Source organism: Cricetulus griseus, chromosome 7 (genome assembly GCF_003668045.3).
Source record: "Cricetulus griseus strain 17A/GY chromosome 7, alternate assembly CriGri-PICRH-1.0, whole genome shotgun sequence".
Lineage (NCBI taxonomy): Eukaryota > Metazoa > Chordata > Mammalia > Rodentia > Cricetidae > Cricetulus > Cricetulus griseus.
In genome coordinates, this window is record NC_048600.1 from 97,674,728 (window position 1) to 97,818,906 (window position 144,179).

The following is a 144,179-nucleotide window of genomic DNA, read 5'->3' on the forward strand; positions in this document are numbered from 1 at the left end:
AATATTTATAGGATTTAAGCTGGCTGATTCAAAACAGACCCAGTATAAACCAAGCAAAGAAGTCTATGAATCCTACATTTATGGTCAGTTGATTTTGGATGACTCTGGATAATATAACAGCAGATAGTCTGTGATGGTTGGATATCTACACACAAAAACTATATTCTCAGATTTCCACACCAGTACCAAAGACAGACAGTAGACATATGTGTAAGAAGATATCCACCCCGCCCACACCTGCAGCACAGACCATGCCCGTTTGGGCGTGGTCACAGGTGAGGATGTGACTGGGAGTGAGTTTAGGTCTGGGGTCCAGGCAGGTGGCTCTTGCATCTGGTCGAGTCACAGTCTGTGTGGATCCTTAGAGTGGGAACCTACAGTGGCCGCCTGTTTCTTGTGTAAGTGACTTCCTCCCGAAATCAATTCTATTTCACCTGTATTTGAGCCTAGCTCTGTGAATCATTGTGTGCCTCTGCACTAGCCAGGGTAGCCCACACTCCGGAGACTCAGGCCAGATGGCCCTGGACTCATGGCCAGTCTGGGCTATGGCAAGACCCTGTCTCAAAACCCAAGTAGACAAATAATAGATGTCCTCTAACTTGGGAGGGAAGTATCAACATGCTTGTGATTTTGGGTTAGAGAAAGCCTTCTTACATGTGACAGCAAAACCGTAACAGAGCAAAGAATCAGATTGTTTTTAAACAGGGTCCCACTGTGTAGCCCTGGCTGCCTGTAGACCAGAGATCCACCTGCCTCTGCCTCATGATGTCTGCAGTCAAAGGAGTGCACCACACACCTAGTCAGATTTTGTCAGAATTAAAAAATGTTGTGCTTTAAAGGGCATTCCTTATTAAGAAAAGGAAGACAGGCTGGCCCTGGTCACATGCCTTTAATCCCAGCACTCAAGAGGCAGAGGTAGGTGGATCTCTTTAAATTCAAGGCCAGCTTGTCTACAGAGTGAGGTTACAGCCAAGGTTACATAGAGACGCCTTGTCTCAAAAAAAAAAAAAAAGAAAGAAAGAAAAAAGGAAAAAGACAGCCAACCACTCATCTAATAAAGGACTCACATTCAAAATGTACAAGGAATTAGTCCATTCAAAATGGGACTGGGTGCCAGGCAGTGGTGGTGCATGCCTTTAATCCCAGTACTCAGGAGGCAGAGGCAGGCGGATCTCTGTGAGTTCGAGACCAGCCTGAACTACAAGAGCTAGTTCCAGGACAACCTCCAAAGCCACAGAGAAACCCTGTCTCGAAAAACCAATAAATAAATAAATAAAATAAATAAATAAATAAATAAATAAATAAATAAAAATAAAAATGGGACTGGGCATTTTGCAAAAGATAGATGGGTAGATAAATGGCTAGTAAAGATTCAGCATCAGTCGCACGTCAGGCGTGGGGAAGAGTTCATGGAAGCCATGTGAAGAGTCCTCACTAAGATGGTCACAGACAGAAGTCTACCAGGAAGCATGGGCTGGCTGTGGAGAAACATACAGCTGTGTGAAAGTTGTCACTTCATAAAAAATGAGCCATGACTTCTTCACCTTTTAAGCGAGCACCTCCACATGTTCGCTCTCTCTCTTTGCCACCCCCTGCCCTTTTCCACTTCTTTCTCTCTCTCCTCCTTCCCCCTTTTCTTCTTCCCTTTCCCTTCAATAAACTCCACATGGGTTTGTTGGGGGGAAAAATGAACCATGAAGTCACCTCTAAGTTACATAGCCGGAAATGCCCTGCCTCCCCCAGAGAAATGAAACCATGGCCCACAAAGCCTTGTGCTCATCCTCAGCCTATACACCCTCTCAACAGAGCTGAGTGGACACTCAAAATGTGGCCTTAGCCTTATGGAGGGACACTGACCTCATAAAAAGGAATGAACTACAATACACATCACCTGAGAAATGGGCTTTGTACTAACTAAACAGCCTGACAAAAGCTGCTTGTTGTCTGAGCTTTTTTGTATACAACATCCAGGAACGGTGCTTGCAGCTACAGGAAGTAAGGTATTCCTGGATCTGGGGCCAGAAAATGCACAGTCAGTCAGAATGGAGGAGCTGGGGGGTGATGAAAACACCCTAAAACTGGAGCGTTGCTAGCATTACAACTCTACAGACTTACTGAGAACCACTGAACTCGATGTTGCCAGTAGGTGGATTTCAGGGCTGAAGACATGGCTCATCAGTTAAGAGCACTGGCTGCTCTTCCGGAGGACCAGGGCTCGATTCCCAGCACCCACATGGTGGTGCCCAGCCATCTGTAACTCCAGTTCCAAGGTATGTCTTCTTCTGCCTCTGCAGGCATCAGGCTTGCACAGACACACAAGCAAAAACAGCCCCTCCCACAAAAGATAAAATCTTACCCCCCCAAAAAAGGTGGATTTTGAGCTACATATGTTGTACCTCAGTAACAAAGCTACAAAGTGCACCAGAGGGGCAGGGTGAGACAAGGGTGACAAGGGGCACCATGCACCAGCACCCAGGCTCTTCTGGTACACCTGCCCCCCACCCTCCCTGATCGATGGTTTCTTTTTCTCTCATGCCCCCCTCCTCAGCACCGGGGCTGCACCCCTCAGCTTCTGTCTCCCCAGTCCTCTAGAAAAGCTTGGTAAGGGAGCGGGACTCTTACTCTCTACCCAGGAAAAGAACACCAGGCCCTGAGTCTTTTATAAGCAAACCAGACTGAAAAAATGAAACTTTTTGGATCAAATCATACAACTGCCCCATGACCCATTTTTACTGTTTGCTTTCTTAGTCTTCAAGGGGTGGCCTCTGTGGACTTGACTCAGCTTAGTTGGGGCTCCAGGTGCCCAGCCTTTACAGGGGCTGGCAGTAGTCATTCTCTGTGCCCCTTCCACTGGCCCAGACAGCACTTATTACTCAACACCCAATAGAAAGGTCAGCAGCACCCCAGGGTGTGACCCCCTTGTGCAGACACTGGTCTCAAGGAGTTCCAACAAATCACTGCTGTTGGGAGTGAAGAAACCTCACTCATAACCCTCAACACAACTGCAAAGGCACAAACCAGTGCAGAACCCCGGGCTCGGGCCCTGGTCACCAAGCCCTGTGCTCAAAGCCAAAGGTTCCTTTCTTCCATAAAGGCTCAGGGATTCCCCTTTCCCTTGATGACTGGGTACTCTGCTGGGTCCTCTTTCCAAGATTTATGCTGTCCCCATGTCTATTCCCCTGGTCACTCACAGGTACGGAGGCAATGGGAGGAGGCTGTTCAGTTCCACCAAAGCAGTGCTACGGCGTCTGCTTATTAAACTACCAGGGACAGTTCGGCCTTCAAAGGGAGAAGATCAAAATGCTGTCATCTTTTAATTTAATCCTTTTGTTGCATCGGTGGTCTTAGGAGGGATGAGAGAGATCCAAATAAAAATGGAAACAAACTATATCTTTGTGGCTGTTATGTTTTAGTCTTTTTTTTCTCAATTTGGGCCATAAAATAGGTCAGCTCCATTACTGATCAGCCTTCCCACAAATATTTAAAACAAATTGAATTGCACACCCAATACCCATCACAATTACACCAGGCACAATAACTAAATTAGCAATTCAACAAAATAATTGGAAATGCGATTCTCTCTATTCCACCAGTCTCCCTCGAGGGTTTAGCCGATCTATGGGGGAAAACTCAGCTTTCCTAATTCTGCAGCTAATTAGAGGCACACTTGTAAATGAAGTTGTTTGTCTTGAAGTTGAAATTCTCTTCTGGGGATGGGGAGAGGAAGGAGAGACTGAAAGTCCCGGCTCTGGAAGGAGCGGATGAACACAGAGGTTCACGGAACACATGGCCAGGTTCCACGGAGCAGCCCTATCTGCATCACCTTTCCCCAAGACTTAATAATGAACTCCAGAAGGGCCGGCCTGCTGCTCATCCTTGTAAATGAAGAGGCATGCACATTTATTGTACTCACAACAGCTAGGGGTCACAGGCTGTGGGAACCAGGACCACAGTAACCGTCAGTGACAGAGCCCCCAGTTACCGCTAGCTCCCCTTGACCTCCCACTTGGGACAGAAAACCCCAAAAGGAAGCTAGGGCATACTCCTCTCTGAACCGGCCCTTCTGGCCTTTGGGCCATCAGAAGCCAAGGCAGGACCTGCTGGCCAGGGCAGAAATCTCCCATGACCTACTTGCCCAGGCCACTGTGAGAAGCAGTCTCAAAGCTTTGCTTAGGCTGTCCTTGGCCTCTTTTTTTTCCTCCAGGAGGAGTTCCGTCTAATTATATAACAGGAACTAGGGCTTACATCAGTCCCCTCTCACCCTCCTCCTTCAGGATTGAGATCTGACCTTAAAACGGTCCTCTCAGGGCTCCAGGGGCTAGAGGGGCCAACTGCAGGGCAGCCCACCCTGCAGGAGACATGCATACACACCTGGGCCTGGTCCCCCTGGGAGCAAAGTTTTGCAAGGCAGGGACCCTACAGGGGAGCCTCCAATTCAGGATCCTGGGAGAACATTGCAGCTCCTGGGTGGGGTGCAAAGGGCCCCTGTGCCTGCTGGGGTGCTGATAAGTGGATTCGAAGCCCCTGCCCATTTCTGCTTATCTTCTCAAACAATAGAGTTATCACACTCAAAAGCGGTCCCTATTCAGCTTCCATCTGGCTCTTAAAGCCAAGTGCAGCGCGCAGGAATCAAACTGGAAAACAATTGTGTGGCATCGGGGAGTCCGTCCCCAGCCTAATCCCTCAGGAGGGGTTCACCCCTCCCACAGTACTCTGGGCACTAGATGCCAAACCACCCACTACTCCACCACGTTCACTTACCTGCGATCCTAGGACTGAGAACTCTGGAGACATCACAGTCCCACTGTCTCCCAGGGCCTGCAAGCTCTGCCTGCTGAGCTTGGCACAGGTGTGTCAAATGCAGGCCCTTCTGCCCCGTGACAGCTGGAGCTCCGGATGCCTGCCCATTGACCATTTATCCAACTTGCAATTTTTCGGTTTGTCAACTCACAAAAGATTGGGGAACAGTTATACAGGGCTGAACTGTCCACTGCAGCCTCAAACAGCCCCACTGTAAGTGATCAAAATCTACACCCAGCTAGTGATTTCCAACAGGGTGACAGGGTCAGAATCAACATCACCCTAGAAAGTTCCATCAGACGCTATGGTCTAGATGCCTCGAGCCACTCCTAGAGTCAGAAGAAGCACTTCTTAGGCTCCCCAGACATCACCCAGGACAGAGGGGGTCCACACCTGGACACCTCCACGGGACAGAGGAGGGCCCACACCTGGAGCTGCCCTAGCTTGGCCAGAAACTGCCCTGGGTGCTCTCTGTGGAAAGAAACTGCAGAACCGTGTTAATTGCTCTGAGCTCCTATCCTGTCACCTGCGTAATAACGCAGGGCCTCCAGCGCTCTCCTAGTCAGACCAGAAGGCCCTGGAGGAAGCATCCAGAACACCACAGCCAAATCCTTGGCCAAGTGAGCCACACCTGAGAGTGGGTTCAAAGTCAGGCTTCCAGGAGTAGCAGCAGGTGTTACAGTGGTAACTCCAGTGGATGCTCTGGGTTTGCAGGGCCACCTGCCAAAGCAGACCTCTTGAGGCCTCAGCTGGAGCCCGCCTCACAGTAGATGGGCTGTTAGTGGTGCCAGGGGTAACATCCTAAACCCATCCTGTAAGCTTCCCAAGGCAGCCACTGCTCTCTCAATAAAGACCCTAAAAAATGGGAGCTACTGACCCATCATGTGCAAGGACCCTAGTTTTGTTCACTTCTCCTCCTTTAAAAACTATTTTATTTTAAATTTTGTTTATGTGTATAGGTGTTTGGCCTGTATATGTCTATGTACCCGTGTGTGTGTGTGTGTGTGTGTGTGTGTGTGTGTGTGTGTGTGTGTGTGTGTGACAACAGAGGCCAGAAGAGGGCATCTGATCCCCTAGGGCTGGAGTTACAAATGGTTGTGAGTCACCATGTGGGTGCTGGGAGCTGAACCCAGGGTCTCCGGAAGAGCAGCCAGTGCTCTCAAACACTAAGCCATCTCCAGATCCAATTTTTTTTTTTTTAAAGTGAGTGTGAGCCAGGTGATGATGTTGCACACCTTCAGTTCCAGCACTCAGAAGGCAGTGGCCCACAGATCTCTGTGAGTTCGAGGCCAGCCTAGTCTACAAGGTAAATTCCAGGACAGCCAAGGCTACACAAAGAAAACCTGTCTCAAAAAACAAGAGAGAGAGAGAGAGAGAGAGAGAGAGAGAGAGAGAGAGAGAGAGAGAGAGAGAGGAGTAGGCAGTCTGCATGTGTGAGAGAGTGCCTTTGATGGCTAGAAGAGAGGTTCAGATCCAGATCCCCTGGAGCTGGAGTGACAGGCTGCTATGAGCCAACCTGACCTAGGTGCTGGGAACCCAACTCAGGTCCTCTGCAAGAGTGCTACATGCCCTTAACCACCGAGCTATCTCTCCAGCCCTCCGTCCTCTGTCCAGAGCATCACAGAAGCCCATCCTACAGTTCACCTCACTGACAGGGACCCAGAGTCTGATTTCTACCCACTCTGTTCTCCACCCACAGCACTAAGCCAGGTGTCCCCAAGTCCTGATAACCTCAGAGCCTCCCCTAAAGGGTATTCGAAGATGAGGCATGCAAGGTGTGGTATGGGGAGGGGACAATGACTAAAACTACGACCACAACCACCATGGTGACTAAGCTCTTCTCTGAACCACCCTAAGGAGGGGAAGCTGCCTGGGCAGGGGGCCTTGTGTGACAGTCAGGCTGTCTGTCTCCTGGAGCCTTGTGGTCTCTTTTTGCCCTGTGAGTGATGGCAGATCGGCTTGTCTTCCCTCTCCATATTCTGTTAAAATTTCCTTTTTTAAGAATTCAGTGTCCTTGACCTCAACAGATGAACTCTGAGAACCCCGAACCAAGGGAAATAAAGCCATGGACTCCTAGGGAATGTAAATGCTGCTAAAATGACCCTTCCAGAGACCCGTAGGGCAGCGGGAAATCTATAGCCACACATGGAGACAGACGTCAGATAAGGCAGCTGGCCGCTTACCCCAGCCTCCCTGCAAAATGTGCAGGTAATGAGGGGCTCCGTCAATAGAGCTGTCGGACAAATTGAATATACACAAATCGCAGGCTGATATGGATGCCTTGGAATGAAGAGAATTAGTTAATGAACTTACCAAATGACAGGCAGGTTTTTTTTTTTTGTTTGTTTGTTTTTTTTGGGGTGTGTGTGTGTGTGTGTGTGTGTGTGTGTGTGTGTGTGTGTGTTATGAAGGAAAAGGAAGAAAAGAGAAAATGTGGTCACTACACTTGAAAACAAAAGGTCCCATTCATCGAGGCAAATGCCACTCAGAATGCAGCCTGTCACCAAAGCACAAGGGATCCATCTGTACAGCTAGATGCTTGGTGCAGCCAGCAAGGTTTCCGGACTAAGAAAACAGCATAAAAGGCAGTGCAGGGAGGGACCCTGTCTCCCTGTCTCCCTGTCTCAGTGTCCCAGCATGCGAGCTGCAGCCCCAGGCTCCTGGCCTATTCTCATCTCTGAGTCTGGCCCAGGGGAGATTTAGGTCTTGGCATTAACACATTCCACAGAGTGACTGCTGCTGTGTCTAAAACAAAATAGCGGTCTGGGCTCTCTCTCTCTCTCTCTCTCTCTCTCTCTCTCTCTCTCTCTCTCTCTCTCTCTCTCCCTCTTTCCTTTAATCCCTCCTTCCATGCTTCCAAAAATTGTGATTAATTGGTCTTTTAAAGCATAAACACTTGGCTGACTTGGCTGGCCAGTGGTGGCTCAGGTGGCACACACCTTTAACCCCAGCACTCAGGAGGTAGAGGCAGGAGGATCTCCGAGCTTGAGGTCAGCCTTATCTACACAGCCAGTTCCAAGACAGCCAGGGGAGAGAGAGAGAGAGAGAGAGAGAGAGAGAGAGAGAGAGAGAGAGAGAGAGAGAGAGAGAGAGAGAGAGAGAGAGAGAGAGAGAGAGAGAGAGACCCTGTCTTGAAACCCCCACACAGGGGGGGTTTCTCTCACCATGAAAGTGTGTTTATATTCTGTGGAGCACTCAAATGCGGTGAGCATAGAGATAGCTTTGTGCTGAGAAAACTGTTCTCTTTTAGCTTCTATAAAATATATCCTGGACCACCAGTGTACACTGTCTTCTCTGTAATTCCCCTGCCTCTGTATCCACTGCTCTGCTCTCAACTTCTGTAAGATCAACTCCCTTTGACTCCGCAGGAGTGCGACCCAGCCATCAGCCAGCCATGCTGCTCTGCATCTGACTTAGTGCTCTCCATCTACAGGGTCACAAGACACAGGACTTGTCCTTTCCTTTCCACCGTTGAATATTATTCCACCTGACATATATGGCACATTTTTCTCATCAGTTAATGAACTTTGGTTGAGTCTTTTCCCTTCTTGGTGAGAGGGCAGGGGGATCTTGCTATGTAACCCTAGCCTTAAACATGTGGCAATTATCTTGCATCTGTCCCGCAAGTTCTGGGATTAGGGGCACACACTATGCCATTTTAGCAATTGTGACTAGTATTACAGAAACGTAGCAGGGCAGGTGCCTCTTCCACTGACTAATTCATCCGTGGGAAAACGGCTATGCTCTTCTCCATGACAGCCAAACCCATCTCCATTCCCACTAACAAAGGGTTCCCTTTCCCCCATCCTCAGTGAACACCTTCTAACCAGAGCCAGGCAGTAACTCATCATGGCTTTTGGTTCTGTGGGTTTTATTGTTTTCTTACTGTTTTAATATTTGTAACTCTGTGCACTCACTCCTGTGTGTGGATCTGGGCATGCATGCATGGCATCAGGTTCTCTGGAAATGAAGTTACAACAGTTGTGAGCCTCCATGTGGGTGCTGGGAACTGAACCTGAGTCCTCTGGAAGAGCAGCCAGTGCTCTTATACATTGAGCCGTCTCTTCAACCCCTACTTACTCATTTTTGAGATAGTCTCTTAATGTTGCCCAAGATGGCCTGGAACTCGTGAGTGCCCTGCTGCAGCCTCCCCAGTGTTGGGTCACGGATGTGAGCCACCTGTCTTTCGCACTGGCTGGGTGAGGACCCAGCTGGTAGGGAGAACTAAAGGGGGTGGTTAAATGTGATTGCTGCTGAGGTCTTTGTGTATTTTGGTCATCATCACACCAATCGGATTTGCATCTTACTGTCGTGTGTGCTGTCCCTTCCTGCTCTGCAAATTCTCTACTTTAATGCACAGTTTCCATTTTGTTTTTTGTTTGTTTGAGTCAGGGAACTCCTTATGTAGACTAGGCTATCCTGGAATTCACTCTGTAGACCAGGCTGGCTTCAAACTCACAGAGAGCCACCTGCCTCTGCCTCCTGAGTGCTGGGATTACAGGTGTGTGCCACTATGCCCAGCTTGTTTTTTGTGGGTTTTGTTTTTGTTTTTGTTTTTGTTTTTTGAGGCAGGGCCTCTTGCAACCCAGACTAGCCTTGAACTCCTAATCTTCCTGCCTCCACTTCTCAAAGTGCATACCATATAGATGCATTTGTCTTCCTATACCTTAGGTTTTTATCTGGGATCTCTTGCCCATTCCGATTCCTACTAGGAGAGAAGCTGGGTTTTCCTAAGCTGGCAATATGCAGTCAGCAGGCAGGCTCAATGGCTTCCATTGACACTTGGTTTGCACATGGTATTGAGGAAGGGGTCAAGACGGATGACACCTTGTAAAGAAACACTTACCAAAACCAAGTGCAGAGCAGCCTGAGCAGCCCCAGTAAGGTGAGAGCTACCTGACTTGCAGGCTGAAGGTGCTGAGGCAGCTGAGGTGGGAGCAGAGGGAGTTAGAAGCAATTACAGGGATCTGGGGAGGGAGAGGATGACTGCCTGGGCTAAGTACCTTACAGGCAGGCAGTTGATCCTCACAGGGAACTATGAAAGGATTCCCTGGGCTCAAGACACAAACCCACAACTCCAATGCTGCAGGGCAAACACATGCAATAGGACACATGCACCCTACTGATGAGCTGCACCCCACACCAAGTATTTGGGTTCTATTGATTTTAAAAGTGCCAATGAAAATTTCAAACAATCCAAAAGAAAAATCAAGTGGGTGGTCCAAGTCTTCTGCCTAACATGACTCCTGTTGGGGGTCACGGCTGTTGGGGGAAGAGTGCGCCTACCCATGGCAAGGTCACAGAAGCACTTCACTTATGTAATAATAGTAATTATTATTATTGTTACTATTATTATTATTATTATTATTATTATTATATTTTCAGTTCTAATAACATCTAGTCATTATCACTGAGTCTGTGTAGATCAGACTAGCCTCAAACTTGCATTTCTTCTGCCTCAGGTCTATGCCATCCTAAGTGGCTGGAGCTGTTACTTTTGGGTGATGGGATTACAGATGAGTTTTATTAATTTTCTTAATCTAAAAATAAGGCAAGAAGTTGACCTTACCACTCTGTCCATCCTCGGGCAGACCTGTGCTGGCAGGTGCTGCAGCCGCCTCTGGTGTTTAGTTCCTGCTGAGAACACTGTTAGACAGGGAAGGACAATGGCTTATGAGTGATGTGTAAGGCAGTAGGCTGGACAAAAATCAGACCAGCAAACCCCACACCAAAAGGATGCTTCAGTCACCACTGCAGTGGGCTTATACATAACTTCCCAACTCATTTGGAAATCGGCATTAGCTACCAAATGTAAAGTATTAGTTTTATTAAAATGCAAATCTATCAACTAATCTGCCTTTCTAGTAACAGCTGAATTGCAGGATCCGTGTCAATTAAAATAGTTTCCAATTTATTCCTGGCTGGAAGGAGGGTGGTCTTCTGCATTTTAAAACGCACATCTCCCTTTTAGTGAGAATTTTTTCCCTTCCCTTTTCATCTCTCCTGTCTGTCTAACTCATTTTAATTGAACTTGCTGGGCTCCAGACATTTTTGATCTGTCTAAGCCTTCTTCCTTTCTGGGTTCCATCAGCCACCCAGATGCTCCCCACGAGCTCATCCCCACACTGTTCTTAGAGCAGTGGCTGTGGTCCTAGGATGGGATACTCCGTATTTTAAAAAGTGACCATTTGGGAAAAGGCCTGTTTGTGGGACCCACTGATTTCTGCTGACTTACCTTTTGAATGACTGGGGACAGTCAAGCTTGGGATACCTTGGGATCAATCTGCAGAGGCACAATGAGGAAGAGGTGGAAAGCCCTGCCCTTCCTACAGCAGCTCCATCCACAAAGTAACTGTGGTACACATTCCCGAGTGAGACACATGTGGGATCCTGGACAAGAAACTTTGTCACTGGGCTACACTATCCAAACCCAACTTTAGAGATGTCTGGTTGTTAACTGAACCTGCATCCAGGTTTGTAGCCATTATCTTTTCTGGCCAATAAATCCCCCTCATGGGGATTTAATTTCCAGCTTTTGACCTGTGGACGAAAAACAAGTCAACCACCTCCTCCTGCCAGATTACAGCAGCTAAGCTCAATAGTGATGGAGAATGGGAGAGAAGGGCCTGAGGGATTTTTCATTTTTTTGGTGGTGGTGGGGAGGCCTCTTTAAAAAGCCCTAGCTATCTTAGAGCTCGCTCTACAGATCAGGCTAGACTTGAAGTGGGAGATCTGCCTGAGAAGTCAGGGTTGGTCCCCTGCTCCCTAGCAGGAAAGTGTCAAGTAGGAATCCTCAGGGCCCAGCTGTGGATTTTAGGGATTTTAGGGACCCTGTACTCTCAGGGCCTTGACAAGCCAGTGCTCATCTACCCAAAGCAGAACATATTTCTTTCATGAATTTAATGATTGGCATTTTGCTTTTGGTGCCAGAGATGGAACCCAGTGCCTCTGTATGCTGGGCAAGTGCTCTAACAATGAGCTACACCCTCTGCCCCAAATTGTTATTTTTCACTGAAAAATCCTAACCTCATCCATTCATGGTCTTAAGCGTGACATTCCAGATGTATGCAGCATGAAGTGGCTGAACTGAGCCCTGGACAGATCCAGTGCCACACTGATCATTTTTGTGATGAGACATCTGGAATTTATTCCGATTATTCTGGTTCTCAAAGCTCACTCCTCCAGCCTACACAACCCCCTATACACTATGACCAGCAACTCCCCATCGTCATCCGTCCCCTCTGGCAGCCACTATCCTACTCTTCATCTGGGAGTTAACTGTGTTAGATTTGCTTACAGCTGAGATCTTTGTTTCTGTTCCTGGCTTATTTCACTTACGTGTCCTCCGGGCTTATCCATGCTCTCACTGAGAGACTCCTTTCTTGGCTTAAGGCTGGATAGAATTCCTCTGTGCACACATACCACATCCACTGACCCACCCATCCACCCATCCATACAAAGAACAAACATCCACACTGAGAAAGACTTCTCAAAAGAAGATATACAATGGCCAAGAGGTTCACTAGAGAATGCTGGACATAACTGATTATTAGGGAAGTGCAAATAAAAACCACACTGAGGCATCACCTGGGAAAATGGCTTTTACCAAAGGTAAGTCATGACAAATGTTGGCAAAGCAACAAAGTGAGCCCTGAATACCATTTGGAGGTGAAAGTGAGAGCAGCCATTATGAAGCACAGTATGGAAGCTCCTCCAGGGAGGAGCAAAGGCTGTGCTTCCCAGACCCAGTTCAATTCCAATCACCCACACGGCAACTCACAACTGTATGCAACTCCACTTGCAGGTGATATGACAGCTCCACACAGACATACATGCAGGCTAACACCTCTGCACAGAAGGAGGGAAGACAGGGAGGAAGGAGAGGAGAGGAAGGACGGAGGAGGAGGAGTGGGGAATGAGGAGGAGGAAGCAGCAGCTCTTTCAAACACTGAAAAGGGGCTGGAGAGCAAAACACATACCCAGAGAATGTAAAGTCCTGGGTACCAAACACTGCACAAGCACACACAAGACAGAACCACCATCTGCCCCAGAAGTCCCAGTTTTGCCAGTAACAAAGGGAGTGGAAATTAGCAGTGAGGGTCAGCGCAGTGAGGGTCACTGCAGTGAGGGTCAGCGCAGTGAGGATCAGTACAGTGAGGGTCAGCGCAGTGAGGGTCAGCGCAGTGAGGGTCAGCGCAGTGAGGGTCAGCGCAGTGAGGATCAGTACAGTGAGGGTCAGCGCAGTGAGGGTCAGCGCAGTGAGGGTCAGTGCAGTGAGGGTCAGCGCAGTGAGGGTCAGTGCAGTGAGGGTCAGTGCAGTGAGGGTCAGCACAGTGAGGGTCAGCGCAGTGAGGGTCAGCGCAGTGAGGGTCAGCGCAGTGAGGGTCAGTGCAGTGAGGATCAGTACAGTGAGGGTCAGAACAGTGAGGATCAGCACAGTGAGGGTCAGCGCAGTGAGGGTCAGCGCAGTGAGGGTCAGCGCAGTGAGGATCAGTACAGTGAGGGTCAGCGCAGTGAGGGTCAGCGCAGTGAGGGTCAGCGCAGTGAGGGTCAGCACAGTGAGGATCAGCACAGTGAGGGTCAGCGCAGTGAGGGTCAGCGCAGTGAGGGTCAGTGCAGTGAGGATCAGTACAGTGAGGGTCAGAACAGTGAGGATCAGCACAGTGAGGGTCAGCGCAGTGAGGGTCAGCGCAGTGAGGGTCAGCGCAGTGAGGATCAGTACAGTGAGGGTCAGTACAGTGAGGGTCAGTGCAGTGAGGGTCAGCACAGTGAGGGTCAGCGCAGTGAGGGTCAGATGACCCAACAGTTACCACAGCATCATTCACAACAGTCCAGATGTAGAAATAACCTGAGTATCCATTCAGGGATGAATGGACAAGAGATGGAGGTTGTTTTGTTTGTTTGTTTGTTTGTTTTTTTAATTTAATTTTTCAAGACAGGGTTTCCACATAGCCCTGGCTGTTCTGGAATTCACTCTTTAGGCCAGGGTAGCCTCAAACTCACAGAGATCCTCCTGCCTCTGATTATATCATTCATTACCACTGTTCAGCAAGAAATGGAGTTTTATAGTGTACAAGTAGACCATTTAACCAGAAAAATACAAACCCTTTCAACAAGTGTGTCATTGTGCAATTTAACTCTAAACCACTTCTAGCTCAAGAACTCACAACAGATTTCTTTTAAAAGATTTCTTTTAGTTTTAATTGTATGTCTGTGTGGGGTGTGTACACACCCGAGTGCTGGTGATTACAGAGGTCACAATAGGGCACTGGGTGCTGGGAACTGAACTTGGGTCCTCTGCAAGAGCAGTCAGTGCTCTTAACCCCTGAGCCATGGCTCCAGCCCTGACAATATCTATGATGGTTAAAGGACACAGAGGCTGAGCTTTGTATACAAGGTATATGCTCCCAAAGAACACCGTCCCAGGGATCCCAGGTGCTGCATCCTGAAGTCATCTATCCTTGATAGTAGCCAGGTAGGTCCTGTTGTGGGGGCCAGTAGTCTGGAGTGGGAGGATGATGACATCAGTCCCCATGGTCTGTATCGGGAGGGTTGAGCTGGCCGAAAAGAGATCGATACAACTCGGTCCTAGGAAATAAAGAAAGCTGGTTAACACACTGCTTAACTTTTCAAGGTTAAAAAGAAACCAAGAAGCTGGGAAATACCTTCATCTGTTTCTTCAATTGAAAACACAGCCATGTAATTAAGAACCACATCTCGGAGCACTTATTCACAAATACAAGGGAAGGAAGAAACCCAGAAGCAGCCAATCACATAGTGAAATATGTAAATAGTCCAGTGTGGCTGGATACCCTGTCTCCAGGGAATGAGTTTTCTATAAGTTTGCCCTTTACAGACAGGCTCTTCAAGTAAGAAAACAAGATTGAATATTTTAATAGGATATATGAGTCTGGCACGCAATGAGAGGATTCAATCAGACATGGGATGTAGGGGATATAATTTAGTTTTCATACATTTTCTAGGACTTGGCAGTACTTGAAAAACAATGAAAATGACCCAGCAACAAGATTCCAATTATGATCATATGTGCAGAGGTTCAGAACAGAACCAGGGTTCTTCCCCTCCCCCAATCCCCTTTCTCTAATCTCAGTCTAAGAAATAATTTAATTGGCTAATTTATTTTTAAAGTTTGATTTTAAAAATTAACATTATTGGGTGAGGAGGTGGCTCACTACGTAAAATGCTTGCTGCATAAGGCGGAGTTCAGATCTGCAGTGCCCATGTAAAAAGTTACAAGTAGCCATCATTCAGTAACCTCGGTGTTGGGGGGCAAGAGTGGAAACAGGAGGGTCACTGGGACTTTCGGGCCAGCCAGGCTAGCTAGGAAAACTGCACTCGAGGTTCAGCAAGATGAAGATAGCTGGCTCCTCCTGTGACCTCTGTAGGGACCTGAATACATACACGTGCACGAGTATATGATACACACCAACAAAATAAAACCAGCTGCCTGTGCATGTGCATGTGTGGCTGTGTTGGAAACTTTCTTTAGGAGCTGTCCAGCTGTGAGCTGAGACAGGGCTTCCTTCTCTGGCCTGTGGCTGGCTGGGCAATAAGCTCTAGGGATCCTCCTGTCTCTGCCTCCCCAGTGCTGGCTTCTTATGTGGGTGCTGAGATCAAACACAGGTCCTCATTTGTACAGCAAGTATTTTACCAACTGGGCCATCCCCCTAGCCCATTATAGTTTTGAGATAGGGTCCTACTGCTTTTGACACCATCCTCATACTATGGATGCTACTGCCTCTACCTTTCAAGTGCTGGGATTACAGATATGCACCATTATGCCCAACTCTAAAGCTGAATTTGGACATTAAAAATACTGTGATAGGGGCCCGAAGAGATGGCTCGGAGGTTAAGAGCACTTGCTGCTCTTCAAAAGACCAGCGTTGTTTCCCTGCACCATGTCTGGCATCTAACTATTACCTATAATTCCAGCTCCAGGCAACCTGATGCCCTCCTCAGACATACACAAACTCATATACACATAAAGTTAAAAATAAACCTTAAAAAAATAGAGCAAATGATGATTACAACTTCCATTGCTATTACACGAACCACACCCGGGTCAGCAGGGGAAATGGCAGAGTGTGAATTGGGTGGGAGGCTTGCTGGGGGAACTAGGCCCTGGAGTGCTTTCCTCTGTGGATGGGGAGGAGGCCCCCAGCTCCAGCAGGCCAGATCCACAAGATGTGAGTCCCCAAGACCTAGGGGACAGCCCTAAGGGCCACACCTAACTGAGGTAAGAGCCCACATCTGCTTTTGTCCACAGAACAGTGACTGCCCAAAAACAGAACAGCCAGACAGGACTCTTAAGGAGTCAGGGAGTTCAATTCCCAGAGGAAACCAAGCCAGACCTGACACCTTCATATCTAGCCCTCAACAACCTCCATCATATTAAGAAAATAGTTTTTGAAGGTGTTCTTTGCTGTCTGAAAAACTGCCAGCAGCCACCCTGATGCAACAGAAGCCATCTCTGCAACTGTTGATTTGTCTAACAGGATCTTGTCTGGCTCTAGGTTGTAGCCGCTCTCCTCTGCCACCAGTGCTGGGATTACAGGCCTGCGCCATGATTCCGGCTCAGCTTTTCAGCACTTGCTGTAGCTGTGGAGTACGAGAAACTTCCATGGGAACCCCAGCAGTAAGGACATATCAAAGTGGAGGGAGGGAGAGAGAAACCTGAATGCAGAAGCCAGATGTAGATCAGCTCTGTCATGAGGGGACCACTGAACAGGCAGAGAAACTGTGGACAGAAAATAACAGAGGGTCCCTAATTTTATCACAGGCATTTTATAATCACAAGAATTTGCTGGAAGCCTCATCCTAAAGTGTCAACCAGTTCTGAACCATACACATTCCTGCTGTTCCCTAGCTCTAGGCATCTGTCCAACCCTACAGAGGTGGAAGGCCGTGCTTGCCCCATGGGAACAAGCACCCACATGCCGCCCCCACAGATCCCCAGCAGCCCAGGCCTGCTTTCAGTCCTTGCACTGTGGCCTGCATATCTGCCAACACACACAAGCCTCTCTAGCCATTTCAACCAAGAAAATTAAACAAGAAGGAGAGCGCTGAATGACAAAAAGGACAGCATGACTTCAAGGCGATGGTGGCTGAGGAGAGAAGCAGGCACAGCGCTCTTTCATTCCCTCCCAGCCTCACCCTGCTGGCCCAGACTGAGAGCTATCACTGCCCCTCGAATGGACCTTGAAAAACCTCACCCACTGACCTTGGCTGCTTCAGATGGAACTACCCTACCAAGGACACAGAATAACCCACCCTCTCTTCCCACCCCTTCCAATCCTGCTCTAGACACCCAGTAAACCCCTCCCTTCGGTCCCAGAGTACCACAGAGTTAGGCCCCTCCTTGGCCAGAGCTGTTGGGCTCTGCCCTACCTTTTCTACACCCCCCCCCCAAAAAAAACCCCAGGGCTTCTGTTATACTGGACTTTGAACACGTAAGTGACTCTGGCAAAGCCAGAGCTCAGCCCTGAAGAAAGAATACAAAATCCTGCACCCATCACACACTTTAAATTGCCATGTAATGGATTTCTGGGTGGTACTTTTGTTTGATTTTTGTGTATATGTGTGTAGGCGCACATTCCTGATTACATGCGGAGGTCAGAGGACAAGGTGTGGGAGTTGGTTCTTTCCGCCACCATGTGGGTTTAGGGTATTGAATTCCAGTTGTAAGGGTTGGCAGCAAGCACCTATACCCTGTGAGACACCTTGGCAACCCTATGTAAATTTTTCTTGGTAAATTTAAATAGTCCCACCTTCAAGCAATTGCAAGATCTGCTGTCAGCTGAGGGAGAGGTAGAAATACCTGAAAAGAGGCAACACACCCACATCTTTTACCCACCTGGAAGAAAACACACTAGAAAAGAGACAGCTGAAGTGGCCACAAGGCAGCCAGAAGGCCTCTGCTGCCTTCCCTTCAGTGTCCTTCCTAGCCAAAGCTGTCTGTGTAGACAGATCCACGATCAACTCTGCAGATTAACCCTGTCTGCTTCTCCCTCTGTGTACATGGAGAATTGAGACTGAGGTCCCTGTCAGGCTCTGCACAATGACCTTGGTGAGCTATTGTTGCAAAAACAGAATACTGTTCCTGATCGCCATCAGGAATAAAGATGAGAGTCTGATGTGAAACGCTTCCCTGCTTTGTTTCTATACCCCTGTTCTTGGTGGTCAGTGGCAATGTCCACTGTAGAACACATATGAATGCTGGAATTACACAGGAGAACAGGCAACAGAGTAATTACTAGGACTTGGACCCAGGGTGGAAGGGTCGATGGCAGGGGCTCTTCCTTGAATTAAAATTTAACTCACCCTTTATTACAACCCACAAAAGCAAGTAATGAGCACGAACATTTTTATTTCTTTTAAACTGTCATTTAGGCTGCAGAGGGGATAATTACCTATCTCTAGTGTAGTAAGGTTTTATAACCCTTAGTGAGGCATTTTCTAATTTAATATTTTTACTATATTATCATAAAACCTGTTTCTGGAAAAAAATTATCATGCAGTAGCAGCCATTTTCCATGAAGGCAGAGTGTATGTGCATGTGTGAGCAAGATGTGGCTTTGGCTGAGAAGCACAAGCAAAACACTGGTAAGTGAGGATTTACACAGCCCTTGGTGAAATGAGTGTGTGTGCAAAACAAACCCTCAGCTCCATGTGCATACTCCTTGAAGGGCTGCAACACAGATCACTGTCATGATGCTATTTGGGCAAACAGTAGAAAGCAGCGCATTAAACCTGCAGATGGCCTGTGCAGGGCTTTCAGTTTGCTAGGTCAGTAGCTTGCAGCATCCAGCTATGAACTCTTTATCTGCTTTCTGAAAGACCATGCTTTTCCTACTCTGGCCTGGAAACCCCAAACTCTAAGATACCCCCAGCTCCTACATGCTGTACCTGACTGCTTTTGTGGGCAGCACAAAGAAAGCAGCTGACCCATGGCTCCCTGAAAAAACCCGTCCACACTTTAAAACTAGATCATGGACTCTAAGTGAGTCACATGTGTTCCAAAGGCACACTGGACACGGCAACCTGCCCTTCTGATTAAGGGCATAATCTGATCCAGGCATGATGGTACATGCCTGTGATCTCAGCACTTGGGAGGCTGAGGCTCAAGCTCAAGGTTAGCCTGGGCTATATAGCAAGAACCTGTCTAAAGTTGGGAGGGAGGGAGGAAGGGAGGGAGGGAGGATAAGACATGTCTTTGATTAACTTGGAATTGTTCATTTGTTGCTTCTCAGGAGCCAGGCAACTCTAAATACCCACGGCATACTTAGAAAGCACCTGGGCCACCTTTCTTTCTGCTCTCTACCTCCCCTGAACACTGCAGACCTTACACTACACACAACAGGGCAGCAGCATGAACATGACCCTCTACATACGTTTGAGAAGCAGGGACAAAGACAGTGCACACAAGCAGAAGACTAACAATTCTAATTCCACCAGTGTCATGCTGAGCAAAGTCTAGATCAAGTTTAAAACCTTGCAAGAAGGCTCCAAGTACACAGGTGGAGGCTACTTGTATAGACAAGCACACTGGTGCCTACAGTATCCTGACTAAACAGTGTCATTGACAATACCTTTTCCTATTGTGTTTTGACAATTTACTTTGCAGATTTTTGTTTGTTTGCTTGAGACAGGGTTCTCTGTGTAGCCCTGTCTGTCCTGGAACTCCCTCTGTAGACCAGGTTGGCCTCAAACTCACAGAGATCCACCTGCCTCTGCCTCCTGGGTGCTGGGATTAAAAGCATGCGCCACCACCAACCAACCAGCTACTTAGCACTGTTTGAAGCTTATAAATTCATAGTAGATATGCATATTCCTTGGCCTCAAATACAACGCACAATGTGACAAATTAATAAATGTTTGAATGCCAACCTGAATTTCACTAACTATTGTGGAGGATAACAAAGATACAATAGGAGGCCGGAGAAAAGGCTCAGCTGTTAAGAGTTCACATTACTCTTGCAGAGGATCCAATTTTTGTTTCCAGCATCCACTTAGGTGTTTCCTATAAACTGCCTATAAATGCGGATTCAGAGGATCTGAAGCTTTCTTCTGGCCTCTGCAGGCACCTGCAACAATATGCAGATCCACACATATACACACACATTTTAAAAATCTAAACACAAAACACCCCACAAAACAACAACAAAAACCAAACAACAAATCCAAAACAAAAATATGACAAAAAAAAAAAAAAACCAAAGGGACAGCAGAAGTCAGATTAGAAGGGTGGCTATTATCAGTCACCTGCCCAGACAACTACTCCACTTAAGAGGGTCCCATGGACAGAACTCTGCCGTTCTATAACTAATGACTAACCTACTGGCCCTCACCCCCAGAGCCAGGACAGAAGCAAGGTATACGGCTGTGCCCTATAGCTGGCTGCTCGGCTTCTCTCTCCACTGCTGCTGCAAATCCTCCTAATAGAGTGTCTGAACCCGGAATGCCTCTAATCTGCCTTTCTGGGTGAGGCCTCAGACCCTTTTGCCAATCCCAGCACTATGTCAACTGTAGCATTGCTGCTGGAGTCCAGATGGGTCAGTGTGAACAGAGGACTGTGTGTGTGTGTGTGTGTGAGAGAGAGAGAGAGAGAGAGAGAGAGAGAGAGAGAGAGAGAGAGAGAGAGAGAGGGGGAGGGAGGGAGGGAGAGAAGGAGGGAGGGAGGGAGGGAGGGAGAGCACGCGCATATCCAGGGCCTTCTGTATCTCAGGCAAGTGCTGTAATACTGAGCCATATCCCAGGCTAGCCTCCTACATTTTGAACACTTATATCCCCTGCCTTCAGAGTTCTACTGTCTTCTGCTCTGTCAACCAATAGGCTCAGACATTCTAAATAGCTAGTAGAAGGTGCCTTCCAATTAACACTTGGCACGTGCCAATAGCACTAAATAAATGGTTCTCTTCCAGTAAAATGCCTGCATTCTAACTGCCAGAAAGAGTGTCCCAGAGGACAATGGTTGTGCACTGCTTCTTCTTCTTTTTAAAAAGATACATTAGACCAAGGGACAACTGCTTACTGCCTTAAATATCTAAACAGGAAAAGTGAGCATAGCAATAGCCTATAGCACAGTATGAAATGGTGCTCAAGGCTGCAACCTGCTGTCATAGCTGGTTCTCACCTTGACCTGAGTAACCTGTAGCTTCTTGAGCAGTAAGACTACAGCATTCTCCATAAAGTGCTATCTCTAGAGCACAAAGCAGTGTCTCCTTCACACATGTATGAGGAGCAACTGGCTGCCTTGACATCTCACAGTTGGTTCCCAATAACACAATGAAGTCATGGGGGGGTGGATTTTTGACTCCCGTGTACAGCTAAGGAGGTCAAAGCAGACTCCCTTATTCTCCTACCACGACCAAAAGTGGCTCACAGACTTCCTTCCTGATCTCATATTTCACACCAAACACAATCCAAACCAGAAATGAAGCAACACACACACACACACACACACACACACACACACACACACACACACACGGAAGGGAGAAGCAACAAAAGTGGCAACTTCCCACAGAAGACCCACTTTTTTGTGCCTTTTTTCTTAAAAATCTTCCTGGGAACTATTTGATGGAATCAACGCTGGAAAAGTAGAATGTGACCCAGAGAATCTCTCTATTATCACTCATCACCAGGTCTGGATGCAAAGAAATCTTAAACTGTCCCTGCTTTCCAGAGAGCAAACCGCAGATGTGCCAATCCACCACAAGGTGGCAGTACACGACTCATTTCAAAGGGGACCAGGAGACCAGGCAGCTTGGAGCCCATAAATTACCCAGGCTGTCGGCTCTCATCACCATCCTCCCAGAGCTTGAAGGAGACTTGAGGAGGGCTATTCCAATGTACTCTTTCGGTCAGGTCAGAACTAGGTCCTTCAAACCCCTGCAGATGCTTTTAGTCTTACAACTCTAAATTACAGCTGGTGACATGTGGCCTCTGGCCTGTCTCCTAAAGATCAGACAGACTCAAGATTTATAAATGTTTAAAGAAGCAGGTTCAGGTCCCAAACAAAGGAGCTGAAAAGATGGGGAGAAGGAAGGAGGGAAGAGGGACAGCAGTAGGAATCTGTAAGGGCTTTCTCCTCACATGTCAGTTATAAATGCACGGCATAGTAACAAAGATGAAAACACCCAAACTCCTGCCATTCCTACCGGGAGCTTGAAGTCTTTCATATTCTTTTAGAGAAAAATAATTTACTTTATTGGACTTGCTGGAGGTGGGGTGTCTCCAGACAAAAGGAGCCCTGCTCCTTGCTGCTCTCGTGCGTTAATATTCCATATTCCTGGGATGATCTCTACTCTCACAGTTTGACTGTTTTATAACAGATTTGATGTGAGAGAAGACAAATGGTCTCACAAAGGAAAGACGACAAATCACCTCACTGTTTTTACCAGGTTTTCCCTTATTTTTATTCTGGAGCTGGGCACAAGGCACTCTGCCTTGCTGGAGATGTTAATATTAACATCAGGCCACCATGATCCTGGCAATAGAGTTGGCTGTTGTTGTGTTGTTGTCTTCCTGCGGCTTCAGGAAGACGAAGCTCCCTGTTCAAACAGCCAGCAGCCCCTCCAATGGCTCCTGCTTAGTTACAAACCACTTCCTTAGAGGCAGAGAAGATGAAGTTGGTGCCCAGGCATACTGGCATTCACGGCAGGCTGTGGCCCAGGGGACATGGGGCCTGGGGCTGCACAGGATGCCATTATCATTCCACAGAACCTCAACTTCTAAGGAGTGGGAACACGTAGAAGCTGGCCAGGAAGTTCACGTCAGCCAGAGGGTCTGGGCCAGGCACACTGTTCCTCCCTTTAGAAGAGCCAGCAAGCTGGCCTGGTGTCACGATGCCCAGAGCCCAGTTGGCTGGGCTCCATGAGCTCCTTGCCCTGCCTGTCTTTCAGTTCCTCTTTCACCCTCCACTCTCAGCTTTTCTATTGCATCTGAACACTTGACCTGCTCTCAATCTCATGTCTCTTCTGTGTGAAGGACACTGAGTCTCCAGAGCTGCTAACATGCATGGAATCAACTGTACTCCCCTTTGCCCTGCAAGGTCTTTCTGTCACCTGAATCCATCACTCTGTTTACAGTGGCAAAAATTCTTTTATTCATATCCTACATTAAACTGTTTACTGGCAGTAAGCTGTAGCTGAATTTCAGATATCAGTGCCATCTTTTAAAATAATAATAGAGAAGACAACTTTAGATAGGGCCACCATTGCATAGTTCAAGCTGGCCTTGAATTTTTAGTGATCTTCCTGCCTCAGCCTCTAGAGTATGGAGATTCTGGGCATGAGCTGCCATGCCTCGCTTTCTCTGTACAATAACTGAAAAGATAAAAATTGCTGCCTCCACCTTTTTATTTCCTAATAGTATCCTTCAAAGAACTTCTCCATAAACCAGGACAGAGTTCTGAACAGGGTCTCTGCTAGGTACACCTCCTGTCAGGGCACACCCAAAGAACCCTTAGCCCCTAGAGCATAGCACCTTCCCACTCTGGCTGGACCAACTAGCTTCTGCAGTCAGCAGTGTGATAGGGAGCTTGACTACTAAGTGCAGAATGAGGAGTTGCCATGCCTTCCCCTGGAAGCTGGTGTATCCTGCTGGCTTGCATAGCTGTGCCTCCCCCTGCAGGATCGAGCTGTGGGAGAGGTGGAGGGCTGCCATGTGTGTGTATGAGAAAATGTGTATTGATTTCTTCTTTCTTATAAAGGAGCACAAAGCATTGAAGAACAATTGCTCGTCTTTGCAGCATTTCACACTCCACACAAAGGCCCACCCCCCACTGCCCTAAGAAGCAAAAAGGAAAACTGCCCAGGACGACAGCACAGTCCCATCTAGACCACACCTAGCTAGCCTGTGCTCAAGCCATTTCCCTCCCTGACTGGTGTTTCTCATCTATATTGGAGAAGAACAGCCTTCAGCCTTATTTACCTTTTAAGTAGAAGTGCCCAGAGGGTAAAACGAGTTAATGTTTATAAAGTGCACTGCTTCCCAGAGGAGGCTGTGGATAGAATACATGGTGTGGCTGATGCTCACTGAAGGTCTCATCCCTTCAAGGAGTGGTTAGTCCCATGGCCCTGGACATGGCTGCCTCCTTTCTATGCTTTCTTTTCATACCAACACCAAAATAACAGAGGTAACCAGATTTATGATGCCTTCTTGATGCACAAACAGAATGTGTTCTACTACTATTTTCTTCTTAAATGGACAATTCTATAAGCAGCCTATATCTTCCACTAGTCATCCAGAGTCCTGTTGGAGCTCACCATGTTGGAGTCCTGTTGGAGCTCCAAAATAACCAGTAATTTGTAGGAGGTCACCAGAAACCCAACCTGGTATAAAAATCAGAGTCAAGATGGTCAGGAGAAAAAAAAAAAAATCAAAAGTATAATACAAAATTAAAGAAGACATGAGTGTTTTTTGAGATCTTTCCCATAGGTTCATCCAGGCAAAAATAACCTCAAACATGCTCTAAACAAAGGCTGGGTGTCAGAGATCCCCAATATTGAACCCCTCATCTCAGGTTTTTCCAACATGGCTGTAAGCTTTGGATAAAGTAACCAGAGGATGTGGGGACAGCTCCTGAGATGAAGGGAGGACTGCCAGGCACAAACAGTATGGACATTTTAGATGTGCCAAAGCAGCTGTAATGCCCCACAATAAAAAGGCCTGTGATGGATTTTGTTACTGTGTGATTTAAAAAAAAAGGGGGGGGCACAAAAATACTTACAATCCAGAGTAACTGGAAGAGACATGTATATACTTGTCTAAATAAAAACTACACAAAATGTTTTGTAAAAGATAAAAAAAGCAGGGCTGCTAAAATGGGTCAGGTGGTAGAGGCACCAGTCTCCAGACCTGCTGACCTGAGTTTGATTCCTGGAATTCATATGCTGGAAAAGAAGAATCAAGTCCCACACACTACCCTCTGGCCTCCGCATGTGCCAGGGAATGTGCGTGAGTACACACAAAAGAAAGAAATGCAGGGTGCTAAATGAACTTTGTCCTTTCTGTATTTTCCCAATTTTCTTCCAAACACATATATTATTTTTATTATAGAGGAAAAGACACTCCAAGGATGAGGTGACAGGTCTGGAATGGTGGAAGAAGAACCAAAGGAGCAAATGGACAGGATACTCGGGACTACAAGGCAAGCTTATCAGGAAGTCTAGGCCCTCTGAACTACATAGAATAACCACAGGGCAGGTTCAGGGAATTCAGTGATTCATACCAAAATGTAAACAACCTGCAAGCAAAGCTTTCCTACATAAGTAAGGTCCCTTTACAAAAGAAAAACATTTACTCTAGGCAAGTTAAAATTTTGTCTTGGGTTGAGAGACAAACTCCCTAGTAGCAGCAGCAGGGGTTAGCTGCACTCTGGGACACTTTAGTTTACAACTTGGTTTTAACTTGAGCAAGTTATTTAATTACCCCATGCCTAGTGTTTTAATCACAAAATGTAGATATTGTCGGCCATTTCTCTGCCTTCTGATAAGGACTGAATGAAATGTGGGGGAGGCAGGTTCCAGGTCTGACAGAGCAGTGCTTAGGAAGCAGAACGACACTGTCCTTCATGGCCATTCACTGCTTATCAGAACTGGGTGGCCAGCTCAGGGTAGAAAAGCCAGAGCAAATAAGGGCATCACAAAGAAACAAAAATGGTCTACACGGTTTCTCAATCTGATGTCAGCTGGGGGTCACGGGGGAAACATTAATAACATGTGTAAGCAATCCAGAGAGAGGGGGAAAGCTCAGCTACATACTTGGAAGCCACTTTAGCTATGGTTAATACAGTACCTGCAAGATGCTACTTTTAGAATCTCGTAATAATTTTAAGACAAATCCTTTAAAAAAGAAACAAAACAAAACAAAACAAAAAAACTGGAACCACTTTAAAGAACATGCAATCCCCTTTGAGGGGGAACGGGAATTTAAAATTGTGAGGCAATGCTGAAACCGTGGCTACAGAAATGAGAGCTGCAGCCAGGAAGCCCCATGTTGAAGGATTTATCTGCTTGTGTCCACAGTTCCATTAAGAAGATGTGCTTTTATCACTCTCTATCCTGCTTGGAACCAAACTTCAATTTGACAGTTCAAATTCTCTACAGTGAGAGGCCAAATAGCAGCAAACGGGAAAAGCAAAGACACAACAGCAGTATTTTTCTTTTCAAGCCAGCTTTGAGAGTCTGGACCAAGTCTCAGGCTTGAACTTTAGAATGTTCCTTTTGTACTTTCTGCTGTTACTGGAGAAAGGCCTGGATCTCCGGTCTGTGCTGGGTGCCATCTTTAATGATGATATATGGGGGTGCTTTCCCTTCAGCACTGCTGGGGGAGGTCAGGCGCGTGGCAACACCCGCCTGAGTATCAACAAGTGAATTACAAACTATGTCAATCCGAGTTAATGCAAAGCTGTAATCCTCTTTAACAGAGATCAAATCACTGCCGTGAGTTATGTTTGCTCTGCAATCTGATAAGGAAGAGAGGGAGCGACTAATAAAAGAGTAATGGGAGCCTTTAATGACACTGGTAAAAGGTAGCACCAGTTAGAGAGGGCTCTTGTTCCACTGATTAGATCAATGTTGCATATCTGCCCAGACTTGCTTCACCTGTCAGAATAACCCGTGTCTTCTTAGGAGATAAGCAGCTTCGGAGAAAACATCTGTATTTTAACCATTCTTGCCTGAAGTTCTTACCCAACAGAAAATTCTGTGTCTCCTGGGGTCATTAGCAGATGAGCTCTCAATGCCAGGCAAGCTACAGCACAAGAGCTCATCAAGCCCGCTCTATTGAATAAAAGCAGCATAGTAGGTAGACAGCTTTAAGAAAGCCGGAACTACGGGCTGGGGACAGGACTGCCCTGGGGACAGGACAAGAGAGTGGTAGAACATGCCTGCATGTAGGCTGCAGAGCCATACACAAAAATGGCAAGTGGAAGACAAATTGCCTGTAGGAATTCTATTATATCACGGCACCTCAGGAGCAACATGGCCATGATGTTGACAAAGCACTTTACAAGACAGGCTTACATTTGTACACTTCTTAAACTCCAGATGTAAAACAACAATGTGTTCAGTACACAGTACTTATCATTACAGGGTCCTTCCTCTCCTTGTTCTTTTTAAGGCCAGCAGCTTTATACAAGTGGGAAAGGTGATGTTTTATTGAGGGGGAGAGGATGAGGCTGTTTCTAAGAATTTGGGTTTTTTGTTTGTTTTGTTGCAGAGGAACCAAGCAATTCTAAATGTTGCCATTATGTTTGTAATAAGACAAAGTTACACAGAAAAAAATACCATAACCTGCATTTATAAGGGTCAGTGCCAGAATCAATATGGTGGGAGAACCCTCTTAGAAGTGGCAGCAAATGCAGCCATGCCACTTTTCTCTGGCCAGTACCCAGCTGACTGACATTGCTTAGCCCACTGTCCCTGCCAAGAGCAGAAACCAGAGTCAGTGCAGCTTGGCCATGGACCCTTCTCAGCAAGCCTTAGGGTCTTGCCAAGGGCACATGACTGACCTCTACCTGCATCATACAACAAGACCTCACACCTTTAAAGTCTGCCTCCAAGTGCCTAGCATAGACAGCAAAAGGCAGCTCATCTCCCCATCTCCCAGTGCCTTGCCATCAGCAGTGGCAGAGGAAGGTCATGAAAGTTTAATGACCACAGTAAACTCCCTGGGGTCAGTACTCACATCAGGAGAGGTGAGCTCTGCTTCTCAAAATCCTTGACCAGCTCACAAAGACCTCTGCCCACAAGCCAGAGGGGAAGGGAGAACTTGCAAAGAGCGGCAGCACGTGCCTATTCTCCTAGGCGCACAGCTAACTGTCTTTACAGACCCACAGGACTTCCTGCCTCCAGCAGACAAAACAGACTTGCTCAGTGCAGTGTGGCAAAGCCAGGCTTGTTTTCAGACTCATGGTAACCCTTGTGCAAACACACAAAAATTCTTTCAATTCTGGAAATGTATACCAGACACATGTGTCTCCCTCAGAGTTGGAGTACACACCGACTGGACTTTAACTAATAGAAGTGCCCTGAAAGCACTTAACCCAGGGTCCAAAGTGAACCTCTCCCAAAGGGTATGGTGACATACGAACTCAGCTGGGTTACTTTGCATTTAGAAAGGTTTTGTTGTTGTTGTTTTCTTAAATAGATCACTTGAAGACAAAAATTCCTAGTGTGAGAAAGGAATTTGTATCAGCAAGAATTAACTAACTACTCCACAGGGGACAGGATGGGGATGCCACACTGCCCTTCCACAGACCACTAGGATATCCAACTCCCTGTGCTGCATGCCCATTCAGTCCAATCCACCCAACACAAACTGGATAGGGATATGGGAGAGTCAAAGAGGAACACTCAGAGCCCCCAAACCCACTGGGTATGAATCCAATTTAGGTTTATTTGCAAACAATAACCTGGAGCTAAGGAACACCTGCAGAGAGATGACAACAACCCCCAGACCTGGATCAACTCAGAACTGTGGGGAGCTGCTTCTGGGAACAAAACATCAAGAGCTCAGGGAGTTCTGAGTTGCCTAGCTACATCATACCCCGACTGAGGAGGGGAGCTTGAAAAGAGGTAGCTAGGTGCCACAAAGTCAGGTCAGGGTAGAAGCCACCAGGGAGAGACTATCTTTCACTTTGCACACTTCAACAGAGGAGTATCAGAACCTTTCTTCCCACTGCATCCATAGTTCATATTCATAATTTCAAAAATGAAAATAACTTTTTGTTGTTGTTGATACAAACCAATACAAGCTTACTGTAGAAAATTCAAATACTACAGACACACAATAGAGTAAAAGTACCATTTTCTTCACCCCCAACCCCCAGCAATAAACATCAAAGGCTTCTCACCTCTTAATAAGATACAGCATGAGTTCTCTCCTAGAGTAGGTTAAGAATGACCTAGAGGCAGGAGAACTGCAGCACCACTGGTCTTTTCACTCCTAGTCATCCTGTCCCTTCCCCACTGGTGATCACTGCAGAGACACTCTCTTCATACTTCACAAACTGTGATACAGATGCACCAGGATACCATGTACCTGCTTAGTGGTTTTAACTTTTACAATTTATTCATTTTATTTTATGTGTGTTTTGCCTACATGTACGTATATGTACTATGTGAAAGTTCACACTGCATGCCTGGCACTGGTGGGGTTCACAAGAGAGCATTGGATACCCCAGAAATGGAATTTCAGATAGTTGCTGGGGGCTGAACCTAGGTCCTGTAATAAGAGCAAAGAGTGCTCTTAACTGCTGAATCATCTCTATAGCTCCTTAGTTTTTTGTTTAAAAAATATAAGGAGTGCTACAAGCACTTTCATCAGACTGTCCTGGAGAGTTTTGCATGGCAGTAAAATTGGTTCAAACTTTTTTGTTTGTTTGTTTGTTTGTTTGTTTGTTTGTTTCTTTCTTTCTTTTTGCTGCTTTATAAATGTTGGGTACCACCAATATGAAAATCTTCCTATTTATTTTATTTATTTATTTGGTTTTTTGAGACAGGGTTTCTCTGTGTAGCTTTGGAGCCTGTCCTGGAACTCACTCTGTAGACCAGGCTGGCCTCGAACTCACAGAAATCTGCCTGCCGCTGCCTCCCAAATGCTGGAATTAAAGGTGTGCACCATCAAGGTCCAGCTCAATATGAAAATCTTAAACTTGTGCTTTGTTCTGTTTTCAAAGTGCTGTGAATGGAACCTTCAGGGATGCTAGGCAAGGGCTGTATGTACCATTAGATGCATCCTAGCCCCTGAAATCTGAAACTTTGAGCACCAACATGCTGCTCAAATAGCTGAACAGTGTGCCACCTTTTCAATTTCAGATTTTCTTATTCAGGAGGCAATTGGTAAAGTCTATGCAAATATCCCCAAACCTGGAAGACTCCTGAATCTTCTAGTTCTGAGCATTTTGAGTAGAGATGCTTGAGTCTAATGATTGGCAGAAGTTTATGCAAATACTACACTGTTTATACATAACTGAAGCCTCTGCATTGGTACCTTCCCCACAGATTTGTAGGGAGACAATTGTTATTGCAGTGGTGGGTTCTGATGTCTTATGGGAAGAGTAGGCATCCTGAAGCCAGTCTGCCATATGTACTGAGGGGCCACTGCACTGTAACATTCATCCAGTAGTATTCTGTTTTGTGTCTTTGAATGCCACTGTCTCCTCACACTGCCTTTCCTCAAGTGAACAGTTTAGGTTTTGTTAACGTACAAATAAAATCATTCTTGCCAAGAGTATGAAAGAACAGAGGTTTAAACAGTAGCTTTGTTTGTTTGTTTGCTTGCTTTTTGTTGTTGTTGTTCTTTTTTCTAATGATTTTGAGTTAGAGAAGGACTTTATAAGCATGGTACAGGGACCAGAAATTGTAAGGGAAAATGTTAATAAACCTAAGCACATGGGTCCCACTGAGAAAGACATCAGAAACAAGATCCATAGGCAAATGACAAAGTACAAGTCAGACAGTGCTCTACGGTGACTAAAGTATCTGCAGCCTCCTCATATCCCAGTATTCACGGGAAGCATGTGTCAGCATGAAGGGTTCAAAATTATACAGTAAAAATGTAAAGAAACGCAAATTAAGATAACAAGATATCAGTTTTTTCTTTTGCTGAAAACATTAAAAGGGTTGGTAACCTGCAATGATGGTGTAAGAAGCAAACTTTCATGTACTGTCATTGAATGTTGTGACTAGCAAATCCTTTTGGATGGTTATCGATTAATGTTTAAGTGTGTGTGTAAGGAGCTTTTGTTCTATTGCAATATTGTTTATAATGTTGAAAAATAAATAACCATTCATTGGGAACTGGCTAAATAAAACTTGATGAAATTATAAACAATTATTGAGAAAGAAGTAGAGTTATATAACATAATACTCAGTGGGAAAGGTAGCCTACAGAACACTTATAAGTCTATTCTGAGTTAAAAAGATAAGCAAGTTGAGTCTCCAGTATTCAAACAATATAAATGTTCAGTTCTCCGGCCACAAGACCATTGTCAACTTCCTTATCACAAAGCTATCTGACTGGAGAAGGATGCTGGTAACCATAATCCAACAAAAACAGCAAACACCTTTATTCTCCTGTAAATAGAGAATGCTACAGGCCTGCTGCCCAAATGACACAATGCTAACCCCTTCTCCTTTGCTGCTCTATCTGAAGTAGCAATGCAACACAGACCTGGTCAAGGGAATACAAGAAAAATGTTGCACAACAGATTCTAGGGATGCTTGTACTCAAAACAAGAGCTCACAGATATGGCTGGCACCATTCTTTCCTTCTCTTCCTGTCTCAAGCAGATGTTAGGTGACTAAAGCTGGCAGCCACCTTAGGACCACAGGGGTCTGGAGAGACCAAGAGATGTCAGCTCTAGCATCCCTAGCTCTGGGAAGAACCCAGGCTGATTTGCTCTGCAATTAGTTCCTGTATCTTAGGCATCCAATATCAAATGATTCTAATGGTTGCACTCATTCTGAAACACTTTTTTGTTTGTTTTGATTTAAGATGAGGGTCTCACTGTATGGGACAGACTCATCTTAAATTCTTGATCTTCCTGGTTCAACTTCTCAATGCTAGGATTATGGGTAAGTACCACCATGCCTGACTTTTCAAATAATTTGTAAGTGTAGCATGTAATACATCATCAAAAGGGATACGTATAGATAAGATCCTGAAAAAATAAAGAACCTCTGGAGTACTAGATAATATAAGAAAAATCCAGGGCTAGGAATTCAGCTCAGTTGGTATGGTACTTGCCTAGCATGCATGAAACCCTGGGTTCAATCTCCAGCACTGAACAAAAAATGCATGGTGGTACACACCTGTAACCCCAGCACTCAGGAGGTGGAGGCAGGAAGATCTGAAGTTCAAGGTCATCCTCTGCCATATATCAAGTTTGGGGCCAGTGTGGGATGCATAAGAACCTGGAAACAAAGGAAAAGAAAAGGAAGAAAGGAAGGGGGAGAGAAGGAAAGAGGAAGGGGGGGGAGAAAAGGGAGCTCCTAAGAAATGGAAAACTGGACTCTAAATGGTTTTATAGTAATGTATTCAAAAGAATTCATTACTATTCTTTACTCCCTGAGCTAATGATATAATCTCAAGCTGGTACAGTGGGACATCACTGTAATGCTGATATTCAGAAGTTAGAAGCAGGATACTTTTTAAGTTCAAGCTACTCACAGGAAGCCTGATTCCAAAATAACACCTAGCTTTCTTAATACATTTTTCTATGTTATTCGGACAGGAAAACAAAGACACAATTTACCTTTCAACTTTTGAGACATGGTCTCATGTAACCCAGGCTAGCCTCCAACTCACTATGTAGTTGAGAGTGGTCTTAAATAATTGTTGTGTTTTTGGATTTTTTTACATTTGTTATTTTACTTTAAGTGTGTGTGTGTGTGTGTGTGTGTGTGTGTGTGTGTGTGTGTGAATGAACCTGAGTGCAGATGCCCTTAGAGGTGTGTGTGTGTGTGTGTGTGTGTGTGTGTGTGTGTGTGTGTGTGTGAATGAACCTGAGTGCAGATGCCCTTAGAGGTTGAGACATCAGAACAACTGGAGCTAAAGTTAGCATTACAGATTGTTGTGAGCCACTTGATGTAGGTGCTGGAAACTGAACTTTAGTTCTCTGCAACAGTAGTATGCGCTCTTAATTGCTGAGCCATCTCTCTAGCCCTCTCCTTTAATTAATTAATTTTTGGCTGTTTTTTTTAAAACAGGACAGCCCTGGCTGTCCGGGAACTCACTCTGTAGACCAGGCTGGCCTCAAATTCACAGAGATCTGCCTGCCTCTGTCTCCCAAGTGCTGGGATTAAAGGCATGCACCACCACTACCTGGCTCCTTTTTAATTTTCCTAAAGTTTTTTTTGGCTTTTCGAGGCAGGATTTCTCTGTGGCTTTGGAGGCTGTCCTGGAACTAGCTCTTGTAGATTAGGTTGGTCTCGAACTCACAGAGATCCACTTGCCTCTGCTTCCTGAGTGCTGGGATTAAAGGTATTCGCCACCACTGCCCGGCTTAATTTCCTTAATTTTTAACAAGTGTTTTGCATGCATGTATCTGTGTCACATATGTACCTGTGTCCACAGAGGCAACAAGAGGGTATCAAATCCCCTGGAAAAGCTGTAAGCCACATGTGGGAAACTAACCGGGACCTCTAAAGCACTGAGTCATCTAGTCTAAGTTCTTTTTTTTTTAAAGATTTACCTTCATTTTTAAAAATTATGTGTATGTGTGTGTACTGTGTGCCAGTCATCCGACAAAGTTGCTGGGAATTGAACTCTGGTCTTCTGGAAGAGCAGTACATGCTTCCAACCACTAAGCCATCCATCTTGTCACTGGTTACTCCATCCCCCTGAATTACTGATCCTTTCACCACCACCTCTCAGGAGCTGGGATTACAGGTGTGAATAACACTCAGCTTTTCCTTTGGAACTTTCAAATGATTAGATCCAAAACCACTAAAAAGACATAGCTAGGCAGACACTTCCAAAGCACTTGAGAAAAATGTGGTCACAAAACAGATACAAGTGCATATAAGATTATCTACAAGCTGCTTTGTATTTAAACAAACCAAAGGATAAACAGCCAACTGTGTTTGCCTACATTTACAGATCTACTATTTTCAGGCAAGAGGCAAAGTGATCTAATGAGGTTTGGTAGCCAGTCAAAAGACTGCACGTGACTTGACAGACACCTGACAAAGCTATGCCAACCTACAGTTAACCAGTGACTTCACTTGGCAAATGTTTATCCTAAAAAGATTACCAAAGCATTATTTGTGATAAAATAATATGCCTACTAGTCAGTGAATAGCTAAATGATATATTATAGTCATTTGAATTTTAAAAATTATTTTAACAACATAAAAATGCTCACAGGCTAGGCAGATCTCTGTGAGTTCAAGGCTAGCCTGTTCTACAGAGTTAGTTCCAGGACAGCCAAGGTAACCCAGAAAAACCCCTGTCTCAGAAAAAAAAAAAAAGAAGCAAAAAACCAAAAACCAAACCAAACCAAACCAAAACAAAACAACAATTTTAGAGCAAGCACAAGGAAGGTACTAAATAAGCTTTGAAAGGCCCAGGATGAGGCCTGCCTGGTCCATAGAGAGTTCCAGGCCAGACAGGGATATGTAGTGAGACCCTATCTAAAAACAAACCACCAAACAAAAAAGAGAAGTTTTAAGTATCACATGCCAAAGAATAAGGAAATAAAGAATGCTGGAGTCACACCAAAAGGACACAAGCCAGCTTGAGGGGCTTCCATGAATCTATATAATTTTAATATCAAGATAAACTATTCACTGAGTAAGATAGGAAAGCAGGAGTCCATGTTGCTATAAATAAATCACTCAATGGTAGAAACACAAGAGGAATCTCTTCATTATAGTGGAATGCAAATTAATAAACAGAAGAGATAATACATCCCCCTCTTCTACCCCCTTCTTCAATGGGAACTCACTATTGCAGCCCTGGCCGGTCTAGAACTTGCTATATAGACCAGGCTATCCTTGAACTCACAGAGATACACTTGTCTCTGCTTTCCAAATGCAGGGGGGAAAGATGCATGCCACCATACACAGCGGAAGAAATTATTCTTAAAAGATTGTAAACCCCTGTAATCCCCTCACTTAGCAGAATAAGACAGAAGGATGAGTTTGTCTTGAGTTTCAAGCCAGTCTGGACTACAGAGTTCCTAGCTAGCCTGAGCCAACAATCTCAAGAAATAAAAAACAAAACAAAACAAAAAGTAATAAAATAAAGCACTTAGGATTAAAAGCAGGCAGATCTCTATGAGTTCTAGTCAGCCTGGGCTACATAGTGAGACCCTGTCTTAAAACAAATACTAATAAAGTGTTGTCTCCGGATAACAATGAACACCCATACTTTCCCTCTATATATGCTATCATTTCAGCTTTGTGAATACATACTGTAATCCCCAACAGCAGCTTCCACAAACACAACAGAAGCTACACCTCGCCTCACCGAGTGCTGCATAGAGCGCTTATGCACAAAGCACACACACAGAGCACTGATTGTGGATGGAGAACTCAGATGACCCAGGCAGGTGGACTAATGCTGAAACAAAACCAAAACACTAAATGGCAGTGTTGACATTCATGGAAATTTTGATTTGACTTTATAATAATCATGGGAGTAAACACAGGACAAGGACCTTGTCGCAATGCCAACGCCTGATAAAAAAGAGGAGAGCAATAGTCTGTAGAACTGGTCAATACCAGTTTCTCATGAAGCCACTTGAGACAGACAAGTAATCTACTGCTCACCTGGCATCATCATTCATTGCAGTGTGGTCAATAGGTGCCATGAAACTCAGAAGCTTGCTGAGGACATGAAACCTAAAGAAAGAAAGAAAACAGACAGCAACATTAGTAACCATTAACTCAACAAAGAAAACAGTCCACTGGTTGAACCCCATGACTGATCCCATGGACTTGGGTTCCAGAGTGGAGTAGGGGAAGTCCACAGGCACTTGCAACTCTATTCTCTCTTTTCCCCCTTAATGCAACAAGAAACAATCTGGTAATAGAATAGTGAAAATGACAGCTCAACATAGACACATTTAAATCACAAGTAAATAGGCGGGGGAAAAAAAGATACATTTGTGTCCTTGAGCATGCATATATCTCAAAACATCATTCCAGATAAAAGTCGATGAGGATCCAACTACCTTAGTTTCTTCCTCTGTGCATCTTAGTTTTCAGTGCCATTAAGTCACCTACTAGCAAGAGGACTGGCAAGAGAACAGGCAATGCCAACACTGTCACTCACTGGTACTGTTTCTCCAAGTCAGGAAAGACTCCTACAACTCCATCATCGCCACAGAAACTCTGCTGGGTCTTTCACAGTCCTACCTTTAGCTGAAGGAGCGCAGCTAAGTTCTGAACAACTTTGAGGTCAATTTTTAGCTTGAGATGTCATGAAATTTAAGCACCTGTACTTCCCTGACAATATATCAAAGGTATTTTTGTGTGCAGTCCTTTGAAATTTCCAAATAAAACAAACTAACTATACCACTTAATACAAATCAAATTGCTTCTAAACTACCAATAATAAGTATCTACATCCATCTCAATTAAAAATGCCTCTAATAAAAAAAAAAATTAGACCTATCATCAGGAGGATCTCTGAGTTTGAGGACAGCCTGGTCTACAGAGTGAGTTCCAGGACAGCCAGGGCTACACAGAGAAACCCTGTCTCAAAAAACAAAAAAACAAAAAAGACCTACCAAAGGCTGTGTTAAATTTAACATATTCAACAACAACAAAAAACAAAATAAACAGATTTTCTCCTTGTAGTATATATTACCTATTCTCTTTGGAATATTGGGGGCCATTCTAGACTCCTCACAATCTTCACATAAAGTCACTATGAAATACTAAGTCTTTACCTGAATGCACGTTTCAGTCTACTATTTCTTTCATCTAGCCCTAGCTTTCATAAATTTCTAGTCCATTTCCTAGTTCACAAACCTCTAGACTGTTTTTCTAAAACACAAGTGTAATGACAATATTCCCCTGCACAGAATCTTTAAATGCGTCACCATCATCTACAGAATAAAGCCCAAATTACTAGCATGGCTGTGATCTAGCATTCACCTAAACACTAAGTCTCACTGCCTGCCACTCCTCCATGTTCACTTTAAGCCTGAAATTCCCCAGATGGCCCCCACTGTCTCAAACAGGCAAATATTTGTACAAATATTACGCTTTTTGCTTTCAACTGGCCTAACTAGTCTCTCATGATTCAGTGTGTCTGTGGCACACTGCAGTCTTCCTGTGTAGGCTGCATGCCTCAATGCTGGGCCAAGATTAAATATTGCAGCACCCACTAACAGCAAGGCATAACCCTTACTCATAAGTAAGGTCTACCTACTTTTGCAGACTTATCTACCGACTACAGTCCCTCTTATTTTTAACATTTAGTCTTGTTTTGCTTAAAGCATGTCTCTTAAACAGGTGTTGTCAGAATAAGATTTTAATGTCTCTGAATATTAATTTCATAAATTAAGATAACAAAACAACTTCTATTAAAACAAACCCCTGATCTATGGACATGACTTGCCAAAGAAGCATAAATACCAGAATTTGGCTACTCACCACCCATGTAAAGGCTGAGCAGGTATAGCTGCTTACTGCCTGTAATCTTGGGTTAAAAAGGCAAGCCTCCATAGCAACCTGGCTAGTTAGACTAGCTCTGGGTTCAAGTGAAAAATCCTGGCTCAATATAAATGATAGAGAGCAACTGAGGAAGACACCCAGTGTCAACCTCGGGCCTCCATACACATGTGCATACACACACATCCCCACATATACATGCATGCGCTCACACACCACCCCACAATACTGTTTTCTTTCAACCTGATGAATAAAAATCCTGATCAATGTCTTTGATATGAGGAATAGCCTCATGTTCTATGTCAATTACCATAACAAAACAATTACCATAACTTCCTTTCCAATACCAACCTTGACTTTTCTTTTTGGTCTAAGGACTGAAAGAAGAGCCTCAGCATTCTCAGCAAGCATACCAGTGAGCACTACTTCCAGCCCCAGGTTTTTTTTTTTTTAATCTATGCTTTGCTTACAGTCACAGAAAATCCTTATCCCTTGATAAACATTGTAGTTTTCTCATCATTTTTATCCAAGACATTTTCTGACTGACTACTATCTACAAGGCCCTGCAACTGGTAGTGAGGTTTGAACCATCTGAAAAGATGAAGTAACACCTCTCATGACCTCAAAGGGTCCAGACAGGTCTTGGCTCTAACAATTTAAAAATTCACAGTAATATAATAATGTAGAAAATTTTCCTTTCTCCTCCCTCTCCTTTTTAACTTTGTAGGAAGCAGGATCTCTCACTGTGTGGCCCCAGCTGGCCTCGAGCTTTTGATCCTCCTGCTTTAGCCTCCTCAATGCTGAACTTACAGGTTACACCATCACAGCTGGCCTCTCTCAATTTTCTGGAAGAACATACATTTATTTCCAATAGAAATGCTACTAGATAAACGTAAGCGAATGTTTACTGTGTACCAGATATCTACAGTATTTCACTTAATACCCATAACAAATCTATCAAGAAGGGATTATCTCCTTTAATAAATGAAAACAATGAGGACTAGAGAATAAAGAACCAAAAAAATATGACCAGAGTCAAGACATGAGCCCGTGTCTTCCAACTGCTCCTTCTGGAGAAACTCCAGTAAACTACAGTCTTATACACAGCCCCAAAGTTCATTTAACCTAACAATAAAGAATGAAGCTGTCAGTTATAACATACTGTTAGTAACATCCTTTAAATCCCTGTGGAGAAGAAGGGACAAACAGGTACAGAAAAAGGAATGGAACTGAACAAGGAAACAAGCACGAGGGTGGCAGACTGACCCAGCAGTCTTGGAAGAATGACAGCAATTGCAACAGCAACAATGGTGACCAATATTGTCACAATACAGTGCTTATCAGGAACCTAGCACTATTCTGAGAGCACCACATAACTTCTTCATCAGATCTTACTGCAAATTGGTTCTGAGTGATTATCACCCCCATTTTACAAATGAAGAAATAAGCATAAAGAGTTTAAATTCTCCCAGTGTAAGCACCAGTCACTGCCAGAGATGGAATCCAGTAACAGCATTCAGAGAAGCACAAGAACTGCATATTTCAACATAGGAGAAAAGTGGGAAAATTCTAACAATTTAGGCTGAAATGTAAGAAAAGTGGCAGCTCCTGAATCAGCATTTCCTAGTGAATCTTGTTAAATCCCAAACAAGGTAAAGTGATTATGAAATCTGCTTTTGTGAAGTTTGTTTTCTCCCTCGTCTCAACAAGGTTTTGCTAGTAGCCCAGGCTGGCTTCCAACTTACAATATCCTGACTACACCTCTTAAGTGTTGAAGTTAAAGGCATGCATCATCTGAAAATATTTAAAAGTGAGACAGATCCATATTTATCTAAAGGAAATCTAGTAAGAGAGGCTCTCTAGTAATGTAGGATTGGTTATCCGTCTAAAACCATATATAGATGTTTGTGTATGTATCCATACACACACACACACACACATATATAAAGCTAAATATATGTTTTTTGTCATGCACCTGAACTATTAGCAGATTCTTTGACATTGAGGTTTTGTCAGATGATATTACCCCACTCTGGCCCCAGGATATAAATCTAAAAGTCAGTTCCTACTCTCTTGCTGTTTTGTATCTGTATCCTTCTTTTTAAAACATATATATCTATTATTATGTATGTATGGATGGATACATGTGTACATCTATGTGAGCTCAGAGGGGCATCAGATCCCCTGGAGCTGTCTGATACTGGTGCTGGGAATCAAACTTGTCTTGTGCAAGAGGAGTGTGTGCTCTTAACCACTGTCTGTACCTTCCTTTAGACTTATTACTAGCTCAGAGTGGAGCATTTTCATACATCAAAAATACTTCTATTTTCCCATTTTTGTCTTTTTAAAGCTAAAATAATCACCTTCCCTTTGTTTTCTAATTATTTCTTTCAGGAAACTAACTAACTTTTATACATCCATTGACAACAATAAAACAAACATTCAATAAACTGTGTTTCCCTTTTAGAGTAAGAAAACAGGGTTATAAAAACATTTGCACATCATTTTGTTATGTTATCATCCATAAAAACAGAACTGTGAGCAATGGGTGTGGCAGCAAATGCCAGAATATCAACACTCAAGAGGCTCAGGCAAGAGGGCTTTTAGTTCAAGGTCAACCTGTCTCAAAAAAAAAAAAAAACAAAAAAAAAAAACCAAAAAACAAAATTGAAACTAAAATGGTCGGGAGAAAGAAAGACAGGACAATCAAAAGAAAAGAGAAGCAACAGACACACCTTATTCATTTGCTTCCGAAAACTTACCGAAGCTTCCTTCCTTTGCTGGCTTTTCTATCTACCTTCTTTCGGATCTTGCTTCGTAATTTCTGGATTGCAAGCCACTGCCTGGGAAATTCACAAGCCATGTTATGCATCATCACCCATAGAAACAGTTATGAATATTGACAAATTGGAATTTTTCTCACTAACAACCCTGCATAAAGAAATCACCAACCTACATCAAATTCCTCAAGATAGTCTTGGGCCAAAGTGACTAATCAATTGGAGAGGATTTGTGCAATGGTAAAAAACTGAAGGGCAGCTGGGAAATTCTACAGCAAATCTGGTTAACAATGCTCCTCAGTATCTGGAGTTGCTGTGACAAGCACTCAATCTGCCAGTCTTCAGGAAAGCCCACAGAGCGTAAGCCACTTGGGTTTCCTCTAATGTTTTGGCTCATACATAGACTCTCAATACTGCAAGTGCTGGTTGGTCTGAAAGCATCAATTCATTTTTATTCATATTCTCATCACCCTCCCCTCTCTTACAGCTTCTTAAGACTGAATCTCTCTATGTAGCCCTGACTCTCCTCGAATCTGCTTCTACCTCCCAAGTGCTAAGGTTAAAGATATGTACCACCATACTTGGCTCAATTCTCTGACTCTTATTTTCCCTTTTCTATACTCAACATTTTTACTTCTCCTTTCTAATTAAAAATTTACACTTATTTATTTATCTAGGTGTGTGCACTCATTTATGCATGCCCACACATACAACAGAACATGTAAAGAGGTTAGAGGACAACTCATGGGCGTCTCCTTCCACTTTGGGGATTCTGGGAACCAAACCTGGGTCATCTGCAAGAGCAGCAACTCAGATTATCAGATTTGGCAGCAAGTGCCTTTATCTACTGAGTCATTTTACCAGTTCTCCTACCTGTTTTTTAAAGATTTGTTTTACCTCTATTAGTGTTTTGCCTGCATGTATGTATGTGTGCCCAGTGCCCATGGAGGTCAGAAGAGGCTGTCCCATCCCTGGAACTGCAGTTACAGATGGATGTGAGCCGCCATGTGGGTGCTGGGAACCCAACCCTGGTCATAAGCAAGAACTACAAGTGTTCTTAACTGCTAATCCCCTTGGCCAGTCCCTCCCTTCTAATTTTTAAAAATCATCCACTAGCTTTACAGTTGTTTAATTTGTATTCTCTCTCTCTATAGTAATATTTATATTCTATTGTGTTAATAAAAGGTAAAGACTCTTCTTCCCCTTCCTCAATATAATCTCTTTTATTTTTACTTTTTAAGACAGGCAGACCTCAAACTCACAAAGTTCTTTCTGCCTCTGTCTCCTGGGTAATGGGATTGACGGTTTGTACCACCACCTGGCCTCAATGTAACTTTAGTACCATTATTACACCTTTAAAAAAAAATCCAAGGAACCTAAAACAATACGTAATATTTATTCTCAAATATTCATCAGTCTCAAGTTCCCTTTATTGTCCCTTTTTCATAGCTGATTTATGTGGATCAAGGTCCACATAGGATTCATGTATTTATGGTCATTTTAAGTGTCCCCAGGGAACTTATTTTTTCAAATTAGGGATTTGAAAACAAGCTAGAAAAATCTCCACAAATTGCACCTGTGAACAAATGCAAAAGGGAAATTGCAGTAACAGCTAGTCATCTTACCTGACTTCTACAAGGAAAACAACATGAGAGAGGAGGGGGGAAACCTAGGGAAATCCAATTACTGTAATCTTAATATAATCTTAATTACCATAATCTATTTTATTGTAAAGTCAGATAAATGTACAATATAATCACCACTTAAATACAATTTTCTCTATCACATTAACTATATGGTATATACCCCTTCGACATTCCAAAGATACAGGAAATATCAACAATACCCTGTCTCAAAATTCAAATAAAATTCAATTCAAAATTACTCTATCAACGATAATTTGTCATTGCCTACTCAAAATGCTGCTCTGCCCAGAATCTCATTCTGATATTTGCAGCTTTTGTTTCTTTTCATGCTTTTTCGAATTATGGCTCATGGTTATTTAAACGCACACCACTCATTAGGCAGCACTCTAAACACCCTTCTTATTTTCAAACCACAGGACGAAGCACAGGAACAAGAGCCTTCCTTCACTACACTGACATCTGGGTAAGGCTGCCACATTCCATTTCCAATTGAGCTGAAGCTTCTACTGAAGGGGTGGATGTCTACAACAGGACAGATTAACAAAGCAAATTCAACTGAGCCAGGAACCTGTTGCGCACACTACCCATTCTGACAGCACAGGTTTAAACAGAAGCCTTTATACACTGGTCAGCAGTTGCTATGGATATAAACACAACCCACACTAAAGGTAAAGAGTGTGAAAGGAAGACTCATAATTATCGGACCAGTCACTGCCTTGGAGGCAGAATTAAGAATGCTCAATGAGAGAAACTACTACACAGGCAGCTTGAATGAACAGAAAACCATATCTAAGTTACCTTCCCATGGCAACCTGATCATTTGGATCCAAGGAGCTGGTCTTCCGCTCTATGAGTTCTCGAAGGAGCTAAGGAAAAAGGATAGCAACTGAGTTATTATCATCTCCCAGCAGCAACTGACTTAAAAAGGCACAGAAGGAATTCTGAAAGGCATAGTGACCACTCTTAAGCTACAATCAATAAGGGAGAATTTTTATTAGCTATTTTATATTTATATAGTTTTCAAAGATAGCTACCGCAATAGCTGAGAACAGATGTCCATTTGGATGACTTTATGGTACTACCATTTGTTTCAAATGAATCAACGAATGTGCAACATTCCTTTCACAGTTTTTCCTGTCCCATCAACAATGGATAATTTTTAAAAGATCAGATGGGAAGGGCTGTGGATAGAAAGGGAAATGCATCAGCTTCCAACCAAAGGAACAATGGTGTAAAGTTAACTTCAGAACTATAACCCCAGCAACCAGAAAGCCTTCCCTGAGTCACAGCCTTGACTCAATAATGAGGAGTGTGGACTTCATCCTCCTGCTTTATACAGTAGTGCTCTACCATGCCCAGTGATACCAACTGACTTAACCAGACATGACACAAACAATACACACTGCCACCAAAGTTTTGAGAAAACAAAAAGAAGTTATTTATGTTCACTCCAAGTATAACAGAGAGTGGATCTTTATCCTCTCTGGTTAACTCCATGGGGGTTCTAACATTACTCTTCATTCTCTTCTGAATCCTGGTACTCCACTGCATCCAAAAAAAAAATCTCAATCTATACTTTTCACACACTTAGGAATTTGCACAGGACCGTAGAGTCTTCAGTATAAAGGTGTGATGGCATTTAAACATTAAAAGAGAAGAATTTTAAGTTGCAATAATAAAATTTGGCATCATCTCTCCTATATAAGTGCTACAAGCAGAGAAATGACAACAGAAATTAAGTTTCCAGACATCTCAGAGAAATCTAAAATAAACTACTTCCTGCTAAATGCCCATCAATAATACAGGTTTGCCTTTAAAATCTGTTTCTTCACAAAAACAAGCAATTATTTTGTAGGTAAGGCATAGTAGTAATACAGATATTTCACCAAATTAAATAGCTGAAGCCTGTGCCAGGATGGAGAAGAAATAAATTTCTATGAAAGTAGTTTACTTTCTAATTTGCATTTGTGCACGTAGGTAGGCGCTGAAGAAGTAAAATGTATAAAAACACCCACTTCCATAACATGCAGCTTTACTGCACAAAGGAAAGGCTATCTCAATCGCAATTAAAAATCCTCCTGTGAAGTTTTCTCATTTGCTTATTTTGGGCATTATTACTACAGCAATTACCTTTAAAAATGCAGGGACCAGAGGCCACTGGTTTATTATCACTAGAAAACAGCAAGCTATTTCTCTACCCCGTTTATCTGATTGATTCCCAACATCTTCCTGGCAGCCAATCTATCAGTTTATCTCTCCTACTTCATCACAGTCACTTCTGGCAGCTAAATACAAGATCCAAATCCAGTGCTACACAGACACACGACATGGTAAACCTGTGTAACGTGGTTGCTGAGTAAACAGCTGCCCTAGGGCTCAGTGCAAATGGGTTCTGCTTCCTAGTCAATGTTCTGTAAGAAGCATGGCTGGCGAATGGGTGAGGGGAGAGGTTTATAATCATTTTTTTAATGAAGAGAAAATAATGAAACAACTACATTTTACTGCCCCTTCCTTGTTCCTACCAGATTACAACCACCATTCCTGGCTTTCTTAATCATTCCCAACCCTTTGAACCTGGACAGTCTTGGCCACTGGGGAGCAAGTGCTCATGGAAGGCTACCCCAGCACAAGAGGCACTGCCTCTTCTGGAAGAGAGCACCACACAACCTACAAAGGCTGAAAACTGGAGCTGCACAACCGCAGAGCATCAACAGCAGCTGGCACTCAAGCAACAAGTTGGTGCTGTATTTGCTTTCAAGAACTCTGTGTTCTACATACATCCTGATTGGCATCTTCATGACTCAGGAGCTTCATAGAGCTCTTCTTAGTCCCTCCCGATGGGGAAAATGCAACCAATCAGCATGCCTGTCTAGCTTATTGGGTCCAAAATTTCATAAGAAATAAAGTTTATTTCCAATATTGTCCATACATGGTTATTTAGTAAGGTAATGAATGCAGCACTAGCAGAGTAAGAAGCCATATCTTATTCTTGTCTGGATATGCATGTCCCCGATGACAAGCCATGTGGGACCTCTTTCTGTATTTACTGGTTATCCCTGTATCTTCATGGAAAAATGTCTATTCAGATTCTTTACCCATTTTAAGGCTGACCTGGGGGACCTGGAGAGATGGTTTGGTGGTCAAAGTGAGATCCTGACTCAAAATAAATAAATAAATCCAATTAGCACTGAAAGAAGTCACTTGTGATATTTTTTTTCAATAATTCTATTGATTATTTGGGTATTTCACAAAATGCACCTCAATCACACTTGTTTCCCATTCCTCCCAGATCCATACCTCCCACCTTCCTCCCTCCCCTAAAAAACAAAAACCAAAAATACCAACTTGTGTTGCCCATAAACTCCCTGGAGCATGGTCAAACTCCCAGGGGCCATCCCCTTAAAGATAACCGAGCCCTTTCCCAACCTTTACACCCCCAGCTTCCACCAGAAGCCATCAGCTGTGAGGAGCTGAGGAGCAGCACTTTAGCATCCCTATCACATTGGTACCCCCCTCCCCAGACCCAGAGGGGTTTCTCAGTAGCTTTGAAGCCTGTCCTGGCACTCGCTCTGTAGACCAGGGTGGCCTCACACTCACAGAGATCCACCTGCCCCTGCCTCCCAAGTGCTGGGATTAAAGGTGTGCGCCAGCACTGCTCAGCTCTCTATCACAATTTTTAAGGACTCACTTCAATGGCTTCCTGTCTAGACTTTCTTTTTGGGGGGTGGGTGGGTGGGGATGAAGGGTGTCTCAGAATCCTTCAATGTCTCTCACTCTTAACTATAACTAAGTGTGCAATCATCAATACAACTGTAAATGAAGCTTCCTTGCCCATAACAGCTAGCAAGAGTATGGATCATGGACGAACCACAGACATAAACATGGCCTGTGATCACAGCACAGAGCATGGAGGTCTGTTGAGAAGACCCAATCTAGAAAATGAACTGTTCTCCCATCTCAGACATCCTTCCATTGCTGAGAGCCAGGGCGATTCTGTGGCTAGGCAGTACTCTGGGGGCAGAACCCGTGCAAGCTTCAGGCTGCTGCACACCGCCCTGCCCTACTTGGCAATAACAGGCTCTCCAGTCACCACAGTCATGCTCCCACATCTGATGCTGCCACTGCCACTCTTTACCAGGCTCTGTTCTGACATCTTTCCTATCTCTCTATCACACATTTATTAATCAAAGTTGCATTACAAACTGCAATGTATCACACAGTGCATATATGCACCCACACACACAAATACACAAACACACATGTATGTATATACACACACATACCTAATATATATGTATGTATATTCACATATAATTTTTCTGCCTAAACAGCTTTACATGCAAACTTATTGCAACAAGTCATCGGTCTGGTTCAAAGTTTCTGGTTTCTGAAGCACCACGAATACTGAGACTCATCTCAGATATCCTGTTGTTGCCCAGAGTCAGGGTGATTTTGTGGCTGAGCAGTGCATCCCTAGGAAGGATCCAAGAGAGCTCCAGGCAGCTGCACACCTCTCTACTCTTGGTGCTGGCCAACCTGCTGGTTCACTGAGTATAATCATTGTACTTGTAGCTGTATGGCCCCAAGTTCTCCTTCCCCCAACAGGGTGGTAGCACAGGCTGCAGTGGTGGTTCCCTGCTGCAGGCCTTACTGGCCTGTGCCTCCAAGTGGGCTGAGAACAGGCCCTACTCTACCACAGCATGTTCATTGGTCCACTGTGGCTGTGCTCCCATCTCTATCACTGACCTGTGTCACCACCACATCTCTCTGTTCTGACATCTTTCCTTCCAATCACTTTTTCTAAAAGCATCTTCCCATAAGAGCCACCCTTTTTTAGTTGTTCCAGGGATACTGCAGGGTCTGCAGACTCCTCCTAAACCACCTTGTCTCTTCTCAGAACCTCTCATATCCTGTCACTTGTGATTTTTACATCTTGAGGCTCATAAAAAAAAATAGATGTGCACATACTATAATTTCAAATATTTGGGAACTTCTGTATGCACCTGCAGTGTAAGTTCAACATAAAATAATTCACTTCCCACGGGATTTATGTTTCTCTAACTTCTTTCCACAAGGATCACTTACTCCTCAATTAATTCTACCGCCTAATATTTCTTCTTCCACTATCCTACTAAAACAAATGCTACCCCTTTCTTCCAAGAGCCTCCTTTAGTTTCTCTGAACCATTAGTAACCTTTCCTTCTTCTGTACTCTTTAATAGGGCCTCACCAGTAAGCATTTCTGTTGTTTACATCATCTTCTGTACCTGGCTATCAGGTTCTGGAGGGCAGGGAAAATAGTTATTCAAATTCTTACATATATCCCTGCAAGAACACCACCCACACATCATTATTCAATGTATTTTCCTAAGTGGAGTAGTAAGTAGTCATCTTAGAAACAAGTATTTAAAAAGTATTTAGCTTTTATAGGAAAACATACATTAGGAGAAAATTAATAAAGAATAGAAGATCAGAATGAGTGGATAAATTCCAGGAAACAACTTAATTCTGAAGTTAGTAACAATTCACCTTTGGTTACTAGAGCAGAGAATGAATAACTAGAAACAGGGGTTAAGTCCGCCCAAGCCCCTCCTTGTCTCGGTCTTTGAGGACTTGGTTACCTTTTCCTACTTTTGACTCAGCTGTGTTGTACCTGAAATAGATTTTAGAAGGATGACAAACTTAGACACCAAATGAAGTAGCTCTTTTTTCAAAGGCCATAATATTTCACTAAGCTTGGCTACTTAGCTTAAAATTTACTAGTCAAAGGCCGGACATTGGTGGCGCACACCTTTAATCCCAGCACTCAGGAGGCAGAGGCAGGCGGATCTCTGTGAGTTTGAGGCCAGCCTGGTCTCCAGAGTGAGTGCCAGGATAGGCTCCAAAGCTACACAGAGAAACCCTGTCTCAAAAAATGGAAAAAAAAAATTACTAGTCAAAACAGATAACTTTCTCATCAGAATCCATACATTTCTTTAGACATAATATGTAATATCTAAGAAAATCACTATCAGCATCAGGCTCTGATATATGAACACAACAAATCTGAATGCTAGAGAACTTCTTAACAATTTTGCTTTCCCTTTCTTCTTACTACAAATAAAAACAATTTAATGGCATCAACCTACTCTTTCAAATCTTCTCTAAAAGTAACAACAGAGTGATGGTGCTGTCAGATAAGTTTTACAACAGTCCCCATTGCAAATATTCTAGCCTCTTGGTCCCCAGACATACATTTTGGTATTTTTTTTTAACCTGTTATAAAGGTAGGGGTATCTTTTGGGCTATAGCTCAATTGCTGACTATTTCTGGGCACTAGGCACTATAGAAATATTTCTTTTAATTGTATCATATAATCTATCATTTGTGTTGAAAGAATAGAGAAGTCACATCAAGCTGGAGGATTCACAGATAAGAAACTGGATGAAGAACTAATTTGTGTTCTGTAATTACGTTCCAGTAAGGACTAAAAGCCCAGCAGAAACAAACTCTCCTTTCACAGCCCCCCTCTAGCATTCAGATGCCAATAATTCTTCAGCTCCACTAGAATCAATACTATATTGACACTGCCATCTTTTCAGCATCCCTCATCCTCATCCTCCCCTCCAGTGCTCACTTTTATCAGGTAGATAATGATCCCATGGTTCCTCAGGACAGCCTCTCCTGGTATTCATTCTCTACTCTCCCACAGGCTGTGTCTTTGTAATACAGATCTACAACCTCTTACTAGGGATATAATCTTGGAATTCAAAAGTTTTAGAATTTTAGCAAGGAAACAAAACAGTGCATATAGATAGTATAAATGTCTGGGCAGCACCCCAAAGTCAAACACATGTGCATTTCTGGGTGTGAGTTACCTCACTCAATCTGATTTCTAATTCCATTTACCTAAAATTTTCATGATTTCATTTTTCTTTATAGCTCTGAACAGTATACATGTACCACATTTTCATTATCCATTCATCAGTTGAAGGACATTTATCTTGTTTCTGTTTCCTAGTCTATAATGAAGAGAGCAGCAATGAAAATGGCTAGGATGCCAAGGAATATGGTTTAGATGGGTCATATGGTAGACTCCTCACCCTTTCTGAGACAGGGTTTCTCTGTGTAACAGTACTGGCTGTCCTGGAGCTTTCTCTGTAGATCAGGCTGGTCTTGAACTCACAGAGATTCGCCTGTGTCTGCCTCCTGAGTGCTGGGACTAAAGGCGTGTGCCACCATCACCCAGTATGGTAGATTTATTTTTTTAATTTTTTGAGGATTCTCCACACTGGTTTCTAGAGTGGTTGGACCGATTTACATTCACCAACAGTGAATGAAGGAGTGGGATAAGTAGGATTATGGATTCAGAACCATCCTAGGAAGGTGCTGTACCACAGCAACCTTAAACATAAACAAACACAGTAACCATTGGGAATTTTTTCATTCCAGAATTACAGAGACGGGAACCTGTGTCTGTATTTCCTTGGCAAAATACCAACCACATTAAATCTCAGCGTCTGAACTCAATCAGCACCACATGGTTACAAGAGAAACACAAGTTATTTCTCAACCTTTGAGATGTGACTGGTATGACTGAGGAGCTGGATTTTTTATTTTGTTCTATTTTAATAATCAAAACAAACTTTGCTGAGCATGGTGGCGTATGTCTGCAATCCCAGCACTGAGAAGGTTGACGCAAGAAGAATATGAGTTCAGGGTTACACAGTAAATTGTTATGGAACAATCTTTTTGTACACTATGAATATGTATTACTCTCATTGGCTTAATAAAGAAGCTAACTGGCCAATAGCTGAACAGGATAAAGTTAGGCAGGAGAGCCAGACTAGGAGAATGCTAGGGAGAAGAAGGGCAGAGTCTGGAGTCGCCAGCCAGATGCAAAGGGAGCAGATGAACATGTCATACTAATAAAGGCACCACCACGTAGCAGAGCATAAATAAGGAATATGGGTTAACTAAAAATGTAAGAGCTAGTTAGTAATAAGCCTGAGCTATTGATCAAGCATTTGTAATTAACAGTAAGCCCCTGAGTGATTATTTGAAATTGGCTTGGGACAGAATTCCACCTACAGTAAATTCTAGGGTACCCTAGGCAACATAGTCAGATTGTTTTGAAACAGTAACAACAAAACCCTTGTTTCATTGTTAAATATGGCTACTACATTGAACAACAGCCTAGAAGAGCAAAAGGAGGAATTTCTCAATAAACACACAGCAAATAATCAAATACTCAAATGCTTGCTGACTGACTGACTGAATAAATGAATGATGGGAAAAAAATCTGAAGGCACTGGGTTTTTTTGTTTGTTTTTTTTAAGATAGGGGTTTGCTTTGCAACCCAGACTGGCCTCAAACTCAGGTCTTCCCAACTTAGGCTCTAGAATGCTGAAATTACAAGCATGTGTCACTATACACAGTTTGTCATGTTTCCTTCTCTTTTTTTTATTATAGAAAACTCCAAACAGCCAAAAGGTAGATAACAGCATAATGGACCCTCTCATGATCATCATCAATTTGAAGGCTCTTCTTATAACCTGGTTTCCAACAATGACTACATTATTGAAAATAAAGAATTAATTAATTATTAATTAAATACAGAGTCTTGCTATGCAGCCCTGGGTAGTCTGAAAGTCTGCTATGTAGACCAGGCCTGCCTTGAGCTCAGAGATTTTGCCTGACTCTTCCTCCTGAATAGTGGGATTAAAGGCATGCCTGGTTTTCAGGTCATACTTTTTATTTTTTTTTTTCTGAGACAGGGTCTTGCTGTGTATCCCAGGCTGCCCTCAAACTCTTAGAGATCCACCTGCCTCTACTACCATGTGCTGGGATTAAATGTATGCACCACCTCACCTGGCTCAAGTCCTACTTTTAAAGAGGAGCTATGCAACTCAACAAAATTAGAGAGAACCCTCCTTCTTGTTAGAAAATCCTTGCGAAGGGAATTTCAGCAGATTGGCTTCTATAAATCCATCATCTGGCACAATAGATGTCAATGGAATGGTCATAATTGCATAAAAGTTGATACATGTACTCAAATGGGTTTTCAAATTTTTCCAATCAGAAGATGGCATAATGCACTACAAGGAAAATCAAGCTGGAATTAAGAACACTTGTGTTTCAGTGTTCTGATTCAGTGTGAGGGCTGATCTCCCCCAGTCACTCCTTGGGGCTAATTATGTTCAATTTTAGATCTATAATGCACACACATTTTCAAAGATCTTATTAACTTACCCTCTTCTTTGCTAGAGCATTCTCCCTATAAGTTACTTTGAAGGAAGAATGCATTAAACAGAACTTAAGGTACCAAATCAATATGAAGAGGCAGTTTCTTATTCCTTGAGAAGTACCACATTCTTCACTTGCAGCTAAAAATACTGCTGGGATCCTATGTTTAATTTACACTCTGCCAGGACATATTGAACTTATTATTACAAATCAGGCAATTCTGGCTACACATTTGCTTAGTAAACTTTCATGGTACCATTTATGTTTAAGGAAGTTTCTTCAACAGTTCTAAGCTAACCCTCCTTCTTTCCTGACTAGTCCAACACATTTCATTGCTTAAAGCTTTGTTCTACAGTTTTTTCTTTAATGAGTAAAACAGTGGTATGTAAGTCAGCATCTAATACTTTTTAAAGCAAAGAACCAAAATAAATGAAGGTGCTAGACATGGCGGCACATTCCTTTAATTCCAGCACTCTGGAAGCTAAGGCAGAAGGATCTCTGTGAACTCAAGACTAGCCTGGTCCACATAGAGAATTCCAGGCTAGCCAAGGAAATGTAGTGAAGCTCTGACAAAGGCCCAGTCATATACCTTCCCTTCATGTTGCAGTTTGATCAAACTTCTGGACTTGGCATTTAAAATCTGGTTTTGCTGGGTGTGGTGCCACAGGCCTGTAATCCTTGTACTTGGAAGGTAGAGGCAATAGGATCAAGTGTTCAAGGTCAGCCTGGGCTACATGAGAGAGACTCTATTTAAAGGAAACAAAAGTGAAGTTGATAAAATGTGCCTTTTGTTCTTCTGTTCTGCAGCAGCTTCCATGATAACTCAAGCTAGTGACCAAAGGCTGGTGCTGATGCCATACTAGGCTCTTAATAATGACAATAATAATGATAGCATTTTTAATGCCAAGTGTCTAAAGAGACAGTGTATACAAGCTACCATGTATTGCAAATAAAATTCTTACACATGGAACATAAAATAATCTTGTGATCATTGGAATTTAATTAGACATTGCTAATTAGTTTTTTTGTTTTGTTTTTGTTTTTGTTTTGTTTTGTTTGTTTGTTTTTTGAGACAGGGTTTCTCTATGTAGCTTTGGAGCCTATCCTGACACTCGCTCTGGAGACCAGGCTGGCCTCGAACTCACAGAGATCCACCTGCCTCCGCCTCCCGAGTGCTGGGATTAAAGGCGTGCACCACCAATGCCCAGCACTAATTAGTTTTTTTAAAAAAACATTATTACTACATCCCCCAAACTCAAAATGGTTAGCTCCTTGCTCTACCTTCAGTCATAATGTCAATTTTCAAATTTATTTGCATGTTCTCTCTAAAATCACCAAATTTCATTAGACTTTTAAGAAACCCTATCCAGATCCAAAATACAAACATTAAAAAAAAAAATTAAAAACCAAGGATTGCTTTTGTAAAAGGCATCTATTTTTCAGTAATGTATTGGCAAGAGCAAGAAGAGAGTCATATCAGACTTCCTAACATGTTAATAACCATTAGCTGGGGCCACTGGGAAGTTACATACATGCCAACAGTAAGAACATTGCATTGCCATTAACTTCAATGATAGCTTAAGATGCCACTTATTCTTACTTCCATTTAAATGCATAAAATTAAAGCCACCACATCAACTGTCCATATTCACTGAGTTAATTAAAGAAAACCATCTTGTCAGACAGCCTGCCATTTCTCTACTTTTCAAAACGATCAACTTTTAATGGTTCACAATTAGTAATTACTCGTTTATGGCATTATCAAATATACTGGAATATAGAGGTCTAGCATGTAGCAAGGTCAGTTCTAGACATATCCTGATAGCAAATAAAAGGAAAAATTCAACCCACCAAAATGGTTGCCAAAAAAAGCAAAGCCTTTCTCTGGATAATCCTGATAAGATTCAAAGTGACAAGACAAACCAGATCAAAACTAAACAGAGCTGGAAGCAACATACAAAATCCTAATGAGCCCTTAGGAATCTGGATATCTATCTGTCAACATCTAAGTTCAATTAGAGCTTTCTGAACAAAACAACTCACGAGGTGACAAGAAACTAGTCTGAGGTCTGGGATATGAAAAGCCCAGTCACTTTATACAGCTATTGTTAAGGGAAATCACATCACAACACCAAATTTTATAAAGATTAAATAAAGATGTCTGTCAACCACCTATCTACACTAGGTGGCTGGGACATAAACAGTGTTCAGAGAATATTTGCTCCCAGATCATTAAGAATTCAGGTTTACCAAGAAAAAACTTCCCAGGCTTTTAAAAAAGGAAACAAGAAAAACCTTAAGTGGTGGTGATGCAGGTAGCACATCTTTAAAAAAATAGAAGTCATAAAGTAGCAGATAAAATCATGAAGATGAAAAACAGGTACTGAAACATTCTGAATAACCATCTCTCATGCTCACTTGACGTTCTGTGAAATCGCCTTATTAAGGATGAGCTCTGACAAGAGACAGACCCAATACAAACCAATTTCATTCAAAAGTGAAACATACACTGCTTTCCTGCCAAAGGGACTCACCTTTCATAAAGCCCTCTTGTTAGCTACACCACACCTTCAGCAATCCAGCTTCCACGCAAACCAGTATCAAAACTAGAAAGCTAATTTTTTCATTAGAATTGTTAACAGGAGTTTAATAAATCATTTGCCTTCTAAAGAAAAACATTACCAACATAATATTTCTTCCAGGCCTAAAAAAAAACTGAAGCTTAATTATTTACAAACTGAAAACCGTAAAGCTATAATTTTTTTTGTGGCTCGAGAATGAAATATTTAAAAAATAAAGGTACATCAAAAGAACAAAATCTGGTCTGGGCAACCTGGAGATTGAGGCTAATGTTTCCATTTGCTGTGTGATTTTTTTTTTTTAAAGGAGGTTACTTAACTTTTAAAAGTCTACTTCTAAGTCTTTCAGCTCTAAAACTGCTAAGACCAGGAGCTGGCAAGATGGTTCAGTGGTGAAGGTACTTGCTACCAAGCCCAACAACCTGAGTTCACATGTACAAATCTGAACTCAGCCACCTATGTGTGTGCACACTCACTCACACATACAAATAAGTAAATACACGAATAAATGTAATAAAGGAATCCTGATTGGTAGGATTAGGCCAGCAAGATGGCTCCGGAAGTAAAGATATCTGCCACCAAGTCAAGTCTAATGATCTGAATTTTATCCCTGGGACCCACATGGTGGGAAGAGAATTGACTCCTGTGAGCTGTCCTCTGACCTCCACACATGCACCATGCACATACACTCACAGAATACCTACACACAGATACAAAATAAAGAAACAATTGCAATAAAAATGTAAATGATGGAATTAAATTATGATCCAACCACTGATGAGGCTGAGGTAGGAGGACTGAGAGTCCAGGCTGGCCTACACAGTGAGGCTGTCTCAAAAAAATACCATTAGAGCCAGTGAAATGTCTCAGTGTTAGGTAAGGGCACTTGATGTCAAACTTAACTACCTGAGTTCTATCCCCAGAACTCACAAGGTAGAGAAAACTAACTGACTCCTGCAAGTTGCCTATATACATGCTGTAGTACACAAGCACACTTTCTAATAATAAATTAGTACTGTGGTAGCTCCCCCAGAGGCTTGGACACGTAAGCATTTGATTTGGTGAGGTTTCAGAGGCGCAGCATTATTAGAGGAAGCACCTCACTGGGGGAGGTCTTTGACAGTGTATAGCACTACTGTGCTTCCAGTTTGCTCTGCTCCATGCTTGGAATTCAGGATGTGGATGCTCAGTTTCCTGCTTGGCCTGCCGGCCTGCTGACCTGCCTGCTTTACATAATGGACTTCCTCTCTGGGGCCAGAGACCCAAATAAACACTTCCTTCTATAAGATGCTTTCAGTTAGGCCAGAGTGTTCTATCACGGCAACACAGAAAAAGAATTAATACAAATATGATAAATTTCAAAAAGTCATTTTAAAAAGCAAAATAAATAAAAATTAAGCTGGCATGGTGAAGCAGGCCTTCAATCCTAAACTCAGGAGACAGAGGAAGGAGGATCTCTCTGAGTTCCAGGCCAGCCTGACCTACAGAGTGAGCTCAAGATAGCCAGGACTACACAAAGAGAGCCTGCCTCAGATTAGGCAGGCAGGCAGGCAGGCAGGCAGGCAGGCAGGCAGGCAGACAGACAGACAGAGACGAAAAAACAAATGATTTATGAAACCCTTTAGTTCCCTCATTTTTGTATGTATAAATACAGATGGTGTATAAGTGTGTGCTTGTGTGTTTATACCTGTACCATTATTATTAAATAAAGTAGGCATGCTATTAAAGTTCAAGGACCATTAAGAAACAAAGAGTGGAAGTGAAAGTGAATATGTAAGGCAGGCTGACCCTATACGTCATTCTCAGTAGTTAGGGCACTTACACAGCTTCATAATACCTGAATTAACTAAGTAAGCCTTTAAATCCTCACAATGGAACATTAAAATTCAATGTGGCTATAATCTCTTCCTTACAAAATAAGGACCCAAAAAGGTAGGTAGGTAGATAGGTAGGTAGGTAGGTAGGTAGGTAGGTAGGTAGGTGTGTGTGTGTATGTAAGAGAGGGAGGGGGGACAGAGAGAAATGTATTATATACACCATCTACCTCATCCTCATGACCATATTTTAAAAAGACAAAAGAGAAAATAAAATAAAATAAACTCACAGGCCTATTGTAACACATTGTACCCCTTCTGAATGCAACACTTAGCTCAGGCTCACTACCCTGACAAATAAGGAAAGCACTTTATGAAGCCAATTTAATTGGGAAGTGACAGAAAACATACAGCCATTTTCTTTAGCCTTATCACTGAATTGGCTTCAGTTCCAATCTCTGGTAAATCCCACTCAACAGAAGAAATTAACCAGGTCAGCAGAACAGGTGCTACGCTGTGTCTGTCAAGGGCCTGGCATCACCACAATTACTTGCACACAATGAAGCAGTAATCTTTACAGATCATCTCTTCCAAGCAGCACATGGGGAGGGGGAGGAAAACTGAAGGGAGGAGATCAGGGGAGTAAAGGGGCAGTGAGTACAAGAGGAGTGAGAAGAAATGAGAAAAGGCAAGAAAAGAAAATGAATGTGCAGCTGCCTTGCAGCTCAGCAGATGTCAGGATGTGATGTACGAGGCTAGGATAAGCTGTCGTAGCCTGCTGCCAAAGAGTGGTAAGTGATTAAAGCTTGCACAGTTCTAAGCACCATATTTAGAATCTGTGGGGTTTCAAGACTTTGCACCCGTGCCTCGCTGTGCCGCCAGATGTTGGCAACTGGTCCAGTTCCTACTGAGTGTGCAAGGATGGCAGCAGTTGGTACAGAAGCAAAGCAATCTGGAATGCTTCCGGAGACGCTGTACATTAACAAGTGTCACCCATCATTCACCTTTACAGAAGGCTGAAACAACTCCAATTTGCTGCCACTTCCCTCTTGGGAAACAGCCAAGATAAAGTTGTGCCTGGCAGCCCCATTTGTTTCACTCAGGTGTTTCAGCTGCCTTACTGACCTCTATTAGTTTAAGTTTTAATTTAGATTAACCTCAGCACCCCAATTAACCAGCAAGGGGAAAAGCTAAGATGTGGCTAGTCATAACTCCGAAATCAGAATTTATTGAAGTTAAAATTATTAATTAGGATGAAGGACCAATCAAATAATGCTATTTCTTAAACAGATCTTCAGAATTAAAATAAATAAATAAATAAATAATGAGGGAAAACAAAGAAATAAGGGGAAAAATAATCTTCAAGACTCGATGATCTTCCCAGTAATGAATCAGCTTCTGTCTATAACTTCAGCAAATTCAGTTTACTTTCCTCAGGCTATTTAACTCACAATGCACTTTTATTCCAGCAATGTACACTTCAGTTAATGAGGACTAGAACATTTTTGATTGTCTCTCCTGATCTTACACAATTAGATAACATTAATATCCTGTGTCAAGACTCTCCAGAACGTTTCCTGTCCTTCTGACAAATGGGTTTAAGAAGAGGAGAAAAGGAAAAGAATCAAGACCCCTGACGGGAGCAGCTGAGGCCAACACTCTCTCCTTCATCCTCGATATACTTCACACTCACTTATGGCAATAATTTTATCACATATTAAGAATGATGGGGCTAGAGAGATGGCTCAACACAGTAAGAGCACTTGCTGCTTTTGCAGCAAACTGTGGTTTGATTCCTAGCACCCACACCAGGCAGCTCACAACCAACTGTAACTCTAGTTCCATGGGATCCAATACCCTATTCTGGACATGGGCACTGCATGCATATTGTAACTGTACACAAATATACAAATAATATTTTAAATAAATAAATAAAACATCCCTCTTTACATGGCAAGGGAGAGGCATTCCCAATACAGATCACACGTTCTTGTTTTACCTATAATTTTCCTAAGAGGTTTCTAACTTCATATGCAAAGTAAATCTATCATGACTAAGCCTTCAACAAGCTGTTGCAAATTCTCTGGCAAAAACGAACTAAAAATTAAAGTCTTATTTTAATAAGCAATGGTCCCAGTGAAAAACAGAAAAGCCATCACTGGTTAGGAGCATCTTCAACTTTCCACTAGGCAAAGAAACACATTTCATTAATAATATAATGCATCAAGAGACTCAAATATAAAGTTACTGTAGCCTTTTAGACTATCTCAAACATTTAGTTCATCTAACCAAGCACCAGGGTTACTAATATTGTCAGGAAAATTGGGGGAAATCTCCTGAAGAAGCACCAGGCAAGAATAGGTGGCACACCACTGTATCTCACTCAGTACATGGGAGGTAGAAGCAAACTGCAAGCTCAAGGCTAACACAGTGAGATGCTGTCTCAAAGAAAGTCAAAACAAATAAATAATTAAACAAGAAAATAAAAACTTGAGAACTGGACCATATGTCAATTTTTACCAATTATCTCTTTTAAAGTATTAGACAGACAAATGGAAAAAAATCAACAGTAGCATACATTTTATTTATTTATTTTATTTATTATTTATTTATATATACTAGTCTGATTTAAATACACACCAAAAAATTTCAATAAAGGGGCTAGAGAGGTGGCTCAGTGGTTAGCATCATTTACTGCTCTTGAAAAGGAGCTGGGATAAATTCCCAGCACCTACATGGAAGCTCATAACTGTTTACAACTCTAGTTCCAAGGAATCTGATATTCTCTCTTCTGGCCTCCTTGGGAACAAAGGACATTCAAGGTAAACAGACATACAAATAGGAAAATAAAAATAAATAAATCTTTATTTTAAACAAATCACAATAAAAAAGAAGACTGAATAAGGTTATAGAACCAGAAACGCAACTCAAGAACTCAAAGATCCCAGTTCTTGTCTAGCATGTACAAGTCTGAGTTTGCCGAATAGGTACAACGCTCTGGGTTTGATGGCTAGTACCTGGAGTGGAAGAAGAAAGTTAGACTGAACAGCTAGTGCGGCAGTACACATATGTGATCCTATCACTCAGGAGACTGAAGCAGTGCTGCCAGTTTGCAGCTGCCTTAGGCTGGTACATAGTTAAGACCCTTTTCTCAAAATCTGAAAACAAAAATAAATAAGAAGCACCCAGCAGAAGACAAGGAATAAATAATTGACTCAAAGAAGCTTAAACAGACAACTTAGACCAGAGCAGTGTCACTAAATAGCTGCAGCTGTTTTCATCTCAAAAAGAAAATGCAAAACCAACAATCCAGAATGACACCATTTAAGTCAATCCTGAATATAGGAGTTCTGACTCCTTTTTGACTCCAAAATAAGCCACCTTTTATTCAAAGAATGCTATCAGTGGACTTAAAATGAAAAACCTTGACTTGTTCTAAGAAAAGAAGAACGTGTAAAATTCATACCTGGTGGTAGAAGTCATCATCATCAAATATTTCTTCATCCAAGTCCTTCAGGTGAGCATTGGCAGGAACTTCAGGAACGATCTCCTATGTCAGTGGGGTGTAAAAGGGCATGAATCCCAACGATTCTGTCAAATCAACCTTGCTACTCAAAGTACTACGTCTAAATGTCAAAGCACATTCTCCTTAAGATATAAGTTCTTATAAGATAGAAGATCTCATGGGCTGGAGAGATGGCTCAGAGGTTAAGAGCACTGACTGCTCTTCCAGAGGACCTGAGTTCAGTTCCCAGCAACCACATGGTGGCTCACAACCATCTGTTATGAGATCTGGTGCCCTCTTCTGGTGTACAGATATACATGGAAGCAGAATGTTATGTTGTATGCATAATATATAAATAAAATCTTTTAAAAAAAGATTTTTTTATTTTATTCTCTCTCTCTCTCTCTCTCTCTCTCTCTCTCTCTCTCTCTCTCTCTCTCTCTCTCTCTCTCTCTCTCTCCACCCACCCATCCAGCTATCTATGTTTGGTTTCTCAAGACAGAGCTTCTCAGTGTAGCCCTGGCTGTCCTGGAACTCCTTCTATAGACCAGGCCGATTTTGAATGCAGAGTGCTATAATTTAAGGTATGGGCCACTAAACCCAGCAAAAACTATATTTTTTTTTAAATGAAAAAGAAAGTTCAAGAATAATCTGAGTACTATAGTGAGACCAGGTCTCAAAAAGGGTGGGAGGGAAGAAGAGTAACAGGCAGTGACAGAATAAAGAAGCATAAGTAGTCATGGAGATGCTTACACTCATTCTAACGAAATCCACACAAATTCAAGTTAGAAAATACTACCTTTCAGACAGGCAATATCCAGGACTTGGAAAACAGCTGGAGGGACTGGAATTATTAGGAGCCTTTTGGGAGGTAATTTGGCAACATCTATCAGGATATAATTTATTTTCTTTAACATTTTCACTTTTAAAAATTCATCCATACATTCATACAAATATTTAGAAATGTTTCCTATAGTTTGTTTCTAAAGCTGGAGACATCGGAAACATCAAGTTTGACTAAGTTATAGTTTATAGTCACACAATGATTTTTTTTTTTTTCAGGACAAGGTTTCTCTGTGTACCTCTGCTGTCCTGAACTTCTGTAGACCAGACTAAACACATGGGCCACTACCTCCCAACACAACATACAATGGACTTCTTTACAGACAGAAAAAAAATAAGGTAAATTTTCATGCTATGATAAAATATCTAGGATATAGTATATTTTAAAACTATAATTTTTTAATCGTGACATTTTGATTATTTGTTTAAAAGCACAGATAACAATTTGATTTTACAAAAGAACCCCTAAGGTGTTATAGGCAGTTAATGGCTGTTCAGGGGACGAGAGCCATATTCTTCAGTGCTAAATTGTCCTTGCTCAAGTAAATAATCCTCCACCCATGCTCATGCAGGCACTAATTAAATGCAGTGGGCTACGCCAGGCAGTGGTGGCACACACCTTAAATCCCAGAATTTGAAGGCAGAGGCAGGCAAATCTCAGTGAGTTCAAGACCAGCCTGGACATCCAGGACTATTACACAGAGAAACCATATCTTGGGGAAAAAGAAAAAAAAAAAAAAAAAAGCAGTGGGCCACAAACAAACAGAAAATGAAAGTAGGAGACTGGGAAGAAGGAAGAATTTAGAGGGAGGGGAAAGATGTGTGCGCGCACGCGTGTGTGCGTGTGTACGTGTGTGTGTGTGTGTGTGTGTGTGTGTGTGTGTGTGTGTGTGTGTGTGTGTGTAATGAAACTGGGGGGGGGGCTTTTTTTAATAATTTAAAAGGGGAGCAAGAGAGACAGCTGGGTGGTTAGGTGCATGCATTACTCTTCCAGAGGACTAGAGTTCAATTCCAGTGCCTCTGACCTGCACTCACATGCACATGCATGGGAGCAACACACACCTCTAAAAATAAAATAAATATTTTAAAAGGAAAATATATATATATATATATAATATGTGTTCATGTGGTATAGATGTTATATATATAATTATATATGATTATATATAAGTATGTATACCTACATATATAAATATGTATATAACCAGGCGTTGGTGGCACACGCCTTTAATCCCAGCTTTCGGGAGGCAGAGGCAGGTGGATCTCCGTGAGTTCGAGGCCAGCCTGGTCTCCAGAGCAAGTGCCAGGATAGGCTCCAAAGCCACAGAGAAACCCTGTCTCGAAAAACAAACAAAACAAAACAAAAATGTATATGTAATTTATATTTATAGGGGCTGGAGAGATGGCTCAGAGGTTAAGAGCACTGGCTGCTCTTTCAGAGGTCCTGAGTTCAATTCCCAGCAACCACATGGTAGCTCACAACCATCCGTTATGAGATCTGGTGCCCTCTTCTGGCATGAGACATATATGCAGACAGAAAGTTGTATACATAATAAATAAATAAATCTTGAAAAAATGTATATTTATATATGTCATATGCATAAAACTTATAGAAACAATATCATGATTGGAATTTTCAGAGTAGGAAAAAGTTTACATGATTTTTTAATTCTTATGAAATTAAAAAGTATTGAGTATATTTTTCAGTAATTAAAAACTAAAAATGTGTAACATGGAAGGGGAAAATTTCAGTCTTACCCACAGACAAATGACTACAAGGAGAGGGAGAATTGGCCTCTCAAGGGATAAGTTCCCTTACTGGTTATCCAATAAGAAGTGGACAGCCCTGAACCATACACACACAAATAACAAAAAAAGACTCAGCAAGTTGTATTTACATACTTGTGTACATATATACGTGAAAATAATAACTAAAGAAAAAGAGGCTGTCAATTTGAGAGTGGGGGGCATGGAAGAGGCTGGAAGGAGGAAAGGGAAGGGAAAAATAATGTAATTCTAATATTTTTTATTTCTTAAATTTATTTTTATTTCATGTGTGTTCATGTTTTGCCTGCACATATGTCTGTGTGATGTTGTCAAATCCCCTGAAACTGGAGTTATAAGTAGTTATGAGCTGCCATGTGGGTGCTGGGAATTGATCCCAGGTAGAACAGCCAGTGCTCTTAACCATTGAGCCATCTCTCCAGCCCCTTAATACTGTTTTAAAGAGATCTATAAACATAAAAAATATGAACTATAAAATTAAAATGTGGTGGGCTTAAGAGATGGCTTAGCAGTTAAAATCACTTGCTGCCCCCCCCAAAAAAAAGAACTGGCCAGGTGGTCAGCACTCGGGAGGCAGAGGCAGGCGAATCTCTGTGAGTTCTAGACCAGCCTGATCTACAGAGCTAGTTCCAGGACAGCCTCCAAAGCCACAGAGAAACCCTGTCTCAAAACACAAAATAAACAAAACAAAACAAAAAAAAGCACTTGCTGGCCAGGTAGTGGTGGTGCATGCCTTTAATCTCAGTACTTGGGCGGCAGAGGCAGGCAAATCTCTGTGAGTTCGAGACCAGTCTAGTCTATAAGAGCTAGTTACAAGACAGGTTCCAAAGCTACACAGAGAAACCCTGTCTGAAAAACCAAAAGAACAAACAAACAAACAAAAAAACCCCAAAACCCCAAATCACTTGCTGTTCTTACAGAGGATTCAGGTTCAGTTCCCAACACCCATATGATGGCTAACAGCCATCTGTTAACTCCAGTTCCAGAGGATCCAATATCCTCTTTTGGACTCCAAAAAACACGGGATACTCACAATGTGCACACAGCCATACATGGAGGTAAAAATATACATAAAAATATGTTTATACACATATAAACAAACAAAACAGGGATTAGCTGGGCAGTGGTGGCGCATGCCTTTAAACCCAGCACTTGGGAGGCAGAGACAAGTGGACTTCTTTTGAATTTGGGGCCAGCCTGGTCTACACAGTGAGTTCCAGGTCAGCCAGAACTATGTAGAGAGAAACTGTCTCAAAACTATCCCCCTCAAAAAGTCACCTCAAATAAAAATGTTTCCTTTTAAACAAAGCAATTTTAATATTCCACTCTCAGGTCCTTTTCAAGAGTATCCAAGGCAAACATTAAACAAATGTCCATGTTGTCATTTCTACACAGTAGCTTTGAAATTAAATCTTAAGGTCTGCAAGTGCAGGACAGTGGTAGAGGGTTTGCACAGCATCTGAGGCTCTGGGTTTGATCACCACCAATTCACAGAAACAACCACAACCAACCAAATCCCTTAAATCTTAAAAACTGGATTTTAAACATTTCTCTGCCAAACTCCTATATCAAATGCAAAAATCAGGAGATTTATAAAGCCTTATACTAACAATCCAACGAGCAGGGCTGCTTCCTTTCTTATTAACTTCTCCTAAGAGTTGATTCCACATTTAACTAGCCCCCAGAGACTGTTCCCGTAAACGCATGTGCCCCAGAGTTCTTACCGGTTCTCCTGGCAAACTCTCTGCTACAGGCACAGGGGCTGGCTCAGGTTTGCCAAGAATTTGGTAGATGGAGCGCTTGGTTTGTGTCCTTCGAAGCAATCTTTCTTTGTCCATCAGAATGTGATCAATCTGAGTCAATATAGAGCGTTCAAAGGCACTGAAACCCTGCAATGACATTAACCAGTGTCAGGGAATGCAGGTCAGTGCTAAAGGCAGCTGTGCTGGCTTCTCTTTCTGTGTCAGCAGAGAAAGAAAGCTGTCTTTTCAGGATGGTTTTCTGTTAAGAGCTAAGTATGTCAGTAGTTATAATTATTCTCATCACCTGAACCAGGTTTTCTTTCCAGAAAACATTCTAATGAAGTAAAAATCAAATGGTACAAATTTCAGTAGTAGAAGTAGTTCAGTAAATCTGAGAACAGAAATAATTGCTTACTATTACACTGCATAAATAAGCTATACTTTCTATTTCTTACAAATGCTTCAGCTGCCACAACATATCACAGACAGACACAGACACACACACTGTAATGGTTTGAATAGGTATGGCCCCCATAGACACATATATTTGAATGCTTGGCCTATACGGAGTGGCACTATTTGGAGGTGAGGCCTTGTGTCACTGTGGGGGTGGGCTTTGATGTTTCATATGCTCAAGCTATGTGTAGTGTGGGCCACAGTTGCTTCTGCTGCTTGCAGATCAAGATGTAAAACTTCCAATTCTTCTCCAGCACCATGTCTGCCTGCATGACATCATGCTCTCACTGTGATGATAATGAATAAACCTTTGAAACTGTAAACCAGCCCCAATTAAATGTTTTCCTTTGTAAGAGTCACCATGCACACACACACACACACACACACACACACACACACACACACACACACACACACACACACACACACCTTGCCCAGTTTTCCAGAAGCAAGCTTGGTTTTATCATGCCACTTCTGCAGTGTACGGTTCCTGTAGACAGTAAAATCAGCAAAGCGCTTTGCCATGAAGCTGGGATAGTTCTCCATCTCTAGCTTCCTCTTTGGTGGGGCTTTTCTTTGCTTCTTCTTCTCTGCTACTGGCTCATCATCTTCACTAGAAATCTCCTCACTAAAAAACCAGTAAGAACATCAAGTTCAATGTAAATATTACTTAAGTAACAGATTAGATTCACATCAAGTATTTAGCCCCTACCCATTATAATTATATTGTATCAGAAAGAGGAGGACAGCTTTTTGTATGTTTGAAAAGAATGTTCATGGTGCTACAGAGATGGCTCACTGATTAAGAACATTGGTTACCCTTCCTAAGAGCCTGAGTTTGATCCCCAGCACCCACATGATGGCTCACAAGTATCTGTAATTCCAGTGCTGGGCATTGCATATACACGGTGCACAGACATACATGTAGGCTAAACACCTATATACATAAAATAAAAATAAAGATTAAATTTTTTAAAGTTCATAAGGACAATCAAAGACTCATGGGAAATTTCAAATAAATATCAAAAGCACCTGGATTTAATTTTTTTTAATGGTAAGCACATTATAAAAAGAAATGAGGTTGTAAAACTATTACTAGAAATGTATATAAAGCAGGCACATACTGTTAAAACTTTAAAAATTAAACACATACTCACATTTCTGTGACTTTAAATTCAAAAATCAATAAGAGAAACACATTTCTATAACCAACTGCTAAGAAGAGGTGACTAATATTAACTGAACCAAATGAAGAGAAGCTGAGAAAAAAAAAAAAAACAACAACAACAACAACAAAAAAAAAACAGCACTAACCTGAAACAGTCAAAAACAGCAGAGGAAGTTCACAGACATTCCAAGCATGTGCAGGGCGTCACTCTTTTCATCACTTCCTAAGCAATCTGCCTAGTATTTATGTTGTGTAATTATAGGATTAAAAGCAATTCAGGGATGATATAAAGTCCACAGAATGATGTTCACAGAACTCAACATCTACAGATGTGGATATCCACGAAAGGTTTCAGAGCTATTCCCCCTTGGATACAGAGAGACAACTGCACATGTGATGAAAACCACTATTAAAATATACTATAGCCTCCAACTACTTAGCCAACTACACTCACTGTAGTACTGGTTCCAACACAGAAGTTGCTCAAGGAGATGGTTTTGACTGAGTCCATTGTATGGGCACAAAATATTTCATAACATTAAACTTTAATTTCTAAAATATGATTTTAATCTACTCATTATTATAGAACAAAAGAGAAGGCAAGTATTTTGCCTAAGGCTACAAAGATAAGCAGGCACAACAAAGTTAGAACCAACAGTGTAATCTCCATCATTCTGTTCTGACCAACAGTTAAATAATAAAAAAAAAAAAGGCTCTACTTTAACTATTTAACTATTATCAAATTCCATATCTATCTCTATGGGAAGGACATGACTTTCTTTTTCATACAGGATAGGAATCTGTCCAGACGAAAAGAAAATAAGCAAGACATGGTTCTGCTTCCTCCTTACCTCTCCGTTTTGGGTTTCATCCCATTTACTAGGTATCTAGTGTCTGGGTACTGGAAAAGCAACTCATCCTGAAGATCCACCAATGACCTTAACAATGCTTTAAGTGCTTTGTGACCTGGGATAGAAATAAAGCACAGAAAGGGGATAATTAGTCATTTACAACTCTCTACAGTGGCGGATGGCTGTCATTTCTGTTTCCTGAGCACTTCTGGCTGGGGAGAATGCAGGGACAGAGGCAGGAGACAGTCAGTGCTCTCTGAAATCATCACAGTGTCTGTCTCACAGGGTAGTAAGGAACAAGCAAGAAAACATGTGGAAGGTGCTTAGAAATGTGTCTTCAGTGGCCAGTTCTGAAAGTCATTAACTTCAACAACCTTCTTGCCTGTTATCATAACTGATATAATTTCCCCTTAATACCAAGTTCCTTGGGTATATCTTACAGGCTACCCACAGATCTTGGGTGTTACCTCTGTCAAGCAATTCCTTCCCAAAGTCATCTCCCCCACCCCCACCAGATCTCATCTGCCTCTGATATGTATAAGCTGCAAATCAGTCTCTCAATCTCCAAACATATCCTACAGAAAATCTCTGTTCATATACAAAACCTGAGTTAGGGGACTGGGGACATAGCTCAGTGGGTAAAGCATTTGCTGTGTAAGCATGAGGACCAGGGTTCAGATTTCAGACTTACATAAATGCCAGGCAAGCATGGTGGCTCACCAGGAATCCTAGCTCTTGGAAAGCTGAGATGGAATCTATAGAACAAGCTAGCCAATTAGACTAGCCAGTCTTAAATGAGAAGAGTCCCTGCCTCTTGTGAATATGGTGGAGAACAACTGAGGAAAACACCTACCTGATGTTTGCCTCTGGTTTCCACATGCACAAGCATACATGTGCACCCATACACAAGAACTTGTATACACACATGAATGCACACCATGCACAGACAAAAACCAAAACCAACCAAACAAAAAAAACCAAATTAATAATTTCTAACTTGCAGTACTTAACTATACACTAATTTATACATGGACAGAATTTGGGAGGCTCAGGTACCAGGCCATTTGAGACTACATAGCAAAGATCCTACAGGAGGAATGGGTTTACTCAATAGAGACAATATTTTCAGTTGATTCTTACATTCAATAGGATGCATCTGTAATACAGTTGGTCAGGATTAGATAGGGCTAAGAACTTAAAATAAAATCTAGGGCTGTGACTCAGATGGCAGACTGACTGCCTACATTCACAAGGGCTCTGGGCTTGATACTCAGCACCATCTAAATTAGAAACGGTGACACACTACAATCCTAGAACTCAGGAGGTAGAGGCAGGAGGATCAGAAGTTCAAAGTCATCCTCTGTACTACAAAGAGAATTTGAAGTGAGCCTGGGCTAGAGACTTTGTTTTAAACAAACCAAAAACATTAAATACTGGACCTTTGCTGGGCATGGTGTCAAACACCTTGATTCTCAGTATTTGGGAGAAGAGGCAGCTGGGTCTCTGTGAGTTTGAGGACAGCCTGATCTACACAGTGAGTCCCAGTACAGTCAGGGCTACACAGAGAAACCCTGTCGCAAACAACAACAATCCCAGATCCCTGAGACCTCAACTCTTGTCTTCTCTATTAGAATACCCCTAATAAAGAGTTCGCCAAATATCTATAACCAAAATTTATTTGTTGAGAGCACTCAGATTTCTCTATGATAACCAAATTCCCACATCTTCAGTAACTGCCAGACAATCTCTGCCTTAATACCCTACCACAATTCAAACCTGCCATCTATCTCAGAAATAGAACTTTCTTCCACCTAGTATTTCCCCTTTGACTCTATCCCCCCCACCCCCCAGCACTGTTCCCACATGTCACTGATATTTGGGTGCCTGTAACTCTATACACACAATTGGCTATGAATTCCCATGTTTGCCACTCATATTGTCACTAATAAATGTTCATCTCTGGCCATGGTTCAGTAACTTCTTTCCTCTTTTTTTAAACTATAATCGCACAAGCACCCCTATTTTCATCCAACAACCTTTGCAGTTACTCCACACTAACTTCAACACACACAAACTTTTACCAAGTGATTTTGTTTTCTTTAGTCTTATTCTATGTTTCTTTCTGGTCTCCTTCCACCCACCCAGCAAATGTAGCCTTTTAAAATTTTCTATCCCAGCCAATTCATCAATGGGGTTCCACCAACACATGTTAAACAATAGCTCCATCCATGTCATTCTATTTTAACATATGGCTAAGTGGCTAAGCAACTTGAAAAAGCCTTCCCAGACTAGCCAGAAGGAACTCCATGACCCAAAACAACTTTATATGACTTTAAATTATCTGCATATAAAGTCATATGAATGCAATTTCCCTATTGAGATGAGATTCTTGATTATATCTTTTATAAATTCTATAATCCTTTCATAACAAGGGTATATTCATGCCACTTGAAAGAATTTACAAATACATAAGTATTTTCTTTAAGAAAAAAAAAGTCTTATGTCCTAGATCAATTATCAACTGGTTATACTCTGTCTCTAGAAACAAAATAAAACAAAAATGAAAGTTTTCTACCACAGAGATGAAGAACAAAAATAAGTCTGAGCTTTAATCCCAGCACTAGGGAGGCAGAGATGGATTTCTGTGAGTTTGAGGCCAGCCTTGTCTACAAGAGCGAGTGCCAGGGTAGTCTCCAAAGCTACACAGAGAAAATCTGTCTCAAAAAACCAAAAGTATAAAATAAAATAAAAATAAATAAAATAAAATAAATAAAAATAAATCAGAGCCAGAAATGGTAGCTCATACATATACTCAGACCACGCAGGAGGATGAGTCAGGGGATCACAAGTCAAGACTGATCTGCAAGCACAGTGGGCTAGCAGTTCATAAAAAGAAGCAGATAAGACTCTTATACAGAGCCATTTTTCTGTAAGTCAGCTTTTGGGAAATGGATAGAGACAAAATGAGTAAAATAAAACAAATTCTACTATAAAATGAGCAGTAGCATAAAAAAGGATATGGATATAATGATTTTAAAGACAAAAATAACTTACTAGGAAAACACTCAGTGTTGTGATTTAAGAAAAGCGGTGCTCGAGAGAAAGATGCCATGAGACAGGGTTCAAGCAGAGGGGTTTTAAATTAGGGAAAGGGATCATAAAAAAGGGAAAGGGGGGGGAGACTGGCCTCTGGAAAAGGAACAGCAGGAGAGAGGAGAGAGGAGAGAGGAAAGAGGGGGAGAAAGAGTGAAGGGGGAGGAGAGAGAGGGAGAGGGAGAAGGGGAGAGAGAGAGAGCATGGAACAGAGAGAGAGAGAGAAAGAAAGAGAAAAAGGATGGGAAGTGGGCAGGGCCCTTTTAAAAGGAACATAGTAGAATATGCACAGGAGTGGCTGCAGCTGAGGGGATGTTCTGTCAGAACCCCAAGGACAGAATCCCAAGGACAGGTCAGTACAGATGCCTGAATACTAACACTCAGAAAGGAGCCCATGAAAACAGAGATGGGTAGGGAAAATATATTTTGCTTCAGCACTGTTTTACCTTTTTTTCCAGAAGTAGGTTTGGTATAGTTTTTGTAGGATAAGGCATGTATGTGGGCACTCATGCAATCATGGAAGTGTGTTTTTTTTGTTTTTTGTTTTTTCCCTGTGCCAAAAATTAAGTCTGCAGGCCTGGAAAGATGGCTCAGAGGTTAAGAGCACTGACTACTCTTCCAAAGGTCCTGAATTCGATACCCAGCAACCACATGGTGACTCACAAACATCTGTAATGAGATCTGGTGCCCTCTTCTGGTGTGCAAGCATGCATGCATGCATAACATTATACACACATCATCTACATTTTCATCATCATCATCATCATCATCATCATCATCATCATCATCATAATCATGATTAAGTCCTAGGGCTTCACTCACGGCTACGCAAGTATACCACCAATGAGCTGCATCCTTAACCCAAAGAGTTAACTTGCAAGAGAGAAATCCTACTTTCCAAAGTGAAACCACAAATTCACGTTGTTTCTGAAAAACTGATTCAGGTGAAATCATGAATTTTGCAGGTAAATGGGTAGAACTAAAGAAGATCATATTGACTGAAGTACCCCAGACCCAGAAAGACAAGTGTCACATGTTCTCTCTCATCTTCCTAGCTCCAAATCTTTAGATGTGAGTACAGACCCTGGAGTAACTGCAAAAATCAGGAAAGTAAAAAGGGGCCATTGCCAGGGCGAGGGGGAGGAAAACAATAGAAAATACCAGGGTACAAATTAGGGAAATGGTAACAAAGTAGGGACTTAAGTTAAAGGAGGGAGAGGGATATAAATACAGAAGGAAGGAGGAGGGCAAAATAATAGTAAGGATGTCTGATAAAGTATTAAGGAATCATATTATTAACTATTTACCTAAAAAAAAATTTAATACCTGTAAGTCCAAATATAAATACACATATATAATTTGAAATAAACTTTCTCATCTGGGTTCACAATCTTCCCCTCCTCCAACAACAACAACAACAACAACAAAAAACCCAGGCATGAGAAGCCTTCCTTTGAGTTGTTGTTCAGGATTGTCCAAGAGACACCCAAAACATACAGACTACTGCTACTCCTCTTGGTTACCCCTACCCGACCCAGGCGGAAGGTTAAGAACCTATTGCTGAAGACATTATGCACTTCTGATACTGGAAACCTAGCAAACTACCCATGGCCAGTAAAGTCATGATCGATCTTGAAGGAGAACCTAAAATTATCAATTTACAAACAAGCATAATCCCTAACTACTCTCTAAACATTTATTTGTCTTTACTCCTCACCCCTCATCAAGGAAATTTCTCTTTACAACAGAGACCATTATAGAAAATCACAACCAATCAAAATTCAGAGCTGTGGAGCACAGTCCTAAAGGATGCTTTTACAAATTCCTAAATCTAAAGCTTAGGGAACAAACATTATGGAGGAGAGAACAGAAAGACTGTAAGAGCCAGAATAATAGGGAGTTTGCTGTGAGATTATGTCTCCTAGTAATGTCAGAAACTACACCCATAAACTCTCACCAATATGACTGCCTAATCATGAGAAGAACAAGTTCACTGAAAGACATGTCAAAGAGGACCAAGGAAAGCCTATGAGGCCTTATCCCTCCTGTACAAAGAACTACAGGCAAATAAGGAATGCTGAGAGCCGAAGAAGTCTTCAGAGAATAGCACACCAACTGGTTATCCAATAACAAATGGCCAACCCTGAAAACATACATAAATACATATATACAACAATATACAGACTGAGAAGCTAATATTTAACTATATATACGTATATACACACATATCTGCATGTAACAATAATTAATGAAAAAAGAGGCCATACATTTGAAAGTGAGCAAGGAGAAGTAGGTCTATGAAAGGGTTTGGAAGGAGAAAAGGAAGGGAGAAATGATGTAATTACATTGTAAATTGGTAGTTGTAGGTTCTTAAAGAAAAAAAAAATTCCTTGGACCAACTCAACACTGAGAAAATAAAAATGAAGAAACAAGTGAGGTGTGGTAGTGCCTGCCTGTAAGCATAGTACTTCTGAGATTGAAGCAGGAAGATCACAGTTTAAGAACAGCCTGGGCTAACACAGCAAAACCCGGTGTTGTGGAGACAGATGAACAGATCACTACACTAAACCTTGAAAATATTGGGTTAAGTAGAATGTGCTAGCTGTATAAAAGAAATGTAACTCCACTAATGTGAGGGAACTAAAATACTGCAATTCATACAGAGAGGAAATGGAGAATTAATGTTTAACAGTACAATTTAGGGTGAGAACGTGTTCTGGAGACAATGGTAGGTAATGGTATGTACCATATAAATGCACTCAAAGACACTGAACTGCACACTTAAAATGGTTTAGTAAAGGTAGGTTTACATAAAAAATAGTTAAGGCCTTGGCTTCAAACCAGCACCACCATCCAAAACAGCCAACCAACAAAACAAACAAACAAAAACCTAAAAAACAATGACTTAAAGCCCAAAACCACAGTACTGTAAATAATCCTAACATTCTAGTCCATCTTTGTAGGGAAAAAATACTTAACAATATTTCAAACTGAGTTTATTCAAAAAGATGAGGAAAACTGGAATATTATTTAGACTTTAAAAGGAAGCAAAGTATGGCAAATGTTTTAATACAGATGACCCTTGGTGATCCCTAAGTAAATCAGCCAATAAGAAACAAACAAAAAGTATAATCCATTTACATTAAAATCAGTGAGAAACCAACCAGTGGTGGCTCACACCTGCAGTCCCAGCACTCAGGAGACGGAGGCTGGCAGATCTCTGGGTTCAAGGTCAGCCAGGACTACATAGTGAGTTCCAGGATAGTCAGGGCTACATCGAGAAACCCAATCTCAAAAAAAAAAAAAAAAAAAAAAAAAAAAAACAGAGAGAGAGAGAGAGAGAGAGAGAGAGAGAGAGAGAGAGAGAGATCACATTCGAGCAAGCACCGGGCATGACGGTGGCACACACCTCTAATCTCAGCAGTTAGGAGGCAGAGGCAGGTAGATCTCTGAGATTAAGGTCAGTCTGGTCTACAAGGTGAGTTACAGGGTATCCAGTGCTATGTAGAGACATCTTGTCTCACCCCATCCCCAAAATAGGTAAATAAAAATAAAATCAGTGGATCGAGAAGAGAATGGCTATTGTCAGAAGTTTCAGGAGAAGAAGGAAATGAAGACTTATTTAGTGGGCACAGATGAAAAAGTTCTATAGAGATGGCAAAGGCGTGGTTTGTTTATTTTGCACTGAGACAGTGTATCACTATGCAACCCAGACTGGCCCCAAACTTGTGATCCTCTGCCTCCCAAATGCTAGAATTATTAGCCTGGGCCATCACAATCAAAATTCTAGTAAATCATATCAAATGCTAGTGAACTATACATTAAGAATGGTAAAATAAGGCGCTAGCAAAATGGCTCAGCGATTAAGAGATGGCTCAGCCGTTAAGAGCAGCCACTGCTTTCCCAGAGGACCTGGGTTCAATTCCCAGCACCCACATGGCAGCTCACAACTGTCTGTAACTCTAAGATCTGACACCCTCACACAGACATGCATGCAGGCAGAACACCAACGCACATAAGGGCAGAAAGACACTTAAGGAAATGCTCAACATCCGTAGTCATCAGGGAAATCCATATCAAACCACTCTGAGATTCCATCTTATACCAGTCAATGGCTAAGATTAAAAACACCAATGACAGTTTATGCTGAAGAGGATGTGGAGAAAAGGGAACAGTCCTTCATTGCTGGTGACAACAAACTTGTACAGCCGCTGTGGAAATCAGTATGGCGATTTCTCAGAAAATTAGGGATCAACCTACCTCAAGACCCTGCAATACCACTGTTGGGCATATACCTAAAGGAGGCACATTCACACCACAAGGACATTTGCTCAACTATGTTCATAGCAACATTATTTTTAATAGCCAGATCCTGGAAACAGCCTAGATGTCCCTCAATTGAAGAATGGATAAAGAAAATGTGGTATATTTACACAATAGAGTACTACTCAGCAGTAAGAAACAATGATATCCTAAAATTTGAAGGCAAATGGGCAGAACTAGAAAAAAATATCCTAAGTGTGGTAACTCAAAACCAAAAAGACAAATATAGTATGTACTCACTCATAAATGGATACCAGACATAAAGCAAAAGATACCCAGCCTACAATCCATAACCCCAGAGAAGCTTGAACCCTCTTCCAGAAACAGATGGAAGCAGAAATCCACAACTAACCAATGGGCCAAGCTCCTGGAATACAATCGAAGTGAGAAAGGAGCGATAATATGAACAAAGGAGTCCAGATCATCATGGGGAAACCTACAGAACCAGCTGGCCTGAGCTAGTGAGAGATCACTAACTCAGGTCTGACAAATGGGGAACCTGCATAAGACCAACTAGACTCCCTTAATTTAAGTGACAATGGTGGGACCCACATAGTAGAAGGAGAGAAATGTCTCTTGTAAGAGGTCCTCTGATCTGAACACACATGAGCACAGCATCCACACCAACACCCCCTCATTTATAGATAAAGAAATGGCCGGGAGTTGGTGGTGCACGCCTTTAATCCCAGCACTCGGGAGGCAGAGGCAGGCAGATCTCTGTGAGTTCAAGATCAGCCTGGTCTACAAGAGCTAGTTCCAGGACAGCCTCCAAAGCCACAGACAAATCCTGTCTCGAAAAACCAAAAAAAAAAAAAAAAGAAAGAAAGAAAAAGAAACAGCATTTAAAACCTACAGAGACAATGGAGAAATTCTTTGCTGAAGGTGAGAGACTTCCTCAAAGCCACAGTTAACAAGAGTAAAGAATCTAAAAACTCAAATCCAACAGTGAATTCTTTAAATTCTTCCCAGGCAAAACAAATAAATACTCTCTTTATTATTCATATAGGACTGAATTCTATTTGTCCAATACTATGAATAATAGATAGACTGAAATCAACAGTTTCTAATTCACCTCTAATTTTTCTGCCAATGATTAGAGTTAAAAAGTTTAGAGAAGCAGTCAAGACTCAATGCTCAAATTCTCTTGGCATATGGCCACAAAACAAATGGAGACTGTCAAGGATATCTGTGTTTAGTTTGCCCCACATGGTCCATTTTCCAGAAGCCTTTCCCTTAAGAGGAGATTAAGAAGGGCATATGCTTCCCAACACTAGCAAGACTCAATATAAGCATGTGACTACCATCGTTAGGAAACAGCACTTTACTGAGAGTCCAGAGCCTGGATTCTGTTACTAACTAGTCATGGTATGCTGAGTGGACCAATTTAATCTCTTTGAGCCTCAATTTTTTTACCTATGAAGTGTAGGCAATTCTTTCTGGTTGATCTTATAAAAATTAGGTAAAAACAACAGATTACTGTCAACTGACATATTTTGAATATTTTTCTAAAAGCTTTAGAAATAGAAGGTCTGTTACTTCAAAACCATCATCTCCCACATGCTAAAATCTTTTCAGAGCTGCATGTGTTGAGCTACAGCACTAAGATTGGATTGGATTGAACTGGTATTCACTGATCCTGACATTCACTACTCATTTGCAAGCATTTCTAAACGTAAAATGTCACCAGTCTCCTATCCTCTTCACCCAACAAGTTTACTTTTCCCAATTCATTTAGATTGCCCAACACTAACAAAACTGTAGGCACAGAATCAGTTCGGACATGTGCTAATAAGATTATAAACTAGTAAGTACATTTTTAGCAGTGGAAGGAGGAGAAATGAGAAGGGTGTGAATTGGTAAAGTAAAATGAGACTTGCCTTTCTACTTTTTAAGTGTCTATACAGTTACTGTAAATAAATACGCAAACAAACAACTATCTACATCCAAATACAAGCTCTCTCTCATCACCCCAGACAGATGCACTGAACTGGAATTTGCAAATTATGAGAGTGTCATTTCTTTTTTTTTCCTCCATCAAAAGTAACTCCAGAACTAGAGCTAAAGTACAGGTCAAAATGACACAGGAAAGACTGGCCGAGAACAATACTTTTCATTCAAATCCACACAAGCCTGCCACTTGCACTAGTCATCCCCAGCAATTAATCCCCCAAGAAAGACGTTTGATTAAATCTTTTCAAGCAAATCCTTTGCTTTGCTTTTGTTAGTTCACTTCTTGTCAACATCTATTAAAATATGCCTTTAATTCTCCCACAATCTTAAAAAACACCGATTCCACTGTCTTCAACTTTAATCAACTGTATGGCCAGCATTTTTCATTTCATAATAATGTGCTGCTTGGAATTCAAGAGGCAGGCTCAGCATCAATCATCTGGTAAGAATTTTTCCACTGCAATAAATATGCAAATGAGGAGAGCCAGTCAGTCGTATTTCAGGCCCGACTTGCTAGTGTTTTAAAAAAGACACAAATTTATTAATTGCCGGTGGCCAGAGGAATCCTATTACTTTGGGCATTGATTACAAAGCTGTGTGAGTGATTATTGTGCAACTCGCGGGCTACCCAGGCATGAGGAAAAATTATTAAAGCAAGGCAGAGATTATCAACTCAGAATAACAATAAGCCTTAACATTTAGGCCCTAACTTCTTCAACAAAGAATTACGTGAAGGCTCCACTGTATCATAATTCTGAATTCTGTCAGTATTACTGTTTGGCCTTGTTCTATATTCCCCAAGCAGAATGGCATTACCAGTAAGAAAGAGGACTGCAGGTTACAATTCCTCAACAACCACCTTTTGGATGAATGGCTATCATTTCCAATGTATGTCCAACTAGGATTTGTATATTTTCATGTAAGGGTGCAGATATTCAGGTGTGTGCATTCTTATATGCACAGATTTAGACGGATAGGCTGCAATGGCAGGGGCTGTAGCCCTGACTGGACAGTGCAGGGAGAGGGGCACTCCTGTGCTGGCTATTTCTGTGGACCAAAAGAACAATTTTCTTAATGGTATAAAAATAACAAGAAGAATAACTTTTCCAAGCAGAGTATGGGGACTTATATTCTAAAATCATGAAGGCTAAGCCATAAGCAGACTTGGGTTTTCACACCTCGGAGGGCATGGTTGTAGAAGACGTGCAGTCTATGGAAGAGTCCATGGAGAAAACAGCTTGATGGGCTAATTCAGAATGCAAAGTGTTTTTGTGAGAAACATTCAACTCAAGATATATTAAATAAAATAAGAAAGAGGACTCAGTGGACAAAACTTATTTTTTTTTCTGTTTAAGTGAATGATGTGGGGAATTGGGGAAGTGAGTAGAAGTTGAAATAAGGGAGAAATGAAGAGACACATGGTGAAATATATGCTGGGTGAGCCCCTGTGCAGAAAGAAACAAAAAAGAAAAAAACCTCAACATTTTACATTACTGCCACACTAAGTAACATGATAAATAGAGTGTATTTGAGTTCTGTGGAGGGACATCCCACTCAAGCTGTAATTTCTGACCAGGCATGAATTTATAAGGAAGAAAAAGGAACTGCAGAATTTCTTAGGTTTCCCTGAATACTCTCTCAAATACCTTGATGAAGTGTCAATAAATCCTTAAAAAGCCCTATAGGACACAGCAATCTAACTGATCAATGTACTTCCAGAATCTGCGACAGTTACCTTCCTGCACAGGTCCTAGACAGTCTACATCGACTGCTCTTGAGTACTTTCTCAAGACGGAAAATTCATTTCTGCCCCCCTTTAAATAGAAAGAGTAAATATTCAGAATACAAGGTACTTAAAATCGAAGTTTATTTACAAGTGATTATTTAAACTGCCTAGCAGCAGTTACACCCAGGAAGAGTGGGGATACTATCATTTGTACTGGATATGCTTTTGAACTGTTTGAATATTTTATAAGCATATATTACTTTCATAATTTAAAATTTTATTAAAATTTAAAGTAAACTGCGAAGTGAGGAAAGTTATTAAAAATAAAATTAGAAGCAAACCTACACAAGCCTCTCTTGATTCACGTACAACAGTCTGAGAAGTCCACCAGTCTAGTGGACATTGGGACTTCTGCTTCTAAAAAAAGGATGACTCTTTCCTATTGTAAAACTGAGCCTGACTAAACTCTCAAAATCCTATGGGTATATAAATAAATCCAATGAAAAGGGGAACTTGAAAAGTACCTTTCTGAAACATCAGAATTTCATGTGGAATTAGTCCCTCTTCTCTCAGGGTCATTTCTATTATTGATAGAATCACAATGCATTAGAACTTGGATTTTAAGTGCCTTGTATTCTGAATATTTACTCTTTCTATATAAAGAGGGGGAAATGAATTTTCCTTTTTGGGAAATTTCTTTTACTTTCTATCCCCTCCCCTCAAACCCCCAACCTGGCCACGATGGTTTTTCAAGACAGGATTTCTCTGTGTAGCCCTGCTGTCCTGGAACTCTCTCTGTAGGTCAGGCTGGCCTTGAACTCAGAGATCCACCTGTCTCTACCTCCCAGTGATGTCTCATTTCAATACGTTCAAGCTGATTCAGGTCAGAGGCATAACACATCACCTTGACCAGAATGAATTCCTATGAATGTTTTTATTTTGAAAAGCCAATGGCAAAATATCTGACCCACACTATTATCTCTAAATCTAAATGCAAGCAAAAGATGAATTCTTGAGGATGACCATAAACTTTTGATCCTCCTGCTTCAACTTCCAGAGTACTGGGATTACAGGTCTGCAGTAGCATATCCATGTTGTGCTGGGAACTGGCCTAGGGCTTTTGGCATAAAATAGGAACATTGTCATGAAGACTTGGTAATTGTTATTTAGCGCTTACTAAACTGAGCCTTAAAAACCAAAAAAAATCTCAGTTGTGTTTCTTTTAGGTTATTTTGAGAGATTTTGAACTCCTGATCCTTCTAACTAATGCTGGAATCACAGACAGGCACCCAGCTTCTTAATCTTCTACACACATAACTTTTATGTTAAATCCAAGCTATAAATAACTTTACATATAGCCTAATATTTATTCACATAGTCTTTTCAAGAAGAAACAAATACTGTGGCAAGAAGCTTATATACCCTAAGAAAAGACTCCACTAACACATTTAAATCTTTCCAGTAACCCTTTGGAGGCAGGTGCTGTTATTCTATCTCCATTTTATAGATGAAAAAAACATTACTATGAGCTGTAAAAAAAACTTGTGGATTATGTAGCAAAACTACATGGAGAACAACGTACAATCAAATTTTCAGTTACTAAATTGCTGGGGGAATGACTCAGTTGTACAGCACTTGTCTAGCATGCATAAGGACCCTAGCTTAATATCTGGCACAGGTTAAACAAACAAATAAATAAACAATTATTTTAGTTATTTTATGAGACTGTGTGACTTCTCTTAATATTACACATTCTAATTTCCCTACAAATTCTTCTTTAAAGCTAACTAGTATTTCATTTTATATAAAAATATAAAATTCAATGTGAAGCTCCACAACTTCCATTCTGAATGGTCACCCTAACTACACAGAAATTCCCTGAATTGTAAAGTCTTCGGGTCTGATTAATTTCAGTGTGTGATTTCTTTTCAGCAGCATTTTTATAATAAATTTTAAAATCATAATAATTCCCAAAAAAACTTTAAAATTAATTTAATTACGTGTATATAGGGGAAATATATATGAGTGTGGATAGGTACCCTTTGGGGCCAAAAGAGGGCATCACAGATCCTTGAGCTAGAGTTACAGGCAACTGTAAGCCAGCATTAGTGCTGTAAACCCAACCTGGGTCCTCTGGAAAAGCAGGAAGCATTCTTAAACACTGAGCCACCTTCCCAACTCCCAAGATCTCTCTTCAATTGCTAAAAAGTGGTAAAATCTTCCTTTTCAATACCACCACTCAATAAGAAAAATATTAATCCAAATTTGGTTCTCACAATTGAAAAAACAATGTAGGAAAATTAAAGAAAGTCTTAACAAAGTCTGGCTAAGAGGAGATAAAGGAACACGTGTATTCTGTAAGGACAGTTTTAAGGAATGGATTAATAAGTCTCAAAATTCAAATGGCCAAAGATGCTTACATTTACACTTAAAAAAAAGTTTATTACAAGACTTAAAAAATGTAAAGCTATGTGATAAATGACATCTAATACCATGTTATCTTTAATCAATTTCTTGATCTGGAGATAAAGCCCAGACGTATAATACCTGCCTAGAATGTACAAGGCCCTGGGTGAAATCCACAATACTGGAAAAATATACACATACATTTAATAAAATACAATATTTTTCTGACAATTCTTGATGTTGTCAAGAATTTAAGGAAAGGTCTCCTTTCACAACAGATAAGAAAGAGTTTAATTAGCTCTGCACATCCAGAAAGCAGTCAGGCAAAATGCATCAGAATTATGCACATTTATGTTTCCTTCCACAGCTAGAAATTAATCAGAAAGTAACAGGTTTCAAAGCAAAGAGATAGTACAAAAAGTATTTCTATCATTGTTTATAATAGGTTTAAAAAAACTCACAAATATCTTTGTTGTCTATTTGTAAGAAACTGCTTAGATTAATTTTATTTTAAACAGAAAAGTTCTTGGGCAACCGTTAGAAAAAGTAAGTATAAATTGAGCTTGGTTTAAATAAACCAAATCATTAAAAAAAAAAATAAAGCAATCTAAATATGGAATGGGCATGTTTCAAAATTACTGGGACTATTAACTTGCTTTGCTGATTGCATAAGAAATGTCCTCATTTTTAGAGTCATGTATTTAAATATTTACAGGCAACATGATTATTAACAAATTATTTCAATAAGAACCCTGGAATTGTCCTGGCTATTCTGGAACTCACCCCATAGACCAGGCTGGCCTTGAACTCATAAGAGATCCAACTGCCTCTGCCTCCAAGGTGCTGGGATTAAAGGCTTCCACTACCACTGCTCAGCCACCTCTGACTTTTTAAAAGAGCAATTAAGATCAAATGAAGAAAGATTTGGCAGAGTACAGCATGCCTGTAATCCAAGAACTCAAGAAGCTAAGGCAGTCACAAACTTGAGGCCAGCATGAGCTGTATAACAAGTACCAAGTTAGCAAGACTCAAAACAAACAAACAAACATCTCCAAGAACATAAAGAGATGGGGTTGGAGATATGGCTCAATGATCAAGAGCACTGGCTGTTCTTCCAGAAGATATGAGTTCAATTCCCAGCACCCATATAGAGGCTCACAATTGTCTATGACCAGTTCTAGGGGATCTGACATTATCTTCTGGCCTCCGTGGCCACCAGGCACACAAGTGATACACTGACATACATGGAGACAAAACACCTATACATATAAAATTTAATTAAAATAAAAGAAGAATAGGCCAGATGTGTTGATTCACACCTTTAATCCCAGCACTTGGGAGACAGGGGAAGGTGGATCTCTGTTAAGTTTGAGGCCAGCCTGGTCTACATAGTGAGTTCACAGCCAGAGCTACATGGAAAAACACTCTCAAAAAAAAAAAAAAAATCCAATCTGTCTGTCTGTCTGTCTGTCTATCTATCTATCTATCTATCTTTCTATCTATCTATCTATCTATCTGGGGTAGTCTTCTTCTAAGGTAAACTTACTTCTCCGTATCAATTTAAAAAATCTAGCAAAAAGAAGAAACAGATTAAAATAAAATATCAAACTAGGTACCTGTGTGGTGGTATATATACATATTAGTTTCAGTACTTGGGATGGCTAATGTGAGAGGATCCTGAGTTCAAAGTCAACTTAGGCCTCAAAGTAAGAGACTGTCCCTAAGGGAAGGGGAGGGGAAGGGAGGAGTGGGGAGAGAAGGGAAGGGGCAGGGAGAGAGGAGAGGAGAGGAGAGGAGAGGAGAATAAGAGGGAAGAATAAGGAATAAGAGGTAGTTTGACTGAATAAGGGCAGACTGACTGACAAGGAGAGCATCCATCCCGAGAACCAGTTTAACTTTCTTTCTATCTGATTTACAAAAGAAATAACAAGAGCAGTAACTGTAAGGTAGAAAATGCTTGCCCTCCCATCTCATGTGAAGCGATGCACTCTTGGCCTGGACACATGGGGGAGGGCCTAGGCCCAGCCCAGGATGATGTGGTGGACTTTGGGGAGTCCCCGTGGAGGGCCATACTCTGCCTGGGGAGTGGAGGGTGGATAGAGTGGGAGGCAGGTAGGGGATTGGGGGAAGGGAGGGAAAGGGAGAAGGGATTGACATGTGAAGCAAGCTTGTTCCTAATTTGAACTAATAAAAAAAATAAGGAAAAAAAGGAAAAAAGAAAATGTTTGCCCTCATTAAATACTGTGAAATGTAAATTAAAAGAAATGTAAATTAAAATAAGCACACATTTTCCACCTATCAAAGCAGCAAAGATGAAACAAAATTACAATACCCAGTGTTGACAAGGATAGGAAACTGACGTTCATAATAAGGCAAGAATTAAATTGATAAAAGTTGTCTGGAGGGCAGTTTGGTGATAGGGATCAAAAGTCAGTTTCAACTATCCTGGAAATTCCACATCTAGATTTATTTTCTGTAACAAGGTGACCCTGGATATAAGATTCACTAACAAAGATGTTTGCTCATCATTTAGGAAAATGAAAACCTGGAAACAATCCAAATGTCCAACAAAAAAGAACTGATATGATGAAATTCTATGCTGTCATTAGAAATAACGCTGAATAATAATAATAATGGAAAAAGTCATGATCTCTGTTACACAGAAAAAAGATTACAGAACAATTTAAAATATGGTCCTATTTTCTAACTATATACACAAAGAAGAAACATGTAGACAAGATAAAACCTCATACCAAAATACTCAGAATACTTCTCTCCCCCTCCCTCCCTCCCTCCCTCCTTCTCTGTCTTTCTCGGGTTAGATTACATGCTTGATCTACCATACCTAACTTTAAAGCACCTGGCTCTTAACTGCTAGAATCAGGAGACTATTGCTTAGCTTTTTCCAAATCTCATATAATAAATATATATTGTTTTTATAAAAAAAAACATGGGGCTGGAGAGATGCCTCAGCAGTTTAGAGCACTTGTTGCTCTTGCAGAGGACCTGAGTTCAATCCTCAGAATTCACATAGTAGCTCACAACTCCCTCTTCTGGCCTCCATGGGTACCAGGCACACACATGGCATGCATACATACATACATACATGCATGCATGCAGCCAGACAAAACACTCATACACATACACACATATAAATAAATCTTAAAAAAAAAAAACCATTTACCACCTGAGAAATGAAGACCCACCTATGGGACAGACCACATCAGTGCATGTCCTATGTCCTAGCTCTAGTTCTAAAAACACAAGTGCTCTAAGCCAATCTTAATAACACATTCATGTCCATGTTTTTTTGTTTTTTTTGTTTGTTTGTTTTGGTTTTTGGTTTTTTCAGGACAGGGTTTCTCTTGCAGCTTTGATAGCTTTGCAGCCTATCCTGGAACTAGCTCTTGTAGCACAGGCTGGTCTTGAACTCACTGAGATCCGCCTCTCTGCCTCCCAAGTGCTAGAACTAAAGGCGTGCACCACCACCGCCAGGCTGTTTCCATTTCTTTAAGCAACGGCACTTATTTCTGTATATTTCCTCAGACTTTTGGACAGGGAGGGAAACTTTCAGGTCAGAAAGGTAACTATACACACAGTGACTGGACGATGTGACAAGAATAAAGACGGAAGAGAGAAGAGAAAATCAGCTCCTGCCTTTACCTCTAGTTAGTGAGGTGACTTTATTACCCACAACTTGATTTCCTCATCTTTACAGAGTTCCCAGCACCCACTTCACAGGCTGCTATAAGAACTCAAATGAGGGGCTGGGGAGATGGCTCAGAGATTAAGAGCACTGGCTGCTCTTCCAGAGGTCCTGAGTTCAATTCCTAGCACCCACATGGTGGCTCACAACCATCCATAATGAGATTTGGTGCCACCTTCTGGTGTGCAGGGATGCATGCAGAACACTGCTGTATACATAGTAAATAAATAAATCTTAAAAAAATTAAAATAAAATAAAACTTAAAATGAGACTGTACAAGCTTTCCCAATTACAGGATAGAATAGAATGAACCAATGAGAGTTGTTTTCATGACTTTTCAATGTAGTGATATCCAGTATTGCACTTGTACAACAAAAAAACCAACATGAAAGTAAATTGGATGATCTCCATTCTCAAAACATCCTACTTGATTTTTTTGCTCATGTTATAATTTTATGTCTTACTAAAAACAGAAAGATTTTTAGATTAGACCACTGGTTAAGGCCTCATAACAGCTGACTTGTACACAATACTTTTATGTGACATTTTCATATACAGAAGTCTAAGACCATCTGAAAAGCTCTTTTACTTATAAAGCTTTTGTTTATATGCAACAGGATATGAAATCTGCTTCTCAAACTAGAAGCAGATTGAATTTTTCCAGATGTAAATTTACTCAATTGTTGGGGGATGGGGCACAACAGAAAGCGATAGATTTGAGAATATGAAGTAATACAATATGACATGAAAGACATTTTGAGACAGGGTTTCTCTGTATAGTTCTGGCTGTCCTGGAACTAGCTCTGTAGACTAGGTCAGCCTCAAACTCAAGAGATTGACCTTCACTACCTTCAGAGTGCTGAGATTAAAGGCATGTCCCATTACAACTGGCTACATGAAAGACATTTAAAAATTGACAAAGGGCCATGCATGGTGACACACACCAATAATCCCAGCACTTGGGTGGCAGAGGCAATTAGCGTTCTAGGCTAACCTAGCTATATAGCCAGAACTTGTTTCAAAAAGGAAGGAAGAAACAAACTAAAGTCAAGACAACTCCAACTATAACTTTCAAATGGGCCTCTACAATAGTTGGCAGAGTGCTTGCCTAGTATGTTCAAAGTCCTGGGTTTGATCCCCAGTATTGCTTAATGCCCAACATGGTAGAGGTAGCAGGATCAGAATTCTAAGGTCTTCCACAGTTACAAAGCAAGTTTGAGGCCAGCCTGGGATGCACTGAGACTGTCTTAAAATAATAGAAAAATAAAAGAAAGCCAGGTGATGACGACACACACCTTTAATCCCAGCAATCAGAATTCAGCAATCTGTGTGTTCTAAGTCATCCTTGTCTACAGAGTCAGTTCCAGGACAGCCAGGGTTAGGTAGAAATCCTGCCTCAAAAGAAGAAAAAAAAAAAAAAAAAAAAAGAGGAAGGAAGAAAAAAAATATTTCAAAACTACAAACTTGTCTTCAGGCAGGTTATAAATACGATAATTATATTATAATGATCAAAAGAAAATTATGTTGTAAAGGTGTCCAGGTAATCTACAGCACTGTAGCCTGGTTTAGCGATTCTCACTCAACTGCCTCTTTTGTGAAACTGCCATGAAAACTTAATGTAAGGGGCTAGAGAAATGACCCAGTAATGAGGGGCACTCACTGGCTGCTCTTCCAGAACCCCGGTCAAGTTCTCAGCACCAACGTGATGGTTCACAACTGTCTATACCTCCAGTCAAGGAAAACTAATGCCCTTTTCTGGCCTCTGTGACACTGTACACATGTGGTGCACAGACATACATGCACACAAAATACCCATATATGTAACATAAAGGAAAAATACTTTTAAAAAATTTCAGTGTAAGGGAAGTGGGGCTCAAAAGTAGCATACACACATATAGTATGTGCAAAGCACAGGGATCTATTCCTAGAACTAAAAACAAAATAAAACAAACAAACAAACAAAAATAGCAAAACAGGGGGCTGGAGAGATAGCTCGAGGTTAAGAGCACTGACTGCTCTTCCAAAGGTCCTGAGTTCAGTTCCCAGCAACCATCTGTAATGAGATCTGGTGCCTCTTCTGGTGTGCAGATATACATGGAAGCAGAATGTTGTATACATAATAAACAAAATCTTTTAAAAAAATATAGCAAAACAAAGAAATTACTTAATGGCAAATTTTAAAGTGAGATAGCTCAGTAGGTGCTTGTTCATGTCTAGTTACCCACGTTCTGTGCCTGGAGCCTAAGAGCTGAATCACAGAATTGTTCTCTGAACTTTGGTTGTTTTCTTTTATGCTCTTCTGTACTGCTTGTTATTTTCAACTATAATATTTCTTTTTTTTCTAGAGAAGATTGCTGGATATCCTCTTCTATCACTCACCATGTTATTTCCTTGACACAGGGTCTCTCTAAACCTGGGGCTTGCCAGTTTTTCAGCTAGGCTGGTGACTAGCAAGCCCCAGAGACCTTCCTGTCTCGACTGCCACCAGCACTAAGGTAGGTTATAGGCACAAGGAGCCAAGTCCTACATTTTATGGTGTGCTAAGGATCCCAACTCAGATTCTCATGCTTATATAGCAAGTGCTCTTACAACAAGTCATCTCCCCAGCTCCCTTTTAAAGTTTTTTGGCACAAGGTATCACGCAGCTCTGAATGACCTTCTCTTCATGTCTATCTACATACCTTGTGCAAGCCTGGTATCCATGGAGACCAGAAGAGAGTGTTAGATCCCCTGGAATTGTAGTTACAGACAGTTATGTGGGTACTGTGAATCGAATTTGGGTTCTCTGGAAGAGCAGCCACTGCTCTTAACTGCTGAGCCATCTCTCCAGGCCCCTGACTGGCCTTGAACTGGCTATATAGGGGAGAATGATCCATAACTTTTCATTATTATACCTCTACCTCCTGTCCTGGGATCATAGTCATGTGTCACCACTCCTGGTTCTATTTACACTTCTTAAGATAAATTATAGTGTTATGTGCAATTTTAACATAAAGGAAGAACTGCCAGGATGGGGGCTCCAACCTGTAAATTAGCACCCAAGGGGCTGAGGCAAGAGGATTACCAGAAATATGAAGCCAGTCTGAGCTATATGCTAAATACCAGGTGTAACTGAGACACACTCATGTCTCAAGACTAGGAGAGGCAGGGAAGAAGAGTGTAAGTACAAATTGAACTAAGAATTAAGTCCCATAAAAACCAAGGGATTCTAGGCATGGTGGCAGACTCCTGAAACTCCAACATTTGAGAGGCTGAGGCAGGAGGGTCATGCATTCAAAGCTAATCTGGGCTACACAGGCAAGTCTGTCTCAAATAAATACCTGCATTCTTTTGGGAAATGTGCTGCAGTTTCCTATAGTACTTAGAGAAATGGGGGCAGCTAGTATCAGCAAACTAGTATGACTCGGTAAGAATTAGCCATGTAAAACAAGAGGAAGAACAGGCTGAGATGGTGGTCTATTTCATGCTTCTCATCAATATACCTCTCACATATCAAGATGAGACAGCCACTAGCTCAGAACAATACTTCTAGAGCAACTACAATAGAGCCCCCATGCATACCAACACCAGGCTCAGAGTGATGAAAAAGCCCACTCCACACAGCATATTGTCTGTGTTTGTCTACATTTCTAGGATTACTTAGATTATAAAAAGTAACATCATCATTTATAACTGGGTGGTGGTGCACACCTTTAATCCCAGCACTCAAGCATGTGAATCTCTGTGAGTTTGAGGCCAGTCTAGTCTACAGCATGAGTACCAGGACAGCCAAGGCTACAAAGAGAAACCCTGTCTTGGAAAACAACAACAACAACAACAACAACAACAACAACAACAAAAAGTGCTTCATTTTAAGTACAACTACTATTATAGAGGAGGGGCAATTTGAGAGAAAACAAGATTACCACTCAACTCTATCACATTTCCTACTTTTATGTCAAGAGAGAACAACAAAACCAAACACATAAATTCTACATACTTTTTCAGGATTTGTGTTTTCCTTTAAACAAAGGATTTCCTTTCTAGTGTTCCTCCACAGCCCTCTCATTTGGATCATTTGTTCCTATTTTGGTACAATGTATCCCTAAGGAGTTTCAATGAGTTGTGAAACTACTGTTATTCACAAGCAAAAAGAAAAGAAAGAAGAGAGCAAGAAGGCAAGACTAACTGCAACTGCAGTATAGCTAAGGAGCTCGCTTCTCACACTTTCACCATGTAAATAATGCACAGATCCTGCGGGAACATGCCAAACACCAGGATTCTTAATTAATGGAGCTCTTTAATGTGCAAATCAGGAACAAATTGCAAGTTCTGACTTGCATTGATTATGAAAACATTAATTGAATGAGCAAGACCTATGAAAGACAGAATTCCAGGTCTTCCAAGAGACCAAGAGAATACGAAGCTCTGGAAACCAGGCAAGTCTGACTGTCGTCTGAAGTGCAAACCTGCACCTGAGTGCTCTCCAGAACACACCAAATTAAAAACCAAGTTCAATCAGAAAGCAATCACTATAAAAGCCTCTATCCCACTACCATATCACATTAAACAGAAAAATGGGTGTCTGCTCCTGAAGCTTACAGAGGCAGATTCAAGGAAAATAAAAATAAAAACCACCACCACCACCAAAACACGTGTGTGTGTGTGTGTGTGTGTGTGTGTGTGTGTGTGTGTGTGTGTGTACGTAGGTATAACAAAACAATGCTGTCTCTTTAAAAAGAAATTCATTCTATATAAATTATAGCCATAAACTTTTCCTGCAGTGCAGCCTAATTAATTCTTGTTCTATACACAAAGGGAAATGCTGGGTGACAAATGGGTGTGAAGCCAGAAAGCTGCCAGGTCTGCAAAACATTTTCTACTTCAATTTATAAGCAATTTTGCAGTAAATCATCAACCAGAACCTGGAATCTCAGGAATCTCTGAGTGTCCAAACCACATTATATCACTTATCAAAGAGAGAAGGAAAAATAGTTTAAAGACATCTCATTTTTCAGTTCTAACCCACATCAAAATCCAGAAGCTTTATATAATCTATTATTCTCTTCTGGGTAAGGTTTTAGTGCCAAAGATATATATTTCAAGCAAAAGTGACACTATAGGTTGATGTAGATCATCCCTCTATCCCTAGAAGCACTGTATCATGTATCCATTACCATAGAAATATTCCTGAGTTATCTGGGAATAAGCACACAACTATTTACACCCCCTCCTTCAATACAAGCAAAATGTTCACAATTAAGGCAAGCTGAAGGGTTCACCAGTAAGCGGGTGGAAAACAGGTGGGAAACACTCCAAGAAAACGAGGCTACTGGAGAGGAAAATGGAAACTCATACAAGACAAAGAAAAAAGCTGGGCTGCCTCTTTGTAGTCAAACCCTTCCCCCACCCTTAGCCCACAGGCTGCCACTGAGCTGTTCTCTTCCCCATAGTTCCAACACTCCTCAGAACGTCATATAAATGGAGTTTTAAAGTGAATAACCTTTTGAGGTTTTCAGCTAGCATAATACTACTGAGATTGATTCCTTTTTATTGCTGAGTAATGTACCACAATTTGTTTATACATTTGTCCAATTTATTTGAAGGACATTTGGGCTGTTTCCAGTTTTGCTGATTATGAATAATGCTGCTGTAAACATCCATGTGCATGTCTTTGTGTTAACGTGTTTTCATTTTTCTAGTAAGATTTAACAGTGGGATTGCTGCATCCAGATCATGTGGTAAACACATGCTTATATTTATTTTTAGAAACAAAACTTTTTTTCTAAGCTGTTTTTCCAAAATAGATGTACTGTTTGGCATTCCCACCAGGAACCTAGGAATCCCAAGTTGGTGTCAGTTGTTTCTCTTCCACACACTCTAAGGGAATACAGAGGAATCTCCAGGGATGATTCCATGAACATGATTGGGTGAGATGTCTTTCCATCTACTTATTTGCCATCACACATTTCTTTGGTAAGGGTTCTGTCCAACCTTTGTTTACCTTTTTATTTTTACATCTATTTCTTTGTGTATGCATGTGCATGTGAGCATGCACACAGCATGGTGTATATGTGAAGGTCAGAGGACAACTTTCCACCATCGGATCCCAGGGAACTGAATGTGTCTTCTTGATGAGCCACATTACTGGCCCTTGTCCATGGTTTTTTTTTAAACAAATCATCTTTATTTTTTTTAATAATTTATCTTAACCTTTATTTTATGTGTATTGGTGTGAAGATGTCAGATTTCCTGGAACTAGAGTTATAGACAGTTGTGAGCTGCCATGTGTGTGCTGGGAATTGAACCCATGTCCTCTGGAAGAACAGCCACTGCTCCTAACTGCTAAGCCATCTCTCCAGCCTCTTGTCTGTGTTTTCAAATGAGTAATTTTATTGTGTTTTTCTAGACAAACATTTTTTGGGGAGGTCTGCAATATGATTTGCAAGTGTTTCCTCCCATTCTATAGCTTGTCTTTCATTCTGTTAATACAGAACAAAAGGCTCTAATTCAGACAGCACAATCATTAATTTCTTCTTTTATGAACTGCATGTATGTCTTGTGCACCACATGAACGAAATGCCAGCAAAGGCCAGAAAAGGTTATCAGATTCCCTGGGACTGGTTACAAGGGGGTAAGCCTACATGTGGATGCTGGGAACTGAACCTAAGTCTTCTGGAAGAGCATTCAGTGTTCTTAACCACTGAACCCATCTCTCCAGCCCCATGGACTGAACTTTAGATATGGTGTCTAAGAAATCTCTGCCTAACTCAAGGTCATAAAGATAGACCTCACTTGTGGTCTTGAAAACACATTATGGTTTTATGTTTTATTGTAAGCTAATATAAACTAGTTTGGATTGATTTTAATATAAAGCAAGAGACATTGGTTGATGTTAATTTGTTGTTTAAGACTATTCTCTTGTTTTTTATGGATTTATTTATTTTTATTTTATATGTATGAGTGTTTTGCCTACATGTAGGCATATTAAAGTGATTGCCTGGAGCCCTCAGAGGCCAGAAGATCCCCTGAACTGGAGTTACAGATGGTAGTGAGCTACCATGTGGGTACTGGGATTCACACATGAGTCCTCTGGAAGAGCAACTAATGCTTTTAACCAGAGAACCATCTCTCCAGCCCCTGAAGATTATTCTTTTGCCACTGTAAAGACTTGTATCTTACTGGGCGGTGGTGGTGCATGCCTTTAATCCCAACACTCAGGAGGCAGAAGTAGGCGGATCTCTGTGAGTTCTAGACCAGCCTGGTCTACAAAAGCTAGTTCCAGGACAGCCTCTAAAGCCACAGAGAAACCCTGTCTCAAAAAAAAAAAAAAAAACTTGTATCTTTCTAAAAAGTCACCTCTGAACCCTTATACTCTACAGATTAATTTTTTATAGGAACCCACAAAGGAAGGACAAAGACAGAATATATAGCAATTCAATCCTACAACCTAAAAAGACAATGATCTGCTCAATTATTAAAATGTTTAAATTTTACACAGTGGCCAAACCAAGTGTTTCTGGAAGATGGACCCACTGCTGGGTTCTAAAACAATGTGACCACTTTGGTAAACATTAAAAATGTTGATTAAAAATACATTTAACATGTGACCTAGCCATTCTATTTTCAGTTACCCAGAGAAATGAAAATCTGAGGCTACATAATTATACACATATACTTGGGGCAGATCTGTAACAGTCCCAAACTAGAAGTAAACTGTGGTGCAAGCATTCAAGTGAATGCTGTTTAATAGTAAAGGACAATGAGCACATATCTGATGAAAAATATGGGTTGTGATGGCAGAGACAGATCAGTGGGAGCTTGCTACAAAGTCTGGTAACTTAAGTTCAATCCCACATAAAAAGGAAGAAGAAACTGACTCGCTAGAGTTGACCTCTGTAGGTACTCTGTGACAAATGTAGCCCCCACCGAACCCTATGTACATATCATGCACATACGTACATAATAATGAATAAATAAATAAAATTTTAAAGGAAAAAAATATGGATCAATCTCAAAAGAATTATGCTAAGTGAAAGCATGACAAAAGAATATAAACTTCCAGGGGCTGGGATATAGTACAAAAGACTGCTTAAATAGCATTCATAAGGCTCTGAGTTCCACCACAAAAGCTGAAAGAAGAAAACTATAGAGCAGTCTAATGCCAAATGAAAGGTCTTCCAGAAGGAGCAGAAAACTGAAAGAAGGAAAACAAAATAATTCCAAGATGATTTTCTAGAATTAGAAACTGAGTTTCTAGACATAAAGTCCTCTAACTAACCCTGTGTAATAGACAAAAATATACCTGCACTACATCATTTAATGACATTTCAGAACTCTGTCAAGTTTCCAGTTTCTGGGGAGTAAAGGGACACAATAGTATCAGGAATCAAAGTGGTTTCTTCCTTGTCAATACTAACTCAAATCTGGAGGACAAATGAACCCTTACACCCTGTCAATCAACTGTCATTGACTTGATAGACGTAGGCTATGATATTTGCAGATAACCAAAATCTAAAACAAACAAACAAAAAACCCTAAAACCAAAAAACTGTATCCTGTGTTCCTTTTCTCATCAAGCATAACACAGTTTGCTTCAGGAAGCCACCAAAGCAAGAAGCTACAGTGATATCTGGATAACATGACAGACGCCAGCATGATAGCTGGGTCCTAAAAAGGTGCAGATCACAAGTCAAAGGCTCTAGGAAAGACTCCTCTGAAAAGACAAACTAGCAAAATATTTGACGCAGTTAATTTTTTTTCCTTAAATTTTATCATGTTTATGTGTATGGGTGTTTTGCCTGCTTGCATGTCTGTATACCACATGAGTGCCTGGTGCCCAAGAAGGACAGAGAGTGTTGGATTCTCTGGGACTGGAGCTGTAGATGGTTGTATCTTAAATCAAATTTTAAAAAACAAAGAAGAAAAGAAAAAATTCAGGGGCTGGATAGGATGACTCATATTTAAGGGCACTGGCTGCTCTTCCAGGACTGGGATTCAACTCCCAGAACCCACATGGCTGCTCACAACCATTTGAAGATCCAGTTCCAGGGGCTCTGATACCCTCTTCTGGCCTTCTTGAGCACCAGGCACAAATGCTGTGCCTAGACATACATGCGGGCAAAGCATCTATGCCCATAAAATAATAAAAAAAATATATACTTAAGCAAATTTTTAAATCTTTTTGAGATGAGTCTGATGGTCTGGCCTTGATTCATCCTAAGTTCAAATAATTCTCATGCCTTAGACCCCTGGGATGCTGAGACCACAGGTGTGCAAGACCAGGCCCGACTTTCCATTGAAATCTTGAAGGAAATCAGGACAAAATCTAGAAAGAAGTTGGGGAACTGAATTACAACATGGAAAACTAAACTAGATGTGGTGAGTTCTTATCATCACAGTGCTTGGAAACTGGAGAACTATCATACTGAGGTCAGTATTACCCACAAGGTAGATGCATGATGGATGGATGGACAGATGGGTGGGTAGAACACTAACTCTAGAAAACAGCACAATGTGTGAGAAAGAGAAATAATCACAATGTGAATATTTCACATACATATTTACTTTTAAAACATCAGCTGTGAAGCCAGGTGGTGGTGGCGCACACTTTAATCCCAGCACTTGGGAAGCAGAGGCAGGTGTATCTCTGTGAGTTTGAGGCCAGTCTAGTCTACAAAGCTACAAAGAGAAACCCTGTCCCAAGAAAAAACAAAAACAAACAAACAAAAACCCAAAAAACATCAGCTATGAACAGTTCTTACACAGGTACGATAATATGAACAATGAATATTGATCTAACCAATTACAATAACCAGGATGGGGCAAATAAACAGAAAGTATGTATCAGTGCAACAGGAGCAAGAACTAAGTCTTCACTTGGATATTTGAGAGTCAACAGACAATGCTTAAAACTGAAGAACTCAAGTATAAACATAACTGGAGAAGAAAATCTATATACTTAAAAAGTTTACTAAAATTATTAAAATCTGTAATTGAAGTTACAGGACAATGATTTATAGCAGTCAGGACACACAATAGATGAATGGTTTCCATGACAAATTCTATAGAATGACTGTATTGTTTCTTACATTCATCTATGATTTGGATAAAAACTTAAAGAAAAAAAAATCCATAACAAGTATGAAAACCTAATGAAAATAAGAACAAATTCTAGAATCTAAAATGAGTATAAAACAAAAGCAGGACAGCATTAAATGTCCATAATACACTCTAAGTAAATTAATTATATAGGGAAAGAGCATTCAGAAAATAAATGGTCTTTCAGAGATTCAAAATATAATTAAAAGGCAAAATAAAAAAGAACCAGAGGGGCTGGAGACACAGCTCAGTGGCAGAGTACCTGCCTAGCATGCACAAGGTCCTGAGCTCCACGCAGGACCACAAAAACAAAGAGTAATAGAAATAACTTTCTAATTCAGCAATCTTCCAGAGCATAGACAGAAAAAGTCAGTGAATGCAGGCAAATGTTAAAGGATACCTATAAGACTTAACAGTTCAGCCAGATGGAGGGAAAGCAACATACACTTTACCCACTGAATCATCTCCCTAGCCCTTTATTTTCTTTAAATTCACTATTTTTTATTTTTATTTTTAGATTTATGTGTATGGGTGTTTTGCCTGCGTGTATGTATTTGTACTGCATGAACACCTGGTACCTGTGGAGGTCAAAAGAGGGCGTTGGATCATCTGAATGTAAGTCACTATGTGGGTGCTGAGAATCTAATTCAGGTCTTCTGGAAGAGCAACCGGTGCTTTCACCAGCTTTTTTTTTCCAGACCCTTTTTTTTCCAAGACAGGGTTTCTCTGTGCATAGGCTGGCCTTGAACTCACAGAGATCCGCCTGCCTCTGCCTCCCAAGTGCTGGGACTAAAGGTGTGCGGCACCAACGCCCGGCTTCTCCAAACTTTTTAAAAGATTTGTTAATTTTATGAGTAAGTACGGGTGTCTGTATGTGTGTTTGTGCACCATGTGTGCCTAGTACCTCCAAGGCCAGAAGAGGATATCTGATTCCCTGATAGCAGAGTTACAGGGTTTGCAAGCTGCCTGAGAATTCAACCAGGGTCCTTTGTAAGAGAAGTAAATGCCCTTAACTCCTGAGCCATCTCTGTATCCCACAATGATATATATTTTATTATGGACACATTCCTAAGTTGAAAATTATTACATCAGCATTAAAGTATTTGGCCTGTGTCTGTTTCCTTTTGTTATTGTAACAGATTACCAAAAGTGTGGCAAGTAACAACACAGACTTTTGTCTTACTGTTCTGGAAGAACAAAGCTCTGACAAAATGACTCACTCACAAATTCCAACACCACTGAGTACACCTCAGTGCTGCCTCTCAGAAAGTACAACACAGTCTGTTTTTCACCCCCAAAACATTTAGGGAGGCATGTTGTGACTTCATATATTAAATCCAGTTTATAAGAAGTTTACTGGAGTCTGTCTCCTATCTCTGTCTCCCTTCCACACATAGACTTCCAGGTATATACAGTCAATTGAGCTAGCTAAATATACATATATAGTTAAATATATGTATCATGAGATTCCAACATACAATGGTCTATACTTCACTATTAATACAGTGGAAGAGTGACCCCACTGTGAAACACTAGCTACACATCAAAGCTGCTTCCTACCCTATGACTCACTATTTCTATTTTTATTTAATAATGCTGGAGATTGAACTCATGATCTTGTATATACTACACAAGCACTGTATCACTGACCTTTCTGCCAACCTGTGGGGGTAAATATTACCAAGCTGGGTAGCACATACATGTACTCTCAGCAGTCAAGACTAAGGCAGGATTGCAAATTCAAAGCCACCCTAAACTTCACAATGAGCTGAAGGCCAGCATGGGCTACATAGTGAGACCTTGTTTCTCACAAGGCTTTAATCACTCAGAGGCAGAGATAGGTAGATCTCTGTAAGTTAGAAGCCAGTCTAGTCTACATAGCAAGTTCCAGGCTAGCCAGGGCTACATACTAACCCTCTTTCCAAAGGAAAAATTCCTTCTGCCATGGAAATGAATTACTTGACAAGTTTGGTTTCAGCACTTTTTAAGCTTAGTTTTCATTGCTCTTTGATCAAATTGAAGCTCATCTTTTCAAGGTAGGTAGAATCAATGAATAAAAAACCAACACCACCACATTGGGAGCAGGGGCTATAACCAAGCAATGGAGCACTAGCCTAACATGGGCCAGTCCCTAAGGTCTGATCCCAAGAAACACAGACACACACACACACAGACACACAGACACACAGACACACAGACACACACACACACACACACACACACACACACACACACACACGAGAGAGAGAGAGAGAGAGAGAGAGAGAGAGAGAGAGAGAGAGAGAGAGAGAGAGAACGTGAAGGGAGGATAGAGAAAATCAGTCTAGCACTTTCCTGGTTACACCACATCGTTATATTGGACAGTTCTTGCTCTGTGACCCACCCTACTGTCTATATAACATAAATGCCTGGTGAACCAAGTTGGGCAAAGTAGGCATTCATGGGGACCAATATTCCTACACAGAAACCCTTCTCTAAGAACTAACCAAACAAGGCTTACACTGCAAAACCAAGTCAACAGGTATTATGTAAATATCAAATGGAGAGTTATTAAAAAATGATTGCCTTCATTTCACACCCACAGTTGAGGAAAAATTAAAGATCAATAATACCCTGTGGTGGCAGGAGTGCAGGAAAAGGAATGTTACAGACAAATATTTAAATTGTTATAATTCCTCTAAGGAACAGCATGGCAATATAACCCAAAAACTTAAAAAAAAAAAAAAAATACAATTCCTTTGTCCCAGCAACTGCATTTCCTAAAAGTAAGCCTTGTGCAAGCCAGCAGGCATCTCTAACTACTTGTGACTTTTTTGTTGTTTTGTGACACTGAAGGATGAACCTAGGCTTTTACCATGCTAAGCATGTAGTTTACCAACCCAAAAACCCACCTGTCTACCTGCCAAGTGCTAGCACTTAAATTATGTACCATCACGCCTGGTGAAAATACAAGTGTTAATAGGGCAATTTTACATTCTTTTTTCATATTATGCTTATTTGAAACATGCACATGTAGTCATCTATAGGACTGGAAGAAGGCATCAGATCCTGAGCTACTATGTAGGGGCTGGGAACTGAATCCAGGTCCTCTCCAGAAGCAACAAATCCTCTTAATAGCTCAGTCATCTCTTCAGCCCCTAGCATTAAAAAAAAAAAAAAAAAAAAAAAAAAGTTTGGGTTTTTTGTTTTTTTGTTTTTAAGGCAAAATTACATGGACAGTGGCTCCAGTATGGAGGAACCACCACCCATAGCTATGCAGTCAGCAGCTACCTCTGGGGCCTGTGGCCACTTCAGGCCAGGAAGCAGTCCAGAAGCAGGCTATCAACTTCACAATGGTAGGCAATGTAGGGACAGTTCACCCACTCACCAATGACTCTTTGACAACTCTTCTGCCAATGTTACAGCAAATGCAAACCCTAAAAATCCAGATTTATGATATAGCTAGACAGGAAGACTGTAACAGATCACAGCTCCAGCTCCTATCTACAAACAGTTACAGTCCCAATTTTCTAGTCCTCTGTGAGTCTTGCATAATTTGAAAATGTCCAGGCAGGCTGGGCATGGTAGCACAAGCCTTTAATCCCAACTCTCAAGAGGCAGAGGCAGGTGAATCTTGAGGCCAGCCTGATCTACAGAGCGAGGTCCAGGACAGCCAAGGCTACACAGAGAAACTGTAAGAAAAAAAAAAAAAAAAAGACAGAAAATGTCCATGCAAAATATCCAGAAGTGCCAGCTCCAGGATAGGCCAGGTGGCAAATACCTCCACCTACTGGTCATCTGCCCAGCCCCAAGAAAATACCATTCTTTAAGTACTATAGTCAAATTAGTATTAAGTATGTTAGTGTATGGGGCTAGAACCATGGTTCATCCATTAAGAACACTTGCTGCTCTTTCAGAGGACCAGAGTTCAGTTCCCAGCACCCACATGGTGACTCACAACCATTTGTAACTCCAGTTTCAAGGGATCTAATGTCCTCTTCTGACCTCTGTGGGCACTACATACCCAGGGTGCACCTACATACTCATAGATATAAAATAAATATATGTAATAAAAATAAAACTTCAGCCAGGAGGTGGTGGCACATGGCCTTTAATCTGGAGGCAGAGGCAGGTGAATCTCTGTGGGTTCGAGACAGCATGGTCTATAGACCTAGTTCCAAGACAGCCAAGGCTACACAGAGAAACTGTCCCAAAAACAAACAAACAAATAAATAAATAAAATTTAAAGAGGGTATTTAAATTAAAACAAAACAAACCTGTTAATCTATTTAGCAGGATATAATGGCACATGCCTTTAATCCCAGAACTCAGGAGGCACAGGCAGGTATATCTTTTTGAGCTCAAGGCCAAAGTGGTCTACATAGGCAGTTGCTGGACAACTAGGGCTACATAGTGAGACCCTGCAAAATAAAGTAACAAAGAAAAAATCTATGCAAGTCAAAATTATTGTGGGTCTTGGGAAAAAAAAAACCCAAAGAACAATGAGGGAGGTGTGACTATAAATTGGAAGTAGGAAAATGAAGAGAACAAAGAAAACATACTTTACTAATAGTAAAATTTGCTTTTAAACTCTTAGGTAAGTTAAAAAATTTTAACAGTTCCTCTACATTTATATTACATTATATGTATTCTTGGTGTTTTGCTTATGGGAAATATCAAAATGTCAACCATTGTTTCTATTAAAGGTCTTTAATGATATTGCATTTTAGACCTGTAATGAAACATGGTGCTCACTGCAGTTTGTAATGCATCTCATTAAACACATTAATAACATGCATTTAACTAAAAGGTCAACTTACTATGGTTAAAGTTTAGCTTTCCTATAATCACTTCATTTAAAGCTGTACAGCAAACTCTGGGAAGACAACAGAGTGCCTGTTACAGAAATGCTCTCAATTCTCCCATCTGTCCAAGTCAGCCATTCTTGTTAAAAATTAACTGCCCAGCTAAAGTATAGCTCAGTGGCAGAACACTTGTTAGCATGCACAATGCCCTGGGTTCATTTCCTAGTCCTGCTAACAAACTTGCTAAAATTTTTATGTGGAATAATGATTACAATATTGGTTTTTTGAGACTATGTAGGCATGAGTGTCCTGGAACTTGCTCTGTAGACCAGGTTGACCTGGAACTTGAAGATCTACTGAGATTAAAGGTGGGGGCCACATCCAGCTAGTAATAAGATTTTTAAGGCTGGAGAGACAGTTCAGGGGTTAATTGCACATGATACTCTTGTAGGACTAGGTTTCATTCCCAACATCCACATAGTGGCTCACAATCTAACATAATTCCAGTTCCAGTAGACCCAATGCCTTCTTCCTGCCTCCAAAGGCAACAAGTATGCATGTGATTCACAAAAATATATGCAGGAAAAACACTAAACATAAAATGAATAAATCTTTTTAAAATCCTTATCTTAGCCGGGCGTTGGTGGCACACGCCTTTAATCCCAGCACTCGGGAGGCAGAGGCAGGCGGATCTCTGTGAGTTCGAGACCAGCCTGGTCTACTAGAACTAGTTCCAGGACAGCCTCCAAAGCCACAGAAAAACCCTGTCTTGAAAAACCAAAAAAAAAAAATATCCTTATCTTTTAGCCATGCACACTGAAAGATTTACTGAAAAAAATGAGAGAATATATACTATTTACTTCACAATGGTCCAGAAGAAAGAAGTTGTCAGTATAAACATAGATGCTGGGACTGGGTGTTGGTAGCACACGCCTTTAATCCCAGCACTCAGGAGGCAGAGGCAGGTGGATCTCTGTGAGTTCGAGACCAGCCTGGTCTACAGAGCAAGTTTCAGGACAGGCTCCAAAACAATACAGAGAAACCCTGTCTAGAGAGAAAAAAAAAGACGATAGATGCTGTAAGTTTGGCATGAGTACCAACCAGGCAGTGGTGGCGCACAACTTTAATCCCAGCACTCATGAGGCAGAGGCGGGCGAATCTCTGTGGCCAGCCTGTTCTAACAGAGTAAGTGAGTAAGTTCCAGGACAGCCAAGATTACACAGAGAAACCCTGTCTTGAAAAACCATAAAAATAGATAGACAGATAGGTAGGCAGGCAGGCAGGCAGGAATGGGTTAACCACTTAAGCTAGTGATATTAAGTGGGGGCTCACTGTGCTCACATTCTTACTGTAATACAGGTTATGTACATAATGTAGTTTGTATAATTCATCTGGCATGTTCTTATATAACCTGCCTTCTTCCTTACACATCATTGTCACCAACATGAAAGGCCTAATTCCTGATGTTGTAAGACTTGTTAAATGAAAGTCAGAGGGGGAAAGCTAACATCTTTGGATAAGTAGCTTTGTGTAAAGAATATCCCTTAATTTTGTTAAGGTTTCTCTATGGCTTCACCTTAATCTACACAGCCACTAGGAAGTCACTTCATAGTTCAAGAGATATAATTGCCAACATGTAACAGTAAGATGCCTGGAGACTAAGTGCAAGTACTAGAAAAGTCAAGGAAATATTTGTTAAGTTTCCAAAAAGTAGATTTAAGTGCAGAATGTACAAAGACTTGGTTCTCTGGTCTACAGTGCTAGAATATACCTACAGGTCTGTTGTTTTAAAAACTATCAGAAAAACTCTGAGAGTAAACAAAGGTACAAGGAGAAAATATACTGAGCATACATAGACCACAACCTAAGAACAGAATCCTGTATTCACTGCAGTTTACACGGTAGAGAGAGGAGCTTGAAGGGCTGGAGAGATGTCCCAAAGGTAGAGTGCTTACCACTCTTGCAGGACTGGCAGTTCCCAGCACCCAAGTAAGGTAGCTCACAACTGCCTCTAACTCCAGCCAGGGGATCATTAGACCTCTTCTGGCCTCCAGAGGTACCTGCACTCACATAATTTTAAAAATTAGAAGATATATATATATATATATATAATATTTAAGAAGTTTGTGAAGAGATCAGAAAGGTAGGAGAACCTAAGCAGTGTATTTGGTGTCACCAAAGCCCAAGAAAAATACTTCAAGGTTGGACCAGTGAGATGGCTCAGCAGGTAAAAGTATTTGTATTGAAAGTTTGATGATCTGAAACCACATAAATGCAGGAGACAAGTTACTCCACAAAGTTCTCTGCTTCCGCATATGGGCTGTGGAATGTATGCACATGTGATTGCTAGCTGGATCTTGCCATGTTTTCATTCTTTCTCGCACATACACATACACACAACCACACACAAATAATAACTTAAAAATGTTAAAAAAATACTTGAATGAACACTCGAATGAATGCTTCTGCAAGGCATTAAGGAAACCACTAGAAACCTACCTTTCCATAGCAGCCTAAGAGGCCAAGGTTTATAAGTATTACAGCAGACTATAACACTAGACAATAGTTAGCTTAAACTACATAGGGATTCTGAATACTAATAAGATTATAAAAACACTGAAGACAGTGGGGATGATAGTTATACCAACAAGAACCATCCACAGAGCTAAACACTGCCCAATGTCTTTCAACAGAAAAAGATAACCCCCGTACCTAACTGTTATGGTGGGATGTGTGCCAGACATTGTACAATTATGTTTTACATTGATTATGTCCTTTAATCCTCACAACCATATTAGCCCTATCTTACTATGAAGTCACCTGCCCAAGACCACAGAGCTAATCAACTGCTGAGATGGTGTGTTAACCCAAGCAAGGTGTTAGGGTACTTGTACTCTAGACATGGTAGCACACACGCCTGCACCCCTAGTACTAGGCAGATGCAAGCAGGAGGATCAGAAATTCAAGGCTATCCTTAACTACAAAGCAAGTTGGAAGACACCCTGGGTACAAGAGACACTGTCTCAAAAAAAAGAAAAAAAGAAAAAAGAAAAAGATTAATCCCAGCATTTGAGAGTTGGAAGCAGAAAAATTAGGAGTTCAAGGTTATCTTTTACTACACAGCTAGTCCAAAGCCACTAGGGCACATGAGACCATCTAAAACTGAACAAATATAGGCAGTCTAACTTTAACTGCTCTGTAAGACTAAGCAAATAAGGTATGATAGTTCATGCCTTTAAACCCAACACTCAGAAGGGAAGGGTGGGTCTAAGTTTGAAACCAGCTTGATCTACATAGTAACCTAGGCCAGCCAGGGTTATTCAGTGAGATTTGGTCTCAGTTAAAAAGATAAATAAAAATAAATGCAAAAGCAAAAAATGACTAAGACTCAATAAAAGAGAGTAAATTCTACTGTTTGATCTGGAATAACCAATTATCAATCAGCCTGTTTCATACCAGAGATATATATATATAATATATATATATATATATATATATATATATATATTATTCAGAATATTATACCAGAGAAATTGTTACGAAAACTAGTCAAATGGGCTGTATATAACGTATTAAAGTAATACTGTTATAAGAGGATGGAAGCAAACAAACTGACTACCTTCAGATGTGTTGAAATTCTGATTATTAGACCCCTATCCTCTCAGAATGTAACACCAAATAAATACTCCTTCCTTCTCCCTCTTCTACCACAAAGTAACAGACGTCTGTCAGAATGACTGAAGTTCACCAGGAGGAGGCAAACGATTAGAAAGATCAGAACTGTTATAAAGCAGAATTAAAGTAACATTCAAGTGACTAAAGAAATTAAGAATATGATGCTGTGGTGGTTTGAAAGAAAATGGCCCCCAAAGGGAGTGGCACCATGAAGAGATGTGGCCTTGTTGGAGGAAATGTGTCACTGTGGGGGCGGGCTTTGAGGTCTCTTTTGCTCAAGCTTCCCTCAGTATGACTTTTAGTCGACTTCCTGTTGACTGCAAAATGTAGGACTCTTAGCTATTCCTCCAGTACATCTGCCTACATACCCCATGCTTTCTGCATTGATAGTAGACTAAACCTCTGAAACTGTAAGCTGCCACCTCAATTAAATGTTTTCCTTTATAAGAGTTGCCATAGTCATGGTGTCTCTTCACAGCAATAGAAACTCAAACTAAGACAGATGCTAACCCAGAAAATATTTGTATTTTAAAATGAGTATTTATAGGGCTGGAGAGATGGCTCAGAGGTTAAGAGCACTGACTGCTCTTCCAGAGGTCCTGAGTTCAATTCCTGGCAATCACATGGTGGCTCACAACCATCTCTTATGAGATCTGGTGCCCTCTTCTGGCCTGCAGACATACATGAAGGCAGAACATTGTATGCATAATAAATAAAATCTTTTAAAAAAATAATAAAATAAAAAATGAGTATTTATAAAGATTCGAGTAAGAAGACTAACAAATAGGGCTGGAGAAATGGCTCAAAGGTTAAGAGCACTGGCTCTTTCAGAGGTCCTGAGTTTAATTCCCAGCACCCACATAGCAGCTCATAACCATCTGTAATGAGACCTGATGCTCTCATGCAGGCATACATGCAGGCAGAACATTGAATATACAATAAATAAATAAATCTTTTTTAAAAAAGGACTAATGAGTAATAAAATGGAAAAGACCTTACTGTAAAGTGTGTAAGACAGCCAGGCAGTGGTGGCATATGCTTTTAATCCCAGCATTCAGGCGGATCTCTGTGAGTTCAAGACTAGTCTGGTCTATATAGTGAGTTCTAGGACAGCCAGAGATATTACACAGAGAAACACTATCTTAAAAAACAAAAACAAAACAAAACAAAAAGACATTTATTTAATCTAGGTCAGTTTAGGTCTCATCCAAAGGCATCCTCAGAAATGAGAATACTAGGGCACTAAAAATAGCAAAGAAGTGCTCCAAAAATCTAAAAATGGAAGACTGTATCGTATATTTAGGGAGAAAGAAGAGGAGTCAGGAGAGGAAATCAGTTGGTTTCTTTTCTTTTGAAGACCTCACAACACACACTGAAAGATTCCTGAAAGGTTGCCCAGATTTCACAGAAAATAAACTTTGAGTATGGCAGGCCACAAAACTAAAAATTGTCCACATATTCTCCTACAAAAGAAATGCTTATGCCAGAAATGGTGGTGATGCCTTTAATCCTGGCAATGAGGAAGTAGAAGGAAGATTTCTGTGAGGCCAGCCAGGTCTACATACTAAGACCCTGTCTAAAAAGAAAAAAGAAAAGAAATCTTTGAAGTTGCACATAGGCATCTTGAATTTTTTTCAAGTGACCCTATTTATAGGATCAAACCAGATGTCCTCAGTTCTCTTCCAAATCTAACTCCATACTATAAAGACACAAAGGATACTCCTAAGCCTCCAGAGTAACCAGGATTGCAGGCAGAGACCCAGCTTTTAAGTTTGAAAATACAAATGAAACAACATCTCAGAGTACATGTCAGGAATAGCCATGCCAACCAGGGCACATGTTTCCCTGTGCCCCGGCACTTTGCTGCCACTGGACACATAGGAGGCAATATTATTTGAGGAAGACTACTAGTCTAAGAGGAAGAAAAGCTGGAATTTTGCATCTGCTGTTCATGAGCAAACTCTAACTCTGGGTGAGCCACTGTCTCTGGTTTTCTCATCTGTAGAGTGAAGGAATTAGGAACCAAATAACCTCAAATTCTTTTTCTCTCTAGAATTCTTTTGAGTTTATAGCTCAGTAGTTCTCTTCCAAAAATGTATTCCTCCCCTATAGTCAGTCTCTTTCCTCACTCTTTGTTACCCAAAGGAAAAATAGGAATAACATCATTTAACTTGTTCTAAAGCCCTCCCTAACAGAGGAACACATCCTTTAAGCATGTGGTACAACCAGCATAAGGGCTGAGTTTAATTACTCCTTCTCTCCCTCTTGTTCTATACCTCTAAGTTTTCAAACAGTTTCCCCTAAGAATTTAAGAAGTTTTAAGAATTTAAGAAGTAACTCAGCTAGGAGTGCTGGCACACACCCTTAATCCCAGCACTCAGGAGGCAGAGGCAAGCAGATCTCTGAGTTCAAGGCTGGTCTGGGCTACACAGCAAGTTCAAGAACAGCCAGAGCTACACAGAAAAGCCCCTGTCTCTGAAAAAGACACCAACAAAAAGAATTTAAGAAGTAATTCAAAAAGCCAAGGGAAGGATGTCAAGTGATTATCATGAAACACATGATCTACTTTAAAGTTGTCATTTTAATAATGGGTTATACTGCTATTTTTAAAAGAATTGCTAATTACTTAGATTTTTTGATAAGATTAAGTATAAATAAAAATTGGAACCAATATTCTATATTATAGTATCACTAAAGTTTTTTTTAAAGATTTATTTTTATTTATTTATTATGTTATAGTGTTCTGCCTGCATGTATGCCTGTATGCCTGTATGCCAGAAGAGGGCACCATATCTAGCTACAGATGGTTGTGAGCCACCATGTGGTTGCTGGGAATTGAACTCAGGACCTCTGGAAGAGCAGCTGGTGCTCTTAACCACTGAGCCCCAATATCACTAAAATTTTAAAAATCTTATTTTTTTTAAAACATCCAACTCAGTATACCCCCAAATGGTATAAGTATTCTTACTATTTTTTAGAGCACTGGTAAACTCTGGGCCACCTTTGTCCTTGAAGACTGGAAAAACATCTGGTTGAGGCAACTGATTGGTAGTCAACAGAGCTTTCTGTAGTTTGATCCTTCCTTCCAAGAGCTGGTCCCACAACGCTGAAGAAAAAAGTAAAAAAGAAGTCCATCTCTGAGTCAGGAATTCTTTCTGAGCTGGGGACTGATGAGAGAGAGCAAGCAGTACCAATCTCTAAGCAGCATGCATTATGACTTTCATGCCATAGGAGCATTCTTCATTCAAGAAAATAAATTCCCTCTCTTGGATGGAAACAATGCTATGAGAGAGGAAACCCTAACACTTGACAAAAGGAGAGGACACACTCCTGTTCAATCTTCCACAAGGTCCAGAGCAGAGAGAGCCTGCTAAGCAGTGAGATAAGAACTGGGGTGCAGACCTCTGGGTAAAGTGAGGTATGTCATAGATTAATTAGAAGGGCACTGGACTGAACAAAACCAAAGCAGACTAATGCAGAAGCCCTGAAAAACAAATAAGCAGCAAAAGCACATACACACCTATCTGATTCTTCACAGCTCTTCCTTTCTCCACTTCCTCAGAGACTTTGACACTGGAGAAGGTCATCACCACACCGTCATCTTCACTGTTTCTGTCTCCTTCCCTGTCTTCTTCACTCTCACCTTTTAAATTTTCCTCCATATCTCCTTCTTCCATGCCACTCTCTTCCTCTGCCTCACTGCTTCCCAGGTCATCCATTCCTTCTGTAAATTTTTCATAATCACTAATGCTCTGGAAACTGAAGCCTGGCATTTCTGTAGAATGCCTTCTACCCTTCTTCTGAGCCAGACTGTTCTGTGAATCATTGTCAGCATCCTCTTCCTCAGTAGCACTTAGTTCTTCCTCCTCCTCCTCCTCCTCCTCCTCTTCTTCCTCCGATTCCTCCAGGCCCTCTGAATCCTCATCTCCAGACCCTTCTTCATCAGATATTTCTTTGTCTAAATCATAAGCAAAATAAATAAATAAATAAATAAATAAATAAATAAATAAGAGGGGCAGGAGTTTACCTAGAGGAAAAATACCAGGCCACATCTTTCATTTCAATTAATGAACTGTGGCATCTACTATGAAAGCAAACATGCTATTATGCTCTATTCAACTGAACAAACGTTTACTACATATCTACTATCTCTAAAATGCTAAGGGGAAACAAAAAGAAACAAAACATGAGTCTAACCTAAAGAAATAAAGACACAGAAACAAAAGGTATAATACAGGAATGAAAAGTGCTTCGAAAAAACTTTATGCCAGCCATGGTGGCTCATGACGATAATCTCAGTACCCAGGAGGTTGAGGCAGGACTACCTTGAGTTCAAATTCAACTTTTTTATACAATGAGTACTAGACCAGCTAGGGCTACATAGTAGACCTTGTCTCAGTCTTCCCAAAGCTACATCTGAAAAAATAGTTTATCATTACCAATTCCACATGCACACAAATAACAAGCACCCATCATGTATCTACCAAGACTAAAAAAGGGTTTTAATATCTGCTGTGCTAGTAAGTATATAACTTGTTTATTTTATTAAAGAAGACCAGCATTAAAGAGACTTTGGGCTTTTAAAAGTGTTGGGATTTATAAGGATTTTAAGAACTTTTTGGAGTTGGATTGACTTTTATAATACTAATATGAGACTTTAGGAACAACAGAAAGAAAGTTATGGCTTAAAGTGATGTGTCTATATGTTAGGTTGACAAGGGGTAGATTGTGCTGGTTAGTTTTAACTGTCCATTTGATATAACCTAAGATCACCTGAGAAGAAAGTCTTTTTTTGGGGGGGGATAATGGGGGAGCAGGGTCTCACTATATACTCCTGGTAGACAAGGCTGACCTCAACTCAGAGACTCACCTGCTTCTGTTTCCTGAGAATAGGTATTGAAGAGGCATACACCATTAGGTCTTCATAAGGAATTATATAGACCAGGCTGATCTGTAGATATGTCTAGGGGGGATTATTTTGATTGTTAATTGATGTAGAAAGATCTAGTCCATTGTAGGCAGCACCATTCCCTAGGCAGAGGGTCCTAACAGTGTAAGACAGGAGAAAGAGAAAGCTAGCTGAGAGCAAGCAAGTAAAGATGCATTCATTCTCTCTTTACTCTTGACCTGGATATGATATGACCAGCTGCTTCCAGCTCCTGCCACCATGATGTCCCATCTATGATGAACTAAAATCCAGAATTGTAAACTGAAATAAACCCAATTCTTCCCTAAGTTGCTTTTTGCCAAAGTATTTTTATTATAGCAACAGAAACAAAACTAGAATACCTGTGAAGAGGAGTTCATTTTCTTATGGGAGTGTTAGATAGGCATATCAATAATACACTACAACATCAAGATAGTATATAGAAAAGGTACCAAACTGGCACACACCTGTAATACTGGCATTTGGAAGTTAAGAGGTAGGAGAGTCAAAGCAAGCTCAAGACCAGCTTTGTCTACATAGTTAGTGTGTTTCAGGCCCACCAGGACTATATATTGAGTTCCTGCCTCCTCCCCACACTCCAATCCCCATCTTCCCTAAAAGAAGAGAAGGAACCACCTGACCTTCCAGGAAAAGGTTAGAGACATTATAAATTTACTTATAAAGCATAGCAAACTGAGAAAAAGTAAGGAAAAGAACTAAAGTAGAGACTGCACAAGAGGAGTGGGGAAGTGGAGGTACATGAACCTAGAGGGTTGCCAGAAAATCAGGACCAGTCATCTTGTCCACAAGAAGGAGTCTAAATTTAATCTTACAGCTGATGAGCCAGTTACAGCTCCATGCTTTACTTATGCTTGCATCATCATCTGACATTTAGAGATTTTGTGATGTTCAACTAACCTCTTCTGTAGGAAAACATAAAAGTGTAACAACCATGATTACTGGATACAGTAAACAAGTTAGCAATAGCCAAGTGAAATAAAGAGTTTATGAAAACATAAGTCTCTGGCTCTTCTTTCAAGAAACATGCCTAAACTTGCTAGATATGGTGGCCCTTACCTCTAACTCGAGCATGGTCGACATAGCAAGTTCCAGGCTAACCAGAGTAACAGGATAAGACTCTGTCCTAATTTTGTTTGTTGTTTTAGTCTCGTTGGAGATAGGGTCTTTCAAGTAACTGTGGCTGGAACTTGCTATGAAGACTAAACTGGCCTTGAACTCAGAGATCCATCTGCCTCTGCCTCCCAAGTGTTGAGATTAAAGGCATGTGACCCCAGACCCCTCAAGAGAAAAAAAACACACATGTGTATACACACACACACACACACACACACACACACACACACACACACGTGTCCTTAAGTTTAAAGTCTCAGATAGGCTGTCAAAATTAAAAACTCAGTAAAACAACCCTTTAAATTTAACTAATTCTCAAACTAAGAAATTGTCATACAACACAGTGTAGATATTAAAACCAGCCTGCTTTCATGTGAATTCTGGTTTTTCTACTTAGCAGCTGTGTCACTTTTACTTAACCAATTAGCCCTTCACTTTCTATTTGTAAAATGAGGATAAATAATATCAACTTCTTGGGCTACTAGAAAGAGTCAAACGATAATGATGGTAGTATTTTTACTTTTTTAAAGATTTATACATGCCTGAGTGTTTTGCCTCCACGTACATATGTACACCTCTGGTGCCTACAGAGGAACTGGAGTCATGGGTGGTTGTGAGCCTCCATGTGGGTTCTGGGAATCTAACTTGGGTCCCCAAAAAGCAAGTGCTCTTCGTCATTGGACCAAGCCTCTAGATCTTATGGTAATATTTGGGGGGAACTGTGTCCCAGGCTCTCAGAACTTAAAAGAGCTAACTACAGTAGCTGACACATGGTAAGAACTCAATAAATTTTATCATAATGGCTCATGGATTAGCCCTCTTAAGTCTCTAGCCTGTTAAGTTCCTAGAACTACATCAAACACTAAATCATACATACATATCATAACCTAAATGGTAGCTCCTGGAATATTATCAATGGATTCTCAACATGACCTTCCTAGAAGAAAATAAATGGCATCCTCTCAATATCCATATCCAGAGACTTCTTCCATCTTGAGAAACTTACTATTGCTTAAAACTATAAGCTCACATCCTAATTCTCAGAAAAGATGGAAGCACTGTTATTTTTTACAATGACAAAAGGTCAGTTTCATGAATAACTAATACACAGAGAATCAATATAAAACCTGAAAAACAAAAAGGGTCAAAATATAAAAGCAACACATATAGCTGACATTTTTTTTTTTTTTTTTTTAACATAGCCCTGCCAAAACCTAGTACTGGCTCATTTCACTCATTTTAAGTTGAACCATTAATCTGAACTTGGTAACTTGAGTTTTAGGTTTCTTTTTATTTGTTCTTTTGAGACGGGGTCTCAGGTGGAGCACATGCTAGTACAGAACTATGCAGCCAGGCTTGAACTCTGACCCTCTTACTTCAGTCTCCCCTGGTTCTGAGATAACAGGAACATGCCTAGCTGGGCTTTAGGACTCTCTTAAAGTGAAGTGGTGACCTCTAAGGCCCTTCCTAGTACCAAATCAATGGTCGCTCCTAAAATAAGTAGAGACACACAGACTTCCAGGAAGCATTCAGAAACAGCAGTTTATCGCTACAAAACTAGGGCAAGAGAAGAGTTTCCTGTATGTCTACTTACCAGATGAACCTGGCAAAGTCTGTTCCCAGTGGTCTTCTTTCCAAGCTTTCCTAGAAGTGGTCTTTCCAGAATACCTTTTGTCTGTGTCCAAGAGGGAAGATGACGCCAATTTTCTAATGCTACTCACTGCCAGATCACCGTCTTCCACTTCACCTTCATCAAACCTGTCAATCACTCTGGCTCTAGTGGCTGTGGGGGAGGGAGGAAAATAGAATCTTAGGTTAAAAAAAAAATTTAATAGGAACCCAATTAAGCAGTTTCAACACATCCCACCTTTCTGTGCTGAGTACTCTTACCAACTGGGCTACATCCCCAGCCCTCACTTCATCAAGTGCCCTCTATAAAATTTCCACTAACTTACAGGAATAGGGAATTTATTTCTGGTTTCTAGGGAGACTATCACATTGCTTTCTGATTCTGAATAGAAAGCTAACTCTCTGCATCTACTAGAAGACTGTTTCTATGCCTTGGATACGACAAATCTGATCTGATTCTTCCTTCCTTTTCCATGGTATTTTTGTTTCCTTTTCTTTTCTGGAGGTTCTGAAGATTATATCCAGGGCCCAAGTATGTCAGTTACTTGCCCACAGACCTTAATTCATCCTTAATATGTGACAGTCACTCCAATATTGATCAGTCATCAAGTGCTATAGTCACCCATCCCACCCCTCCAGTTGGCTTCACCTACCCTGGCTAAAACAAATCCCAGTTTCCTCACCTGATATTCCTACACCATAACTCCTAATCTCTTCTATTATTCCTTCCCCACAACTCTCTGACTCAAGTCTAAAGCACAATTACTCCCAGCTAGTCTCAGAAAGGCTTATGAAGAATTAGTCCATCATCAGCACGTGGGCAAATATCTTTAAGACCTAAACATGCACCTAGCGGTGGTGGTGCTCGCCTTTAATCCCAGCACTCGGAAGGCAGAGGCAGGCGGATCTCTGTGAGTTCAAAGCCAGCCTGGTCTACAGAGCGAGTTCCAGGTCAGCTAGGGCTGTTACACAGAGAAACCCTGTCTCGAAAAACCAAACCAAACCAAACAAACATGCTTCAACAGCACCAGAGAAGCCTACTTTTTCATTTTTGAAACAAGTTTCTGGAGGGGGTCAGTTTTAAACACACAGAAACCTGAAACTCATCAGACTTCTTTCTCCTTTCTCAGGTAATCCCAGAGAGATCATCCTAAATAACAGCCAGTCGGCTGCAAGTAGTTTCCAGCAGTAACTCCCAGGAGCTCCATGTGTCTGACCCACCCCTAAAGTCTGGAATGCACGTTTACAGCTCGTGTCACCCTCCACCCCTCCGGGGGTCAACCCTCCCGGGACACAGTTTTCCTTAGCGCAAAGGGAAGGCGAGCAGGCCCGGGGGCCAGCGGCCCGCCCCGGCCCACAGCTCCGCACGTGGCCGGCCCCAGTCAGGCCTCACCCTCCTCCGGGTCGGCCTCAGGATCCGCCTCACGCGGTCTGGGATTCAACAACTGTTCCAGCTGCAGAGCCAAGGGCTGCGGCCCCGCCATGGTCACCAGATCACAGCCGGCGCTGAGCTCCTGAACGTGCAGCCCCGAGCCCCAGCCGACGCTCCGGCCCGGATGCTCGGGACCGACACTACTCAGAACCACAAGCAGAGACCTTGCGGTGCCAGCCTTCAGCTCCCGGGTAGGCAACTTCCGGGAGGCGCGCGCCGGAGGGGCGGGGCCTCGCGTCACCACTGGCGTTGCTAAGCTGGAGACACGGGCCCGCGAAGCCTGGCCTAACGCGCGTGCGCCAGAGTCCAGGGGCGCGCGGCGTGCCGCACGGGAGCGCGCCAGGGCACGTGACCGCCTCTAGAGACGCCCATTGCGTTTCAAGCTTCCAGGGTCCCCGAAGCACAAAATAACGCCTCAAGCTTTGTGCGAGGTTGGTTTAGGAATGAAGCGTAAAGTACTCATGCTCACGGTGGCTGGCTGATTTGTGAAAGGAGTAAAGAATAAGCTTCTCGAACCTCAGGTACAGACAGGGATTCAAAGCAGGGCTTTTCTCAGTGTGGAGGAGCCTGGGGCCAGGCACACACCTTCCGCCTCTCAGCAGCCAGGATCTGAGAGGCCTGCACGTGTAAATGTGCGGCCAAGTGTTACCTTTATTAATAGGAATAATTAGGTTTCGCGATGGTTGTTCCGCAAATCAAGATTCGTTTCTGTAGCTTCTTGTACCCCCTTGCCTGGGTGAGCAAAGGGGTGCAAGGGGTTTGAATTACTCTACTACACACTCCTCGATATTAATAGCTTTACTGTTCAAAGAGTGACTCCGACCCCTGAAACTGATGAACAAATGCAGAAGAGAAACCCTTCACTCAGTTCTAACATTAAATGGTTAGACTTAAAATATAAAGGCCTTAATGAGATAAACTTAATTGCACCCAGAAAATGAAGATATGCAATCATGTTACATTCTCTTCCTTCACATGGAGCGTTCCTTGACTGCCCATTACGCGGCAGGCACTGTTAGATGAAATACAGGATGAGTAAGTTAGATTCTCCACACACTGATCGGCCTAGAAGAGCAGCAAACAACTGAAAATGAGGAAGGACAAATTTGAGTATAAAGTGGTTTATACTAATATGCTTGGAGATCTTCCGTGGAGTCCTAGAATCTGCTGTAAACAAAAAAGTTGCCTCAGAAGAATCCAGTAAAAAAGACATGAGTAGGCCTGGCGGTGGTGGTGCAGGCCTTTAATCCCAGCACTTGGGAAGCAGAGGCAGGTGGATCTTTGAGTTTGAGGCTAGCCTGGTCTACAGAGCGAGTTCCGGGACAGCCAAGGCTACACAGAGAAACCTTCTCTAGAAGAAGAAGGAGGAGGAGGAAGAGGAGGAGGAGAGGAGGAGGAGGAGGAGGAGGGAGGAGGAAGAGGAGGAGGAGGAGGAGGAGGAGGAGGAGGAGAAGAAGAAGAAGAAGAAGAAGAAGAAGAAGAAGAAGAAGAAGAAGAAGAAGAAGAAGAAGAAGAAGAAGAAGAAAACATGAGCAGCACACTGTGGCTGTACCTTGTACCTGTTTACCCACTGAGGCAGTTTCTAGTCCAGGCTGACCTCAAACACACTATGTAGCTGAGGATGGCCTTGAATTCCTTGATCTGCCTGCCTCCATGGGGATTATAGGCATGTGCCACTACACCTTGTTTATCCAGTGCTAGGGACTTGAATCCTGAGCTTTGTGCAGGGACTCTTTCCAGTTCTACACCCCAAGCCCAGTACTATTTCTTAAGTATGCTCCAGGCCTGTTGGATCCCAAAAGGCAGATCAATGTAGGCAACTGGTAGCTCCCAGTGGAATCCCAGGAAGACAATCCCTAACTCAGAGTCTTCAGAGACCCTCAGAGTCAGGCAGTAAGATATTACTCCTTTAGTGTAGCCTGTCCCATGTCCCTGTCCTAAGTGGCTCTTGTGTGAAGATGACCAGGGCTACAAAAAGAGAAACAGAGAGTGTCTTAGGGTAGAGCCTTTCAGACATGGAGAGCAAAGAATGTCAGATCATAGACCCAGGCAAAGAAAATCTCTGTATTACTGAGTAGTTAGAGGGCTTGTTTTTAAGTGTACTCTTTGTGATTGCTGTCATGTGCCTGTATCAGAGCCTCCATAGCCAAAAAAAAAAAAAAAAAAAAAGTGCTCCTCTGTCCTCTACAAGGTGCCATTGCCTTAGACATAAAGAACAAAAATGTTCTCCCACCCCACATTTAGTAAATTACATCCCCCAGATCCTCTTCTCTTGCTATTTCAGGCACTAAGAACCTGCCCTTAAAGGTTAGGAGAAAAGAGTTAAGAGGAAGGGAGACAGGGCAGAGACCATCTTGAAACTGTTAGGCATACAGGACACTGCTGGCCTATTTGTGGCCAGCCAAGCTGAGCAAACTCAAGCATAAGGTGCCACAAGCCTACTTACCAACTCTCCCTCTCCTGTCTTAGCTGCCCCTGACCTGGGACACATTTTTAGGAAGGAGTCAAGAGCACTTTATACTCTTGCCACATATATCCTAGGCTCCACAAAAATTGCTTCCCCTATGTTCCTACTCCATGACTTTTCTTCCAGGAGGGAAGCAAAGAAGAAACAATGGGTGCAACTAAGGGAAGTTGAGGCATAGATAGGGCAAGGGAGAGACCATTCGAATAGTCTGGAACTCCTTCCCCAGTTGCATTCTAGTTTTGAGCGGTGTCTGAAGGCCTCCAGACTAGGGTGGAGTGGGATTGGAGATGCAGGTGGTTTGTGGGAGGGGCCAGTAAAGGGCATTATAGCTTCCTAAAGAAATTTTAGCCTTTAAGTGTTCTAGGATGGAGATGAGATGGTTTGAGCTGAGGGGAGCTTAGAGGTGAGCACTCTGTTCTCTGGAGAAAAGACAGAAGGGCTTTGGGATTTACCTCCCTTGGTCTGAGCTGCAAAATAATCATGGATGGGCAGAGGTGACTAAGTGAGACACCTCCCTCCAATGGTCAGAAACAACCAGTTTCAAGAGTTTAGAGAAACCAGATTCTAACCTGTCAGTCATCCCAAACAACATCAACCTGGTGTCCCAGACCCCTGACAGAGCCTGTCCACTAAATCACCTGCCTTCTTGCCTGGCCTTGCATCAAAACACGGGAGAAGTTGAGTAGGTGAGCTTTGAGTCCTTTCTCGGCTTAGATGGCAGCCCCCCTGAGACTGGAAGCAAAGAAGTGGGGACTTTAAGAAGGCTTGAGGAAAACAAGTGCTAGCCAAATTCAGCTGTGAGGAGGCTTCCCTCTCAGATGGGAGGAGGCGGTAGGGGACCAAAGGGCATTATCCTCCTTTCTGGCAGTCTCTCCAGGAATGGTTCTGGGCACCTCTGAGCAGAGGTGCCCTACAGTTGTGAATGCAGCCCAGCCACTGCCCGCCCCTCGATTCCAGATTAGACAGCCCAGCGAGCACTACCACCTGTTCCGGTATTCGCTGGCTTTCACAATGACCCCGCCGAGGGAAAAGACTGCGCCACTGCCACGGAGTTAGAAGAATTGAATATACGCCGCCTGCTCGACTCTTAAAGCGTTTATCAAATACTCCGTTAGCACAATAAAGCTGCTAAATAATTCAGTATCCTTGATAGGAAAATGCCACTTCCCGATGAGCATAAGTTCAGTTAAATGAATGTCCTTAAGGGGGAGGGTTCCAGGGTGGTGGCCATAATGAATGCTAGCTATGATTTAATGTATATACATGGTAAAAGGGGAAAACACACAGACCCAGTGATTGCATATTAAGAAAATTCGCTGTATGCAGCGGCTAGGAGTTTCCAAAGTCCCCCTTGTATTTTATAAATTTTTATTTCTGAAAGAACACTGGCAGATTCTTCCCTGATAGTCCTTAGTTAGATAAGCCATCAAAGGGGTGCAGTGAAATATTGTGTACTCTAAAGTCTTTTCTGCGGGAAAGATAAACTTGGCTCTGTCTTAACAAAATAGGGAAAGTGGTACTGAAAATTCTATACAATTTAATGTAAAATGCTTAATTAAAAAAAATAAGGTATGATTCAGACTGAAATCTAGGCAATATGAAACCTAGGCAAAAGAAACCCTGGGACCCTAATATTAAAACACTCATACATTCACACATTAGTATTTCATAGAAGAAAATGTTCACATTTCTTCCATTTCTAATGAAGGTTTGGATGGAATTGAACTATTCTCAAGACCCTATAACTCCCAGTTGCAATTTGATTTCTTTATTAGTTATTTTTGTTCATCTTCTGCAGGAACTTAATATGTATCTTATGTCAGACAAAACAGTTTTTCTTTTGAGGAATTTCAAATGTAGCAAATACCATCCAATATCAATTTCGTATCAGTTCTGTGAAAGGGATTAAAGTATTTCATTTCTAGAAATGAATTTCTATACTTTATTTTCATTTTAGGTTATTTTTCAACCCACCAAATTAGAAAGCAGGATTATCTATGGAAAATGAATTGACGCTCTGAAAGAGACCAGGTCTATATTTACAAGTATCTGACATTCACAAGCCTGGCTTTGCAAGTGCAGGGAGGAGGGGGTGCTTTGGCTTCTCACCTAATCACAGACCCACAGCCTTTGCTTTTTTTTTAGTCATGGATTTGATTTCTATTTCCAATTCTATATTAACTTATCAGCAAATATCTCTTTAACTCCATTTAAATCCACAGAATGCAAATCTGCATTTAGTAACAGCAGGAAGCCAAAGAAGAAAGGTGGAGGAGGGTTTTAAGCTAGTCCAGGTGAAAACAGATCACCCCAGTCTTGTCTGCCTTCCGACTGGTTTCAGCACTCTATTGGGACTTCCCTCCAGTTGCTGAAAACATGGAATACCACACCAATTATCTAAACATCAGGTTTTCTATTTTTATTAAAAACTCACAAATTTATTCAACATGTTTTCTTTCATACAGTGAATGGTCTAATATGCACTGGAGGTCACACAAGCTTAGGTTTATTAGAACAATAAAAGACATATGAGAAATTTAATATATAAAGAAAAAAGTAGCAGCTGTTGACTGCATATTTGACCATAAAATTTAAATATTTTGGACTTTTATTTTAAAGACACAAAAATAAAACCTGTGTGGGTCTATATAAGTCATATTAACAATTTCATGAATGTTCAACAGGACTAAAAATTAGCAAAGATGTTTTTTTTTTTAAACCTTGTAACACTTTTTTTTTAACACTTTCTCAAGTTGCTGGTGCCAGGCACCATTACAGTATTTGTGCTATAATTTATTCTATTTGGCAACTGTCTGAATATCATGGTTTTCCTTTGCCTTGTGTAAACAACACCTTTTTTACATACTAGCACAGTGAGCCGAAAGCCCTGCAAATCTGTCAGAACATCTACAGGAAAAGAAAAGAAACAATTTTGGTTGATTGCTCAAAACATTTTGTTTTTGAACAAGAGGTTTCAAAACAGGATATATTAGTAAAACACTGAACTCCTGAATTTAACATTATACGTAAACAGTTGACTGTTTTTAGTTCAATAGTCTTTTTTTTCTTTTTTTTTTTAACTTTCATGTGAAGGTAGAGTAGTTTTTTTTTTTCTTTTTTCTTTCTTTCTTTCTTTCTTTTTTTTTTGTAGAGGTGATGTTCAAGTCATTTTACTGAGAGGTGTGGCTGGAGCCCATCCTGTGGAGAGAGAGGGTGAGGGTGTGTGTGTGTGTGTGTGTGTGTGTGTGTGTGTGTGAGAGAGAGAAAGACAGACAGAGACAGAGAGACAGATAGATTTGTGAAGGTAGAAGAGCTGATACTGAGGGCTTTACATTTAGAATTTTGAAATTTTGGCAAAAACAAAAATCAAAAACCCGGATAGACAAAAAATATATATAGTCCCACCTGATGCACAGCAGGTCGGTGTTTCTGAAGCTATTAAGAGTTTGTTGTCGTCGCTGAACTCCCAGACAACACTAAGATCTCCCAGAACTAGGACTCTCTTGACTGGAACGGCCCTGACAGCTTCTCCTCCCTCACCCGGCTGAGCGCCTCTAGGTTTCCCTCCCTAGGCTCCTGGCACTGCCGAGGACTGTGCGGGGCTGCAGCTGTCGAAGAGGTCTTCTCACTAGCCAGAGGAACCGCCGGTGGAATCTGTCCACGGATCCAGACCCAGGTGGAAAGTAGGGATAGCGGAGAAGGAGAACTCCCCTTCTGGAGCCTCAGTTCTGCGTTTTGCCAGCCAGTATGTGGATATCCCAGCTCTACCGTGAGGCGCATTTTGGATCCGATTTTGGACCCCCCCCCCTTTGCCATCCAGTCTCCCCAAACTGAGAATGGTCCTCGAGGCCGGAGGAAGTGGAGCAGGAGGCTTGCTTTTTATATATATATATATGTTTTCCCCTATTTTTTCTTAAATAAAAGCTCGTCTCTGTACAACCACGAGCTCCCGTGGCCCACGCAAGGCCCGCTACCACACGGCTGCCTCGTTCATTTCAGGAGGATGGGACAGATGGTTCCCGTAGCTGGCCCCGCCATTGACCGACAGAGATGAGAAGGGTGGACTGGGTCCGAAGACTTCCGCTGACATGGAGTGGAGAGGCCCCGGCAGGCTGGGTTCTGGACTAGGCGAGTCCCCTGGGGGATGTGCCAGGATGTCGGTGAATCGCTGCGCCTCGCTGGAAGGGTGGTGGCCAGGCAGCGGGTGGTCCAGACCTCCCAGCGGCGTCCCTGAAGGCCCAGATGATGGTACGAAGGGTAGGTCCACTGGCGTCTGGGCCTGCGACGATGGCGGTCCTTGCGGGAAGAAGTCGTAGTTGCCCCCGGGACCATAGTACTCGCTCTGGTAATCTGCCAACCAGTAAGGAGGAAGGGAAGAATGTCAGAGAACAACCCCGGGCAGGAAGAGGCCGCCAGCGGGCATCTCAAGTTAGCTCGGGGAACCCGCTGTTCGTGAGACACCGGAGCAGGGAAGAGACTTGGCATAAAACTAGGAGTTGCTCCTTACCGGGACCCTCTTCTTACCGGGGTTGGGACTTCGGCCACCTCCCCTGACTTGCTCCTAGCCTTTGCCCCCACACCTCTACAGAAAGCACGAGTGGCGCTGTCACCCGCTTCCAGCGAAGCCCGTTCGGCCTGGGCCTCGCCTTGCCACTCGGCCACACTCACCTCCGTAAAAAGAGAAGGGGCCGTTGGGAATGAGCTCGCCTGGCTCCAGGCGGTCCACCAGCGGCCGCATCCGGCGAGGGCTGCGGAAAAAGGCGTGGCGCCGCGCGCCCAGGGCGCTTAGCTGCTTCATCCTCCGCTCCTTGGAACGTCGATTCTGGAACCAGACCTGGAATACACAGGCACGGGATGAGACCGCGGAGACCACCCCCCCAGGCCAGCCGGTGTGCAACCGGGCCTAGTCGCTTATCCCTCCACTGCCCTGATAACTCTTGGGAGGGGCGCACGTGTGTGTGTGTGTGTGTGTGTGTGTGTGTGTGTGTGTGTGTGTGTGTGTGTGTGTGTGTGGTCTCTGAATAGGTCAAGGGTGCGCAGGATTCCCAAGAAGGGGGCCTGAGTAGGCTACTACTTTGTCTGACTTTGTAGTCCCACTACTCTCAGCAACCACACTCTTAGTACATTATCTTAGAGATCATAGATACTGAAACTTTTCAAAATAGTGTCACATATACAACTTCCCTTTCAGTGACAGAGACAGAGAAAGTCTCCTGCTGATTGTTTCCCAAGGGTAGTGACACCAAAACCCACAATCTCCTTTTTCACACCCCCACAAAATCTCAAAGTGCCAAAAATACTTAGCACAGCCTCTCACCAATAGTGACAAGCACACAAGCCCACATTCGCGAGCACAGGCTCACACAGCCTCCCAGAGGCTGCCCTTGGACACCCTCACTTGGTCTCCAGGCACTTTGGTTAGACACACAGTATAGGTAGAGGCAGACTCCTGGTGTCTGACACACATTCTATCTGGCCTCTTCCCAAGCAGAGGCCCAGCTATTTGCAGAAGGCTTAGGCTCCTCATCCTACTCCAGGCTGCATCTAGGCAGAGCCAACTTCCCACAAATCCAGGGCACCGGGTCTGCTTGGGGAGGGCAAGCCTCTGCTCTGGAGATTTTTAAACTGGGGCACAAAACTCACACATTTGGGGTCGGGGATTTAGAGGGAGAGCTTGTTATGCGGAAACCAGAGAACTAGATGATGTCTCTGGAGCCCACAGCCACCTCTCCACTCCTTAACAAGGTAACAGGATGTGGACAGAAAGATGGATGCTAGCTGTTGTCATCGTGATGTTGGACATTGCGCTTTCTGCCAGTTTTAGGCTGTGCTCCCAAGCCACTCCCTTCCCTTTAGCCACTATCACCTCTGTGGGCTTTCCCCTCACCTTCCAATGTATCAGGGCAGCTTTTTCCTAGTACCACTTCTTCCCCTACCCTCAAAACTCAGCGCTCTCCCAGGCTCGGCCTCGGTTCCCTTAGTGGCCATGTGAACCCTTGGGTGGCAGGCTCACATGGCAAAGTGGCAAACCAGGGTTCTGACCTGGATGACCCGCATGTTGAGGCCAGTCTCCTGGGCCAGTTGCTCACGGATGTGTCGTGTGGGCTTGGGTGTAGCTGCAAAGGCAGCCTTCAGCGTTTCCAGCTGCTTGGCTTTGATCGTGGTTCGGGGTCCCCTGCGCTTGGCACCTAGGTTCTGGTCATCGTTTTCATTGCTTCCACCTTCCTTGTCCGACACGTTGGCACTTTCAGAGTCCTTGGCATCATCCTGCGACGGGTCTTGGGAATCCGGAGATAAACTAGGGTCACTGCCTGTGGTGGCTAGGGAGAGAGAAAGGACTGGTGAGCAGGGGCTTTGGACGGTTTTTCTCCCCCATACCCACCCTTCAGCCAGTTGGGAATCCTAGCCTCACCAGAGTGGAGGCTGTTCTCTTTGGCGACACTGCTGTTACTCAGGTAATCCTCTTTGCAAACGAACTTGTTCTCGTCGATGATGTAGAGTTCCTCTCCGGTGGAAAGCTGCTTGTTACACATCATGCAGGTGAAGCAGTTGAGGTGAAACACTTTGCTTCGAGCTCTCCGAACCAGATCACTCGGAGAGATGCCCTGCGCACAACCGGCGCATTTGGTACCGAAACATCTTCGTAGGGTGGGCGGAGGTTAGGAAGTAGTACAGGAGACCCGGTGAAATAAGGACCGCGAGACGAAGAAGGGGGAGGGAGAGAGAATGAATATAAAAATTTATTAAACAAGCGAGGAAGCAAGAGAGAATACGGAACACCACGGAAAGGGGAGGGAAAACACCTTAACAAGGGTGAGAGACTTAAGGCCCAAGCTGCCCCCTATCTCTAACCTCATGCCTAGACATATCCCCAAGCAAAAAGCGTCGTGAGAAAAGGTTTCCAAGTGGCTACAGGGCAGAAGGGAAACCTAGCACACATTTCCCGATTAGATTTAGGGAAGTCAAATTCGAGTTAAGAGTTCTGTAGAACTGTCCGGCTCTATAGTGCTGGCTTTGCCTTTCCTTCACCACAAAAAAAGGACCTGAGCACAGGCGGGGGGTTGGCAAAGTCCGATCCTGCCGTGAGTAAACAAACACTGACTCTGAGAGCCTTGGTGGCTGTAGTTGGGCAGTTGCCACGTTCGTGCGCAAAAGCCTGGCAGATTGGCGCAAGCGGGAGTCGCAGCCGGGTTGAGGCGGCTTAAGGTGCCCTGCTGAGCTTTGCCGCTAGCGGGGCTTGCGCTCTCCAGCTCGGATCCAGCCCGCGCAGAGTGATAACCGGAGCAGTCTGCGGAAGCCCCAAAGCTCAGCCTTTCCGCAGTAGCAGATTGCACCGCTCTTTGCTTCACGGTTCCTTCGCAAACACGATCCGCTCGTCCCGAAAGGAGGCCCGGTGGCTTCAAACTCTTTCCCAGAGTGGATCAATGTTCACAATAGCGGCGTAAAGTGCGGGATTTCAAAACAGTGGAAAATACAATTTACATTTGAGGCCATTCTTCTCTTTGAGTTGTGATTGTGACAAATAATGAGTTTAAGAAAATACAAAGTAAAATGGTAAACAGAGTAATTTTGCTGGCTCTAACGAGCCGCGTGTTCGCCAAGAGGTGGCCTTCCTGGTGGGGCATAGGCTGGAAAGGCCACGAAGAGCGGTGCTGGGCACTGGGCCGAGGCCAGCACCTTACGTACGGTTCTCCCAGGTCTACGCTTACAGACCAATCAATGTTTGGGGAGACCCCAGGCATACAGGATTGGCCTCAAGGGTGGGCTCTTCATTGAGGCTTTTTGGGCCACTGGGACTCTGTAGTTCGGACAAGACCTCTCGGAGAAGGCAAAGGCAGGGGCTGGAATAAAGCTGGAGCTTTTGAGTTCATCTTGGAGGAGCAGCTATCTGGGAGGCCAGGAAAATATAGTTGGTTGCTGGAGAGCTTGGATTCGGGAAAGGCAAGGGAGAGCTGCAGACCTGAGGCTGCTCTACCTCTCCTGCGGCTTGGAGGGGTTTCTGAGCTAAAGCCGGCTCAGACCCTTTCTTCCCAGGCACCTGCAGCCAAACCCGGACCACACTTTCCAGAACCAAGTAGGACAAACATCTCAGCAGACCAGTTTCCTAAGAGGTAAAAACCGAGGAATTGGCTGCCCCAGTGAAAAGGTGGCTCCTAACTCAGCTCCTAACGTGGCCACACTGACCTCTGATCCGAAGCTGGCCAGGAAGGGCCCGTGGGGAGGGAGCAACAGAGGCACGAGAGGGAAGTACTCACCGGAAGAAGTCGTTTTTACAGTAGAGCTTGCCTTCCCGTGAGAAGCACTTCTCGGTCAGATTGCATTTACATTCACAGCACTGGACGCACTTGACATGCCAGGCCCTGTCCAGCACGTTCAAGAGGAAACGGTCCAGGATGGGCCTTTTGCAGCCCGCACAGTGCACCATGGTCTTTGGTTTGGTCCGGTGAGGCTCGGATCGACGGGGCAAGTAGAATCGAAGGGATGACCCCTGAAGACAACCAGCCTGAGTTCCCCAGCTCCTCCAAAAAGAAGAAACCCGCTCAAGCCGGGCAAGCAAAAGCCCGCATCAGCAAATCAAAAGAGGGGAGACCAGGCTGGTAGGGGGCAGCCCGAGAATCCCAGGGCCGCGGTGGGGTAGAGCAGCGCCACCTCAGCTCACCGGGAGAGGAAAATCAGTCTCAAGCGGGCAAGAAAGCGGCTCTTCTGCCCAACGTCGGAGAAGGAATGAAGGTCACCGAGAAAGGCGGCGGGACAAAAATAAATAAAATTGAAACAGGCTAAAAGGAAGACGCCAATAGCTTGGGATTCGAGAAAGCGACGCAGAGTTCTCTCCGGCTAGAGGTAGAGCTGTCAGAAGTCAAAGTGCATCTGCTTTTGTCGAAGTATGAAGGCAGGTTGTGTGCGTGCCAGACTGCCTACCACCGGGTTTTCCCCTTTAAAACAAAACACGGAAAGAAAAGAACACAGGAGTAGAAAGCTTTGGATCCTACATCGTCGGCTTCTTGCAGAGGCGGGACGCTCTGGACTCCCGCGCTGGGTCTGGGGAGGGGGCGGGGGCAGGCCGAGGGGAGGGGAAGAGGGCAGGTTGGGTAGGAGATTTGTTGATTGTAGTTGATGTTTAGATTCCCCCCACCCTTTGGAGAGGGTTTTTGACACTCAAAAATGAAAAGGGACAACTTCGGGCGGATGCAGCCGGGCGCACTCGCTCGCTCCCCACCGCCCCAGCCCTGTCACCTCGGCCGTTGGCCTGCCAGGCGGCCTTCCGCGTCCTCGGGGCGGCCCTCCCTGCGCCTGGACTCCTTCGGGGAGGCAATGTGGTCTGGCTCTTCACCGCGCCTGGCCGTGCATCCTGGCTTCAGTCACAACTCGCGGCCGCTTGGGCGCGCAGCCCCGCATCGCTCGGCCCACGCTCCCGCTGCCTGCGTTTCAGCCCCACAGTCGCTCGACTTTTTTTCCCCCTCCCCCTTTTGTTGTGGTGGCAAATCTGTTTTTTTTTTTTCTTTCTAGTCTCTTTTTCCCCTCTCTTTTCCTTTTCCTCGTTCAACGGGAGGAGTCAGGGGAGGGGGCGTCTTGGAGAGCTTTAGAATAATGTCCTGGTGCTGCGGCTACAGAAGGCCAGCGGCTGGAACAGTTCCGCACGGCTTGCCGGTGTCGCTGTCCGGCCAGCGGGTTCCTTGTTGGCTCTCCCTGGGCGCGAGTCCCTCGGTCTCCGGTCTCCTGGCCCAGTCTTCGGCGCGTCTCTCCCCAGCTCCAGCGGCTCGGTCACTGCTCCTGGCTGTTGACTGAGCCCTGGAAGCCCCCTCGCCTTAATGCAGCGCCCGCCGACGTCACGGCGGACTGCGACCAATCAGCGCCTCGCGGTCCCTCTGTAAACCATTCTGCATTCCCCCCCGGCCGGGGAGAGTGCGGGGAGACCGCGTTTAGAGGATCAGTGGCGGTGGCCCCGCGCGGTGCCGGCGACTGGCAGCGAGATGTCCTAGTACCTTCCAGGTTGGGTAAGGCGTCGGCTTCAGGGATTGAAAGTTGGCGGGAGGAGGTACGGAGGAGGTCCGAGTTTCGTGGGAGGGTAAAGGCAAAACTACCAAAAAAAAAAAAAACCCACAAAAAGACAAAAAAAGAAAAAAGAAAAAAAGCCTTATTGGTATTAGTGTGCAACTGGGTCTGGAGCTTGGGGCGGGGTGGGGGGGTTGTTCTAGGTACACGGCTTTGTAATTCAGTAGGTGTTGATAGCACGGCCCTTCTTGCTCTTTTGGCCTGAAAACTGCCCCCGGCACAGCTCGAGTCTTTGGAGAGGTAGGGGGCGCTTGGCAGTTTAATCTTCCTTCTGTCTCTCGGTGCCCCCTCCCCCAGTCCATCCAAAGTCCACCCGGCAGGGTGTCCGGGAGACACGAGTGTGGATCTCCCGCGGCGCTGTCTTGGAAAGTTGATGCGGGCGATTTCCTGATGGGGGCGGGGGAAACCGGAGGCGCGGCGCCAGGATGGGAGAAGGAGTGGGTGGGGAAAGCGCTTCGGGTGAGGAGTTGCAACTCTGGCGAGAAGTTGTGAGAAAATTGTGATCCGGAGACACCTTTTACAAACAAAAACAAATGACTAGGTGGGAAACCGCGGGGCTCCCGCAGCTGGGGGAGGTGGTAGCAGCGGGGGACTGCACCTTGGCTGCAGGGGAGGGAGGCGTGCAGCGCGATGGCAGAGTAGCCTGGCTCCCAGACCTTCCCTTTTCTGGGCTTCGAGCTAGTTCGTTTCTTCAGACATCAGCGGACCACACCTACCAAAGTACACTCTTTAGGGATAAAACACGTTCCTAATTTTGCCGGCGTTATAAACTTATGGTGGCCGCCTACGAGGGCGGGGGCGAATCTGCCTGGGCGTGGGAGTCTATGCTGGTCCTGAGGGCTTGAACTTTTAAGTCATTCTGGATCCCAGGAGCACTCAAGTTAACTGTAGCGACTGCTTTTTTTCTTAAGCTTAACCCAAATTGATCTCAAAGCTGTGCTACTTTTACTATCTATTTGGGGGGTTTGCTAGGAAGGTCCATTTGATCAAATTTTGGGAAAAATAAGGGTGTCACTGCAGCCATATCTAGATGGCATTTCAGAATCTGCCTTTTGAGTTACTTCTTCTATACACCTGGCAGATCTTCCACAGGGCTCCATTAGGAGAAAAGGGCGCGGAAACGCAGTTGGACTGGCAGTGAATCCGGGTCCACACACAGAATACCCTCTTCCAGCGAAGAGAGAAGCAGCTGCCACGAATTTGGCTTGTGTTGAATGGCATTGTTAGTTTTTAGGGCTATGCCAACGCCCCCCTTCCTGCTTTCTCTTGCACCTACCAGCAACCCCGAAGCTCTTCAACAGCTCTGCCTTCCTACCGGCAAGATCTCTGGTTTGTAAACCCAATCCGCCAAGGCCTTCCTCACTCGCCTCCTCGGCGATCTGCCCTCCAACCCCCACCTCTGAGCAGCAGACCTCAGTGCATTCTCCGTACCTCAGTCCACATACACTCTCGCTTGGAGCAGCTGTGGAGCAAAGCTGGTTAGCTCTCACACAACAACCCCTCTCCTGTTTTTTTTTTCTAGGCTTAGACTCAGGGTTGAGCAGGGGTTAGAAGGCGACCCTCCCACCTATCAGGAGGGCTCTTCGGGTTCCGACTGGGTGTCGGGATCTTCCTGCGGACCCGACACTTCCTAGAACAAGTCGACTAGTATCAAGAATTCTGGCACACACACATCCCCACCCCGGACGTGTCAAGTGCGGCGGAGTGCCAGAACCCCTATTACCCCGACTCCCAAGCGGCTGCCAAAAAGAAGGGACCTTCAGTCCCCAAGCTCTCCACCCCCAACTGTTCCAGAACTAGCTGCTATCACCCTGGACTCAACCGCCCCTCTCAGGAGCCTGTAGTCGTCCAGGTCCCCGGTGGCTCACACTCGGAGCAGCTGGGCTACTTCACATGTAAAGCAGAGGGGCCCGGGAGGGGGCAACTAAGGAACTGTTGTGGCGGGAACCTGTAGGGCGCCCTTGGACTCCGTTGCCCGCCTTTTCCGACTCGCATCTTCCTTCGGTAGTCGGGGAGAAGTTGTTTTACTGATTTGGGGCGTAACGACGTTGAGGCCAAGGTATGGGAGAAAGGGCTTCTTTTAGAGGATGGGAGTTGGGCGAAGACAGGACACTGGTTCTAGAGCATAGTGTTCTGTAGGTCTCGGTGTCCAGATGCTGAAGAAAACCGGCCGAGGAGCTAATTCCGGCTTCTGGAATGCGAGTATGTCAACGAGCAAGAGCAATGCAAGGCATGTCTCTTGGCTCCTTGATTCTGTTTAAAATCCATATTTAACACTTCTGCGGTGACAGCACACAGGACTAACGGTTTCTTTTTTCCCACCGTTTCCATTGAGCTCTTATTTTGAAAATGTAATCAGTAGTGGAGACAAGGAGAGAAAACTGAGCCAGCATTCTAAATCCGACATCTCTGAATCCACTGTGTATACATGACCTCTGAAGAAGATTCCCAACCTTCCCTCCTCACCTACACCACCAGGCAGTCCACGATCTCAAGTACACCCGTTTTACTACCATCCATCCTTCAAAGTCACATAGACCCTCAGCCACTTACACCCCGGCGGCTGTCCTGACATTCAATTTGGACGGCTGGCCATCATTCAGCGATCACAAAATCCCCTCCACCCGACTCCCAAGGCACCGCAAGAAAAGGCCCCAGAGGGCCCAGATAGTGGCTTCCACAGTCGAGGTTTGTCTTCCTAGAATCAGCTCGAATAGAGAGAGATCTTTCCCTCCATTCCAGCCTTCCCTGCTCACACACCCACTGATCTCCCTTGCCTCCTGGGTCCGGAGCCCTTGAACCCATATCCTTCACACCCCATACCCTAGTATGGAGTGTTTCCCACCAACCAGGGGCTGTTACCGTTCTTTCTTAGTCACTGTGGGTTGCTATTCAATTCCCAGAGCAGCCGCTTCCTCCCTCCTGTCCAGACCATGATCCCCAGAAAAGGGCCGAGCCACAGTAGGCTTCAAGGGCTGCCAGTCACAAAACCCGGTACATCCAGCAGCATAGGTCAAGAGGGGAGGAAGGAAGGGGCCAGCTAGATGCACTTTGGACCCTTGCCGTCTGGAAACCACACAAACTCAGCACAGACCTGTGAAGATCCAGTTTATGCAACTCTCAGGGAACAGCTGGATCCAATCCTGCCTCCTTCCCTTCCCCTCTCTCGTGCTCTTAATAATGCAGTACTTTCTAGTTTATATCGCAGTCTCCCCTAAACTGCATAGTAGAAAGAGGAGACAGATTTTTTAGTTTTTACACTTTCCCAGACAGGAACCCCAATCCAAGCAAGGACGCCTGCTCCTGAGAAGTTGCTCCAGAGCGCGCTTGGCTCCTGGGGGGCAGAGCTTGGGCAATGGTAGGGGATGGACAGCGGAGTCAAGAAAGGGCAGTATTCTTCAGGATGCCACGATGTGCACCTGGCCTCGGTAAACCCGGCTTCCCATGAGGGCTGGGGTGTCGGGGGGTGGTTCTAAGCATGGGGAAGGGGGCGGTTAGAGGTTGAGCGTGCTGATCTCGGTGCAGCTGAGCAATGGTAGTCGTGGAAGAGAGAGGTGCGCTGAAGGAGACAGAAGTGACCAGAAAAGGCAGGAAGGAGAGAAGGCATGCAGAAAGAGCAAGAGGGTGTAAAGGGAAGAAAGATGTGTCAAGAGAAACACAGGAAGAGTAAAGCAAAGAAATGGAAAAGACACCCTTTGTGGTGGTTCACTCCTGTAGTCCCACTACTTGAGTTCAAGGTTACTACTCAGTGATGTCCAGGCAAGCCTGAGCTACAGAATAAGACAGTGTCCCCCCCCCCAAAAAAAAAGTAGCGGAGAGAAGGAAGCTGAGAAGCCGAGAATCCTGAAGCTTCCAGCCAGCATCTTCCACTGGGACCTAAGTGTGCTGTGCGTGTGACAGGCACATTCCTGGGCAGGAGAAAAGGAGGTTGCAGTCTGTTTGGTGGGAGACTTAACGCCTATGGAAAGCGTGTGAGCAGCACTGGGCAGGAATCCAACAAATAAATAAAACGTCTAAGACAGCGTGACAACAATGTGTATTTGGGTGCATGCCCATGTTTCTCTGTTTGAGCACACACACACACACACCGGGAAGGAAGACAAACGGGGCTCCTGCCTCAGAGTAATTAATCCTCTCACTAATTGACTCTCTCTCTCCCCTTACCTAATGGTGGTGGTCACTGCTGATACCTGGAGAGATAGCAAGTGGGAAGGAGGGAGGGAGGGAGAAGGACCCCAAAGCTAACAGCCTTTGGGACTGAACATGCGTTTGTTCTGAAGTTGGCAGCTCTAATCCCTTATCCTCAGCACCTCATTGTTGGAAGCAGTTCAACAGATGTGATTGCCTTGCCTGTCCAGGTTTGGGGCAATGTTTGCAAAGGTCCTGTAGGCTTAGAGAGACCAGATCATGCACACTGAGGTCCTTCTGTAACTCTGCACCTGGGACTTACAATCTGTCAGCTGAAAGCCACTCACTACCCCTCTGCTAGACATGGCCCACGTGGCAGTCTGTAACTCTGACTCTCTTGGTCTCTCCCAAGGGAGATTCTGAGCTACCTACTGTCACTGTTTATTCTTCCGGGATAGATGCATCCTAGGATAGATGCATCCTGCAGTCCCTGACAGTGCTGGAGAGGCTTGGGACATCTGGGAAACAGCTAGAGAAGGATGAAAAGAGAGTAGTGAAGGGATGAGGACAGGCCAAGGTGAGGAAAACTTGTAGAGTGGCATAAACCTGCTGAGACATGGAAGTCCACAGAGTGGTTGTCACTTGGCAAAGGTGAGGTCTCTGGGGACAAAGGAGGAATGAAGTGGTTACTGCTGGGCAGGAAAGAATGTATAGTGGGTGGGAAGGCAGGTAGGCAGCTATGCTCTGTGCCTGTGTGACAGTTCTAGACTGTGTGGCCATGGAAAAGGCTCAGTATGCTCCCCCCACTACACACCCTCAGGTCTCAGGACTGGGAAGCAGAAGCAGATCTGTTTTTTGGTAGCTGAGTTGATTGAAGGACCCAAGATCCACAATGTGTCTGCTGATGAAGCATCCAGGCTTTGGGAGGTTAATGTCAACTGTCATCCCTGTGAGGTAGTCATTCTATTGGCCTCCTCAGAGGCTAAGTAAATAGATTCAGAGACTGGTGTGGAGGGGACACAGCTTCCTAGGGAATGGAACAAAACAAAACAACCCACAGCCCCACTAAACACAATTCTTAATTCCCTCTTGGGGGCATTTGTACATTTGACCAAAACAAGTCCCCAAGCAGTAACAGCAGTATCACTTATAGGGGCTAGAGGTCCAGAGGGAGTTGGGGCTGATGGGTAGACCAAGAGAGGTGGCTGGCATGTTAGAGAAGGTGAAATGCTTGGCTTCTTCTCAACATCATTGTCATGCTTTAAAGGAAAAAAAGGAAGGAAGAACAAGCAAAAGGAATAAAATTTCAGGACAGAGAAAAAGAAGGGCAAATAAAAGGCAAATAGAAACCAGAAAGGAAAGAAAGTGAAGAAGAAAGAAAAAGGCAGGGACGTGTAGAGAGACTATAATAAAAGAGGGTGAAGGCGGCCCCAGGAGGCTGGGCCTCGTCCCAAACCATCCGTCTTCATTGTCTCCGTGTGTGCAAAGGCAACTCCGGCATAAGGAAAAGCCACTATTGGAGCCGCGGCTTTATTTTATATCCTATACATCAGGAGGGAGGCAAAGCTTTATTTTCGCCAAGAGACAGATATTTTATTTCTCTCTTACGGTTTTATGTGTGAGAGATGTCAGGTTGCCACAATGGATGGCTAATGCATAGGCAAGAGGAAGCCGTGTTGGCATGCTGTGTGTCATGGGGTCTTGGGGGGGTGAGCGGGCCTGGGATTTAGGGCTGATGGGACACTCTGGGGGATTTCTGCTAAAACATCTCTCTTCATAAATCCACAAGCATGGTCAGCTCAACAGGGAGAAGAAGGAGTTTTAGAGGGAAAAGAGTTGGGCTTAGTAATAAATGAACACACAAAGGAACCGCTTACCTTCCAACTGGCTTGGGCAATGGGGGCAGACAGAAGTTCCACTAACAGGCAAGGGAGACTTGTTTTAGAAGGCAGATGAAGGGTGAGAAGTGATGAATTAAAAACCTAGAACCCAAAAGTGGTGTCTTGCACATTTATAAATACATCTGTAAATAGACAAGGCATCTGAGGACCAAAGCAGTTTCATCTTTTAAATTAAGAGCCACAGGAAGCAGAGGAAGAAGGCTGGACACGTGTGTTGTTCACAGGGATATATATGTATGTATGAACATATATATATTCCTGTCAGAACTGTGTCTATGTGGCTTCTTTTGCCCTATTTATATTTCTGGTTTCTGTCTTTTATCCACATGTCCCCTTCTTCAGAAAGCTTTTATTTTTTTATTTTTATAAACCTTCTCAGAGCCTTGGGAGGGAAAGAGCCATTAATTTGCAAATTATCCGACCTGTACAAGGATCAAGATGGGTGTTTTTCTCTGCTACATCTCATGTTTTTCGTAGACACACACAAGCACATACAAGCCCATTATGCTGTGAACCCTCCAGTGTAGGTGCCGGATTAGAATGTAAGAAAAGCTCCTTCCTGCCAATGGGGTTCACATTAAGCCCCAAACCTCAAAGTGTATAACGTTCACATTTTTAAGCCCCTGGAGATGGGGATGAGCATAGAGACAGTGGCATGGGAGGTGTCTTTGAATTAACATGTCCATCTGGACTCATCATCTCCCCTCCTTGTAAGCATCTCCTCTTACCCCTGCAGAGACCACAGCTTCTAGGAGTAGCTTTCATTCTTTTTCATGTCTTGTTAATTGTTTGATGTGTTGGTTTGTATGTTACGTAGCAAAAAAGCCAGTTATATTCTTCGCCTCATTTCAGAGGTTCTCAGGCAGCACAAGAGTTCTAGACAATGAGTAGAGCTATCTGGTCACACTGTCCCCAGCCTTTGAAGAAGCTATTTAACATTTCTGGGCCTCAGTTTCCCCTCCTGTATGCAGGGAATTGGGCTAAATGATTGCCAAGGTCCGTTCCAGCTACGACTTCCTCTGACCGAATGAGATAATGTGTGAAAACACTTTGTAACCACTAAAGCCGGACGAATGCCAGGGATTATTATTACGATTCTAATCAATCCTCTTTTCTCCACATGGATCTTGGCTGTTTAGCGCCAGCAAGCAGGCTAAAGAGGGCCCAAGCGAGAAAGCTTAGCAGAGATGGAAAGACTCTGCTGGGGATAGAAAAGCCCTGCACCTCTGTCTCTGGAAGCCAGGTGGTCAGTGGTGGGCAGGGGAAGCAGCAGGATGCACCAACACACATTTCAGTCTGGGCAGGGGCAGAGGGTGTGTTTCTTCAAAAGCATTATTATTTGTTTCCAAGTGACTGACATAGGAAGGCGATTTGCATTTTTTGTTTTTCCAGGGAGAAAGGAAAGAACAAGGTGTAGCTGATTAGCAAGTTAATTATTTCAGTACCCCAAGGGTTCATGCATGGTGGTAGGTTGTCCAGCCCTGGTGTAATTTCACAGTCTGTGCATTTCTTGGTGAGCACCTGGGGTGCCTGAGTCTGTCTCTTTCTCCATCAGCCTGCCTTGTGTCTTCCTGATGCACCTGGGGAAGGGGGCAGGGCCTGGGGTGAGAGTTGGTACTGTATCAGGTGAGGGGAGACAGAACTTGTGAGATGCCCTCTACCTCCACTGAGTGCTTAGTTACTGATCTCTTTCCTCTTCACTAACAGTATTTTTTTAATTAATATTAATGAGGTGGTTATCAGTAAATGGGGTGGCCGTGAGGTGCTATAACAGATCTGGTCAGGAGATAAACTGTGAAGGGGGTTGGAGGGAGCTTACCTCCTCTTGCCAGGTAAGCTCTCCAAACTCTGATTTCTCACCTCTGGCCACCCCTTGTTCTGGAGCAGCCTCCTCCAGCCTGACCTCCCCTTAGGGAGGGGAGGTAGGATTGTGTGGGCAAAGGGATGGAAACCTTCCTCCAGAGAGATAAGTTGGAGATGTGAACATGAGCTGCAGAATTAACAGCTTCAGCCTCTGTCACTAGGCTGGCTTCCTGCTCTGACGATGGGAGGCCAGCCCCCTGCCTCTCCTTTTGAGCCCAGCAAAGGGCGGGGCGGGGGCTCTCCAGTTTACTTAAGAGTGGTCCCATCTGTTCAGACTGGCCTTTCATAAGGGGAGGGATTTATGCAGTGTCCTTGTGCTTAGACCTGGGATTTGGCTGAAAACCTTGGGCCTCTGAGAATTACCTAATGCTGCAATGCTCAGTCATGGAGATGATTCATGATTTTTGTCTTTGTGGAGTGTGTGTGTGTGTGTGACTTTCTGCTGTTCCCATTTTGAATCCAAACATGAGGCGACTTCTTTACTCTTCTTTTCTGTATTGTCTCAGGAGACGGCCTTGGAGGGCCACCTTCTCCACTTCAGCAGTGTGAGGACAACACAGTACTCACTGGTGCTGCCATTCAGCTGTCCCCACTCAGGTTGGCTGCCACCCTTGCTGATGGAGAGAGGCTGGAGGCTGTCTGCGAAGACAGTGCTGGTGACTAGTTAGCTGCTAATGATAGCATTTGTAGAGTAGGGGTGAGTCCAGTTGCTGCTCAGATTAGGTTTAACCTCCCTAGCCTCATAGTGCTGAGATGTGGGACAGAAGATGGTGAGAGGAACTTCAAGGACAGGAAGATGGGCAGAGGGAGGAGCTCCATGGATGGTAGCAACAGAACATCAAGGAGAACACCGAGGTTCCATGTGGAATCCTGGCCAAACTGGAAGGACCTACAAGTGTCTTTTTTTTTTTTTTTTTTTATCTTCTCTGGGATAAAATGTGACATTTTTTCAGTGTCAGTGGCTGGCAAGCTCTTCTCCCAGGACCTTCTTATATTGGAGTTTGGTCTTACTGATGGAGACCCTGCTTTGCCAACTAGCTAGTTTTGCTTTGCCTCAGCTCATTCATAATGGAAATGGAGCCAGCATCCAAGTCCCCTGACCAGCCTTCATTCTTTTTGTTCATTCTTTTTGTTTTTCAAGACTCTGTAGGCCCCCTTCCCAAGTGCTGGGATTAAAGGTGTGTGCCACCACACCTGGATAAACCTTCATTCTTTGTTGTTGTTTGTTTTGAAGCTGGTTCTCACTATGTTAGCTCTGGCTGTCTTGGCACTTACTAGATAGACCAGGCTGGCCTTGAATTCACAGAGATTCACCTGCCTCTTTCTCCCAAGTAATGGGACTGAAGGTGTACACCACGAAACTGGGCCTTCAGCCTTCATTCTTGAAGGTGAGCTGGTCTGTGCCTGGGTGCAAGCTTGTTCTCATTTGGGCCACAGCAAGATTTTAGCTTTTTCTTAAACAAAAGAAGCAAGGACCTCAGTTGATGAATCTTCTCAGGAAGGATTTGCCACTAATTTAATGAATGCAATCTGTTCTTCCACTTCTAAATGAGTAACTTGGTCAGTCAGGCTGAGGGTCTGCAGAAACGTAAAGATGCCTGCGTTGATCTTCCTGCTTTACTCACACTGGGGTTTGGGTTTGCTTCTGACAGATTAGGAGGAGCAGACATATTCCAGACCCAGAACCTGGAGTGTTATCTCTCCCCAAACACTAAATCCTTACCTCTCTCTCTTTATTTCCCTTTACCACAGATGCAGAGGCCTCCTAGCAAAGTGTGAAGGGACGGCCCTCCTCCAGGGTTGAAGAAAGAAAGCAAAGAAGGGGAGCCCAAGGAAAGGTGGGGCCAGTTGGGATTTTTAGATAACACTCTTCTGGTATGCTTCTCATGTGTTGTATGTTATAATCTCCAAATTTCACATTTATTGTGGTAACCTGCAGTGTGTAGTCACCAGCCAAATGCAGCTTGGCCAAAACAGTGTTAAATAAAACTGTAAGAAATGCTACCAGGGCTTTGCATGGATTATTTAATTCTATCAATGACAAACAACACTAATATGCAGCATCTCACCCGGCACAATATCATGTTTCATTTATATATGCCGAGACATATTTAAGCATGAAAGATACTGTTTCCCGTCACATACATTTCCCAGTGATTACTTAGAAGCATGATAGAAACGGCAGAAACCTCTCTCATACATAAGCCTGCACCATCATGCACACAGATGGCCGGTCACACACAGTCACACAACTAGCCTGCCACACACATATCTTCATCTATGTGCTTTCACAGGTGAATGTAAATGTGAATTTAGTGTCATGGACTTGTATACCATTCCAGGTCCATGTGCCAGTGCATACGTAAGGCACAATTTCAGAGTCTTTAATACATTTATACACATTTTTTCATACACATACTTAGACTGTCATGTAAACATCAACATGGGTATCAAATCACACATGGATCTTTACCCTGCATATGTAAATATTCTCACTGCCATGTTCTGATCGAAGACTGTGTGCCCCATAAAGGAGGGCCTCTGCACGGGTGCCTGTGTGCCTGTATACATGTGGGCATCACCACCGCCACCCCATGCTGACATTCCCCTGTTTCATCTAGCCAAGGAGCAAGAATTTCCCTGGGACTCTTGGCAGCTGGTGACAGATCTAGAATGGGGAATTTCCTATGTTTTTCCTGCAGTAATCCAGAGATCTTTAAGATGGAATACTTAGAGGAACAGGGTAGAGAAGCCAGCCTTCTTGGGCTCTGACAAAAACATGAAAGCGCAGGGGTGGAAGGTGGAGTTGGGGGGGGGGGGCTGGTTTGTACAGACGAATGCACCCACAAGAAGTCTCAGTTTCCTCCCCACCCGCTCTTCTCTTCTCAGGAAGGTCTTCCTAAGCAGACCAGGCTGACCTAGAATTTGTGGCAGTGCAGAGGCCTGTACCACTGTGCCCACCTTAGCATTCAACATCCCAAAGAGACATAGAAGGGCTGGGATAGTGGATCGGTGCCTCTGACCTCTGTTCTGCTACTGGTCAGCTGTGTGTGAGACCATCTGTAAAGGGAAACACTGGTCTACACAGGTGGTTCGCTTCCCTGGCTCCAACAGTATAATGATCAGGGGAGTTTTTTTGTTTTTTTGTTTTTTTAAACCCCAGGTGCCTGGACTCCAAACCAATCCAATCAACATCTTTGGAGGCAGGTCCCTAGCATCTTATTTAAAAACCAAGGAACACTCCCAGGGGATTTCATATTAGCCAAGGTTATGAACCATTGGTTCAGATGTTCTCTGAGGTTCTTCTACCCTTAAAACTTTATGTCCTTAGGATATGTATATATGTATGCATGTATATGTTACATAATATATATATATTATATATATTATAATATATATATATATATTATTCCAAATTCACATGGAGATCATAAAAAGTCATTAAAAGTATTCTTGTTTTGTAAGACAGGGTTTCTCTGTGTAGCCTTGGCTGTTCTAGAACTATCTCTGTAGACTAGGCTAATGTCGAACTCAGAAAGATCTGCCCGCCTCTGCTTCTGGATGGGATTGAAGGGGTGCATCACTATTACCAGCTAAAAGTATTCTTTCAATTTAGAAAGAGAATCACTTTGTAAAAAGTATAATTGCGCTGCAAAACACCACATACCTGCATCTCCAGCTCTTGTAGACCTTCTAGCTCTCTGACTCACTCACTTTAAAAATATGATACATATGCAAATGATGTAAGTCACTACCTGCTCAATGGGGTAGATATTTTGGCCAGACACATATTTCCTGTCTGATTCCTCACCTAACCTGTTTTGATAACATGCTATTTTTAGCAGAGAAAATGAGAAGGTATGGATCCTGCATGGAGGGATCTTTTCCTCTGTCCACTGGGATTCAGAGAACAGCAGCCCCCAGGCCCATGGCCCAATTCTGATGCTGAAGGAAGCATTGAGCTGTGTGTCCTGGAAAGCTGCTCTCAGACCTGGGCCATTGGGAATCCCACATTAATATTCTCTGACAACAGTTCCTGTCCCTCTTGAAAACAAACCCCCTGGAGGAGGCTGAGCCATGCTGAGGCTTAGAGACAAACCCTGTGCACTGACCAGGCAGATCTGTCTCTCTATTGGAGGGCGTTTAGAGGAAGGGGTGGCAAGAATTCATCCTGGTAGAGGGTGCCCACTGCTCCTTCAGTGTTAGCACTACGTTGGGTTGATTTTCAGATCCTCTGAGACTGGATCTCTTTCCCATTGTCTCCCATTGGCCATCCTGTCCAGACATTCTAAAATAGTGTTTAAATTTCTTTTCTTTTCTCCTCCTTTTCTTCTTTCCTCCCCACTTTCTTTCCTTCTTCCTAACTGGGGATGGAAATCAGGGCCTTGCATATTCTAGGCAAGCACTCTACCACTGAGCTACATACCCAGCCTGGACCACTTTTCTTTAGCAACATTGTACCAGCATGACTCCTTTGTGCAGGTGAGCACTGGGTTAATGGTCAGGCCTGAGGGAGGCTGTGGTAGGGCTGGGCTGTGATGCTTTGGTGTGTGCTCTTTGCATCTGTCCATTCTGTTTGCCTTTTCATTTATTTTTTTTTCTTCCTTCTCTTTCATTTCATCTCCTCCCCTGATGACATTCTGAGTCAGGCTTTGGCCACTGGAACATCTCAACCCCAGTAGTACATAGTCCTTCTTTTCCCTTCCTGCCCTGTCCCCTGCTACTGAAGAGGGAGCCCAGATATGGTGTAGAAACCTTGGATCCCAAATCCTGATCCAGAGAGCCCCTTCCCAGCCTGCTTCCCCTGGGCCTGGGGAACATCACACCCCAGGATGCCCCAGAACATGATGGATTCCCCAGGTACCTTCAAAGGGCTCAGCATTTGTTTGCAGTGTGGACCTTGAATCTTGCTCTGGCCATAAATGTTGTTTATTTTGACGAGAACCTACTGAAAGGGGACCATGGGGCAGGGAGGGCAAAGAGAAATCAATGGGGGAAGATCATAAAGCCATTAGCAGGGTAGGGCTTGTAGGGGTCATAAGATCACAGAAATTTTCTGACTACAGGGAGCACAGGCCATCAGAAAGGTCATTATGTCATTATGTCATCAAGAGGCCTCTAGGGGCCACATGGGGCTAGGGTAGGGTCCTGGGGCCTCTTATGTGGAGACTCTTTCTAGAAAATGGATGCAGGGTGTGGGGCATGACCCCCCAGTAACCTTCTACCAGGTGGGGGAGGTCAGGGGTTGCTAAACATGATGGATATGCCCTCCTGGGGAGAAGAGCCAACTGTCAGGTTATATACAGATTCTACTGCTCTGGGGAATGGGCACAACTCCTGGATAAAGAATTTTGCCTCTACTGTTATTTATTGGACAATGAATATATATCAGGTACTGTACTTGGTGCTCTTCCAGTACCCTCTTTTACTCAGTCTTCCATATAATTTTGAAAAGATGTTAAGATGTTTTTAATATCCATTTTGTGGCTAAGAGAGGGGGGGTGGCTTGTTCAAGGTCGCACAGCAAGTTAGTGGTAAGGCTGAGATTAGACCTTACACTTAGATTTCTTTCTTCCTCTTTTTCTGCCTCGTCTCTGTCTGTGTCTCTTTGTTACTGTCTCTCTGTGTGTGTGTGTGTGTGGGTGTGGTAAGCTAATGGCATGCTACACTACTAAGCTCCCAAACTTAGGGTTCTTCAAACATCACCCCCCACCTCCACCACCTTCTACCATCCACTGTGGTTCTCTGTAGCTTTAGAGACCAAATGGGCTTAGGTTCCTTCACGGGAAAGCACATGGTGGTTTATAGGAAGCTTGGGGACAAGCTCAGGGCAAGGCAGCAGAGCCTTTAATGCTTTCTGGACTCTGGAACAGACAGGGCTTATTCTGCAGAGACCTTGCTCCCACAAACCCACAGTCAGGAAAACATCTTGCTTGTCTTGTCCTACTGTGTGACTCAAATCAAATCACTTCACCTCTTCTTGGATCCACCTCCAGAGCTTGTTGAAGGTGAGGGTTGGTTGCTGATTTCTTCTGTACCATCCTCCCACTCCCCATGGATCACACACACACACACACACACACACACACACACACACACACACACACACACACACACACTCAAAAGCCAGCAAGGCAAGCCTGTTCAGATCCCTGCTGAGAAGTGAGAGGCTGAGAGCCACAGTAGGGCCATGAAGCAGCGGTTTCCCCTGATCCCCTGACTGTGTAATCCAGTTGCTCACAGAACCGAAAATCCCCTTCTCCTCCCCGACAATGGCCTCCTAAGAGGTCTGCTGGCTCTGGGTCTCTAATCTGCCCGGACATCACTCTGTGAGCAGGTTGCCAGGGTCCTCATCCCAGCTGCCCCTCAGTGGGAGATGAGGACAGTTGAAGCTATGGTCTAGGAGCTGAGAGACCTCCTGTGTTCTGGTTTGCCCAGAAGATCAGAGAAGCAAAAAGGCCTTGCTGGTGAAGAGAGCTTCTGGGATGGCCCTGGAGCTCAAGATGGAGGGAGGGAAGCTGGAGAACTGGGTGCCCTGGCTGAGGTACCTGGGTGGGGCTTGCTTCTAAGCAGTCCATCATTCTCCCCACCATCTTCCTTTCCTTTTTAAAGATGGTCCCTCCCACACCTTCACCTCCCCCAACCCTCACTTTTACTCATCCATTCACCCAGCACTGACAGCTGCCCTGTGGGTGAACTCCTGATTCTCCCGTACTAAAGACAGGGCAGGGGCTCCAGCCAGAGCCATCCCTCCAAGCTCCCCATCTTCATACATGTGTGCTGGGCTTCCATGAATCAGACCAAAGAGAAGAAAATGAAGGCTATGAAGAAATAGGCAGGACCAGGAAGAGGAAGACAAGGAAGAAATGGGCTAGTGGCAGAGAGATTGTTTACTATGCAGAAGCCCTGGGTTCAGTTCCCAGCAGAGGGAGGGAGAGGCTGTGAGAGAGGAAAAAGGGAGACATGGAGAAAGGAAATGAAGGACTCAAGAACCACCCTAAGATGAAACATAGGAGGATAAAAGAGGAAAGAGTGAAGAGACAGCAGGTGGGGACCAGAAATCAAGGAAAGCTGGGAGGTACCCTCAGTGGCTGAAGGTTCTGTGTGGAGGAAAGAGAAAGGGTGCTAAGGGCCTCTGCTGATACCCAGCGGTCTCTCAGTGCAAGGGCTGAGGCCTTGCTTCTACCTCGGGCACCCAGGTATCCCTGACCAGTCCCATCCCACAGACCATGGTAATGGTTGTCAGTCTGCAATTGGAGGATTTCTCCTTTGGAGTGACCCTTTTCTGTGAGACTGGCTAAATGGAGCCCTGTGAGGGATGGTACCAGTACCTTTGTACCTCTCTCTTCTCTCTTGGTTACTCACCTCCATTTCCATGGGGCATGGCTCTTATTAGTTGTGGGGTTTTCTACGACAGTGGGCTGGTCTTGCAGAAGGAGAGGTATGTGCTCACAGCCACGTTGTGAACTAATGAGGAGCCCTGCCTTTCTACCCTCACAGGTGAAGCTTGAGGGAATGAGGCAGGCAGACTGATGTCATTCCTGCAGGGCCAAGCACTCCCTGGTCCCTCTGCTGGGAACAATGCCATAGGGTTTTGCATCCTAGATGAGGGAAAACATTTGTGCTGTGTGATAGCTGCCATATCCTGAGGCATTACGCTCAGTAAATCTTCACGCATACCCTATCGGGCAGAAGTTCTTTGCTTGGCTTTTAAGATGATGTAAACCAAGGCCTGGAGAGGCAAAGTAACTTGAAGTCACTCAGCTAGGAATTAGAGCTGGAATTCCCTCAAAGTATATCTTAAATTCCTCTCCCTGCCACCCACCTCTACCCCAGGCATGGTAGGCAAGGACTCCGCCACTGAGGTACAGCCTCAGCCCTACTAGGTTCTCAGCCCTATTAGGTTCTCAGCCCTGCTAGGTTCTGTCTTATGGTCTAATGGTGAATGCTTTCCTTTCACACCTGCCAAATTTGAGACTCCCCCACGTCCTCTGGAACTGCTCTTGTCAAGGAGCATCCAGTTAGATGGATCCCTCTGACTACGTCCCCCCAGTCTCCCCATAAAGACCTTGCAAGGACAAGGGTAAGGACCCCTGAGATGTCATCTGATTTATGTGACGATATTGTTATTTTATGGGATGGGCCAAAGAGGTGTCAGGAAGCAAGTTAGCAGTAAATCTCCCATCTCTGTTCCCATCCCTCTGCATGTCCTTCCTGAAATTTATGGTGAAGTCCGTTCAGAGCTAGCAACTTGGGGCTTGAGTTCAGGCTTGGGGTAGGGAGGTAAAGGGGCAATCCATCCTCTAGGATCTGTTAAACACCTACAAGAACATTACCAGCCCATACTCTATCACAAGCCCCAGATTCACAGTCCACAAAATCTGTCTGCGAACCCCACAGGTGGTGGCTCGAAGACACTTAGCATGCAGATACAATACGGCACGCTCACCTTACTCATAGGTGAGCCCATTGCTTGCATGCCTCCACCAAAGGTGTGTTATTAGGGTCACTCAGTGGGCTTGTGGTCCAGATGCACTCCTTCACTGGTGGGCTTGAATTTCTGAATCAAAACCTGGGAGTAGAGGTGAGACTCTTGCACAATTACTCTGGAGACGGTGAAGCTTCCAAGGGGCCAGCAAGACAAGGAGCTGGAAAGGAAGCCACTTCTCAGTCCTTTTGAGATGTCAGGGGCAAATAGATGGGTGGCAGCTCAGAATTGGACCTCTGTCCCCAGCAAGCAGGTCCCCAGCCAGGTTTCTGACTGAGCACAGGCCACTAATAGACAGTGAATGCAAATCTGATGCCCTCTCCCATTCTTTCCTCTCCTCTTGTCCTCATTGTCATCACCATTGTGAGCTTTCACAGCTGCCAATTTCCTCCTGAGATGAACTCCACAGCTCAGGGGTCAGGACATGTGGGCTATAGTCAGAAGTCTGGAGGGAAGGCAGATAAAGGAGGGCAGAACAGGGGAGGAGGGAGGACAGGAATAGGGGAGGCAGGAGAAGACCCAACCAGATCTATCCCCCACCCCATCTCGCCAGACCTCTCCCCTGCTAAGCTACTCAGCCACTCCACCCCAACAACTGGTGACCATCTACCCAGGTGGCCTTGCTACTCACTGGCTGGCTGTTGCATGGACATTTCTCCAAATAGCCTATGACACTAGGAAAACACACATTGGCACCTACATGTCCCTAGTCCCAAGTCCAGTGTTCAGTATCTTCAGGAGTGCCCAGAGAGTCTTAGCTAAATGAATGCAGGGGACAAGAAGGAGGCAGCACCCCTCAAGTGGCTACCAAGGGACTCCCCACCCATCATCTCCCTGCTGCCCTCCTGGCTGTGAAGCCGGGGCTGTGCTCTGTCTCATGCTGAATATATGGAATTATCTATTACAATACTTCAATATTTATTACATTGATTTCACTTTAAATGCTTTGTAAATCATAGCAAAAAATAATGGCCTTCCAACAGAGAGTCATATACCGTAATCAACTGGAAGAAAGTCGGCATTGTAATTTAAAAAAAAAAAAAAAAAACCTTATGTGAGTCTCCCACTTAAATTAAGAGACAGGACGTGCTTCAAATAATAAAACCCAAGTGAGGCTGCTTTTTCTTGGCAAATTAGCAGAGGTTTTAACTGGAACTGAAAAGGTGTTAAGGTGGAACACTGACCTCATTAGACCTTAATTATTTTCTGTTGTTACATTCCTGGAGTCAAGGGCTCCCCCCCCCTCCTCCTCAAAGTGTCCACATAAAGCCTCATCTCAGGAACTTTGGCTTTAGAGAGAAATCACTTCTCAAGAGGCATTAGTGGGATAAAAACAGACACTTCTCTAGTGACCCATTTCTCCATCATAGACTTTCCAGGGTGCCCAGAATGGCTGGTTTAGAGGCTGAGTAATCTCATTTTTAAAAGCTGAGGATCTTGTTGGGCCTGGTGACACAGGTTTGTCATCCCAGTTATTCAGGAGTCCAAAGGATCACAAGTTCAAAGCCAGGCTGGGCAGGTAGTTTATGAACCCATTATTATAAAATAGAAAGTAAAAAGGGGGGGCTGGAAAGATGACTCAGTGGTTAAGAGCACTGGCCGCTCTTCCAGACAACCCAGGTTCAATTTCGAGCACCCACACCTGGTGGTTCACAATTACCTGTAATTCCAGTTCTAGGGCACCCAAAACCCTCACACAGACATACACACCGGCAAAACACCAATGCACATAAAATAAAAATAAATTATTTTGAAAAACAAAGTGAAAAAAAAAAACCCAAACAGGATGAATATATCCCATCCATTGTCCCCAGTCTCTTTGGTATACGCCCAAGATTTTGAAGCCAGCATTTATCCAGCTGAGAAGGAGGAGATGTGTGTGCATGTGGCTGCTAACTTTGGGGGCACAGAAAGCACCTTTTGCTGCAAGCATTCTGCTTCACCTTCCATGGTCCACACTGGTTGGTTAACAGTCCCAAAGTTAGCTAGGTTTAGTCTAAGATATCCATCATATGCAGAAGAACATGGAGCCCATGTCAGCCCCTCTCAATGATATAACAGAGGTGAGTGAGTGAGCATGTGGTAGGCATTCTACAGCGGCGGTTTGATTTATGCTGGAAGGAAGGGCAGGTAGAAGGGTCTTTTTGTTTGTTTTCTCAAGCCTTCCTCATTGGCATGGGGTGAGGGGCAGGAGTAGAGGAGAAACATGCATCTTTAAGGGCTCCAGTGTGGATGTCCATTCCACAGTCCCATGCCACCCTCCCCCATGACAGCCTCACCGATCTCTCTGCCTCCAACGCCATCAGCCCTCACTGTCCTCCAAGTGATCAAAGCTAAGACTCAGCCTTTTGAGAATTAGATCTGGTGGTCCAGATAGTGACCATCATTCTAGAGAGTCAAGCATTGAGGGAAAAGACTGCAGGCAGGTAGGAGCAGTAAGTCACCATGGTTTATGGGACCACCAGGAAGAGAGAGAAACCACGGTTTCTTGTCTTTGCCATAGAAAGTAGAGAATGTTAGGGTGTATTCTGTAAAACAGGGCAAATGTTCTGTAGAAGACACTCCCAAATTCCAGGATACCATCTCAACAGACTCTCTTGCTTTCTGGAAGGATGCCGAGGCCATCTGAAATGACAAAAGACCTACTTGAAAGCACATAGCAAAGCTGAAGTAGGGGCTGGGCTTTGAGCAGAAAGCTGTCCTTGCTGTACCCTTTGACCTGGAGTGGCCTGGCTGAGGACTTGAGGCACACCTTGGGTTTTGCAAGAGCAAGCCCATCTCCACCTGGCCAATTGAAAGGACCCTTTCTGGATTCCACTTGTGTCTGTCATGTCCTGGAAAAGCTATTTGGATGAAGCAGCAAAGCTATCAGCATTAGAAGGCTGGCAATGCCAACAGCTTGGTAAAACGGAGACAAAGCCCAGCGTGGAAACTCACACTGCAATCCCCGCACCTAGGAAGCTGAGGGAGACAAAGTGGTGTGTTTGAGGACAGCAAGACTGTTTCAAAAACCAAAAACGGTGAAGTACTGCCCAGATGGGAAAGGTTGTCATGGCTAGCCTGGATGGCTGAACCAGATACAGAGAGGACAACTTAATCAGATTTCATTTGTGGCCCCAGGCTAAGCTTCTGGTGTTTGCTTTCCTCTTTCCCACCTTTCTTAATAGCTAAACTTTACTTTCCATTTTTCTTTCCTTTCTCCTGCATCGGTATTGAACCCAGCACCTGTGAATGCAGGACAAGCACTCACTGTATATGGACCTGCACCCCTAGTTCTGACTCCAGATTTTGTCAAGGAGGAAGCTTAGTCTTTCCAGTAACATGACTTAGGGGCTGCAGATGCAGTTCAGTTGGTAAAGTGCACATAAACACAGGACCTGAGTTCAGATCCCCAGTGCCCACTTCAGAACAGGGTATAGTAGCATAGAGGCAGGCTAGTCTCAGGAGCTCATTAACTAGTCAGCCTAGCCTATTGGTGAGCTCTCAGTTAAGTGAGAGACTTTGTCCTAAAAGATAAGGTAGGACTGGAAAGAAAGATGACTCATCAACATGCTGTTCTTGCTGAGGACCAAAGTTTGGGTCCTGGTATTCAGTTGGTTAACTCCAACTCCAGGGAATCCAACATCTCTTTGCCTCTGCAGGCACCTGCACTTACACACACACACACACACACACACACGCACACGCACACGCACACGCACGCATGCACACATATACAAACACCTATAAATATTTTTTTTTAAATAAGCAGGAATCTGGGCATGGTAGCTCAAACTTTTACTTGTTTTTATTATAATAAAAAGATTATATTATATAATAAAAATAAGTATCTTTGCATGCATGTCTGTCTGTGCACTATGGTACAATTCTGGTGCTCATGGCCAGAAGAAGGTTTCAGATTCCCTGGAACTAGAGTTTCAGACCATGTGTGGGTGCTGGGAATTGAACCCTGGTCCTCTGTAAGAGGAGTCAATACTCTCAACCACTGAGCAATCTTTCCAGCCCCTGAGCAATCTCTCCAGCCCAGTGCATGCCTTTAACTCCAGCAGTCAGGAGGCAGAGGCAGGCAGATCACTTTGAGTTTGAGGTTAGCTTGGTCAACACAGTATATTCCAGGACAGCCAGAGTTATATAGTATGATCCTATCTCAATATGAACAAACAAAAAACTAACCAAACACAAAAAGGTGGAGAGCAAGGGAGGAAGATACATGATGTCTACCTCTGATCTCTACAGGTGTACCCTCATAACACACACACACACACACACACACACACACACACACACACACACACACACACACACAATGATAAGTATTATATTCATGTTACAGATAAATAGACTGAGGTCCAGAAAGACAGCTGTTGAGACACAGAACTGGGGTGTGATCCCAAGTCTTTCTGTCTGCATAGAGATCTCATCCAGGAAGGTAAGAATATATATTGGAATGTGAGCCCTGCAAGGACATAGATTAACTGATTGTACCCCTAAACCAACTAGCCTCTGACACCCAGTCAACAATAAATATTCCCAAATAACAAATATCACCTTGATGGAGTAAGCAAGGGATTGTGTGGATGACTGGGAGTTTTCTTTTGTTTTTTTGAGACAAGGTTTCTCTGTATAACCTTGACCGTCCTGGAATTCACTCTGAAGATCAGGCTGGCCTCAAACTCAGAGATCTACCTGCCTCTGCCTTCCGGGTGCTGGGATTAGAGGCATGCACCACCACACCAGGCTTTTTTACAGGGAGGATAGTTGTCACCGTTGTTTTGAGACAGAATTTCTCTGTGTAGCCCTGGCTGCCTTGGAACTCACTTTGTAGACCAAGCTGGCTTCGAACTTACAGAAATCACCTGACTCTGCCTCCTGAGTTCTGGGATTTAAGGCCTGGGTAGCCTTACCCAGTTTTGTTTTGTTTTTTAGATTTGTTGGCTTTTAAAAATGTGTGTGTGTGTGTGTGTGTGTGTGTGTGTGTGTATGCACATGCGTGCTCATGCACATCTGTAATGTCATGGTGTACATGTGGGGATCAAATGACAACTTTGGGGGTCAGTTCTCCCTT

The 144,179-nt window shown here is 43.1% G+C and overlaps 2 protein-coding genes across 3 annotated transcripts; both read right to left on the minus strand.

Annotated features, from left to right (window-relative positions):
- Positions 1 to 13,973: 13,973 nt before the first annotated feature.
- Aatf (apoptosis antagonizing transcription factor) lies at positions 13,974 to 110,423 on the minus strand. Of its 2 annotated transcripts, XM_027426414.2 has the most exons (12): positions 110,176 to 110,422; positions 108,748 to 108,936; positions 104,613 to 105,050; positions 104,061 to 104,198; positions 65,350 to 65,464; positions 63,760 to 63,958; positions 62,857 to 63,021; positions 58,466 to 58,549; positions 42,181 to 42,248; positions 39,719 to 39,799; positions 35,106 to 35,177; positions 13,974 to 14,388 (listed from the first exon to the last, which is right to left on the minus strand). In XM_027426414.2, the coding sequence occupies exons 1-12, from the start codon at positions 110,264 to 110,266 to the stop codon at positions 14,325 to 14,327; spliced, it is 1,704 nt and encodes a 567-aa protein (XP_027282215.1). In that variant the 5' UTR covers positions 110,267 to 110,422; the 3' UTR covers positions 13,974 to 14,324. The 2 variants fall into 2 exon arrangements, with proteins under 2 accessions (XP_027282215.1, XP_027282216.1); XM_027426415.2 differs by lacking the exons at positions 13,974 to 14,388; positions 35,106 to 35,177; positions 39,719 to 39,799; positions 42,181 to 42,248 and adding an exon at positions 57,839 to 58,016 and having other exon boundaries at positions 110,176 to 110,423.
- Positions 110,424 to 116,651: 6,228 nt separating this feature from the next.
- Positions 116,652 to 121,106, minus strand: Lhx1 (LIM homeobox 1). The gene is made up of 5 exons (XM_027426413.2): positions 120,937 to 121,106; positions 119,094 to 119,320; positions 118,724 to 119,001; positions 117,350 to 117,515; positions 116,652 to 117,031 (listed from the first exon to the last, which is right to left on the minus strand). The coding sequence occupies exons 1-5, from the start codon at positions 121,104 to 121,106 to the stop codon at positions 116,652 to 116,654; spliced, it is 1,221 nt and encodes a 406-aa protein (XP_027282214.1).
- Positions 121,107 to 144,179: the final 23,073 nt, after the last annotated feature.

Bases quoted from the DNA above. Each gene is read 5' to 3' on its own strand.
- Aatf (XM_027426414.2), bottom strand. From the start codon at position 110,266: ATGGCGGGGCCGCAGCCCTTGGCTCTGCAGCTGGAACAGTTGTTGAAT. The intron at 108,937-110,175 runs GTGAGGCCTGAC...CCTCCCCCACAG, and splicing joins TGAGGCCGACCCGGAGGAGG to CCACTAGAGCCAGAGTGATT. The intron at 65,465-104,060 runs GTAAGAATACTT...TTTCTATCCCAG, and splicing joins TACCAGTGCTCTAAAAAATA to GTCACAAAGCACTTAAAGCA.
- Lhx1 (XM_027426413.2), bottom strand. From the start codon at position 121,106: ATGGTGCACTGTGCGGGCTGCAAAAGGCCCATCCTGGACCGTTTCCTC. The intron at 119,002-119,093 runs GTGAGGCTAGGA...CTCTCTCCCTAG, and splicing joins AGAGAACAGCCTCCACTCTG to CCACCACAGGCAGTGACCCT. The intron at 117,516-118,723 runs GTCAGAACCCTG...TGTGTATTCCAG, and splicing joins TCAACATGCGGGTCATCCAG to GTCTGGTTCCAGAATCGACG.